Genomic DNA, 140,078 nt, shown 5'->3' on the forward strand with positions numbered 1-140,078 from the left:
TCCGAAGAAGTACTCCTTAATTAGTTGCTCTTCAATATATTGACATTGTATGCGAGGGCTTTGATCCAAAAGCCCGCATGAAGACCCTAGTGGCTATGTGCCCTTATTGGACGAGACTTGCCTGCTCCCCCGTCGTGTGCCCATCTGTGCTCCCGTCTACGTGGCTTGATTTGATTGGAACAAAATAAGGCCTGGTCCCACCCCTTTAAAATCAGGGGGGATGATTAGATTAGAAAGAAAAGAGGAAAAAAGACAACCGTAGGATGAAGTGGGAGCACGGATGGGAGTATGGGGAGGGAGCAGGCAAGCCGGATCTGCCCTTATTGCGAGGTTGACGGTTACCTCGCCTACAGGCAGCGGTGATGGGCGGCCAAGATAGGATGCGGCTTGTCATGCCGACTTCACTCAAGTTTCTTTTTTTATATATCTTTTCTAATTTTATTCATATTTATTTCAAAAACATAAATTTACTCAAGAAATTAAAAAATTATTTTGAAAAATATTCACATAGCATAATTTTTTATTAGCGCCGCTTTAAATATCTTAATAACTTAAAAGAAAGTTCGTGACAATGAAAAAGTGTTCCCACATTCACATTAAATGTTTGTGTAATGTAGAAAATGTTTCATACCATTAGAAAATGTATGTGACATTGTACGGAACTATTCCTGCATTTTAAAAACATGTTTTTGACTGTAAAAAAATGTTATATACAATATAAAAAAATGTTCATCTAGGATAATATTTTTTATTTCTTATTTAAATATTCTTGTTTTCCAAAAATGTCTACGTAATTTTCCAAAATGTTTATACAATGTTAAAAATGTTCACATAATTTCAAAAATGTTTATTGCCATTAAAAAATGTAAAACTTTTATTTGGAAAATGTTTCATGTATTCAAAAAAGTGCTCAAAACATGCATTCTTTTTAAAATATGTACATCATGTATATGAACAATGTCCAGTGCCTATCAGGAAATTGTTTTACGTGTGCTATATTGTGTACTTAGGAAAAAGTAGATATGTCTTTGAAAAAGGAAAAACTGATAAAACCCCAGAAAGAAACAAAAAGGAAATAAAATTCCTAAAAAACTAAGAATCCCTTAAAAAGCAGAGAAGAAACCAAAGTAAAAAAAAAGAATACAAAGAAAACCGGACTAAATGAAAAAATATATAGAAAAATAGACAAAAACATTGAATAAAAAAATAAGCTAACATAAAAAAGTTGAATAAACAAGAGTAGAGGGAACCTACAGCGCAGCAAGCAAACCACACTAAGAGCATCTTCAATAGATGATGTATTTCACATCATCAAATTGTGGTTCGAGTAAAATATACATCACCTAAAAGTGCATTTTTACATCACCAAAAACCCTCAACTCCAGTGATGATGCAAAAATAGCTACCGCTCCAATAGCTTATGTAGAATACATCAGCCACACGGTGGTTGCTTCACATTTTTGTTGTCTCCGAACACCGGCGAAAAAGCTAGTGCACATGAAGCAGTAGTTGTCGGTGTGCCGGCGACGAAGTAGCAGCCGCCGCCGCCTCCTCCTTCGTCTTCTTTGCCCGGGACGAAGCCGCGGCAGGGTCACGCAACTGCCGTTTCAAGACGCCACCTCGTGGTTTGGTCATGACTACCTTCTTCCTTGTCGGCGGTTCCAGTCCGCCAATGGCTATGATACGAGGGGCTGCAAATCCGCCCCGCAATTTGGAGGAGGCATCATGGCGGCGGGGGCAGATGTGGAGGCGGCCATCGCCGGAGCGGCATTGCGACCGAGGGGTCGAAGAAGGCGTCCATGGGGACCGGCGACGGCGGGCGACAGCATGGGATGGTCAAGCGCGGCGCGGGAAAGTTCCGCACGACAATTAGGCTGCACGCGCGATTGCTCGGGTTTTACTCGAGAGGCACAAGTGATGCAAAAGTTGCATCATAAGTGCCCTATTTTACATCTAGAGCAAATCTAAAGTATTCTTTTTACATCAACATCATACTTTTTAGGAGCACACCAACATCGTCTATTGGATCATCGTTTTTGGGCCTTCGTGGTTTAAAATCAGCTATTTGTATTTAGAATCGTAAAATAAGTTTTTTATAGCACGGGAGATGCTCTAATGAGTAGTACGAGTTTTACTAGGAATCGGGGCAAACCTCTCCCCTCATAAATAATAAATAAATAAATAAATAAAGAAGAGAAAAGAAGCTAGCGGCGCCTCGGCAGGGGATCTCTTTCACCATGTCGCCCCGTCGTCTGCGCCCATGGTCTTCTCGACCCCGATTCGCCGCTTTCCGCGACGCAGTGCGGCGGACACGGCGTCGGCATCGGCATCGGCATCGGCTGCTGAAACCTCTTACACCTCCTGCTGCAGGTACGTATACTCTCGAACGCCGCATCTCGGATCTCTCCTCTTCTGTGTTAGGCGAAAACTGATCTAATTGCACCCCAATTCATTTCGGAACCTACTTTCAATACCAAAATTCCTCGCCCACCACCTCGTCTCCGGCGCCCGGCCGCTCCGGAACGCCCCTCCGGCCAACTCCTTCAGATCGTCAGACCGTATCCTGGATTTTCGGGGACCTGGACTGCTTTCCTCATCAAAGTTCAGATTTTTAACCCCTTTTGGCGAGAAACCAAGTTCAGATCCCACCCTCTCCCCTCCCTTTGACGAGAAACCAAGCTCAGATCTGCGACCACCGACCAAAAGCACAGGCAACCATCGCTTCCTTCACATCTAATCGTCTCCACCTCTGTCCTCTGCCAGTTTCAACCATCCCCAAGCTTCGGGCCGAGCCCACAACTTGGGATTCCAGCTGTGCTACAAATTTGGGTGTTAGATCGCGGGATGAACTAAGAGCATCTCCAACAGTTCCCGTATCAGTAAAAAAATTTGTGGGTTAGGGGAAGTTGGGACAAAAAGAAGTGCTCCAACAGTTCCATTAAGCTCGGAAATTTTTATATTGGCACCCTGTAAAACCACTTTTACAGCGATTTTTTTACAAGAACTGTTGGTGATGCTCTAAGGCGACAAATATGGGAGATATCAGTTCAGGTTGGAAATCCTAGGTACTTGAAGCACAACTAGGCTAGTACTAAAGGGAACTCCTCTGCTGTTTTTTTTCCTTAAAAAAAATTCTTACATGGAACAGTTTCAGCATATTTCAGATTATCGCCTCTTCTTCCTTTATAACTGGACTGGTTATTCCAGCTTTCTTTCGTACCGCATTTTTATCTTTTCTTGTTCAGGCATCACTGGTCCGTCAGAGTTCATAGTTCTCTCTTGCAATATCTGAGTTTCATGAGCAAAATTGAGACATACAGTAGTACTTAAAAACTCCCACTGCGTTGCAGGTAGTGGGTCAAAGGCCACTGAAACAAATGGTGCAACCTGCGGACAAGGTGAATGTGCCCCAAATATGGGACAAGAACTTGGTTTGGAGGAACTCCCTGAGGTATGTGTTGCTGGCAATGAAGTATCCTAGTTACAATGATCTTTTATATCACAATAACTTCTAGCACACGAACACATGCATCTCGGCATAGGACTTTCGTGATGAATCTGCAACTGCTAGTGTTATTTATTGCAGTCAGCTACTAGCTAGGAAGCTAATGGTTGAACTTGTCAACATTGGTTCTGCAGGACATCATACATCGTATACATTCTATCATGCCAATACAAGATGCTGCTCGTGCTGCCTGTGTGTCACGTAGATTTCTGCATTCCTGGAGAAGCTATTCCAGCCTCATACTCAGTGACCGTACACTTGGTTTGGATGACACAGATTTTGAGGAAAGGAAAACCCATCTCATTGATAAAGTTGACAGAATTCTTAAAAACCATTATGGCAATGGGGTGAAGGTGAAGACACTTAAACTTGAGCTTGGACTTTGCAGCGATATCAAAGCCTCCTACCTCGACAGGTGGCTCCGAATCACTAAATCTGGGATCCAAGAATTCAGCTTGGTGTTGCCTTTAGTTATGAATAAAATCTACAACTTTCCGTGTTCGGTTTTATCTAATGAGGCAGCTGCAAGTTCAATTCAGTCTCTTAGCCTCTTTGGTTGCGCTTTTCACCCCACATCAATACTTGGGCGCTTGAGAAGATTGAAAAGTTTACATCTGTGCCATGTCAACGTTACTGAGGATGGATTAGGGCACTTGCTCTCGAAATCTTCTGCCCTGGAGCGGCTAGTGATTGATGCATGTAGTGGGATAATTTGCTTGAAAATACCTTGTACGATGCAGCAGCTCAAGTTCCTCGCTGTTAAACTATGCAAGATGGTGCGGGTGGTAGAGATAGATGCTCCACAACTCGGCTCTTTTCACTATAGCGGGACACCGGTCATCTATGTCCGAAATTCTTCGCAACTTAAGAATGTAGATATTTCGCCTGTCTGCCTGTCTGGTATTCTCTCTTATGCTCGCTTTAGCCTTCCGTCCATTGCTCAAAATGTTGAGAGCCTCACCCTGCGCGGTCGTAGTGAGGTATGTGTTGGTTTTAACGTCTCAACGCCAGATTTCTTGCCGCCGTGAGAAGTGCTGCAGCATCATGTTGAGCAGGGTGAAACGGCAGTCTATGGTCTGCCAAATTAAAAAGCGTCAGAAATTAGTTATTACCGGCCAATCCATCATGTTATAACAAGGGCACCAAAATATTCAGTCTCGGTAAATGCCCTTGCGACAAAATAGGTTAAAGTACTCTTTATCTGAAAAAATAAAGAGGAGCCGAGCATTTGCAACGGACGGAACGGATTGTGAACCGGCACCGCAATGCAGAACCAGTGCAGGGCCAGAATGTACGCCAGAGAGAAATGGACGGTTCAGAGTTAGGCTGAGCATTCTTCTTTCAGTATACAAAGTCAACTACTGTATTTGCAACCAAAAACGCAGAAGTACTATGCCGAACATTTGCAACAGAACAGATTTTGAAACATCAACAAGAGAGCGGGAAGCCAGAACCACCACTCTCGATTTTTCTTAACAAGTTTGTTGTTTGCTGGACGTGCCGCCTCGTTGGGCACCTTGTAGCTTTCAATGCCAATACCGTTTCCTTGGTCCGTTTCCCCGCCATACCCACTCCGCTTTAAGTACTAGCTCAAGGGTGGACACTCACTCCATCCTCACTCTCGCCCTCGCTCTGTCATCTCCCTCCAGTGCCCTAGTTTCATCTCCCAGCGCCTCTAGCCCACCCTCCTCCCCCATGGAGCCTGTCGTGCATGGCCGCCCCTCCTCTCTGGACGTGCACTACCCCATGGCGCCGGATCAGAACTCCCTAGTCTGCCTCGTCAACATCACTCCCCCAAAAGTTACCTTCTTGCCTTGGCTCAAGCGTGTCTTCCATCACCACCTTGGCATCACGGCGGCGTGCTTTGCTCGCGTTGGGGGATCGCACCGTCTGGATCCTGCCTCACAACGCTGGCAACAACGCCTTCTCCTTCACCTACCCCATGGCGCCGGACCAGAACTCCCTAGTCTAGTCTGCCTCGTCAACATCACTCCCCCAAAAGCTGCCTTCTTGCCTTGGCTCAAGCGTGTTTTCCATCACCACCTTGGCATCATGGCGGTGCGCTTTGCTGGCACGGCTGTGGGGACTGCCTTTGTGGTCTTCCAGCGGGAATCGGAGCAAGTTGCGGCCCTGCGCGCCAGCCCGCTCGCATTGGGGGATCGCATCGTCTGGATCCTGCCTCACAACGCCGGCGACAACGCCTTCTCCTTCACCTACCGCCATGTCGTGAGCATCTCGCTTGAGAAGATGCCGCTGGAGCTGTGGAACCGGCGCGGGGTGGCGGCGAGCGTTGCTGGGTTCGCGAAACTGTTCCGGCTCGAGCATGCCTGCCTCCATGGCAGCGAGTTTTCGAGCATCTTCGTCCTGGTTAAGGTGGAAGCGCTCCACCACATCCCGCACCACCTCACCTTCCACTGCATCGACGGCAACGACACCTAAGCCGACGTGATGATCAATTAGATCTAGGACGTCGCCCGCTCGCTTGGCGCGCCCACTGCCCCGCCCTGTCACGACGGGGATGGGGGACTGGATTGCCCACTCCCGGACGCCCCGCCATAGTTCGTCAGGGGCGGGGGCGTGGGTGGCTCCCGCTTTGTTGAACCACCACGTCGTGGGCACGCTCACCCTCGCTCTTCCGCGCCGTCCTGCGGCCAGATGGAGGCGGGAGAAGGCATGGCTGACCAGGCCTTTTGAGCTTTCCTGCACCCGCATATGGCCACGGTGGGTGACTGCCTCGCCATGCTCAAGCTATCCGCCAAGCCTAAGCTCATCAAAGGCGCCACTTTCTCGTCCCCTACGGCAACGCAGATCATTTATGAGGACGAGGTCCGCCTCTGCCTCAACTCCTCGCTGCTGGCGGTGGATGTGCGTGCTCCACGCGTCACGGTCTCCTTCGACATCGACAATCTCTGCTTCTCCTTCACTTTGGAGCTGAGCAATTGTCGGCCAATCACTAGGCTCATTGATACGTCTTCAACGTATCTATAATTTTTGATTGTTCCATGCTATATTATATCATGTTTTGGACATTATTGGGCTTTATTATACACTTTTATATTATTTTTGGGACTAACCTATTAACCGGAGGCCCAACCCAGAATTGTTGTTTTTTGCCTATTTCAGAGTTTTGCAGAAAAAGAATATCAAACGGAGTCCAAACGGAATGAACCCTTCGGGAACGTGATTTTCGGAACGAACGTGATCCAGAGGACTTGGACCCTACGTCAAGATCCCAGGAGGCCACGAGGTAGGGGGCGCGCCTACCCCCCTGGGCGCTCCCTCCACCCTCGTGGGCCCCCTGTTGCTCCACCGACGTACTCCTTCCTCCTATATATACCTATGTACCCCCAAACTACCAGATACGGAGCAAAAAACCCTAATTCCACCGCCGTAACTTTCTGTATCCACGAGATCCCATCTTGGGGCCTTTTCCGGTGCTCCACCGGAGGGGGCATCGATCACGGAGGGCTTCTACATCAACACCATAGCCCCTCCGATGAAGTGTGAGTAGTTTACCTCAGATCTTCGGGTCCATAGTTATTAGCTAGATGGCTTCTTCTTTCTTTTTGGATCTCAATACAATGTTCTCCCCCCTCTCTTGTGGAGATCTATTCGATGTAATCTTCTTTTGCGGTGTGTTTGTTGAGACCGATGAATTGTGGGTTTATGATCAAGTTTATCTATGAACAATATTTGAATCTTCTCTAAATTCTTTTATGTATGATTGGTTATCTTTGCAAGTCTCTTTGAATTATCAGTTTGGTTTGGCCTACTAGATTGATCTTGCTTGCAATGGGAGAAGTGCTTAGCTTTGGGTTCAATCTTGCGGTGTCCTTTCCCAGTGACAGTAGGGGCAGCAAGACACGTATTGTATTGTTGCCATCGAGGATAACAAGATGGGGTTTATATCATATTGCATGAGTTTATCCCTCTACATCATGTCATCTTGCTTAAAGCGTTACTCTGTTCTCTTGAACTTAATACTCTAGATGCATGCTGGATAGCGGTCGATGTGTGGAGTAATAGTAGTAGATGCAGGCAGGAGTCGGTCTACTTGTCTCAGACGTGATGCCTATATACATGATCATACCATCATAAGGTACTGTAATGAACTCATGCTAAATTCATATTGGTGTAATATCTACTGTATTCCAACTTCTCTATGGTTCATACCCTCCAATACTACTCATAGATTCATCAAAATAAGCAAACAACACGATGAAAACAGAATCTGTCAAAAACAGAACAGTCTGTAGTAATCTGTATCAAACGTATACTTCTGGAACTCATAAAATTCTCAAATAAATTGGTGGACCTGAGTAATTTTTCTATTAATCATCTGCAAAAACAATTAACTAAATATCACTTTCCAAATAAAAATGACAGCAATTCTCGTGACCGCTAAAGTTTCTGTTTTTAACAGCAAGATCACAAAGACTTTCCCCAAGTCTTTCCAAAGGTTCTACTTAGCACAACACTAATTAAACACAAAAAACAAAACCATAACAGAGGCTAGATTAAATATTTATTACTAAACAGGAACAAAAAATAAAATCGGGTTGCCTCCCACTAAACAGGAACAAAAAATAAAATCGGGTTGCCTCCCAACAAGCGCTATCGTTTAACGCCCCTAGCTAGGCATGATGATTTCAATGATGCTCGCATAAAAGATAAGAAATTGAAACATAAAGAGAGCATCATGAAGAATATGACTAGCACATTTAAGTCTAACCCACTTCCTATGCATAGGGATTTTGTGAGCAAACAACTTGTGGAAACAAGAATCAACTTGCATAGGAAGGTAAAACAAGCAAAACTTCAAAATTTTAAGCACATAGAGAGGAAACTTGATATTATTGCAATTCCTACAAGCATATGTTCCTCCCTCATAATAATTTTTAGTAGCATCATGAATGAATTCAACAATATAACTATCACATAAAGCATTCTTTTCATGATCTACAAGCATAGGATTTTTATTACTCTCCACATAAGCAAATTTCTTCTCATGAATAGTAGTGGGAGCAAACTCGACAAAATAACTATCATGTGATTGAAAATTAAGACCAAGATGACAAGTTTCATGGTTATCATTATTCTTTAAAGCATACATGTCATCACAATAATCATCATAGATAGGAGGCATGCTTTCATCATAGTAAATTTGCTCATCAAAGCTTGGGCGACAAAAAAATATCATCTTCATCAAACATATAGCTTCCCCAAGCTTGTGGCTTTGCATATCATTAGCATCATGGATATTCAAGGAATTCATACTAACAACATTGCAATCATGCACATCATTCAAATATGTAGTGCCAAACATTCTAATGCATTCTTCCTCTAGATATTGAGCATAGTTATCGGAATCCTTATTTTCATGATAGATATTAAAAAGATGAAGCATATGAGGTACCCTTAGTTCCATATTTTTATAATTTTCTTTTATAGACTAAACTAGTGATAAAACAAGAAACAAAAAGATTCGATTACAAGATCTAAAGATATACCTTCAAGCGCTAACCTCCCCGGCAACGGCGCCAGAAAAGAGCTTAGTTGACGGGGTGTTAGTGCCGATTTCCTTGCCTCCCCGATAACGGCGCCAGAAAAGAGCTTGATGTCTACTACACAACCTTCTTCTTGTAGACGTTGTTAGGCCTCCAAGTGCAGAGGTTTGTAGGACAGTAGCAAATTTCCCTCAAGTGGATGACCTAAGGTTTATCAATCCGTAGGAGGCGTAGGATGAAGATGGTCTCTCTCAAGCAACCCTGCAACCAAATAACAAAGAGTCTCTTGTGTCCCCAACACACCCAATACAATGGTAAATTGTATAGGTGCACTAGTTAGGCGAAGAGATGGTGATACAAGTGCAATATGGATAGTAGATAAAGGTATTTGTAATCTGAAAATATAAAAACAGCAAGGTAACTAATGATAAAAGTGAGCACAAACGGTATTGCAATGCGTTGAAACAAGGCCTAGGGTTCATACTTTCACTGGTGCAAGTTCTCTCAACAATAATAACATATTTGGATCACATAACTATCCCTCAACATGCAACAAAGAGTCACTTCAAAGTCACTAATAGCGGAGAACAAACGAAGAGATTATGGTAGGGTACGAAACCACCTCAAAGTTATTCTTTCCAATCAATCCGTTGGGCTATTCCTATAAGTGTCACAAACAGCCCTAGAGTTCGTACTAGAATAACACCTTAAGACACAAATCAACCAAAACCCTAATGTCACCTAGATACTCCAATGTCACCTCAAGTATCCGTGGGTATGATCATATGATATGCATCACACAATCTCAGATTCATCTATTCAACCAACACAAAGAACTTCAAAGAGTGCCCCAAAGTTTCTACCGGAGAGTCAAGACGAAAACGTGTGCCAACCCCCATGCTTAGGTTCATGGGCGGAACCCGCAAGTTGATCACCAAAACATACATCAAGTGAATCAATAGAATAACCCATTGTCACCATGGTTATCCCACGCAAGACATACATCAAGTGTTCTCAAATCCTTAAAGACTCACTCCGATAAGATAACTTCAAAGGGAAAATCAATCCATTACAGGAGAGTAGAGGGGGAGAAAAATCATAAGATCCAACTATAATAGCAAAGCTCGCGATACATCAAGATCGTGCCACCTCAAGAACACGAGAGAGAGAGATCAAACACATAGCTACTGGTACATACCCTCAGCCCCGAGGGAGAACTACTCCCTCCTTGCCATGGAGAGCACCGGGATGATGAAGATGGCCACCGTAGAGGGATTCCCCCTCCGGCAGGGTGCCAAAATGGGTCTAGATTGGTTTTCGGTGGCTACGGAGGCTTCTGGCGGCAGAACTCCCGATCTATTGTGCTCCCCGATAGTTTTAGGGTATATGGGTATATATGGGAGGAAGAAGTACGTCGGTGGACCTCCGGGTTGTCCACGAGGCAGGGGGGCGCGCCCCCACCTTCGTGGGCAGCCCGGGACTCTCCTGGTCCATCTCCGATACTCCGTGGGCTTCTTCTGGTCCAAAAATAAGTTCCGTGAAGTTTCAGGTCGGGACTCCGTTTGATTTTCCTTTTCTGCGATACTCTAAAACAAGGAAAAAACAAAAACTGACACTGGGATCTAGGTTAATAGGTTAGTCCCAAAAATCATATAAAATAGCATATAAAACATCCAAGGTTGATAATATAATAGCATGGAACAATAAAAAATTATATATACGTTGGAGACGTATTAGCATCCCCAATCTTAATTCCTGCTCGTCCTTGAGTAGGTAAATGATAAAAACAGAATTTTTGATGTGGAATGCTACCTAACATATTTATCCATGTAATCTTATTTATTGTGGCAAGAATATTCAGATCCATAAGATTCAAGACAAAAGTTTAATATTTACATAAAAACAATAATACTTCAGGCATACTAACAAAGCAATTATGTCTTCTCAAAATAACATGGCCAAAGAAAGTTATCCCTACAAAATCATATAGTCTGGCTATGCTCTATCTTCACCATACAAAATATTTAAATCACGCACAACCCCGATGACAAGCCAAGCAATTGTTTCATACTTTTGATGTTCTAAAACTTTTTCAATCTTCACGCAATACATGAACGTGAGCCATGGACATAGCACTATAGGTGGAATAGAATGGTGGTTCTGGAGAAGACAAAAAGGAGAAGATAGTCTCACATCAACTAGGCGTATCAATGGGCTATGGAGATTCCCATCAATAGATAACAATGTGAGTGAGTAGGGATTGCCATGGAACGGATGCACTAGAGCTATAAATGTATGAAAGCTCAACAAAAGAAACTAGTGGGTGTGCATCCAACTCGCTTGCTGACGAAGACCTAGGGCATTTTGAGGAAGCCCATAATTGGAATATACAAGCCAAGTTCTATAATGAAAGATTCCCACTAGTATATGAAAGTGACAACATATGAGACTCTCTATCATGAAGATCATGGTGCTACTTTGAAGCACAAGTGTGGTAAAAGGATAGTAGCATTGCCCCTTCTCTCTTTTTCTCTCATTTTTTATTTTTTTTATTTTATTTGGGCCTTTTCTCTTTTTTATGGCCTCTTTTTTTGGGCTTCTTTGGCCTCTTTTTTTTCTTTCGGAGTCTCATCCCAACTTGTGGGGGAATCATGGTCTCCATCATCCTTTCCTCACTGGGACAATGCTTTAATAATGATGATCATCACACTTTTATTCACTTACAACTCAAGAATTACAACTCGATACTTAGAACAAGATATGACTCTATATGAATGCCTCCGGCGGTGTACCGGGATGTGCAATGACTCAAGAGTGACATGTATGGAAGAATTATGAACGGTGGCTTTGCCACAAATACGATGTCAACTACATGATCATGCAAAGCAATATGACAATGATGAAGCGTGTCATAATAACGGAACGGTGGAAAGTTGCATGGCAATATATCTTGGAATGGCTATGGAAATGCCATAATAGGTAGGTATGGTGGTTGTTTTGAGGAAGATATATGGTGGGTTTATGGTACCGGCGAAAGTTGCGCGGTACTAGAGAGGCTAGAAATGGTGGAAGGGTGAGAGTGTGTATAATCCATGGACCCAACATTAGTCATAAAGAACTCACATACTTATTGCAAAAATCTATTAGTTATCGAAACAAAGTACTGCGCGCATGCTCCTAGGGGGATAGATTAGTAGGAAAATACCATCGCTCGTCCCCGACCGCCACTCATAAGGAAGACAATCAATAAATAAATCATGCTCCGACTTCATCACACATAACGGTTCACCATACGTGCATGCTACGGGAATCACAAACTTTAACACAAGTATCTCTCAAATTCACAACTACTTACTAGCATGACTCTAATATTACCATCCTCATATCTCAAAACAATCATCAAGTATCAAACTTCTCATAGTATTCAATGCACTTTATATGGAAGTGAAGCACGAGAGTTCATCTATTTCTACAAAATAAAACCACCACCGTGCTCTAAAAAGATATAAGTGAAGCACTAGAGCAACGACAAACTACTCCGAAAGATATAAGTGAAGATCAACGAGTAGTCGAATAATTATGAAACTATGTGAAGACTCTCTAACATTTAAGAATTTCAGATCTTGGTATTTTATTCAAACAGCAAGCAAAACAAAATAAAATGGCATTCTAATAATGGCAAACATCATGTGAAGAAGCAAAAACTTAGGATCAACCGAAACTAACCGATAGTTGTTGAAGAAGAAAGGTGGGATGCCAACCGGGGCATCCCCAAATTTAGACGATTGAGACTTCTTGAAATATTATCTTGGGATGCCTTGGGCATCCTCAAGCTTGAGCTTTTGTGTCTCCTTAATTCCTCTCATATCACGGTCTCCCTAAATCTCAAAAGCTTCATCCACACAAAACTCAACAAGGACTCCTGAGATAAGTTAGTATAAACCATTGCAAAAACCTTATCATACTCTACTGTAGCAAATCACTAAAATTATTATTCAACATTGCATACTAAATGCCTATGCATATTTAATAGTCCTATCCTCAAATAGAATCATTAAAGAAGCAAACATATGCAAACAATGCAAACATAACAGCAATCTGCCTAAACAGGACAGTCTGTAAAGAGTGCAGCAATATTCATACTTCCCTAGCTCCAAAAATTATGAAAGAAAATTACCACTGTAGTAAATTTATCAGAGATTAATATGCAAAAGGTTTCAACTTTTTATCACATTCTGAATTTTTTAGGGAATTATTGCAACAGCGGTAAACTTTCTGTTTTCAAACAGCAACATGAAGACTTGTAAAATAGGCATAGTAAAGGCTATCAATGCCACTTTTATTGAAATAAAAGATGCAAAACATTGTTCTAAATAACAGTAAGCAAATCCTAAAAAAATAAATTGACGCTCCAAGCAAAACACATATCATGTGGTAAATAAAAATATAGCTCCAAGTAAAGTTACCGATGAACGAAGACGAAAGAGGGGATGCCTTCCGGGGCATCCCCAAGCTTAGGCTCTTGGTTGTCCTTGAATATTACCTTGGGGTGCCTTGGTCATCCCCAAGCTTAGGCTCTTGCCACTCCTTATTCCATAGTCCATCGAATCTTTACCGAAAACTTGAAAACTTCACAACACAAAACTTAACAGAAAACTCGTAAGCTCCGTTAGTATAAGAAAGCAAATCACCATCATAAGGTACTGTAATTAACTCATTCTAAATTCATATTGGTGTAATATCTACTGTATTCCAACTTCTCTATGGTTCATACCCTCCGATACTACTCATAGATTCATCAAAATAAGCAAACAACACGATCAAAACAGAATATGTCAAAAACAGAACAGTCTGTAGTAATCTGTATTAAACGTATACTTCTGGAACTCATAAAATTCTCAAATAAATTGGTGGACATGATTAATTTGTGTATTAATCATCTGCAAAAATAATTAACTAAATATCACTTTCCAAATAAAAATGGCAGCAATTCTCGTGAGCGCTAAAGTTTCTGTTTTTTTACAGCAAGATCACAAAGACTTTCCCCAAGTCTTCCCAAAGGTTCTACTTGGAACAACACTAATTAAACACAAAAAACACAACCATAACAGAGGCTAGATTAAATATTTATTACTAAACAGTAACAAAAATCAAGGAACAAAAAATAAAATCGGGTTGCCTCCCAACAAGGGCTATTGTTTAACGCCCCTAGCTAGGCATGATGATTTCAATGATGCTCACATAAAAGATAAGAAATTGAAACATAAAGAGAGCATCATGAAGAATATGACTAGCACATTTAAGTCTAACCCACTTCCTATGCATAGGGATTTTGTGAAGAAACAACTTGTGGGAACAAGAATCAACTTGCATATGAAGGTAAAACAAGCATAACTTCAAAATTTTAAGCACATAGAGAGGAAACTTGATATTATTGCAATTCCTACAAGCATATGTTCCTCCCTCATAATAATTTTAAGTAGCATCATGAATGAATTCAACAATATAACTATCACATAAAATTTTCATGATCTACAAGCATTCTTTTCATGATCTACAAGCATAGAATTTTTATTACTCTCCACATAAGCAAATTTCTTCTCATGAATAGTAGTGGGAGCAAACTCAACAAAATAACTATCATGTGATTGAAAATTAAGACCAAGATGACAAGTTTCATGGTTATCATTATTCTTTAAACCATACGTGTCATCACAATAATCATCATAGATAGGAGGCATGCTTTCATCATAGTAAATTTGCTCATCAAAGCTTGCGGGACAAAAAATATCATCTTCATCAAACATAGCTTCCCCAAGCTTGTGGCTTTGCATATCATTAGCATCATGTATATTCAAGGAATTCATACTAACAACATTGCAATCATGCTCATCATTCAAATATGTAGTGCCAAACATTCTAATGCATTCTTCCTCTAGCAATTGAGCATAGTTATCGGAATCCTTATTTTCATGATAGATATTAAAAAGATGAAGCATATGAGGTACCCTTAGTTCCATATTTTTATAATTTTATTTTATAGACTAAACTAGTGATAAAACAAGAAACAAAAAGATTCGATTGCAAGATCTAAAGATACCTTCAAGCACTAACCTCCCCGGCAACGGCGCCAGAAAAGAGCTTAGTTGACGGGGTGTTAGAGCCCCTTTCCTTGTCTCCCTGGCAAAGGCGTCAGAAAAGAGCTTGATGTCTACTACACAACTGAGGGAGTCCTGGATTAGGGGGTGTTCAGGTAGCCGGACTATACCTTCAGCCGGACTCCTGGACTATGAAGATACAAGATTGAAGACTTCGTCCCGTGTCCGGATGGGACTTTCCTTGGTGTGGAAGGCGAGCTTGGCGATGCAGATATTCAAGGTCTCCTACCATTGTAACCGACTTTATGTAACCCTAACCCTATCCGATGTCTATATAAACCGGAGGGTTGTAGTCCGTAGGCAATCAACTCCATACACAACAATCATACCATAGGCTAGCTTCTAGGGTTTAGCCTCCTTGATCTCGTGGTAGATCTACTCTTGTACTACCCATATCATCAATATTAATCAAGCAGGAGTAGGGTATTACCTCCATCGAGAGGGCCCGAACCTGGGTGAAAAACATCGTGTCCCTTGTCTCCTGTTACCATCCGGCCTAGACGCACAGTTCGGGACCCCCTACCCGAGATCCGCTGGTTTTGACACCGACATTGGTGCTTTCATTGAGAGTTCCTCTGTGTCGTCGCCTTTAGGCCCGATGGCTCCTTTGATCATCAACAACGATACGGTCCAGGGTGAAACTTTTCTCCCTGGACAGATCTTCGTCTTCGGCGGCTTCGCTCTGCGGGCCAATTCACTCGGCCACCTGGAGTAGATCGAAAGCTACGCCCCTGGCCATCAGGTCAGGTTTGGAAGCCTAAACTACACGGCTGACATCCACGAGGACTTGATCTTCGACGGATTCGAGCCACAGCCAAGCGCGCCGCACTGTCTCGATGGGCATGATATAGCTCTGCCACCGAACAGTGCCTTGGAGGCCGCATACGCATCGGTTTCGACCATTGATTCGGAGCATACTGCGCCGATCAAGGATCAGCGGTTGGACGCTGCCTCAGGGGCTGCGATCTCAGAGGCAATCGAGCCGAACTCCAGCCCCGCACTCCGCATGGCCCGTGACTCCGAGGATCCGGACTCCTTCCCGGACTCCGAACCCCCCACGCCCCTGCCAATCGAATCCGATTGGGCACCGATAATGGAGTTCACCGCCGCAGACATCTTTCAGCATTCGCCTTTTGGTGACATCCTGAATTCTCTTAAGTCTCTCTCTTTATCAGGAGAGCCCTGGCCGGACTACGGTCGGCGAGGGTGGGATACGGACGATAAGGAAATTCAAAGCCCACCCACCACCCACTTTGTAGCCACTATCGACGATCTAACCGACATGCTTGACTTCAGCTCCGAAGACATCGACGGCATGGACGACGATGTAGGAGACGAACAGGAACCAGCACCTGTAGGGCGCTGGAAGGCCACCTCCTCATATGACATATATATGGTGGATACTCCAAAAGATGGAGATGGCGATGGAACAGTGGGGGATGACGCCCCCAAGAAACAGCCGAAGCGCCGGCGTCAGCGGTGCCGCTCTAAATCTCGCCAAAGCAAAAACGGTGATTCCGGCACGGGGGATAATACTACCCCGGATAACGCCGAAGAACACCCACCTCAGCAAGATTCGGCACAGGAAGATGGAGAAGCCAGCCCTCATGAGAGAGCGGCAGACCGAGAGGTCGAGGATGATAACTATATGCCTCCCTCCGAAGACGAGGCAAGCCTCGGTGACGACGAATTCGTCATACCATCAGACCCCGCCGAACAAGAGCGTTTTAAACGCAGGCTTTTAGCCACGGCAAGCAGCCTCAAGAAAAAGCAGCAACAGCTTAAAGCTGCCCAAGATTTGCTAGCTGACAGATGGACTGAAGTCCTTACGGCCGAAGAGTATGAACTCGAACGCCCCTCCAAGAGTTACCCAAAGCGCAGGCCGCTGCCCCGATCAGAGGAGGAAGCACCTACATCACCAGCGCATGACATGGCAGACCGGCCACCTCGCGGCCGCGACAGAGAGGCCTCTCGGCCCTCCACCCAAGCCATGCCCCGACGCCGCACAACTAAGGCACGGGAAAATGCGTCCGACCTGCGAGACATACTGGAGGATAAGGCAAGACAAACAAGATCGATCTACGGATCGCGCAGGCGCCCTACGACATGTGACAATGATCTTCACTCCGGATACAACAAATCCGGCCGGGCCGAACACAACAGACATAGCTCTTCTGAGCTACGTCGTGATATAGCCCAGTACAGAGGCGCCGCACACCCGCTATGCTTCACGAATGAAGTAATGGATCATAAAATCCCAGTGGGTTTCAAACCCGTAAACATCGAATCATACGATGGCACAACAGATCCGGCGGTATGGATCGAGGACTATCTCCTTCACATCCACATGGCACGCGGCGATGATCTACACGCCATCAAATACCTCCCACTCAAACTTAAAGGACCGGCCCGGCATTGGCTTAATAGTTTGCCAGCAGACTCAATCGGTTCTTGGGAGGACCTGGAAGCCGCATTCCTCGACAATTTCTAGGGCACTTACATGCGACCGCCGGATGCCGACGACTTAAGCCACATAATTCAGCAGCCAAAAGAATCGGCCAGACAATTCTCGACACGGTTCCTAACAAAGAAAAACCAGATAGTCGACTGTCCGGACGCAGAGGCCCTAGCAGCCTTCAAGCATAACATCCGCGATGAGTGGCTTGCCCGGCACCTGGGACAGGAAAAGCCGAAATCCATGGCAGCCCTCACGACACTCATGACCCGCTTTTGCGCGGGAGAAGACAGCTGGCTAGCTCGCAGTAACAACTTATCAAAGAACCCTGGTAATTCGGATACCAAGGACAAAAGTGGCAGGACACGTCGGAATAAGCAAAAACGCCGCGTTAACAGCGACAGCAATGAAGACACGGCAGTCAATGCCGGATTCAAAGGCTATAAATCCGGTCAGCGGAAAAAGCCATTCAAAACGAATACTCAGGGCCCGTCCAGTTTGGACCGAATACTCGATCGCTTGTGCCAGATACATGGCACCCCCGAAAGGCCAGCCAATCACACTAACAGGGATTGTTGGGTGTTCAGGCAGGCAGGCAAGTTAAGGGCCGAAAACAGAGACAAGGGGCTGCACAGCGATGACGAGGAGCCCAAGCCGCCGAACAACAATGGACAGAAGGGCTTTCCCCCACAAGTGCGGACGGTGAACATGATATACGCAACCCACATTCCCAAGCGGGAGCGGAAGCGTGCGCTACGGGACGTATACGCAATAGAGCCAGTCGCCCCAAAGTTCAACCCATGGTCCTCCTGCCCGATCACTTTTAATCGAAGGGACCATCCCACTAACATCCGTCATGGCGGCTTCGCCGCATTGGTTCTCGACCCAATCATCGACGGATTTCATCTCACAAGAGTCCTCATGGACGGCGGCAGTAGCCTGAACCTGCTTTATCAGGATATAGTGCGGAAAATGGGCATAGATCCCTCAAGGATTAAGCCCACAAGAATGACCTTTAAAGGCGTTATACCAGGTGTAGAAGCCAACTGTACAGGCTCAGTGAAACTTGACGTGGTCTTCAGATCCCCGGATAATTTCCGAAGCGCAGAGTTAATCTTCGATATAGTCCCGTTTCGCAGTGGCTATCACGCCGTGCTCAGACGAACCGCATTCGCAAAATTCAATGCGGTGCCGCACTACACATATCTCAAGCTCAAGATGCCAGGCCCTCGGGGAGTAATTACGGTCAACGGAAACACCGAACGCTCCCTCCGTATGGAGGAGCATACGGCGGCTCTCGCAGCGGAGGTACAAAGTAGCCTTCTCAGGCAATTCTCCAGTCCGGCCATTAAAAAGCCAGACACTGCCAAGCGCGCCCGGAGTAACCCACAACAGGACCGCCTGGCACACTCTGAGCAAGCGTAGCAATGCGGCCCCAACCCCAGCTTTCGCAACATAGCGAAACCTGTACCTCGCATACATAACTACGCCCTTGAAATACCATGGGCACAGGGGAAGGGGCACAATAACGGCACGCCCAGAATACGGCTTAAAACGTACTAGGGGCTGCCGGATTCTTTTTTTAATTTTTTCTTACTTTCAGGACTCCATACTTCGGACGACATGTTCGGCAATTCGACTGCCACACAAACGATGCAAGATCCAGGGAGGCAGACAAGCCATGCCGCACTATGGAACTCCCAGGTGGCCTCTGTTACGAGCGGTATACCTGTTTTAAATACAATTCCGCGGCCTGCCCCTGGTCAGGACATACTGAATAGTCCAATATCTTTTGCTTACCGCACTATTTGTATCGTTCGGCTTTGATAAATAGCCTCTATATAAACAATGCTTAGCTTTTTGTCTATTTTTTGCATTACTCTCTTTTATATATGTTCATTAATGACATGTTGCACCCGTACACTGTGGTACGGCAAGTACGCCAGGGGCTTCAGTACCCTTTAATATGGTGTGAGAAGTCCGTACACTTTCACAAGTGCGGCACCCCGAACTTATAGCACTATATGCATCGGCTCCGAATCATGATTTGGGTCAATAGTTGGGTTTGCCCGGCTCCTATGTTTTGGTGCCTTACGTTCCGCTATATCGGCTAAGGTAGCATTAGGAGAACCACTGCGATTGTGCCCCGGTTGAGCTGGGTTAAGCACCTCAGTGGAGAAAACTAAAACTGACTGTCATGATGAGGCGAGAGACCGGTCGCTGTTCGAGAGGTTTTTCGAGTCCCTAAAGACTTATGCCGCTTCGAGCGAGGAGCCGGATTTGTCCGGCCAAGGCGTGGATAGCGCCCCGAACTCGGTCTTCCGAACTAGGGGCTTCGCCGAAATTTAAAATTATAAAGTTCTATGGCTAAGTGAGAGTGTTCAAGCATTATAGTCCGATTGCCTGGTTCGTTGTGCTGAGCGCCTCCCTCGAAGGACCCAACTATGGGAAAAAGAGCGCTCAGGTTTATCCCGAACACCCCAGCACTAGTGGCATGGGGGCAGAAGCCGACGACTGGCCACCTCTCAATTTTTTGATAAACGGCCGCACAGAAAATAATATTTTAAATTCAACAAGCATTGCTTAAGCGCCTATGAACAAGTTTTCAGCGCACAGGATAAAAACGAGCGAGTTTATTCAAAAATTACATCCTTGGTACATTCATCCGCCACAAGGCGGGCACCCGCAAGAACATCCTTGTAATAGTTCTCGGGCTTGCGATGCTCCTTCCCCGGCGGCGGCCCGTCCTTCACAAGCTTCTCACCGTCCAACTTACCCCAGTGCACCTTTGCACGGGCAAGGGCCCGGCGGGCACCTTCGATGCAGACGGAGCGCTTGATGACCTCGAGCCTTGGACAGGCCTCCACCAGCCGCCGCACCAGCCCGAAGTAGCTCCCAGGCAGGGCCTCTCCGGGCCACAGCCGAACTATGAAGCCCTTCATGGCCTGTTCGGCCGCCTTGTGGAGCTCGACCAGCTGTTTCAGCTGGTCGCTCAAGGGCACAGGGTGTCCGGCCTCAGCATACTGAGACCAGAACACCTTCTCCGTTGAGCTACCCTCTTCAGCTCGGTAGAATGCGGCGGCGTCGGATACGCTGCGGGGAAGATCTGCGAATGCCCCTGGAGAACTCCGGATTCGGGTAAGTAACAAGTAGTTTACTTTTATATTTCTACTTTGCATAAAGAATGCCTTACCCGCTGCCATCTTCTTCATCTCCTCCAACTCTTGGAGGGCCTTTTGGGCTTCAGCCTTGGCAGACTTGGCAGTCTCAAGGGCCGCCGCGAGCTTGGACGCTTGGGTCTTTGACTCAAGCTCCAAACTCTCATGTTTTTTCATGAGAGCCTGAAGCTCTTGCTGCACCTCGCCGACCTGAGCCCCAAGTTTCTCTTGCTCGGTGCGCTCCGTGGCCGTTTTCTTTTCGGCCTCGGACAGCGCCTGCTTGAGGGTCGCCACCTCAGTCGTGGCCCCTATAATAAGCAGTGCAATCCTGTTATTTTTTGCAATCACGCCTCTCTATAGGCACTTTTTCTGTAAGGTATTTCCTACCTTCTTTTTCCTCGAGCTGCAGATTGGTAAGGCTGAGCTCTTGCTCGGTCCGCTTGAGGTCCTGTTTCAGGACACCCACCTCCGCAGTCAGTGCGGCGGTGAATAGCAGCAAAGCCTGCACACACATATTGACTCTTTATTGTTAGACTCCTGCGAAATTTACTAGATCCTCTATTCGGCTTTTCTTTCCGAACGCCAGAGAGAGCATCAGGGGCTACTGTCTATGCGGTACTATTTTTATATATTTTTACTTACCTCGAAGCCTGTTAGAAGGCTAGCGCAAGCTTCAGTTAGTCCGCTCTTGGCGGACTGAACCTTCTGGATCACCGTACTCATAATAGTACGGTGCTCCTCGTCGATGGAGGCACCGTCAAGCACCTCAAGCAGATTGTCCGGCACCTCCGGTTGGACGAAGGCCGCCGGCTCAGAAGGCTTGCTCCTCTTGGAAGGAGTTCGCCTACCGCGGTCCGGAACTGTTGAAGATTCCGGCGCGGTGTCCAGCACAAAGCCGGACTTGGAGCCCTGGGGGGTCTTGTCCCCTTTACTCCTGGGGTCTGGGAGGTTGCCTTGTGGCTCCTCCAGGACCACCTCCTCCTGCCCCGGAGCTCGTTGCGACGCCACTTCGGCGTCGTCCGCGGTGCGGGGGGAGACAGCGGGCGGAACTGAGTTCACGTCCGATGAATCCAGGGAGCCGCTCGACGACTCGTTGAGTTCGGCCCGGGGCGGACTGCATAATTACATTCGACATTAGGGAAAGCTATGCAACATAGGAACATCATGAGTTATTCTGATATCCGAACTTACGATTTCGCCGGACGCTTGGCCCTGTTTGGCCACTCCTCTTTGCCCTCTTCGGCGTTGGGGGCGTAGTCTGGCGGAGGGGTCTTCCTTTTCCTAGACCCCTCGGCCTCCCCCGTTGGGGCAGCCTTCCTCTTCTCTCCTCCCTCCACTGCGGGGAGAGTTTTCTTCTTCCTCCTCCTTGTTTTCACGGGAAGAGGGTGTCTCGGACTCGTCGGACGACGAGTCCGACACCACCACGTTACGGGCACTCTTTCGAGTCCCCGTGGTCTTCTTCTTCTTGGCCTTCTTTTCCGGCACCACATAAGGCGCCGGAGCCAGCAGCTTCACTAGTAGAGCTGGGGCTGGGTCTTCGGGCAGCGGAGCCGAACAGTTAATAGGTCCGGATATCGCCCGCCAAGCCTGTCAAAGGTAAGGGAGTTTAGATCCCGCATAGAGTTAAACTATGAAAAAAGCTGAACACCCTGTAAAAGGTGAAAATAGCTTACCTCGGTAGCATGACGCTGCGAGCTGTATCCGCGATCCTCGGAAGCGGATGCGGGAGCCTCGGCACCTTTGATTAGCGCCTTCCAGACGTCTTCATACGTCGTGCCGAAGAGCCTGTTAAGGGTTCGGTGCTGTGCCGGGTCGAACTCCCACAGAGTAAAGTCCCGTTGTTGACACGGGAGGATTCGGTGAACGAGCATGACCTGGACTACATTTACAAGCCTGATTGGCTTGTTTACCAGGGACTGGATGCATGTCTTCAGTCCGGTCACCTCTTCCTCGTTACCCCACGATAGGCCCGTCTCTTTCCAGGACATGAGCCGCGTGGGGGGTCCGGATCGGAACTTGGGGGATGCGATCCATTTCGGATTGCGTGGCTCGGTGATGTAAAACCACCCGGCTTGCCACCCCTTTAGGGTCTCTACGAAGGATCCCTCGAACCACAGGACGTTGGCAATCTTGCCCGCCATGGCGCCTCCGCACTCCGCCTGGCTGCCGCGCACCACCTTGGGCTTGACGTTGAAGGTCTTGAGCCAGAGGCCGAAATGGGGGCGGACGCGGAGGAAAGCCTCACACACGACGATAAACGCCGAGATGTTGAGGATGAAGTTCGGGGCCAGATCGTGGAAATCCAGGCCGTAGTAGAACATGAGCCCCCGGACGAATGGGTGAAGTGGAAAACCCAGTCCGCGGAGGAAGTGGGGAAGGAATACTACCCTCTCGTGGGGCCTCGGGGTGGGGAGGAGCTGCCCCTTCTCGGGAAGCCGGTGGGCGATGTCTTTGGACAAGTATCCGGCCTTCCTAAGCTTTTTGACGTCGCCCTCCGTGACGGAGGAGACCTTCCACTTGCCTCCCACTCCGGACATCGCTGGAGAAGGTCGAGGTGGGAAGTGCGGGCTTGGGCGCTGGAGCTCGAGTGCGCAGGAGATGGATAGGCAAAGGAGGAAGAAGGCGTAGGTAAAAAGGTGGATCCTTATCCCCTTATATGGGTGGATGCGGTTGTGCGTCCCCACCTGCCTAGTAAAACTCCTTGCCTCCCAAGCGCCGTGATAAGTGGCGCGGTTGGATTACCCACATCCGTATTGATGAGAATCCCGTAAAGGGGGTACACGATCTCTGCTTTGACAAGACGTGCCAAGGAAACCGCCTCGCAAAACATGCTGAGGTGGAAAAGTAAAAACGATTCGAGTGAAGGACTTGGCTGTAGTGTGATGACGCACTGCGGAATACGTCAGCAGATTTGATTTGTGTTAATATTATTCTCTCTATGGAAATATGTGGAAGCTTATTTTGCAGAACCAGACACTACTATTGGTGTTTACAATCTTCTATGAAGGACTTGGAGGAGGAACCCGCCTTGCAATGCCGAAGACAATTTGCGTGCCGGACTCGTCGTCATTGAAGCCTGGTTCAGGGGCTACTGAGGGAGTCCTGGATTAGGGGGTGTTCGGGTAGCCGGACTATACCTTCAGCCGGACTCCTGGACTATGAAGATACAAGATTGAAGACTTCGTCCCGTGTCCGGATGGGACTTTCCTTGGCGTGGAAGGCAAGCTTGGCGATGCGGATATTCAAGATCTCCTACCATTGTAACCGACTTTATGTAACCCTAACCCTATCCGGTGTCTATATAAACCGGAGGGTTGTAGTCCGTAGGCAATCAACTCCATACACAACAATCATACCATAGGCTAGCTTCTAGGGTTTAGCCTCCTTGATCTCGTGGTAGATCTACTCTTGTACTACCCATATCATCAATATTAATCAAGCAGGAGTAGGGTATTACCTCCATCGAGAGGGCCCGAACCTGGGTAAAAAACATCGTGTCCCTTGTCTCCTGTTACCATCCAGCCTAGACGCACAGTTCGGGACCCCCTACCCGAGATCCGCCGGTTTTGACACCGACAACAACCTTCTTCTTGTAGACGTTGTTGGGCCACCAAGTGCAGAGGTGTGTAGGACAATAGAAAATTTCCCTCAAGTGGATGACCTAAGGTTTATCAATCCGTAGGAGGCGTAGGATGAAGAAGGTATCTCTCAAGCAACCCTACAACCAAATAACAAAGAGTCTCTTGTGTCCCCAACACACCCAATACAATGGTAAATTGTATAGGTGCACTAGTTAGGCGAAGAGATGGTGATACAAGTGCAATATGGATAGTAGATAAAGGTATTTGTAATCTGAAAATATAAAAACAGCAAGGTAACTAATGATAAAAGTGAGCACAAACGGTATTGCAATGCGTTGAAACAAGGCCTAGGGTTCATACTTTCACTAGTGCAAATTCTTTCAACAATAATAACATATTTGGATCACATAACTATCCCTCAACATGCAACAAAGAGTCACTTCAAAGTCACTAATAGCGGAGAACAAACAAAGAGATTATGGTAGGGTACGAAACCACCTCAAAGTTATTCTTTCCAATCAATCCGTTGGGCTATTCCTATAAGTGTCACAAACAGCCCTAGAGTTCATACTAGAATAACACCTTAAGACACAAATCAACCAAAACCCTAAAGTCACCTAGATACTCCAATGTCACCTCAAGTATCCGTGGGTATGATTATACGATATGCATCACACAATCTCGGATTCATCTATTCAACCAACACAAAGAACTTCAAAGAGTGCCCCAAAGTTTCTACCGAAGAGTCAAGACGAAAACGTGTGCCAACCCCTATGCTTAGGTTCATGGGCGGAACACGCAAGTTGATCACCAAAAAATACATCAAGTGAATCAATAGAATAACCCATTGTCACCACGGTTATCCCACGCAAGACATACACCAAGTGTTCTCAAATCCTTAAAGACTCACTCCGATAAGATAACTTCAAAGGGCAAGATCTACCTCAAGATGGTGTTGAATCACCACTGATGCCCAAGGTCAAGTTCTCTCATCCGAGCAAGCTCAAGATCAAGAACAAGCTCAAGACGACACTCAAGATGATCAAGTGACCGCTCCTCAACTCACTCCGGGGGAGGAATTAGAGCATCATGCCGCCAAGATCGCATCCAAGCTCACAACCAAGGGTCATCTCATGACAAATGTGCTTGGAAGCATTCGAAAGGGGGTAAGCACTCGTAGACAATTGGCAAACTATTGTGAACATCACACATTTGTCTCTTGTGTTGAACCCCAAAAGGTATATGAGGCGCTCAAAGATCCGGATTGGCTTAATGCCATGCATGAAGAACTCAACAATTTCGAGCACAACAAGGTGTGGAGATTGGTGCCAAGGCCAACGGGGAACCATAATGTCATTGGAACCAAGTGGATATTCAAGAACAAGCAAGCTTCTCATGGAATTATCGTTCGCAACAAGGCTCGTTTGGTAGCACAAGGCTACTCCCAAGTCGAGGGTATCAACTACGGTGAAACCTTTGCTCCCATTGCTCGCCTTGAATCCATTCGTTTGTTGATTGCTTATGCTTCTCATCATAACTTTAAGTTGCAACAAATGGATGCGAAGAGTGCTTTTCTTAATGGTCCTATTAATGAGTTGGTGTATGTCAAGCAACCCCCCGGGTTCGAGGATCCCTATTTTCCCGATCATGTGTACCAACTCGATAAGGCACTCTATGGCCTTAAACAAGCCCCACGTGCGTGGTATGACCACCTTACCAAGTTGTTGCAAGATCGCGGTTTTGAAATTGGGAAAATCGACCCCACTCTTTTTCTAAGAATGTTAATGGGGAGTTGTTTGTGTGCCAACTATATGTTGATGATATTATCTTTGGTTCCCCTAACAAAGCTTTCAATGAGGAATTTGCCGCACTCATGACCTCCAAGTTCAAGATGTCCATGATGGGAGAGTTGAAGTTCTTTCTCGGGTTCGAAGTCAAGCAACGAAGAGAAGGAACCTTCATCAACCAAGCCAAATACACTCAAGACATGCTCAAGAGATTCAAGCTAAATGATGTCAAGCCGGCTTCCACTCCAATGACCATCAAATGCCAACTTGACATAGATCCCAATGGTAAAGTGGTGGATCAAAAGGTATATCGCTCCATGATTGGCTCCTTGCTTTACCTTTGTGCATCTAGACCGGATATCATGTTGAGTGTGGGAATTTGTGCATGGTTTCAAGCCGCACCTAAGGAAAGTCACTATGTGGCGGTCAAACGAATCTTTCGATATTTGGCTCATACCCCAAACTTTGGCTTATGGAATCCAAGAGGATCTAACTTCAACCTTGTGGGCTTTTCGGACTCCGATTGGGCGGGAGACAAAGTGGATAGGAAGTCCACTTTCGGAGGGTGCCAATTTCTTGGTTGCTCTTTGGTGAGTTGGTCTTCCAAGAAGCAAAGTTGTGTGTCTCTCTCATCCACGGAAGCGGAATATGTGACTGCCGGTAGTTGTTGTGCACAACTTCTTTGGATGAGGCAAACTTTAAAGGATTACAGTGTCATTTGTGACAAAGTGCCTCTTTGGTGTGACAATGAAAGTGCAATCAAGATTTCTCTCAACCCGGTGCAACACTTCAAGACGAAGCATATTGAGATCCGGTATCACTTCATCCGGGATCATATTAGGCGAGGAGAGATCGAGCTCAACTATGTCAACACTCATGATAACCTTGCAGATATCTTCACGAAGCCTTTGGATGAAGCAAGATTTCGCGAGTTAAGGCATGAGCTAAATATCATTGATTCGAGCAATGTTGCTTGAACCCTTGCACATCCCACCATACTCAACTTGTTATCTTGTTTAGGTGTAGGCATGGACATAGGGGGAGTGTTGTTCTCTCAATGAACTCTCCCTCCCCCCATTATGCATAAATTGATCAACTCTTTCACATTAGCCATTGTTGATGGTACTTGTGCTTCAAAGATGAGTTTTGGTTATGGGCCCAAGGATAATTCTTCGCGGTGCCATACCAATTGACTCAAACATAGGTAGCTCCGGCCACCGCCCTGTCTTTGGAGAGGTTGTGTTGCGTGTTTAGTCCTTGTTGTCTCTTGCCTTTCGTTCTTCATGTCGAGCTTGAGTGTGTGGTCTCGTGGGTCGGCTCTTTGTGTGTTCGTTCGCTCGAAGGTTGCTTTGCAAAGGCCTCTTTTCTCTCGGTTTTTGAAACGTGCTTTTTCTTGGGTTCATGGTACTACCGTGGTTCACCACGGTACTACCGCAGGAGCTGCGCACGGTACTACCGCGCCCAGCATGGCAGTAATTTTTTACTACCGCCTGGGGAAGCGTTACTACCGCCCACGGTGCGGTACTTCCGCCCAGGTGGTACTATCGCGCAGTCGAGAGCGCGCGGGGGTTAAGAGCGGGCAGGGGGAGTTCCAACTCCCCCATACCCATTCAACTCTTTTTCCCCACGACGTCTCTCTCTCTCCTGCCCAAGAAGGGCGCTGGAGACCCTCGCCGGATCTCTGTCTCTGGCCGCTCTCCTCGCATTTCGTCCGGTGGGATCATTCCCCACCACTTCCTCTTGCCATGGAACAAGGTTTCTCCCCAAATCCCTCTCTCTTTGGTTCGTTCTTTTGTTTCTAGGATTTTGGGGAGATGCATGTCGTTCTTAAGATTTTAGGCTAAATCTTTGCAAGAGTAGGATGTAGGAGAGTAGTAGAGCGTAGAGATGGTACTTGATATGTTGTCCCGTGGTAGATTTGATCAACTGTGGTACCGCTTCGTTGTCACGGCTGTGCTCAGATCTCTTTGAAGTTCGGACCTGACACCATGCGGTACTACCGCTCCTCAGGAGCGGTACTACCGCGCGAGGCGCGGCACTAAAAGTTTACTGCCACTCCGAGACACGGTACTATCGTGCCATCCTAGCGCGGTACTACCGTGGCTAGGAGCAGCACTAAAATTTTAGTACCACGCACCCATGCAGTACTATCGTTGTTGTCAAATCTCCCATGTGGCAGTTACCAAGTGCGAGTTCTACTTGTTTCACCTGTTTTGTTGTGGTATTTGCATTGACCCTTCTCGTTTCTCTTGTGTGTTCTTGTGTTGTGTGTCATAGGTGGTGGCTCCGGTTCCAATGTCCGTCATTCGAACCCCGTTCGCGACACGGGCTCGAAGCGTCTGTGCAACCAAGATGAAGCTCCTGAGGGCTCCAATGCCCCCCAACGCAGAACCAAGTCAACCGTAACCAAGCAGAAGGAGCCAGCAATGGGCATGGATGAGATACCACTTGCTGAGTTTGCCTCTCGCGGGAAGATCAACCCCTATGTGAATCCCCGTGCAAATTTCAGAGGGAATGACTTGTTCTGGACCAAGCAGTAGAATCTTATCTATCTAGATGTGATCAAGGCCAAGCATAACATCTATGTGGACGTGCACTGGATTGACATGACTCATATGAGGCAGGATAAGCATCGTGCCTATTTTGGTGAGGCTCTGGATCTGGTGGAGCAGTTTGGCATTGAGGATGTGATATCTTTCCATCTGGATTATGACCCTGAGATTGTGGCCCAGTTCTTTGCCTCGGTCCACTTCCATACTGATGAGGAACGGACCATGACCTGGATGACCAACGGACAGCGGATGACTGCTACATGGAAGGACTTCATGGATTTGCTTCGGGTTCCTAATGAGGGGCTCAACACGCCCATTGGTGTTCGCCCTCATGCCATTTCCGAGTCAGCCAATAAGAACAAGCTTCAGCCCTACTATGTTGAGAAGTTGCTTCCCAGCGGCAAGAAGGCGTGGGTGCTGAACTCCTTCCTTGACATCATGTATCGCATCTTCCGCAACTCCCTATTTCCACGCATTAGTGACAAGGACAAGGTGCATGCCTATCTTGTGGATATGATGCTTATTTGTGAGGAGGCGCGGCATTCTCAGTTGCAACCACTTGATGTCTCACATATCATGTGGTGCGAGCTTCGGTTTGCGGTGTTCAACCGTAAGGTACCCATCTATGGTCCTTACCTTCTGTTGATCTCGAAGACTTGGGAGAAGCTCTATCCCGATGATGAGTTTCTTGCCCCTGACTGGACTCGTCATGAGCCCATCAAGCTCCGTGTCAAGACCCAGTGGGCCAATACTACTACCCATGCTGAGGCAGTGGCAGCTCAGATGGATGTGGATGAGGATGAGATTGAGGAGGAGGACGCCGATGAGGACAGCTCTGCTGGCTACTCGCCTTCATCTTCTGAGCCCTCTTGGGCTAAGAAGCTGAAGAACAAGATGAATGCTCTGTTCTGCATGCAGGTCAAGGGGTAGTACCGGTCTCATGTTGCTCAGAAGGAGAGTCGCCGCCGCAACAAGCGGATCTTGAGGACGTTTGGCGAGGAGATATCCAGCGGGTCTGAGAAGGTCATCACGCCAGAGGCAGCCTAGATGGCGAAGCAGGGCTACAAGTGGACTGATTCTGAGGAGTACAAGGAGGAAACTGTCCCCACTACCGAGCCTGACGAGGAACGTGACGAGTGATCGCTTCAGCTTGAGCCACCACTTGTGTCGTAGGTGTCCTCTCTGCCTTTTTGGTGTCTCGATGCCAAAGGGTAGGATTTGCGAGTTGTGTGTCGTGTTTCGTATTGTCGCTTTGCTTTCGTTCCATTGAACCTCATTTGCTTTGGTTTGGTTTGTGCTTGTGAGACCTTTCTATCATATGGTGTAAGACATATGCACTCTAGCATACCTTATTGAGCCTATGCTATCTCGTAATCTTTACTTTATGCTCTTAGTTATTATCTTGCTTAGTGTTAGCCTTATTGTTGCAAGATATGCCTTGTCTATAAAATATAGGGGAAGTGTTGATCCTAGTATGTGTGCCGTGCAGTCCAAAGCACTTATCCAGATAACACACATCTAGGGGGAGCCCGTCTATATTTTAGAGATATGGGGTTTGCCCATGTTCTATGTTATCTCCCTTTGTGCAAATCCCGTATTGTCATCAATCCACCAAAAAGGGGGAGATTGTAAGGGCATATTTATCCCTTAGTTGTTTTGGTGATTGATGACAATGCTTTTGCGGAATAATCGTGTGCATTGAGTATTTCAGACATTTTCATAGGCACAAGACGATTTGGTGCCCTCGAAGACTATTGAAGACGACGTTTCTCTACTTTTCTTCGCAGGAAAGCCGTACTATTAAGAGGGGGTCCGCTTTGGAAAGGTTTGGGTGGGTGGAATCATCACGTACACGTCTACTCCATTTGCATCGCCTTTCCTTTGGCACTTTGGAGCATCCTCCGTCTTTTCTTGTCCATGCAAAATGTCGTGTTTGCTGCACTGGGGCATGCGGTAGTACTGCTCCTAGGAGCGGTAGTACCGCAGGCCCTTACGGTACTACCAGCCTCTGGCGCGGTAGTACCGCTAGTGCCCATGGTAGTACCGCTTCCTTGGAGCGGTAGTACTGTGGCCCCGGGCTAGGCGCTGCTGCTATTGCGGTAGTAGGGGCGGATGTAATTTTTTACATCCGCGCCCTACGCGGTAGTACCGTGCGCTCTGGCCAGGCTCAGCAGCTTGCGCGGCAGTAGGGGCGGATGTAATTTTTTACATCCGCGCCCCGCGCGGTAGTACCGCTCCTGGATTACGGTACTACCGTGCCGGATTTTGCATAGATCCCAACTCAGCGGAAGTTGCCATGAATGTATTTTTATATGTCCGTGCCTTCCCAAAATCTGGACTATCCCTGCCTTGCGGTAGTACCGCAAGGGGGAGCGGTAGTACCGCGCCAATGGTTCTACCGCCCCCTGCTTCATTGCATCTAGGCTGTTCTGGTTTCTGCTGCTCGGGCGGTAGTACCGTGTGCCCTTGCGGTAGTACCGCGTTCCCGGCGCGGTAGTACCGTGCTACGCAGGCTGAGTTGGTGGATAATGGTTGGATTTGTTCTTCCACTATATAAGGGGTGTCTTCTTCTCCGGGTTGACTACCTCTTCCACCCCTAAGCTCCATTGTTGCTCCAAGCTTCATTTTCGCCCAATCTCTCTCCCTAGCCAATCAAACTTGTTGATTCTTTAGGGATTGGTTGAGAAGGCCTCGATCTACACTTTCACCAAGAGAAATTTGATTCCCCCTCTAATACCTTGCGGATCTTGTTACTCTTGGGTGTTTGAGCACCCTAGACGATTGAGGTCACCGCGGAGCCATATTTCATTGTGGTGAAGCTTCATGGTGTCATTGGGAGCCTCCAATTAAGTTGTGGAGATTGCCCCAACCTTGTTTGTAAAGGTTCGGTCGCCGCCTCCAAGGGCACCAATAGTGGAACCACAGCATCTCGCATTGTGTGAGGGCATGAGTAGAATACGGTGGCCCTAGTGGCTTCTTGGGGAGCATTGTGCCTCCACACCGCTCCACGGAGACGTACTTCCCCTCAAAAGGAAGGAACTTCGGTAACACATCCTCGTCTTCACCGGCTCCACTCTTAGTTATCTCGTGCCTTTACTTGTGCAAGCTTATTTGTGTTGTTTCCCTTGCTTGCTTGTGTGCTTGTTCTTGTTGCATCATATAGGTTGCTCACCTAGTTGCATTTCTAGACAACCTACTTTGATGCAAAGTTTAAATTGGTAAAGAAAAGCTAAAAATTGTTAGTTGCCTATTCACTCCCCCTCTAGTCAACTATATCGATCCTTTCACTCGGCTTTCTCGGGTCTGACTATCAATTTTCATAAAAGTACGTTAGTGCCAATTTCTATGGACGCAGCTGTGGCTGCTGAGATTGCTCAGCTGTTTGGTTGCTCTCTGTCCTCTGTTCCATGTACATATCTCGGGTTGCCCTTGTCTCTAAACAAGATCACGCACGGGATGCTACTACCTGTTATACACAGAGTAGACCGCAGGCTCTCGAGCTGGTTGGCTACTTTCTTAACGCTGGGAGGAAGGCTCACTCTTGTCAACTCTGTGTTAGCCGACATACCCAGTTATTTCATGTCATGCTTCCCATGGCCTAAAGAGTCCATCAATCTGCTTGACAGTCTTCTGTGTGCTTTCCTATGGCAAGGCAAAAACAAGATTAAAGGTGGCCGGTGCCTTGTGGCTTGGGACAAGGTCACTCTTCATCGGGAAAGTGGCGGCTTGGGTGTGAGGAACCTCCAAGCCCATGATCAAGCAATGTTGTGCAAGTTTCTTTCCAAGATTCTGCAATCTTCTAACATTCCGTGCTATCAGTGGTTTGCTTCACAATATCTCAAGAAGACCATTCCGCTTGGTGCCAATAGCAGAGATACATCTTTGTGGAGAGGTTTCAAGGATCATATCCCTTTGGTCATCAACTCCTCGCGGTGTACTTTGGGCTCCTGTAACATCATATCCTTTTGGCATGCCCAATGGCTTGAAAATGGCAGACTCTGTTTGTTGTTGCCAATCCTATATTCCTTTGTCAGGGACCGTTGTTGTTCGGTTCAGTCGCAATTTTCAGATGGATCATGGTCAATACAGCTACACCCAAACCTCTCCCACTCTGTCGAGTAGGAGCTCCTCTTGCTGCACCAACTAATTGCACCTACAACTCCTGATGACGCACGCCAGGATGTGCGTACTCCCTCTGTGTTCACCAAGCAAATCAGTGCAGGATATTTTTACCGGCTGCTGACGTTCAGGGGAGTCAGCTGTGCTTTTCACTTTTGGGTCTGGGACGCGTTGATACCTCTGAAGCCCAAAACCTTTCTCTGGCTAGTCTTTTGGGATCGTCTCAACACCAAAAATAATACGGTCAAGAAACATTGGGTGGCCATCGCTCCAAGTGCGGGCTGTGATCTTTGTCCCACGGTGGAATCAATTCATCACATAGTGCTGCGTTGCCGACCGGCATCTGCCCTCTGGCATCGGTTGCTTCTGGCCCCTTTCGCATGCGGATCGACCGACATCATATCCTTTGTTCAACAAGCTGCCTCTCATTTGGAGATCAACCGCAAATGGAATGTCGCTTTTGCCGCATGTGCCATCACTCTATGGCATGCACGAAATGATCGGATCTTCAATTCACGTTTATGGACAGACTCCTACATAAGGTTCTATGCTGCGGATCTACTACGCCTATGGTGCTGCGGAGCCACAAAGCAGCAGGACAAAGAGGATCTCATGTTTTGGGGCAATTTACTAGCTGAATAGTTTTTTTCTCCTGATGTTAACTCTACTTACCCTGGAAAATACGAAGGAGAACCTGGGTACCGGCGCACCCTATATGCAAAAAATGTTTAGTAATTCAAAAAAAGTTCAAATCTTTTTTAGTATCAAACATGATCAAGTATTGTAGCCGTATAAAAAGATTCGTCAGAAAATGACTTTGTTTGCATCCTGGGTCAAAGATTTGGCAAAAAAACGCTATATACAAGTACTATACACACTATATTGTCGTCATAAACTTGTCTTTTTTGCCCTGAAGTCAATATGAATCATTTTTTGTCCAAACATTTTATACAAGTACAATACCTAATCATGTTTGATTCTAAAAAAGATTTGGAATTTTTTGAACTTTTTAAAATTACTTTCCCCTTTCCTCTACATGTTGTAGGTGAGAGGCAGTCGGGAACTTTCCCCTTTCCTCTACATTGTTTGAGAGAGACGACAGAAGGCGAGCAGAGGCTTTCTGGCCGGTTTGATACTCATCATGCGCGGTGCAGCGGTGTAAATAGTAGTTGCAGTCGAGCTGTTTCATACACGGTGAATAATCTCGGGATTCAGATCCCCGCAAAAGAAAAAAAACTAGGGATTCCGATGGGAAAAGGAGGGGAGGTTCCATTTCCGTTCCGGCGGATCTCCTGTTGGGATTCGAATCGAAGTCGGTTACTGCCCGCTCTAGTAGTGCTAGTGCATATATATACCACACCGGCGGTGCGCGGCGGCGGCCCATTTCAATTGATCCGCTTAGATCGATCCGGAGGAAGAACCAATAAATCGATCGAGAGAAAAGAGGAATAATCAATCGATCGATCCAGAGAAAGAGAGGAGGGATCGATCGATCGAGATCGAGGGAAAGAGGGGAGGCGATGCTGTCCCTTCTCTCCACCAGCGCGGAGGTCGCGCAGGAGGCGGAGGACGGCGGCCATGGCCGGGACGCCGTCCTGATGCGGGTCGACCGTCTCGGGGACGCTCCGAGGGCGCTGACAGACGTGACCCGCCTCGTCGCGGACCAAGACTGGAGGGTGCTCAACGTCCTGCAGATCCGGGAGGCGGCGGCGCTGGGCGGAGCGCTCTCCGACGCCGCGCGCTCGCTTCGGAAGATTCGCCGCGCGCTGCGCCAGCTGTTGAGAGCACGCGACGCTCTCGTGGAGGCGCTCCCCAGGATCAGGCGGAGGTACGGGGATCTCACCCTGCCCGACGACACGAGTTTTGACGGCCTCTGCGCGGCCGCAAACTTCATGGCCGTCATCGGTTGGACCTACGGGTGGGCATTCGGTAGAAACCGAAAATTCGGTTTTCACCGTTCGGCTTATTTTGAAATTCGGTTAGCAAAATTAAAAACCGAAATTAGCAAGCAAAAAATGCTAACTGAAAATTCGGTTAACCGATTATTTCGGTTCAGTTTTCGGTTTATACCGAACACTGCTTAGGAGCTGGTGCTTCTACTGTTAGGACTGTACACCCCAGTGTTATATAACCCAGCGTCTTGTCGCATTGAGCTTCGCAAGCGATGTGGGACTAAACTCGTATGCCGATGGCCGCTGCGCACTCCACCCAGTCAACATACGCACTAGTTGTTGTGTGGGCCTTGTAGTTAGTGGAGGGGCCAGGCCTATACACCGAGCTCTAGCTAGTAGCTACCGGCCTTAGCATGCATGCATTAGGCCAGAACGTGGGACAGAGCTCCGTGGCCGGACGCGCGCACGCGGTCGACGGTCACATCGCAGCGTTTGGCGATACGCGGGAGCCTCGTTCGGTATTTTTCTTCGGTTATCAGTTTAATACCAAACCGACCGATTTAAATTCGGTTATTGAATCTAAAAACCGAATTTAATTGTGGCAGTATAAAAAACCGAAAATTTAGTTTATTCGGTTTCGGTATCGGTTCGGCATTCGGTTGGTCGGTTTTTATGCCCACCCTAGGTTAGACCTACGGGGTCGGCAGCGGCTACCTCGGGGACGAGGCGGATTCTCTAGTCGCCATCGTGCGGGACGCGATGCCTGCACCCATGGTGGTGCCCAAGGCGTTCCGCCACCGCAAGAGCAACCTCGAGTACCGCCGCGTCGGCGCCCCTCCGCTCTACGCCGAGCTGCTGGCCCTGCTCGTGCCGTTCCGCGACGCCCAGCGCAAGGTCGAAAGGCGGCTGCCCCGCATCCTCCCGGTCGTGGCCTCTCTGCAGGAGCAGGCGGCTCCGGTGGGAGAGGCCACCCATGGGCATGGGGTGACCCGTCAGTCGCCCGCCATGCGGGCCATCCCTGCTGAGTGGGCCTCTGCTCTGGCGGCGCCCTCCCTCAGCGCCTCCACGTTCGACGACGTGCTGCCGCGCATTGTCGTCCATCTCCGGCAGCTCCGGGATTCCCTCGACGCGCCCGTGCACCTCCTCTACGACGGGTTCACTGGCGATGTGGTCGTCCGCTCCCTTCGTGACGTCGCCGAGGTGCGCACCAACTCCAGGCTGCTCCTCAACAGCGCCAATGAGCCCTCCCATCGCATCACCATTGTCCTCGATGGCCTGAGGACGTTCTCCAAGGCCAACGAGTTGCGCCTGCATCTCTTGGCTGGCGTGGACGAGTGCGGGTGGTGGGTGGCGAGGGGTCTGCCTCAGCTCGAGCAGGCGGCGTTGCTCTATGACGCCATTTTGAAGCTCAAGGCGGCCCTGGAGAAGGTGCACACGGCCGACGTCTATAATGCAGCCGCCGACCAAGACTTCCAGGAGTGCCGCGCTCGTTCGGCAAAGCTTCGGTACCTCTTCGACGGCGACCTCTCCGTCGTCTCCTCAGGGGCACACGCCCTCCTCCTCGTCGTGGACGACCTCGTGCGGAACCAGCTACACAACATGCTTTTCCCTGCGTTGGAGCAGTTAGACATCCTTTGCACCGAGGACGTCAGTTTCATCCAGGCATGATGCGACCAGCTTGCACCAAATGCATACAAGTGACAGTGATGATGGTTTCGGTTCACTTGTGTTACTTATTGCTTTTGTGCATGCCCAACGTCTACGTAGGAGTACTTCGGCCTCTCTTTTTTTATTGCGAATAGTTTACTGTGTATATTGAGAAGAATGCTCAGTCTGACTCTTAACCGTCCATTTGTTTATCGACGATATCTCATATCTCTTTGGTGCACTGGTTCTGCACTGCACTGACGGTTCACAATCCGTTCGTTGCAAAGGCTAGGTTCCTCTTTATTTCTGCTTTGTTGCAAGAACTTTACCGTTACATGCACAGCTGAAGCTTCAACGGTCCAGAGTGACCTAGAACATCTAAGCTAAATCTACATCCAATAAACATGCTTATACAAAAAAAATCTGAACATCCCACGGCTACATCCAGAGCAGCAGCACACATCAAATGGTTCAGGCTTTATATTTCTTGATTGCCAACCCTCATCAACCATTGAACACCGAATGATTGGATGAAACATCATTGCCCTTCAAAACTCTACAACAAAACATCACTGCACTAGCATCTCTAATTAAAATAGCTGCAAATAATCTCTTAATATTGTATTAACACAACTTATAATATCTCTATATGAACATATAACTCAATATAACACGGAGTCCCACTTCCGGAGTTGAACAAAAGCCTGGCCAATAAATCTCTTATTGTTCACAGCAACAAAATTAATAGACACACCAATCAGTATCTATTGCTACCAAGATACCAACATACCACGTCATTGATCCACTGGTACCTTTTTCTCGAACAGGAGGACTACCTCGGGCCTGTGCATCAAGCGATGCACACAGCCATGATCTACCTACTTTCCAATATGGCATCGAGGACAGGGCCCTAGAACCTCGAATTGAACAGCCGAGGGAACTCTTCCCTTGATGTATCTATCCGCTGTCTCCACGGCTCTATGAGCTTCCTCGAGAGCTCTCTTGCTCAATGATGAACATTTGCCAATCATTCTTGCGGTTGGCAATTTGCCAATGTTACAAGTCATCCTATCGTAGCCATAGGTTGTGTCCAGCGTTAAGCGCTCAAGTGAATGTGTTGTCTCGAGGATGTGAATTGTGAGCTCAACCAGGCTCTTGGCAGAACAGAAGCCCGTGATCATCACCTTCCTGAGACTGTCATTCCGAAAATCCAGATTCTTCCTCCGGTATTCAGTGTCGTCTCCAACAACAGGATCATGCACCATAGCATTCTCCTCTACCTGCAGATACATATTGAGGATCAAATACCATTCTTCTGATAACAAGAGTGTAATGCATTAATAGCAGGGATAGCTCTGAGAGATGTATATAGTGACTTACGCGTAGGATGAAAGATTCCAAGGCAGGAGAAGCATCAAGAAAAGAAACCAGAGAGAAGACATCATAGTTCGGGGATAACCAGGGTTCAAGGAGTGAAATTTTCAAGTTCTTGAGGTGGGGGAGCTTGGACAGCAGCATCGGAGTGTTGGCATTCTGAAAAATAAATCCCAAGATTAATCATGCTTTATTTCAACATACATATCTTACGTACATACACATACACATACTTGAATGGTCCTTATAATATGATCATTGAGACATTAAAACCAACACATACCTCACTACGACCGCCGTGCAGGGTGAGGCTCTCAACATTGTGCGCGATGGACGGAAGGCTAAATCGAGCATAAGAGAGAATACCAGACTGGTTGACAGGTGAAATATCTACGTTCTTAAGTTGCGAAGAATTTTGGACATGGATGACCGGTGTCCCCCAATAGTGAAAAGAGCAAAGACGCGGAGCATCTATCTCTACCACCCGCACCATCTCGCATTTTTTAACACTGAGGAACTTGAGCTGCTGCAGCGTACAAGGTATTTTCAAGCAAACTATCCCACTACATGCTTCAATCTCTAGCCACTCCAGGATGGAAGATTTAGACAGCAAGTGCCCTAATCCATCCTCAGTAACGTGGACATAACGCAGACTCAAACTTTTCAATTTTCTCAACTGCCCAAGTACTGATGTGTGATGAAAAGCACAACCAAAGAGGCTAAGAGACTGAATTGAACTTGCTGCTGCCTCATTAGATAAAACTGAACACGGGAAGCTGTAGATTTTCTTGACGACTAAAGGCAACAGCAAGCTAAATTCTTGGATCCCAGGTTTAATGATTTGGAGCCACCTGTCGAGGTAGGAGGCTTTGATATCTCTGCAAGGGCCAATATCAAGTTTAAGTGTCTTCACCTTCACCCCATTGTGATAATGGTTTGTAAGAATTTTGTCAACTTTGTCAATGAGAAGGGTTTTCCATTCCTCATTTTTTCTGTCGAAACCAAGTGTACGCTCACTGAGTATGAGGCTGGAATAGCTTCTCCAGGAACGCCGAAACCTACGGGACACACAGGCAGCATGAGCAGCATCATGTACTGGCAAGAGAGAATGTATATGATGTATGATGTCCTGCAGAACCAACGTTGACAGGTGGAACTGTTAGCTGACTCCAATAAATAACACCAGCAGTGGTGGATTCATTACCAAAGTCCTATGTATGTGTTCCTGTGCTAGCAGTTGTGATAAAAAAAATCATTGTAACTAGGATACTTCATTGCCAGCAACACATACCTCTGGGAGTTCCTCCAGACCAAGTTCTTGTCTCATATTTTGCGTGCTTTCACCTTGTTTGCAGGTTGCACCATTTGTTTCAGTTGATGAAGCCTTCGACCCACTACCTGCAACACAGTGGAGCAAGAGAGAAGTATGAACTCTCACGGACCAGTGATGCCTGAACAAGGAAATATAAAAACGTGGTACAAAAGAAAGAATCCGGAATAGTCAGTCCAGTTAGGCCTCATTTGTTTAATCCCACCCCTGCCTGGATTGGGATCCAAAACCCACGGATTGGCAGGGATCGGCCCGGCGCATTCAGTTACACCCCCCGGGGATCTAAACCCCATCCAGTACCCTCCCTACCCCGTGGTTTTGGCCAGGGAAAAAATATCTCCTCACTATGCGTGGAATTAATCCCGAACCGTTATGACTTTTCGAGGAAAAAAGCACCCCTCTGCCCCCGGCCTCTCTCTCCTGCGATTGCTGAGAAGGGGCCGCCGCAACAAAGCGCTCATCCCTTGCTTGCTGCTTCGCGTTCTTTCTATTTCATCCCAGTACATTCCGGGATAGGCGGCTAATATAATATGTGCAGTAGTCGTCGTCTGACCAATCGGCTCGGACACCAGACCACTTGTGCCCGCCCATTCTATCTTGCCCTAAATGGAATGGCTCTCATAGTTACGCTGTGCCCCGACCTGAGTCCCCACGTCCGCTTTTATCCATCCATCTAACCCATATCCATTGGAACCAGAAGCGAGTGGCCGGCGCAACGGTCTGGAGGCAACGGGCTACTTACCTCTCTCACGCGCCCGGCATACTCCCTTCCCCCTCTCTCATGGCAGCGACCCCGAGTGGCGTCCCTCCCCGCGAGGTGGCGTTCTCTCTGATAAGATACCCTTCGTCTCCTCTTCCTTTCTCTCAGCCCTCACCTCCTCCCCGAGATCTTAATTTGTAGGGTTAGGGTTAGCAGAGTTTAGTAGAACTGTGCTAGTCTAGTTGATTCTTGCTTAGGGATGTCAAATTGTGAATGCATCTCCAGCTTGTAGAGTCCAGTGACATAACCCTTCCACACAAACTCATTGATGTGTTGGTAAGCCGGAAGAAAACCAGTTGTTTTTATGTTCCCTGTATAAGCAATTGCTCCTATTTTTAATGAACTTGTCAAATGTAGAGTATGAGCTTGTCAAATGAACTCAGACTATAACTGGAGTATCAAATCAAATTGCATCGCTGTGTAGGGAAAATATAAGCTATGTTAATGAACGAACCTGCAGTTAATAATTCGTTTGCTTGCTGATGTCATGCAGGGTGTAATGAAAAGTTACACATGTTAAGTTCTGCTACAAAGTTCGACATGGGTTCAGGAAATTAATTACATTATTATAGGCTGATGAACAAACCTAAGAAAGTGTGTTATATGCAAAGTGTGTCATGTGTGTTCTCCGGATGATAAATGAAAAAAGTGATGTAATTAAGTTGTGTCTCGGATTGCCTTTGCTGAATGGCTGTTGGCCCTGTTCAAGAATTCATCCGATTAACCAGTTAACTTGCGGATTAATCCCTACTCATAGGGTCACCGAGTAGCCGATAAACTGATAAATCGTCCGATTAATTGATTAAATGGCCGATTAACTTGCCGATTAGCCTATTAATCCCCTACTCGCCAGCCAACCGAGCAGTTACCAGTTAACGATTTCCTCAACAATGGCTGTTGGCATGGTTTAGCTATTTGATTGAAGTAAGGTTGTGTGATAAAATCTTGGCTGCACATGCTGTCCGTAATGAAATCTTGTCAAATCAATAAGTACAATGCAGTTTTTGATCCAGACTAGCTAGTACTAGTAAGGATAATCTAAGATGGTAGGAATCCCCTGGGGCTAACCGAATGTACAGGGCCGTACCTGAGATTTGGGGGGGGGGGGGGGGGGGGGGGGGGGGCCGGGGCAAGACAACACAAAGGAGCCCTAAAGCCACATCTTTCTCTATCTTAATTGCATCTAAATACTCGATGCACTATAATATATGTTGCATTGTCATGTCGACTATCCAACAAACCTAGGTCAAAAACATTGACAGAAAAATTGGTCCCCCTTTTCAACCGGCACTTTATATGTTTCTATTAGGTTCGTGGCTACACTAATTATATTCTGTCATTGGGTTTTGTTCAACGGTAACTAAAGGCATTCCTCGGAGTTCCTAGTAGAACTACTTGTACCTGTTCTAGAAAAATGTCAACATCTCCTTTCTGAATCTCAATCAACTCATATGCAAGTTTATGTTCTTTAATCATTACAAATGGATACTTTCTAGATAAGATGTTGCAAATTAGGACACAAAAATATGATACAAGAAATTAAAAACAGTGTTAGTTAAATAAAAATTGCTAAGAAAGGCTTGGAAGAAAGATCTGGATGGCTAGAAAATTAGAAATCGCAATATATTGCTGCTGCTTACTAGTCCCGAACAAAAAAAATCAGAGCTCCTCATTTCTAATCCCAAAGAAGACAAAAAAAAAATCGGAGTGAGAAAGAGATATGTACGGGGATGGTCTTCATGAAACGAATGAAGGACCTATGAAAAGAGGAATTTGCATCGGAGAGCAGATCGATTGGAATCTGAAAAATCGTATTACCTTGTTCCAGTAATCACGCGCAGCAGTAGAAAATCAGGATTGGAAGACATGGGCGGGGGCTGATCCGTTGCCGATTGGAGGAAGCGGAGTAGAAGCCGAGAAGATTGCGATCTGTTACCCTTTTTTCCCCTTTCTTTAGAACATCAGGTAAGCATATACGGAAACCAGGCCATCTATGGTAGCAGGGATTTGAGCGATGATGACAGGGGGAGGGATTAGAGGAGGGAATTGGTGGGATATCTGAGACGTGAAATCCGCAAACCCCTTCAAACCAAACGAACGATACCTGAACAAGTAGTACTTTCTATCTAATCTAATCTAATAATCTATCTAAAACAAAACAATTGGGGTGCAATTAGATAAATTTTCGCCTAAGACGTAAGAAGAAGAAGCGAGATCCGAGATGCGTTCGAGAGTAAACATACATACCTGCGGGCAGCCGATGCCGATGCCGATGGCGCCGCCGTGTCCTGCGCACCAGTGCGTCGTGGATCGCCGCGAATCGGGATCCACAGGAGCCCGGGCGCAGCCGCGCACGGCGGGGCGACATGGTGAACCAAACCTTGGGCGCACCTGTAAATCTCTCTCTTCTCTTCTCTTCTCGTCTCTCTCTCTGCTCCTGAGGGAAATTCCTGCACCTGCACGTACGACGCTTGGTTATAGTACGATTTTTGTACGATTCCTGATCGGGTGGTGGCCAGTGGCCAGTGGCTTGCTCTGTCTTCTCTTCTCTCTCCGCTTCCTAACTGAAGGGGGAGTCCGTTTCCGTTCCGTTAGAGCATCTCCATGCGTATATTTAGATGTCTATATATTCATATAGACAATGGTCTAAAAAGATTCTCTCATATACACATTCAGTTTTGCATCAGAATGTCTATATACAGAGACCATGATAGGTGAACCATCACTAAGGAGAGGAAGAAATCATGACTGCAGCTGAGTTTAGACAACGCCTTCACATTGTCCAGGCATGGACATTGTCGAGGCCAATTTAGAGGATGTGTATATTTGGACGATCATATAGCCAAGCTGTTGGACGCCTGTTTTGAGCTCACGTCGTGGAAAACGAGTATAGACATTCATATAGACAAGCTATTGGAGATGCTCTTAGGGCCCCACCTCACCTCTCGATCGATTGGCCTCCCCTCCCACACGCACGCACGCCCCACCGTTTTTTATTCTCTTCTGGCTTTTCCGGTAGCAAAACCCACCGTTTTTTATTCTCTTTCTGAAGTAGGAAACTTTTTTTCCCTTCAAAAGGAAAACATTACTACTTTCCATCAATCAATTGGAGGACACCTTCCCAAATTGATTAATTTTCCTCAAAGTGCCGTCCTCACCTGTAATGCATGACAGGTCCGTATACATGTTGTTATCAACTTCAGCCAACTGGTGCTAATAAAACCAAGGTTTAGTCTATTTAGGTCAGGCTTGTCACTGTCACAGAATTGAAACTGGTTAAGAAGGCTTGTCAATGTAAAACAACTGAAACTTTCTCTTCATCCTGATTATCCAAAAAAAAACAAATATGATGCAGAAACTATTATAAATAAAGATCAATAAAATCCACACTTTGTCGAAAAAAAGTATTATAAAGATCAATTCATTGGAAGATTGATTCTGAGGTCCCATTTTTTAAGAGATGAACCCCGCAACAAACCCCGCGTCGTCCTCCTGGGCGGCACAGGGGAACCCGCCGCCGGGAGTCCCTCTTCCACCCGCTCCCGCATCGCCGGGCTGGCTGGCGAAGCCATGCCTGGCCCCAAGATGGTGGCGGCGGGGCGGACTCGTTTCCGTCCTGGTGATGAGCGCCCCTCCCCTCCCCTCCACGAGATCTGCTATGGGGGCCTTCCCCGGGTGGCTGTGCCCGTACGGCGAATGGCGGCATCCTCGGTCGTCGTCTTCGTCGCGGCCCTACTCACCCTTCCTCTACCCCTCCCCTGATCCCATCTTTGTCAGGGGCGAAGGGCTGGATCGGTGGTGGTCTTCGAGTGCCTGAAGGCCTAGTCGGGTTCCAGTTGCTGACCTCGGCCAGATCTAGCCCATGCTGGTGGTGGTGCCGTGCGGTGCTGGAGGCCGGTCATCCACTTGGACCTGTCGCCTTGATGACGGTGGGCGCCATGAGGTGGTCCTTGCGCTCGGCACGAAAAGGGATGGCTGTGAGGTGGCGGCGGTCCAATTGTAGCTGCCGAGACTGTGGAAAAGCGGTGGCGACAACACTTATGTGACTTGGATAGTGGTGTTGCGTGCACCCGGTCTCGAGCACCGGGGCGAAAGCCTAGGTCAGACCCGAGTGGTTATGACTGGCAATGGCGATGTTTCTTTTATGTCGTTACCTTTGTTGGAGGCATTGCTCGGATATGCTTGGACTGATACTTCAAGGTGAAAACTTAGATTCTGGCCTTTCTGGTCGGATCCGGTGACGGCGGCGCTTGAGTGTCGCTCCCTTCCTGAAGGCGTTGCTATTTTTTTTAAATCCTCGTCATCAATATGGCATCAATGAGTCAATGAGTGGTGCGGATATGGTCTTAGTTTTAGTTTGCCGATCACTGATCTGATCGTTATATTTTTTTTTTCTTTACTCGCCTACGCATAGTTTTTGGTCTTATGACTTTGCTAGTCGTTGATGCGTTTTTATGTGTGTTGGGTTGGCTATGTGCATATTAGTTATGCAGAGGCCGGATGTATGCTTATTGTGTTATGTATCCTCTTGATGCTTCATTTTGAGCAAATAAAATCCACCATTTGTCGAATTTTTTCCGAGAGATGAGACCCCAAAATAGTAAATGTCAGTATGCCTAGGAAGGCAGGACCATGCATCAAGAAACAACTCATGGCCTTGAATGCAGATATATTCAGCCGCACTAGCTTCGCCGGCGTCCTCCGACGACGACGGGAGGGAAAGACGGGGGGAGAGTGGCTTAGGCCAACTCCATCGCACGACTCTAAACGGATGTCCGATTTGGCCAGATTTTGTCCCTTTAGGGTGGTAATGGGTTTGCCTATGTCCGCGTTTGTCCGATGGATTGTGGATGCGCCCAACGGGCGGCCGCACCCCAAAACCTGTCTGGGGTGGACGTGAATAAAAAAATATAAAAACTTAAATGAAATGACTAAAAAAGTAAATAAACGCAGTTAAAAAACATAAAACATATATATGGGTTACGGCCAGAAAACGGCTCAGTTTGTTAGTTCACTTAAACAGCCCAGTTTCATAATTAACTTATTTTAAAAAAAAAAACGCCTTCCGCGCGCTCCTGCCGCGCCCGTCGATGCCGTGGCCGTCGCTGTCTTCACTTGCCGCCGGTGTCGTCGTCGTCGCTGACGAGGTCGACGTAGTCTGGCGGCGTCCACAGGTGGGCCGGCGGGCTGGAAGGTGGCTGGTGCCTGCACCACCTCCTCCTGAGGCGAGGCCTCCCGCTCCGGCGACCGCAGCGGCGTGGGGCACCAGTTCACGGCCCCCAGGGCATTCGCCATCTGCTCAGCGGAGCACGACCAGCTCCACCCCTGGCCCACCAGGTCAGGGTGGAACGCGGCCACCGGCGGCTCCTGCACCACCTCCTCCTTCGGCACCATCTCCAGCTCGGGGATGGCGACGTCGCCGGCCACGGAGAGGGCCGTCATCTCCTCGAGGCCCTCCCATTAGCGCTCGTCGTGTGTGTGCATGGAGTCCTCCAGCACACGCGTCATGAGCCGGGCCTCCTCCTCCGCCGTCATGCGAGGAGGTGGGGGTGGCGATGGAGATGGCGACGGCGACGGCGTGGGCGTCAGGTCGCGCACCCGCGTACGCCCCGCGCGCCTGGGGAGCCGCTCGGGGCTCACGTGGCCGCCGCGGCCCCGTCGACCTGCCGGTGAAGAACGACGCCCGCCGCATGTCGTGCTCATCGCGGAACCAAGTGTCCCACAATGGTGAGTCGGGGGCGTACCTCTCGTCGTAGTAGAGGTCGTCCGGGAGGAGGCGGCGGCGGCGCTGGATCTCCTGGCGGCGGGCACGGCCACTCAGCGGGACGGGCGGGATCGGCACGCGGTTGGCCGACAGGTGCCAGTTATTCGAGAGGTGGACGTCGCTCCAGGGCAGCGGCGTCCTCGTCTCCCAATAATGGTGGCAGACGACCGCCTCGATGTAGTGCCGGTCGTGCTCGTCGGCGGGCGTGGGTGCGATGGAGAACGCGGGCGGCGCGGGGGCCCGACGTGGTGGCAATGGCGACGCGGGCTCCTCCTTCTTCACCGAGCCGCGGCGGCGTCCCGACGAGGAACCAGCCTCGCGGTCGTGCTTGCCTTTACGCCCATAGTTCCATGCCCCATGGCTGCAGGCGGCCGGCCGGCGAGTTTTTGGTTAGGGTTTGGGACTGGGGCTGTCGGGTTTCGAGAAGGCCGTGGGGGTGGCGTGGGGCAGTGTGGACAACGACCGGTCCACGGTTCCCAATTAAAGAAGGACGACGACCTTTCGATATGCGTATGACAGGTGGGCCCGCCCGCTCGTGCGCATTGATGTGGACGGGTGGGAGGTAGGTGGCCGCCTGCCACGCGGCCCCGACGCGGATGAGTCGCGCGTCCGTTTGGTGTCCGCCGCGACCCAAACCCGACACAAGTTTGTGCTCGAAATGGGTCGGCTCGAACACAAAACGGACCAGATGGGTCTGGACCGTCACGCGTTGGACCGTCTCATTTGTTCATTTTACCCCAAACAGACGAGGCCGAATAAGATAAGGTCACGTGGTGAAGTTGGCATTAGGCGAGGGAACGGCGACGGTCGCCCATCGCCCAGGAAGAGCGACATGGGGGCAGAGCGTTATTTTCCGTCTATCAATCAATTTGTCACTGACAACCAGATTCCAAAAAGAATCTATAAATATACTCCAGTGTTAATTAATCTTTTATCTCCTGCAAAGGAAAAACCCTGTTTTTCTTACTCAAAAGGTCACACAGTAGTACTCCTAGTTTGCTCAATGCCAGAGCAGATCTTGTCAGCTAAGATCCCAAGTAATATCTCTTAAGTACCTACACATCATACGATAAGTAGTACTGGTAGTGGTCCTTCTGCTAGCGAACATAATGTAAATTGACAGTATGAAAATTTGCATGTACTGTGAATTCAATTGAAAATTCACATGAAAATTCTAAAGCATTAACTAAATTTTCTGTGTGAATTGACACAAGTCTTCTCTTGAGTGAAACTGCTAGTGCTGTACTCAGCATGTGAAGGTCAGCATATGACACTGATATGTTAACTAAGGGACTCTGAATGTCAGCATGTGAATATAATAAGATTTAGGAACTTGCTGTTGAGATTTCAGAAGCAAAGCTAAAAGAAGAAGCATCAGGAATTACTGTACACCTTTTCAGCAATCTGATAAACATTAAACTAAGTTCTTGAGAGGGTTCAATCTGAGCTAAAATAAGTTGAGTAAAAAACAACCACAGCAATCTGGGAAGTGCTGGAATATTGTGTCACCTACAGATAGTGTTCTGTTCCTAAGTTCTTAATTTTAGACAATAGTGGCGATCATAGTGTTCTGTTCAATATTGGAATTGGCTAAAATAAGCTCTGAATTTTAAATAATTTGAATAATTTGGAATATTACGGCTATGTTCTACCTCACCAAAAGAGATCAAAAGTGAAACATCCAGGAGCTAACTGAGTTCAGTCAAAATTCAGTTAAATTTGCTACTCCATTAACTGTCAAAATTCAGTAAATATTCTGAACCCTGGATAGATGCAGACGTCGTGCAGCCACAAGATACATGGATAGATGCAGACGTCGTGCAGCTGACGACGAGAAACGTGGAGCGCGCGGCCGCCGCACACGAGAAGCCCACGCGCGCACCACCAGTAGTCCAGTAGATAACGCACGCGCTGATCGCAACACACCAAGATCGCAATGTCTGGTGCCGCTGACACAGCTGCGGCCGCGGCCGTCGCCGCCGTGGCCGGCTCGTCGGATCCCGCGGCGTTGCCGCTCAGCGGGCGCGTGGGCATCGTGACCGGCGCGTCGCGCGGCATCGGGCGAGCCATCGCGGCCCACCTCTCGTCCCTCGGCGCGAGCGTCGTCCTGGGCTACGCGGCCAGCGCGGCCGAGGCCGACGCGCTCGCCGCGGAGCTCCCGCGCGCCGTGGCCGTGAGGGCCGACGTGTCCGAGGAGGCCGGCGCGCGCGCCCTCTTCGACGCCGCCGAGTCGGCCTTCGGCTGCGCGGCGCCGCACATCATGGTCGCCAACGCCGGCGTGCTCGACGACAAGTACCCGTCCCTCGCCGACACCACCACGGCCGACTTCGACCGCGTGTTCGCCATCAACACGCGCGGCGCGTTCCTCTGCCTCCGCGAGGCTGCCAACCGGCTGCCCCGCGGCGGCGGCGGCCGGATCGTGGCCGTGACGTCGTCCGTTGTCGGGTCGAACCCGACGGGGTACTCCGCCTACACGGCGTCCAAGGTGGCCGTGGAGGCGATGGTGCGGACGATGGCCAAGGAGCTCAAGGGCACGCGCGTGACGGCCAACTGCGTGGCTCCCGGGGCCACGGCCACGGACATGTTCTTCGCCGGGAAAAGCGACGAGACGGTGAGGCGGACCGCGGAGACGAACCCGATGGAGCGGCTCGGGGAGGCCGGCGACATCGCACCGGTGGTCGGGTTCCTCTGCACCGACGCCGCCGAGTGGGTCAACGGGCAGGTCATCCGGGTCAACGGCGGGTACGTCTGATGATCTGTTGGCTGGCCCTGTGCCATGCCATTAGCCATTAGCCATCACGGTGGGAGCCAAATAATGCGTCTGGAATGGATGTTGCGGAAAACTGAACAAATAAATCTTGTGGGAATTTGTGCTTAGCATGATTTACATTCCGTTTATTGATCTATCATACACGACAAGCATCAATACCTGGAATCATCAAAGTACCTTCAACAACAAAGAGCAAGAAACCACACTACAAATGGACCATCGGCCTTACAATTCGTATGGTAGTGATACACACGAAAACTACTACTACTTGCTTATCTCAAACCTCATTCATTCATACAATTCATATACAATGTTTGCATTTCTAATACACATGAATCAGATGCCGTTGTAGATTGTGCTGTTTCACCGGTCAGCTCCTTGTAGCTCTCGGGTTGGCTTCCTTGAACCACCGATGCTTGAGCGCTTGCTCCGCCGTGAGCCTCTTCTCCGGGTTGCATCGCAAGAGGCCGCTCAAGACCTCGAAACCAGCCTCTGATAATGTCGGCGGGCCTTTGATCCTAGTCTCAGTGGGACAGGGGAATTTGTTGCGCAGAAAGCTTCCTGGCTGGCATCCGCCGGGCAGACGACGCCCATCGTATCCCGACCACTCTTTGATGTCAGCCATGCCAATAAGGTCCAATATTTCACTGAGGTGCTCCGTGTCTGACCTTCCATGGAACGGGTGCTTGCCGGCGAGGAGCTCAGCCATCATGACGCCGAGAGCCCATGAGTCGATACGCTCGTCATAATCCGTGCACCCAAGGAGGAGCTCCGGAGCGCGGTATCCCTTCGTCCCGACCGGGTTGGAGTAGGGCGGCTCATCGGCCATACTACACGACAATCCCAGATCGCAGATCTTGAGGTTCCCACGGCCGTCGACAAGCACGTTCTCCGGCTTGAGGTCGCGGTGCATGAACCCGAGACGATTCATCCTCCTCTCGCCGGCGAGAAGCTGCCTCATGAGCAGGCGAACCTCCAGCTCGGTGTGCCTCCTCCCGAAGCGGACATGCTTCATGACGTGCCTGAGAGTCGGCCCCACAAACTCCATGGCGAGGAAGGCCTCGCCGCCGAGGTGGCCGGAGGCGCGCGGCTGCACGATGGATGGGTGGCCGCTGCACGCCTCGAGGGCGCTGACCTCGCTAGCGAAGTCGGAGAGGTAGCGGCCGACGTCGCGGCCGTCAGCGCCATTGGTCCGGAGGCACTTCATCGCCACGATCTCTCCCGTGCGGCGGTCCCTCGCGCGGTAGACGACGCCGAAGGTTCCCGCGCCGAGCACCTCGAGCCGGTGGTAGCGGCTGGCTGTTGGGGAGTTGGAGTCGTTGCTGGTGGCCGCTGCTTTTTGACTCTTGCGCGCTGCCGCCGGTGTGGCCGTGACGGCGTCGTCTGGGGCAGCCACGCCCACGGCCGGCGGCGTTGAGGTGGACCATCCCATGTTGCGGCGAGGAAACTCGCGGAGATGGATGGCCTGATCGATCGGCAACTAGAAGCTAGCTAGACGGAGGTAGGGAGGGAGAGATTGGTTTTGGTTTCTGATCTCACAAGGCCGTATGCGTATGCCATTGCCAATGTATATGTAGACGGAGAGCATGTACGCTAGCCTGCATTTCCATGTACGACTCGGTGATGGAATTCTATTCAAACTCGGACAGAAGGGAACGGCTGGACTGGAAGGCTCATGCATGTGCATGCTGGGTTCATGCAGTCATGCACCCAGCCAGCCGGCCATTACTCGTACGTAGCGCGCGCGTGTACATTATACTCTATACGTGCGAATTCTATTCAAACTCGGACAGACAGGGATGCGCACAAGTTGTTAAGCGGACGCATATCACGTTTACTCCATGACAATTTGACGTACGCACGGCCTCAACTAGACTACTCCTTTTCAACACCACAAGCTCGACTAAGAGCATCTCCAACAGACGCGGGCTAGCGCGATGCGTTAAAAAAAGTATACAGCGCCAAAATAGCGCTTTTACAAGCGGGAGGTTTAGCAGACGTACAAAACCACAGCGTCTAACCTAGCGGACCCATGTGCAGCTGCCCACGCGCTCAAGCCGGCGCCTCAAATTTGCAGCTCCGCTGCCCGCGTGCACTAAATTTGCAGCTTTGTTTTTGTCCATGCTCTATTTTACAACTTTTGTTAGAGCGTTATTTTTGGTCACGCACGCATTATATAAGAATCTTTTTCAGCACGCGCTTTATATAGCGCGTCTGTTGAAGATACTTTAAAGAAAAACACTCAAAGCGGCCGGCCAATGCATGCCATAATGTGTGTGCGCGTCTCGTGCGGCATATGCATGCATGGACCGGTGCACTCCGTCATTAGCAAAAAAAAAAGGAGCACTTAACCAGATTCAGTTATCTTACAGCATCCACAGCGGGTTGCCCAAACCCGTCTCAGACGCCCGGTAAAACCCGACCCAGATGGATATTTCAAACGTCCGAGCTGATCAACACTCCTTATATTCAGTTCAAATGTAGGGCGGATATAAGGATGAGATGCTCGGACGCGTCCGTAACGTCGCACCTGATAGGTCTACCTCACCATATATTGCACCAAATTCACCCCCTTGATTTAACGGATCCATTTGCTCTCTCCCCTCTTCTTCCTTCTCCGCGTCGGACGTCTCGTAACTTCGCCGTCACCCTTACTTTGTCTAGAATAAAGGCTCACGAAGAGCCTGGCTTTGAATTAACAAAGCCATCAACCGGTCAGGAGTTACAACAAGCACCCAAATTACAACGGTCAAACCGGTACAATGGGGAACACTAAAGAGCAAACCCGAACTACATCCTCCATATTGCAGCTAATGAAATGAAAATAAAAACTACATCCTCCATATTGCAGCTAATGAAATGAAAATAAAGATTACTACTCCCTCCATTCCAAAATAGACGACTCAATTTTGCACTAACTTTAATACAAAATTAAGTCATCTATTTTGAAACGGAGAAAGTACTTGCTAGAGGCCAAGCACTCCACACTAGGATCATAGGAATCAAGGACGAAGCAGCAGAGCAGGACATTTCCACCGTCGAAAATGGACCTTGCTTGAAGCGTGCTGGCGACGTGGAATCTCCATGATCGAAATGGCTATGATGCCAAATGTGAACTACTTTCTCTATTAATCATTCAAACGAGTTCATCGTGTTGGATCTATCCTCCCACATATCTCGGTAGCTACAGTGTCTTGGCCGAGGCCACCTACTTCTGTTCCAAGTCACAGCTCACGACATACACATGTATTTGAATGAGACTGTTACATCCCGATTAACGGAGCCGGTCTGAGCCTGCAAGCCATTGGGGAAGATTGTGACGATGAGTGGGCCTAAGGGCATCTCCAGCCGTTCGGCCTCCCAGGGCGCCTAAATAGAGCGGCCTGGGGGCGTGCCGGCGTCAGTTCGGTCCCTGGGGGCGACCTAGCTCCCAGTCACGCCCCCAAGCGCCGGTCTCAGGATGCGGAAAATTTAAACTTGCTCGTTCCCGCTCTTAAAAGACGCCACAAATCCGGCGATCGGACGTAGTCTGGCGTTACAAAAAATAGAGTGCCGCACGCCGCAAGTTCGCGTGCGCAATGATTCACTCGGCGGGGTCGGCTCCAGGCGTTGGCGGAGTAGGCGTGCGCGCGCTCGGCGGTGTCGGAGCTGCTTCGGTGCTGGGCTGTGTCGGCGCGGTTTCGGCACTGCTGGGCGGCGATGTAGAGGCGTCGTTCGGGCTTGGCGTCCGTATGGTCGTGGGCGCGGGAGCTTGTGTCGTCGGTGTTGCCGTCTGCATCTGGTTCAGGATGAGGCCGTGCTCCGTCATGTACCACGCCCTGAGCTGCTCGTCGTTGCTCTGGAGCATGTCCGCCCCGCCCATCAGAAAAGCCATGTCGGTGTTCCTCTTTTTCGCGGCGACGTTCGTCCGGAGCAGGTCGAGCTTGATGGCGCTGTTCTTCATCAGCGACGACCACCGCGCCTCGGTCTTCTCTTCACGTAGGACGGCCCGGGCCTGGGCGTCGGCGAGGCAATGCTCGATGGACTCCTGCACTCGCGCGGTTGCCGCGTCGGCGTTTTTCCCCTTCTTTGCCAATTTGTGGCCGTCCGGCCGCCCCTCTGACGCGCCCGGAGTCGTCGCGTCCGGCTTGTCTGTCTCCTTGGCCTTGTCGAAGACACGTCGGACTTCCGCCCACTTCTCGCACTTGTCAATGCGCTTGTAGACGTGAAGGTGCTTGAAGTCGGCGTCTTGGTTGTCGCGCCGATACATGGTGAACATACGCAGCAGCTGCGCGGAGGAACAAACAGTTGGCGGGCGGCGGGCGGCGGGCGTAGACGACGAAGAGATGCGGACGAACGGCGTGCGTACCCGATCCTCAACGCTGGCGCCGCTCTCCGGGCGAGCCGCGACCTCCTCGACGATTCCATGCCATTTGTTGCACGCCAACTGGATACGCCCCCAATGGTTCGCCATCGCCTTGGAGCCGCGCTGCATGTAGACGCCTTTGAAGTACGGGTCGACGAGCTTCCGCTCGTCGAACTCGGCCTTGATGCGGTCCCAGTACGTCTCCAAGCTCTGGTTCGCGCTAGTGGTCGGGTCGAGGCAGACGACTTTCCATGCTTCGGCGAGGCATTCCTCCTCCTTGGACGTCCACTTGATGCGCGGTTCGCCTGACCTAGCCGCCCGCTTCTTCTTCTTCGGACGCCCCTTCGTCGGAACAGGAGCCGGCTCCTCCTCCTCCTCCTCCTCGGGTTCCTGCGCTTCGTGCGCGTCCTCGTCGTAGACGTAGCCGAGCTCGGCCTCCATGTCGCCGCTGAGATCCACTACCTCGTCCTGGGTGGCGAACCCGGGAGACGCGGCGGCCGCGGTCGATCCTGTCGCGATGATGTCGTCCATGTCGGCTCCTGTGTCGTCGAGGTGCGAGAAGGGCAGCGGTCCACGGCAGAGATGGGGCGTCGGTGTGGACGCGTAGGCGGCGGGCGGCGAGTAGTTGTATGGAGGGTACCGCACGCCGACGAAGGCGAGCGAGGGTGTGCGCGTCGCAGGGTGGCCATGGGGGAAGGTCACGTTTGGGTTGAACCCCCCGTGCGCGTCGCCGTCGGCGTAGTCGGGCGACGACGATCCTCATGGAGATCCGACGCCTTGCTGTCCCCAGGGCGCGTACTGGGCGTGGCTGACGACGGGTGGATTCATCATCCCCGCGTGATCGACCGATGAGGAAGACGCTGCCGCACGCGCCGCGTTGTCGCGGGCCTTCTTGGCAATGGCGCTGTTCCGTCGGTCGGTGGTGACTGCGTCGCGTCGCTGAACTTCCACCCTTCACTCAGCGCTCGACATGCCCGGTGGCTTCGATGGCGGCGCCCTGGGCTTCCTCTGCTTCGGCTGGGCCACGGTGCCAGTCGTGGTTGCCGCCGCGCGCGGCATGGCGTACTTCTTCGGCGGTATGGCGGCGACTGGAAGGCGAGCTGGAGGGGGTTTGGCGGGAGAAAGGGAGGGAATGACGGGAGGAAGGCGAGCGAGCGGGAGAGATGCGAGGGAAAAGCGCCAAGAAGCGGCGGAAAAAGGCCCTCGGGTCGCCGTCAGGGCGGGCTCGCGCGCATTTTTCACTTGTGCCGGCTCCCCAAGCGCCCCCCAGGGCGCTGGGTTTAGCCTGGGTCCGCCGGCAGCAGTTTTGGTTCGAGTCAGCGAAAAACGGGTTTCTAGAGACGCGACTGGGCCGTTTTTTTAATGCCGACGCGATAAAATCGTCTGAAAAGGGTCTGTTGGGGACGCGGCTGGAGATGCCCTAAGCCTGGGCCCACGAGCTGAATCTTCGCCTTTGCGCTCACTGTCTTGATCTTCAGTAATGTCAGTTGAGACAGGTGTGCTAAAAAAAATCGTTAGGGAGCCCGCAAAACTAAGTGGTTGCACACACGTGGGTGGCCACCTTTCACTGCTCGAGACCTTTGACCCTAGTTTTGTGGGCCTTCAAACATAATGTCCGCTTAGAGCATCTAATAATAAAAGATGCAAATTTAAAGATGTAAAACAGGAGGTGTAAAAATTTACATCTAAAAAGAAGGCAACTCCAACAGATAATGTATATTGAAGATATAAAAGAGCAACTTTAATAAATGATGTATATTTGTGATGTAAATGGAGTTGCTCTTAGACAATTAACATCACCTTTGTTGCTCTTAAACTTTTTACCTCTCCCAACAACTACACTTATGTGGCCCATGTGATCCTTGATAAGCGTGCCACATGATCCTTGTTGGTAATAGTGAGAAGTGTCGCCATCAGCTATGGGGACTTGAGGAGCTTTCAGATAACAATATCTTATAATTTTCTCTCTTTTCTTTTTGCAAAGATTCCCAGCCAAAAGAACAAAAGTGACAAGCTTACAGAGAGCCTAACTACAAATCCCAACTCTCCTAACCATGGCCTCCTCCTCCCACCAAGAAGAACTCCATGAACAAGGCCAGGAAGACGAAGAAGGGGAAGACCACGACCAGCATGGCGACCAAATCACCGCTCCACTTCGTATGCCGGCGGAGCCACAAAAATCGTCGGCTCAGTCGTTTTCTGGGCGTGGACTGGAAGACGATGGCTGACGTTGCTTAACTTCCCGTGCAGTGCAGCCATCAAGTTCGCCGGAGGAAGGGGAGGAATGGGGGGAGGCAGAGAACTCGCCGGTGGAGCAGGTGGCGCTGACGGTGCCGGTGGGAGACGACCCGTCGACGCCGGTGCTGACGTTCCGGATGTGGGTGCTGGGCGCCACCTCCTGCGTGGCGCTCTCCTTCCTCAACACCTTCTTCGGGTACCGCAAGGAGCCGCTGGAGATCACGGCCATCTCGGCGCAGGTCGCCGTCGTGCCGCTCGGCCGCCTCATGGCCGTGGCGCTGCCCGAGCGCGCCTTCTTCCGAGGCCGGCGGTGGGAGTTCACGCTCAACCCGGGGCCCTTCAACGTGAAGGAGCACGTGCTCATCACCATCTTCGCCAACGCCGGCGCCGGCAGCGTCTTCGCCATCAACCTCGTCACGGCCGTCCGCGCCTTCTACGGCAAGCCCATCTCCTTCTTCGTCTCCCTTCTCGTCGTCCTCACCAGCCAGGTTCGTACTTCCTAGGCTCATAGCCTTCAGTGGTGGAGTGGAGCATGAATGAACTGGTACTCTGCTCCGCCATGCATGTAGGTGCTGGGGTTCGGATGGGCGGGCATATTCCGGCGGTATCTTGTGGAGCCGGCGGCGATGTGGTGGCCGTCCAACCTTGTGCAGGTCTCCCTCTTCAGGTATTATCTCTGAATCTGCGATAAGTTAACAGTACCCAGTAACAAATACTCCTGCAACATCAAACAGAGTGTCACAGTTTTCAATGTTATCACTTATCAGAGCAGCATCATATACTGTTGCATCCTTATTCAATAAAGTGTCGAAGCATATTATTGCAGTTTGCAAGCATATAATTTCTTATATGTAGGTACTCCCTCCGTTCCAAAAATAGATGACACAGCTTTATACTAACTTTGTATTAAAGTTAATACAAAATTGGATCATCTATTTTGAAACGGAGAGAGTACGTATCTAGATCAGCCACTGTACAGTGTCGTAGCATCATGGCTGACGAATTGTTCTAGCTAGCTAATCATTGTGTGATAGCGGGTCATGATGGAGTCGTCGCAGCCTTGAATGTTAGGTAGCAAGCGGCCAAGTTGCACGTCGCCATGGAAGCTGCGCTGAATAATACTTCTTCCATTCCAAAATAAATGACCCAACTTTATACTCCCTTCATTTTAAAATATAATGCGCCTGCGCTTCTCAAGATCGAACTTTAACCATAAATTTAACGAACAAGACCGACTGCGGTGGAAGAAAAAGTTACATAATTAAAAACTTTTTTCGAATACGAATTCCTTGATATAACTTTTGCCCCCGCCGCAATCAGTCTTGATAGTTAAATTTACGGTCAAAATTGAAGCACGTGGATAGATGAAGCACTACATTGTAGAATGGAGGAAGTACTAACTTTGTACTAAAGTTAGTACAAAACTGAGTCATCTATTTTAGAACGGAGGGAGTATTACTGTGTGAACATTCGATCCTATCACTTTCCTGTGCAGTCACTTAGACACTGACATGAAATCAACGCTGTCACAAAAAGTAGATGTCAACATCCATACATATTGCCTTACAAAACTTCTGCATCGAGCTACCAAAAATGGACAGGAATCAATTATGGAGTCAAGAATAAAACCATTGCGGCGCTGGAGGATTCTGGCAACTCTAACATCAATCAGCGCAGGTGCAAATTACACAAGACAGAACCAGAAGGGTGCCCAGTTACCCTGAATAAATAAGAAGAGCGCCGATCAGCCTCCATGTAAAAGAAAGAAAGCTCAAGAAAACAGAATAATTTATTACCACTTCCAAGATTCTGTGAAGCTCATGACAATAATTTTACAAGGGGCAAAAACAGGACGCAACATCAGGACTAGATTGCAGTAAATCCAAAGATTCAATCACCTGCTGTATTTTTATGACCAAAATGCAGTCTCAGTGCTTTTACCAGTTCCTCCTGAACCGAGGCCCCCAATTTTTAAATGCATTGGATAAAAAATTGTGACTTCAGAAATTAGCAAGTACGCTCATCAAAACAGAAACCTTACATGTTTGTCAAGATATTCATAAATAACGCCTCGGAAAAATTCAGCACTTTGTCACGAATTTTTTAACAGTTTGTTGAAATGAAACTTCTACCAACTAATGAGTACTACTGATGTGTTTATGAACAAGTAACTTACAGATTCCTGAATCATGATACATATGCTGATCAGGGCACTTCATGAGAAGGAACGAAGGCGCAAAGGTGGCACGACGCGCACTCAATTCTTCATGGTGGCATTCGCGTGCAGTTTTGCCTACTACATCTTCCCAGGCTACCTGTTCGAGATGCTCACTTCCATTTCCTGGATCTGTTGGATCTTTCCCACCTCCGTAGTCGCTCAACAGCTCGGCTCGGGCCTCCACGGCCTTGGCATAGGTGCAATTGGGCTTGACTGGTCATCCATCTCCTCGTACCTCGGAAGCCCTCTCGCTAGCCCCTTGTTTGCCACTGCCAATATCGCTGCGGGCTTCTTCATCTACATTTATGTTGTCACGCCCATCACATACTGGTTTAACGTCTACGAGGCGCGGAGCTTCCCTATCTTTTCAGATGGTCTCTTTACGGCGACTGGTCAGAAATACAACATCTCTAGTATTGTGGATTCCGAGTTCCACTTCGATGCAAATGCCTATGAGAAGAATGGTCCACTGTACATAAGCACCTTCTTTGCTGTCAGCTATGGCCTTGGTTTTGCTTGCCTGACCGCAACGATTGTCCATGTTCTCCTTTTCCATGGAAGGTATGTAATTTCACTATGTGCTTCCTTTGTCCTTTGAGCAAAAGTAGCGAGATATGCGACTAAACTTGCAATATAATACTTGTGTCCAGTGAAATTTGGCAGTTAAGCAAATCAGCTTTCCAGGATAGAAAGATGGATGTACACACAAAGCTTATGAGGAGATACAGGCAGGTTCCTGAATGGTGGTTCATTTGCATCCTTGTCACCAGTGCTGCAATCGCCGTGTTCACTTGTGAGTACTACATTGAGCAACTTCAGTTACCCTGGTGGGGGATACTGCTTGCATGTGCCCTCTCCATTTTCTACACCCTTCCAATTGGAATCATTACAGCAACAACCAACCAGGTATATATGAACTCCAAACATGAATTAACGCAGATGGATACTATATGCATGTCTTACAGCTCCAGCTAGGAGCAGCTAGCAGTTTAGCTATTTATTATATCATATTGACAGACTCCAGGTTTGAATATCATCACGGAGTACATCATGGGTTACTTGTATCCTGGACGACCTGTTGCAAACATGTGTTTCAAGGTATATGGCCACGTTGCCCCTCGTCAAGCTCTAGCATTTCTGCAAGATTTTAAGTTGGGCCACTACATGAAGATTCCCCCAAGGACCATGTTTATGGCTCAGGTCAGCTACTACACTAGTCACATGAACAATGATCATTACTTGTCCAAGATAGTCACATTTAATTTTTCCCATTGTATCAATTGTACGTGTCCCTAACTAAAAGTGAAGTTATTGAAAATAACAGGTTGTAGGCACTTTGATATCAGCATTTGTGTACCTTGGAACAGCATGGTGGATGATGGACACAATCCCCAATATATGCAACACCGAGCTCCTCCCAGCAGGCAGCCCTTGGACCTGTCCTTACGACCATTTATTCTACGATGCATCAGTCATATGGGGCCTTATTAGCCCACGCAGAATATTCGGTGATTTGGGAACTTACTCTGCTGTGAACTGGTTCTTTTTGGGCGGTGCCATTGCTCCCCTCCTTGCCTGGCTTGCACACAAGGCATTCCCAGGCCAAAAATGGATCTTACTTGTCAATATGCCTGTGCTTCTTGGTGGAATCAGTCATATGCCTCCTGCCACTGCAGTCAACTACACTGCGTGGATATGTGTTGCATTTTTGTCAGGTCATGTGGTCTATAAGTACAGACATAACTGGTGGAAGAGACACAATTACCTTCTTTCAGGTGCCCTTGATGCTGGTTTGGCATTCATGGCTGTCTTGATATATTTATGCCTGGAACTAGATAACACCACTTTGAACTGGTGGGGCAATGTTTCAGATGGATGTCCTCTGGCTTCTTGCCCCACTGCAAAGGGTATAATTGTAGATGGTTGTCCGGTGCATAATTGAGAATATTCTCATGCATCCACGGCAGGCCTGGGAATAAAACTGAGAGCAAAAAAAGATGAATGAGGGCTGCAGGGATGAGAGGGTTTGCATGATATTCTTCTTTGTATATAAATAAAGATTCAGAATATTCACTAAAGGTCTGCATTTAGAAAGAATAAAGAAGAAATCCCCCATGACAGTTTAAATTTGGGTACCTGGCTTTTAGCAAGTAAGGCTTTAATGTCAAATCTTGTTTGGATGGCAAAATCTTTAATTGCGTAGTAACATCAGTATGAAGGTAATGCCTTGCAAATTTCACTTGCTAAAAGCCAGGCACCCAAATTCGAATAATTCGAGCAGACAACATTGCCTTGCACAATTATTTAAACAAATAAAAACAAAATTGGATACAAGTAGAAGGTTGCAATTTGCATCAGAAAAATCAACTGTTCTACGGCAAATATTAAAATCTATCACTTCTTTCAATTATTATCTAGATATGAGGTACTATGTAGCAGTGCATTTGGTAAACACATTCCTTGTGTTCAGGGTGATAGCAGAATGTGCACCACTGATGATAGGAGGTAACGATGATACAGTTCTGCAAGCTTGCTGTATGAGTCTCGCCTTTTATAACAAAACCATAATACCATGAAATTGGTTTACCTGTTGCCATCATATATAACTGGGTAAACTGGAGAGTTCACAATATATGCAAAAATTTCTTCAACTTCATGTCTGACTGCCAAAAGAAAGTGTAAGGTATGAGTGACCAAATATATGTACAGAGAGAGTATTTAAGGAAAATCAGAACTCAACACCAAGGGTGCAGAACTTCAGAAAATTGTACTGTAGTTCCCACGGTCACAAGTAAAAATATTAACTGAAGCAACGGCACTATAACCTGTGGCATGGCTACTTACTCTGCAGAAATCCATCAATGCATCCGCTCTGAACTTTTGCTCCTGAACCAATGCTGGGCAGATGGGGATCCGGCGGCATTGCACAGCCGGAGGAGATGGGATCCGGCGGCGGGGCGTGCAGGGCCGGGGAGGGTCGGGGCGGCCAGAGGAGATGGGATCCGGCGGCGGGGCGTGCAGGGTCGGGGAGGGCCGCGGCGGCCAGAGGAGGAGATATTTTTTTTTCGGAGGGCCAGAGGAGGAGATGGGAGTCAATTCCATCGAAATCAGACCGGGCAAAGCTCCGTAACGGCACAATCCTAATTTTGTTCATCCGTTCTGTGTTTTGTCTTTCAGTTTTTTCTGATTTTTCGTTCTTTTTTCATTTTCATTTTTATTTTTCTTTCTTTTTCATTTTTATTTTTTCATTTTTCAAACATCTTTCCAAATTCATGATTGCAAACATCATTCCAAATTCATGAATATGCTTTTGAAATCGTGAACATTTTTTGAATTCGCGAACATTTCATGAAATTGTGGAATATTGTTTGAAATTATTCAACATTTGTTTGAATTGGCAAACATTTTTTGAATCAACATTTCTGAAATCTGGTAATTTTTTTTGAAAAACATGAACTTTTTTTGTTAGACAAACATGTTTTTTAAGTCAACGGACATTTTTTGAATCAATGAATTTTTTTGTAATTCATGAACATTTTTTTATCTTAGTGAATTTTTTTAGTGAACATTATATGAAAATTATGTTTTTTAATATATACATAAACACATTTTTAGAATCACAAGCAGCTTTTCAAAATCGTGAATATTTTTTGAATTTGCGAACATTTTTAAAAAATACTCAAACATTTTTTGATTTCTTGATTTTTTTTTCAAAATCATAAACATTTATCCTTTGTTTGTTTCGACGAAACAATATTGGAGGAAAGAATGAAACATAGGTGATAGAAATGTACGAACCAGAGAGAAAGAAACTATCGCGAGCAGGAAAAAATGCAGTGAATGAGCAGGAGTTGGGCTAGCCCAAGACTCCCCCACCCTGCACGTTTCATTGTCTTCTAACGCGTAGTTAGCCAAAAAAAATTGGAGACAATCAGCAAAGCTTTATTGATCCGTCACACAGTTTACAGGAACAAAATGAAGTTCCCGGGGTGGCCCAACCGGACATGGCGACCAAGCCCCAGTTTAAGTGAGTGCTTCGCTAGATTGTGAGCTTCGACATTCGAGCTCCTAAATTCATGGACAAAATTACATAAAGTAAAGCTACTAAAGTACTCTAAGAGTTCATGTATGATGGCACCGTATCCACCCCCGCTCTTCCTCTTATGTCTTCTATCACCACCAAACAATCTGAAGCCACATGGATGGATTGTAAATTCAGGTCCTCTACTAGTGCCATAGACTCTCTCATGACAAGAGCCTCCAACGTTGTAGGATCGGTTATACCTTTGAATACAATAGCTGAAGCACCAAGATATAGACTGTCCCTGTTTCTGCAGATCGCATCCACTGATCCGACACCTCGACGCCCCGCCACAATAGCGTCAACGTTCAACTTCATCATGTGCTCCGATGGTTGGATCCACTGGGTCGTTCTAGCCGGCCTGGTATGTGTATGCTAGATGTTTGGTTTCTTCAAAACGAGATCATTTCAATAGGACTGGATAAACGAGTGAGTTGACATTGGACTGTGAAATATATCCTTGTATACTGCTTTTATTCTCGTTTCCCATATCGCCCAAAACGTGATCACCATACGCACTAGGTGCTCATGTGATAGAACGCTGTTCATTTTGAAAATCCACCTGTGGCGCCGCTTAAGAGAAAGTTGTGCGCACATTTTTATTTTTTCTTAAATACGTAGAGTCCTCTCCTCCATCTAAAAAAATATCTCAGAAAAAAATCCTCACCTTCATCTAAAAAAACTAAAGAAGAAAAAAATTACCACCGTAGCTTACCAGCGAGTGCCATTTTGTATGACCCTCCATTTATAAAATACCATAGCTTCTCACCTCCATCTAAAAAGAATAAAATACGTATAAAAATCTACACACTCATCTAAAAAAATTACAAAAGAGTTCTCGCCGTGGCCAACCAGCTTGCGCCACGTGGTATAGCTGGTTGGCCGCCTTTCCGGCGTAGCTTAATGGGTTTAATTGCCTTGCATCATTGCTTTTATGCTAGCACATAGTATTTGGGCCCATGTCCATTCGACGTTTCGGTGCGCATCCTTACAGACATCCAAACACAGCGTAAAGAGTATTAAAAGATGAATGAAGGTTGTAGGGATGAGAAATTTCACTGTTTCATAGCATCAAACGTAAAATAAATATTTAAAGCATTCAAATATCAAGGAGAAGGGATTTCAAGGTCTAAATGCATGGCATTGCATGTTCTATGGAGGAGGGCACACGGGAACAAGCGGCAGGCGTAGACTAAATAGTACTCCCTCCGTTCCAAAATATAAGATGTTTTTTGACACTATTTAGTGTCAAAAAACATCTTATATTAGATGTTTTTTGACACTATTTAGTGTCAAAGAACATCTTATATTTTGGGACGGAGGGAGTATAAAACTATCACAATTGGGATTAGGGTTTCAAAACACTGCCTTTTTTTAAAAGAAAACCTACCATAATCAACCATGTTGCACTGATTATTGTGTTGGTTATCTTTATCATGATCATGAAAAATTGGGTCCACTCGTTAGATCTAACGTGACATAAAAGTCAGCGGCGTTTATTTGACTGTATGTTGGGCGTTATGACAAGATGGGCCCACATGTCATCATCAACGCTCCTCTCTCAAGCTTTTTTCACCGCAGACATTTCATCAAATAGTACACATGCGTACATCCGCTGGAGTTAGAACGGTGCAGGTCGAGGCGTGCTCGACGACAACGGCCACAACCATGTCCACCACGGCGAGGGCCATGCTTATGCCAGCGCGACCAGCAAGGCCAAGGCACAGTCTTGTGCGTAGTCGGTGGCTCGGCGTGTGACGGCAGTGCCCTATGTTCTCGACTTATTTTTTTCATTACCTCTTGCCGCACAAAAGGTTTGTAAAACTGGATCAACATTTGAATTGTTTCAAAAAAAAACACTTACATACTAGTACTTGAACATTTCGTGGTACATGGGAAAGAGAAAAGCGTATGATATAATAAACAAAACAAAATAAGTAGAAGCTTCTAAATTGTATGGTCGGATCGAGGGTTAGTAGCAACTGGCATTATTCGTCGGCGGCCTTCAATTGATTCTTCCTCGGAGAATTTGTGACTACACGCCGGCGGCGGGGATGCGCGAGCCCCTCGGGCGTGTGAATGGAGCACCTACTGTGGTAGATCCGTCCCATCTTCTCCGACTCAGCGAGCTCGTAGCATGCATGCATCTGCACGTTCAGTCTTTCAGTGCGAGTGACCCGAAGAGTAGTGCTACTAGTAGCAAAAACTTTAGGCAGCGGAGGGACCTTCTGATTTTGACTTTGAGGTTTGTTGGGCGGTAGCTGGGAGTGGGGCATCCCTTTGACCCCGTATGGGTTGTTTGAGAGTGACATTCTGTCTGCAACTATGTAGGACTGGTTATGGTTACGGTGGTTATCCTCGTTGGCTGCACTCATTAGACAGACAGACAGACGGTTTTGTACGCAGAATCTTGGTGTGGCAAAGAGCCGAGACAAGAGGAAACGACAGCGAGAGACCCATCAATGTGCTAGTTGTTGTTGATGCAGCATCCGATCACAAGAGGTTACCATCCATTGCCGTTGTCAAGTATTATACCACGATACTATCAGCGTGGCTGATGTTGGATCTGATCAAGTTCCTTTTAATGCTGAGAGCGAAGAGCCGTGGATTATTCTCAGCTCCAGACTCCAAAGTTTATTTCCTTTTCTTGACAGCTAAAGAACGAACATCGGGTAGTGCTGCGAGATCGAGGCGGCCACCTTTTGTTCGAGCGATCGTTAGGACGTGGAACCTAGTGATGGAGAAATAGATAGATCATCAAGCAGAGTGTGAACACTGTATGTATGCACAAGCACGCCATACTCTTCGTCTCTATTGAACATTGAAAGGAAAGGGAGTTTATGCAATTGACAAATGACAAGAGAGTCGGTCACGTACTCCCTCCGTTTCTAATACCCCCTCCGTGTCGTAATATAATATAAGAGCGTTTTTGACACTTGGGATGAAGAGAGTATAAGTTGTTTTAGAAATTTTAATATGAACTACATAGTACAGAGTAAAATGAGTGAATCTACATTTTAAAATATATCTACAAAGGTTTATATTTAAAAACGGAGGGAGTATATGTGACTATACGGAAAACTGGAAGGAAACTTTACGCAAACTTCTCACGAAGGAGCCACTCGCCGGCCATTCAATCCAATCCCAACACCTTTGTTACCGAGGAGTTAATGGAGCAACATCGAAGGAACCGAGTGCAGCTTCTGAAAACTTCACTGCGTAACACTAGCATGAGCCCAGTGGGCGACTTTCGTTCTGAAACCAGTTAAACTAAGTTGTCTGAGCCCGATCCCTCCCTCCCCCGCCGCCACCCGCGAGGCGTCGGGGAGGGTTCCCGATCCCGGCCGCCGCACCCCCTCCTCCTCCCTTCTCCGCCCTCGCCGCTGCCAAGGGGCGCGGCCGGGGCGAAGCCCGGCCGTCGCCGGCGGCGGCGGGGCTCCTTTGTCCCCCGCTCGTAGGGTTTGGCGCGGGCCAGATCTAGCGGCTGGGCGTGGCGCTCGATGTCGGGCGCGGCGGCGCCCCGAAGCAGGCCGGCGATGGTGGCGTTCGACGGACGGCAAGCGACACGGTGGTGGTGCGGGCCGGTGGTGGCATCGGCGGCGGTGCCCCCGGCAGCGCTTCGGCGTTGCATCTGGCGCCGCGGGCAGCCCTCTCGTCGTGGTGCGCTGGTGTGTGGGTGGGGGGGGGGGGGGCGACAGCGGTGGTGGTGCGCTGCCCCCACCCAGTCGGGCCCTCGTGGCTGGGTGGCGGCGCTCGGCTCGAGTGGATCCCCCGGTGGCGTATTCAGGCGGCGGCGGAGACGGCTCCGCAACCCTCCTTCTCCGGCTTCTGGCGACGGCCGATGCCTCCTGATGCTTTGGCCCTTCGAAACGGGGGCGGAACTCGATTCCGGGGGGAAGTTGGAGCCGACATGGGTGTTGATCGTGGCCATGGGCCACTTCTCCGCCTTCCCCTTCCACCGGTCGATGTGGTTGCAGCCCTCCTCGAGGCAGCTTGGCCGGCGGCGGTTCTGAAGGTGGTTGGGATCGTGGATCCGGGCAAAGTTGTGGCCTTTGGTGGCTTCGGGGTGGTCTCATGGCGGGGCGGCGACCCTGGCGGCAGGAGTCGTGCATTGGTCGTGGGCGGGTTGTGCGGCTCGGATGCGGGCAGGCAACCATGGCCGCTTGGGCGGCGTGGCTGCGGGTGTTGTCGGACCGGGGCGGCAGAAGTGTTGAAGCATCGGGGTTCATCACCTACCCAGTGTGTCTGGTCGACGGTGACGGCGTCCGTGGACGTCGTGTCCTCCTTGCAGGCTCCGTCGTGGTGCTTCTTCCCCTTCCATCTCTACTCCGGATGAAAACTCGATCCTCGGATCGGACGGTGGCGACGTTCATGGCTGTACCCTTCCTGGAGGCACCGTCTTGGAGTCCTCGGTTCGGCATGTCCGTTACACATCCTCCCGGACGATCGCTCCTCGTGGTGGTGTTCTTCGTCGGCTTTTAGCGGTTTTGTTTTGCTCATCTTTTAGGTGCTTTATAGTCGTTGTGGTTATGTGTGGGTGCCCGGCATTCATGTATCTTGTCTTGGGTGTGTAGTGTGCATTTGTATCGGATGCTTTGTTGTTGTGGTTCGTACTTTATAATATAAAGCAGAGGAAATCCTTTTTCATTAACTAAGTTGTCTAAGTGGGCGATGATAGATCAGCGACATTTTCATCAATCGCTTTTTCTCTGTCAAATCGGAGACAAACATTTGCAAAAACTAGCACACATCGAAAAGTCCACGGCGCAGAACGTATCGCTCACGAAGCATATATATTTGCCTGAACTAGCTGACTGCAAGCTGCAACCAACCTCTGAATCTCTAATCAAGTCCATGCACATCATGCAGACGTATGTACTCTCTCTGTTTCTAAATATAAGTCTTTATAAAGATTTCACTAGATGAACTACATATGGAACAAAATAAATGAATTTACACTTAAAATGCATCTATATATATCTGTATGTGGTTCATAATGAAATTTCTATAAAAACTTATATTTAGGAACGAAGGAAGTAAGCTCCAAAACAGGCAAAAGTGTAGACGTCAGCAACTCGTCACTGATGGTGGTACAGCCGTAAAAGCTAGGGGGCTTGACATTCTTTTTATAATCGCTTACTGATTTTCGTAGATTTTTTGTTGACATTGTTTGTTTTGAGATTGCTTACGACATAATCCGTGTGGTCTGATTTTAACTAACGTGTAGATAATTTGTACCATACCGGCCTGAAGATCGAGGTAGATAATCTGTTTTGCCATTTGCAGAAAGAGACCGGCGAGAGCTGTTTCGTAGAGCTGCTATAAATATCTACATTCCCAAAGGAAGTTCGTTGATTACTATCTCGCTGAATTTTCAGCTGCTCGATCGAACAAAGCCAGGGTGGCATTAGCTTTTGCTAACTAGCAATTGGCATGTTGTTGTTGGACATATACATGTGTGGTGCACTGGTGCCAGTAATTGATACAAACTACCAACTAATTTTAACTAACGTGTCACTCATGGTTTTGCCTCGACTTGGACAGACTTTTGGATTGACTTGGCACCTTTGTTACTTCTTTTTTTTTGGACTGACATCGTCGAGTGGAAAGAAGCTTTAAATACTACTAAAAGATTACTGCGTCAACTTATGAGAAAATGTAGACTAGAAATTTTACTATCACTGCTAGGTTAATTAAATAAAGACAATGTGGAAATCTCTTGTTTTTTCTGTTGTAAATCTTGTGTAGACGAGTCACCAAAGGCCTCTTAAAGTATTCCATGACGTGACATGCCGCCGTCGTAGCATACTAAACTCATCATCATGACAAACTGATTAGAAGGCTGAAAATTGCAAGAAAACGCCCACATATAACACGGCGCGTCAACAAAAAATATTTTTTCTTGCCGGTACATTGCCGAAATGTCACCCTCGATGTCATGACAAGGACCCAATGACGCTTCTCTGAAACCGATGCCCGTAGTTTCCACACAGTCAATGTGGCTCTTTTGTCAATGAGCTCGAAGTCTCCAACCCCAATCAGTTTTATTAACAGAGATGACAACAGACACATGAGTGTTTAATTAAAGGACGCGACTAACCAACTGGTGGTTAGCGATAAATCCGCACGATCAAAAACCTGCGTCCCTCCCCGCGCGTGACCCACTTCGGCAGCGCCACCCACGACCCAGCCTTCTCTCGCGAGGCCCACCGCGCGCAACGCATTGAGACCCAAGACTGTTAACACAGCCCCTTTGGCCCACCTCCCCCCCTCCTGCACGTGACTTACCACCCCAAAACCTAGTTTCTTACCTCCATCGCAAGAAACATCCACCTGCCCCGATCAGTTCTCTCCTCTCTCCCCGACGCGCCTCCATCGCCGGCGACCTCCGCCCCAGATCTGATCCACCAAAAAAAGGAAACCGCGAAAAACATCACCAAAACACAAAAGATTTGAGGGAGGGCCCCGGTTACCACAACAACATCACAAGGGTTACATCAGTTCGTCTCTATTTTGTCATAATCAGGCAAAAAAGAAAGGAGGTAAGTGATTCAACCTCTATACACCTGCTGCATTTGCATTTCATACCAATAAAATCAAATTCCTCGGTTGTAAATTGAGTTACCACTCAAATTCAGTCAGGTTACCAACAAAAAGATTGACTAAATTTTCCTCTTTTACAACCAAAAAGTTGGTAAAATTGGTCCATGTTCCTACCTACAGATTACATCATTGATTTACCTCATCATTAAGTTACCAACATAAACACATATAGGTTATCATCATCAATCTGTCAAGCTATCTTTTTTGGAGCATGTTAGAAATACATGTATAAATTTTCTCATTAAAACTAACATACCATCTCGAATGAATATAAATTACCAGAATGTGTGCATTGAGTAATCAGCATCTTTTAAGATTTATTCAACATAAAAAAAGATCCTTTTCTTCCTTTTTATATTGAACAAACCCATGTCAGAACAAGTTGTCATGCTAATTCATTACAAATTACCAGGAAAACTCAGAACCAAAGGTGCTAAAAACACTACAAGAATACCATGTATTGATTTACATTGTTGCCACCAGACTTTTTTGATAAGAAATGATGTTCATGAAATGAGGTTGATAGAAACTATTGCTGTCATACTCCCATATGCTGGTTACTGCCAAAACGATACCTATTATAAAAAAGAAGTAATGAGTGCAGTAAAAGGAAAAACATATAGTTGTTGTGAAAAAATAATCAAATTGCTTGTAAGTGTGGAAAATTAATGGATGCAATCATATGTGCTAGCAGGTGCTGCAACACAAGAAAATGACGCATGACAACGGGGATAATGTGGATATCATTATGAGTGGTGTGGAGACAAACCAACAGTGTGAATATGCACACACGGCAAGCTTCGGTTCTGCCAAAACAGATGAAGGTAAAACATTTACCATGCCAGCACATTTTTGTACACAAACTTGTTACCATCGTACTTGAATTGCAACTACCACCCTATGTTATTTACAACTATCACATTCACCATGAAACAGTTTTTCAATCACGTAGCTTGATGCGCACAGGTTACCATGAATTTAGGTACAATTACCACACTTACTGCATACGAATTATCATGCAATCTGTATTACAATTGGAATTACATGCTTTCACTTTACAGCTACAAAAAACATCTTAATGCATGCAAACTTTACCAAGCAACTGGATTACAAGATACCACTAGTTTTGGCATGCAGAAAATATAACACAAATAAACAACTTTCAATCACATTATAGGTGCTACATCTAGAAGCAACCCGGTGGTTCGAGAGACAAGCAAAGAACCGACTACTAGCAGCATAGGGGGGAGAGAAAGCTTCTTTGATCATTCAGTCAGCGAGCCGGCGAGTCTAGAAACAGGAGGAGAGAATGCTGAACAGGGAGACAAAAATACCAAGGCATACTCCACACCGAAACCTCCTGATGAAACGATGAAGTTTGATACTTTTGAGGAAGCTTATGAACACTACAGGCAATATGCACTGAGACATGGGTTTGGAATGAGACTGGAATACAGAAAAACAGTTAAAGACAATACTGTAAGCAGAGTCCTCTTGGTTTGTGGGAAATACGACAAGCCAAAAACAAACAAGGAGGAGACAGAGGATGTGCAGGACCCAAAAGGCATCGTGAAGAAGAGGAAAAGAGGGAAGGTTGTGAGGTTGGGATGTTCGGCCCACCTTTACATCACCCACACGGATGCGTGGTGGAGAGTCAAACACTTCAACGACGACCACAACCACCCTCTAATAAGAAAGCCGTCCTTGACAAAGTTCCTATCAACACATAGGAACATTCCAAAAGATGAGCAGGACTTCTTGAAGATATTGCACGAATGCAACATAGAGACAGCAAGACAGATGCAACTAATGCAATGGTTCTACGGGAATCCTAAAGATGTACCATACACAACAAAGGACATCGCAAACCAGCGAGCTAAATTCCGGATGGAGTACCGCAATGCTGATGTGGGGAGCACAATCTCGTACTTCCAAGATATGAAGGCACAAGATCCAGATTTCTATTGGAGAATAAAGCTTGATGATGAGGACAGAGTGGAAAATTTATTCTGGATAGATGGTGCGTCGCGCAGGGCATATGCTAGATACAATGATGTCATCTCATTTGACACAACATACATGACAAACATGTACAAAATGCCATGTGCGCCCTTCATTGGCATTAATAACCATGGGCAGTCAATCCAATTTGGTTGTGGATTTGTTCGAAACGAACTATCTGGTAACTTTGTGTGGTTGTTTAATGCATTCTTGCATGCAATGGGTGGAATTGCGCCAAAAAACATAATAACAGATCAAGATTTTGCAATGAGGAGTGCTATTGATGAGGTGTTCACCGGGATAGTACACAGGAATTGCCGCTGGCATATAATGAAAAAAGCACAAGAGAAGCTTGGGAAGCTAATGGCCGACAATGAGCCACTAAACAATGCATTCAACGATTGTGTTGACAACCGCCTGGCTGGTATTTTACCTCCCACCCCTCACTAACTTAAAACACAGAAAAATGAGCACATAGAAAATGGGTTTAGATGCATGATAACAACAGTTACCATCTAACAAGGTGACAAGTTACCAGAGGATTATAGCAAAATTACCTACATTAATTGCTTTCTGTACTACCCCTATCATGTTCATGTTTGATGTACACATTTCAGTTGTTCACCCCACTACTTACAACAAAAACTTTTCAATCACCAGCTAGTGCTGATTGATATGAGTATCTTTTTGTTGATAGTTAAAAATGATGCTTCTACTACACACACAGAGTGGTAATTGCTTTGGAAAAAAACTTATCCTGTGTGCAAAGTACTTACCATGATGCTTGAACTAAAGTAACCAGGTGTGTGTGACAGAATTATCAACAGCAGTGGTGTTCCCTAGTTACCAAATATGTTTGAATCAATGTTACCATCCTTCAAATACTTGATGTTACCATGTTTATGTTATGAATGCAGTTGAGGAGTTTGAGCACAAGTGGTGGGTGATGATGGAAGCGTATGGCCAGACCGACAACGAGCATTTCCAATGGTTGTGGGAGAACAGGAAGTGTTGGGTCCCGGTATACTATATGCACGATTTTTCCCATTTTTGCAGACCACAGCAAGAAGCGAGGGTTTTAACTCTGTGCTCAAGAAGTATGTCAACCCAAACAACTCACTGGTCAAATTCGCACAACAGTACACTGCGATACAGGATAAGGTGATGGCTAGCGTGTCAAAAGAGCAGTTGGAAACAGTGTACAAAGAAACCGAAATGTACTCGATGAACCCGCTGGAGATGCAGGTGCGGGGGATGTACACACATAACTTGTTTTGCAAGTTCCAGGTGGAGATGAAGGTGAAATCAGCATACAGATGCGACGCATTGGATGATGGTACTTTCAAGGTCAGCTCAGTGCGGGGGATAATACCAAAATATGGAGACAGGGACTACCATGTGCAAGCAAACATGGTTGAAGAGACATAGTCGTGTAGTTGCTGCAAGTTTGATCGTGACGGTCTACTATGCGCGCACGTACTACGAGTTATGGACCAAATTGGGGTATACGAGATACCTGAAAAGTACATCCTAAAGAGGTGGACCTGGGATCCAGAGGAGGATCTTATTCAACCTGATTTTGAACAGCCAACAGTTAAGAAGTCGATGCCAGAGGAGGGGAAAAGCGTCATGCGATACATGTCAATTCTTAAAGAATTTAAGGCATCGGCCAAAGACGCTTGCCTAACAGATGACGGGACCAGATTGGCAAGAAAACACCTGTATAATTTCAAGGAGGAGCTTGAAACCCTGAAGAACAATCAACTTAAAAAAGCAAGAAAGGAAAAGGAAGAAGCAAAAGGATCGTTTCAAGGACAGCCAGATCCTTGCTCGATACCTGTGGGGCGGATGAATGAAGACAACCCCGTCACACAGCACCAAAACGCCCCCCATGCAAGACATCCAGAGAATCCAGCCACACAGCAAACAAGTGCCACTAATGTGCAGCGACAGGAGAACACCGCCACACAACAAGAAAGTGCTACTAATGTGCAGCGAGAGGGTAACCCTGCCACACAGCAAGAAAGTGTGCGTGTGACGATACATGCTAGCAAAAACAATCATGCTTTTGTCATCCAGCCCCCACATCCTGATGCAGCTCCATCCTCAAACACAAAGTTGATACTAGACCCTCCCAAGACTACAACAAAGGGGCGGCCAAAGTCAAAAAGAAAGCAGTCAGGTTTTGAGATTGCAAAACCCAAGCCAAAAAGGAAATGTGGTGTGTGCGGGAGTCTGGAACATGACAAACGCACATGCAAATCTCCCCTAGTAAGATAAAAATGAAGAAGGTGCTATTAAAAGGAAAGATGGTGGCTACAATTTTTTCATGGACCATAATTTGCAAGCTACAAGCCCCAATAACATTCCAGTTATCAGCATTGTATCATGCATTTATAATTGCTTTGTAATGCAAAAAGTGTATATCTATAATTTAAGCAAGCTATCAGTACCCTATTATGCTAGTTACCAGCAATGTATGATGAAATTTACATGGATTGGTAAATCCAATATTTTTATATCTACATTTTTTGAAGGCTAACAGCACTGCATTGTATTACTTATGAACAAAAAATTAGGCCTGCTTGCACTTCTAAAAATTGCTTATTAACAAAATATAATCACAGTAGTGAATTTATCATATAGTCAGTGACTTCGGACTGTGTATACTATAGTAAAACAGCATGTCAACACTTTGCTCCATGGCATTGTCGATGACAGATCATATAAAAAAGTTATCAACACATTTTGGTAGAAGTTATCACACAATAGTAAAAAAATTATCACCTCATCACCCTTTGCTCCATGGCATTGTCGATGACAGATTCATATAAAAAAGTTATCAACACATTTTGGTAGAAGTTATCACACAGTAGTAAAAAAATATCACCTCATCACCCGCTGCCGAACAGATGATAACGCCATTGTTTGCATTTGTTTTAATAATGATCTAACCACCTGAATGTCATAATTTTCCGGAGAGCTGGAATTTGTTCCTGAGTTAAGGCTGGAACATTTTTGCCATCCCACACCTCAAGGTACGTGCAGGCAAAAAATCCGCAATCAATGCTGAAACATTTGTGATGAAAAAAACAACACAAAATCAGTTTAATTGGAGTTTTGCGACCAGGTCAATAAACAGGGATGAGAAACATATAGTGGAATGTTAAAAAGAGAGTGAATAATCCACAACTAACCCATTATCCTGTTTGAACACATCAATGTACACAAGTTCATAGTCCTGAATCTGCTTATGCGAGTCCTTGTAATTTATCAACCAAGCCTTCTTTATAGCGTTCATATATCTTGTCGCATGCTCGAGAAGAGAAGGACTATCTTGTTCACGCAATGAATCTAGAACTTCAAACCGCTTCGCCCTAAGATTTAGTGACAACACGTACCAATGCCCGTCATCTGGACCGAGGCCCAACTTTTGCAAAGCAGGGAATAGCAGCTGCAAAAAATTAAAAGGCAGCAAGCATAGAAGGAGTTGGAAAAGAAACAAAATTACCAAGATAACAAATAGTCATGAAATTTACATGGGAGGCAACTAGAAAACGAAATTATTAGGGCAGAAAGGTCAAAGTTGCCAGTGTGCATGAAAGAGGTTATCATGACATGAAGAACAAAACAATATCCCCAGATAACAGTAAGTTACATGATATTAACAGAAAGTTACCAAGACACTAACTGTAAAGTTACCAGATCCAGCAAACATAACATACCTGATCCTGGTGACTAAGAATGTAAGACTTGTCCCATCGAAAATACTTCAATACATACTTGGATTTGAAGTCTCCTATCGACAGATACACAGATAGCAGCCAAGGGAAGATGAGCCTGTTTTGCGTTTCCTTATACTGGAGAATGCGAACATGTAACTCGGCAATGCTGGTTGATAGTTGCCAACTCCCTTCACACAATCGGCAAGCTCACCGAGGGTGACCCACCTACCATCAATGTCGATAACCCTAACACTACAAAAAACAAAAAAAGATTTAAAAAAATACATTTCAAAAAATGGCACACAAGTAATGATTTATGTTTAAAAAATGAGAAAAAGGATGAAAACATACTCTTTAATCTTAGAGTTGGAATCAGTAGTATGCTTGATAACTTCATTGTAAACATACTCTTCCTCCTCGCTCGGTGTGAGGGTGCCAAAAGGCGGGAGCAGGTACTTGGACGGGTGGGTGACCCTAATTTTCCGAATAAAGGATTTAGGGGTTGAACTGCGTACTAAATGCTTTGTGCGAGGTGGTAACTCTGGTGTACCAAATGTTGGACTTTGAGGGTTGTCTGGTAAAAACAGAAAAAACATAACTAAGCTGTATAATGTAACAAGCACATGACTAAAACAAAAAGTCAAAAAAAAAACAAATGAAAAGCATGAGTTATCAGCAGATGGGGCAAGGAATTATCAAGTGATGGGTCAAAGCTTATCAACTGCCACATGTTTTGATTATCAAGTGGTGGTCCATAGTTGAAATACAAATAAAGGGGTTTGTGCAAGGGTTGCAATGTTCATGGAGCAGAAAAAGAAATCACCTATTTGAACATTAGATTTCCCTTTTAATGCTGGATTGTCATGCTCAAATTCTTCCCACCACATGAGAACCTCATCATCGTAATTCTCAATATCATACACTTGCACACGACCAGCTTCCGGTGTTACTTAAATAAAAAAAGAGCGATGAGGACATGAACAGTAGTGATAAACAAGATAAATTGTTGCAAAAAAACAAGTATTGAAAATTGAGACAAGATACACAAAGTTATCAGGAACACAATATAGAAGGTACCAGGTAATTTCAATGTGGATTACCAGCACACATGTATGGGCCTTTTAAGGAACAAATTAGATATCACTGGTGCACAACGAGGAACAACTGTGATATCAACAAATCATCATAACATGTAAAAAGAAGACCAAAAAGAATTGTATAGCCCATAATTGGTAAAGAATGCATATGTGGTTGGAGTTATGGTGTCAACGGTTCGTAAATTGTCAGGATTTGAACATTTGAGTTACCAAAATAGTGTCATATAGACTTATCAGAATAAGAGTACACACCTGCTACTAAAAGTGCAGTATTGTTTTGTAAGCATGACAATCGATTAAGGAAAATAAATAGGCAATGATAGGAGATGTACGTATCACGCGCCTACTAAAAGTCAGTAATGGATAACATCGGCTTTCGGAACTGACAAAGTCACCAGGGGGAAAGAGGATGTGGTTATCGTCTATGCTAGCATCGCACAAAAAATTGTAGTGGGCACAACAGAATTATATATTCCGGGTACTGAAAGCACAGGTGTTCAATTACATCACACAAAAGCATAGAAAGTAGTATTACATTCATCCATACACACGGAATGATAGCAAGTTCCAAACACATAAATAAAAAGAGCACACCAAGGCACAAACAATACGATGTACGCTGACATATCTCAATCCATCACTCTCGCTGCATAAAAGCGAAGACACAAGGTCTTCACTTACCAGAGTTGGGTGGCGGAGCCCAAGCAACCGGTTGCGCCTTGGTAACTTTCACCACTGTCTTGCCCTTCGAGCCAGCATCAATAGGAGATGCGAGCCCTAGAACGGCGACAGGGCCAGTAGCTGGTGCTGCAGGTGGTACTTGAGCCAATGGCGCCGCCGGAGGTGCTTCTGACGCTGCAGATGGTACTTGAGCCGATGGCGCCGCCGCAGGTGCTTCTGGTGCTGCAGATGGTACTTGAACAGATGGCACCGCCGCCGATGCTTGTGGTGCTGCAGGTGGTACTTGAGCCAATGCTGGTGCAGCTTGAGCTGTTGGAGTTGCTTCAATAGATGGTGGCACTTGTGGACTCGCACCAAAGATGGCATCAAGCCCAATAGAGCAGCTGGGTGGCGTAAAATTACCATCGTATTCTCCAGCTCCAGGGGTGCTCGACTCCAACGTAGGGCCATCTACTGCTACAAACACCACAAGTAACACACAAATAAGGAAAAAATGCATCAGGAAAACATGTAGAGAACATTGTATTTGTTAGTGCCAGAACATTAACTTGAGTTATCAAGGATTAAACAGACAAGTTATCAACATAAGAAAGTTAAGTTACCAACCTGTGCCAACAGGATTATGGGCATCATTCTCTTGACCTCCAGCTGTAGCCGTATCAATAGGCATATTGACTGGGGTACCTCCCACAACTTTCTCAGTGTCACGAACGGCTACAGCGGAAAAAGATTCAACACATCGTCAACATAAAACATCATAAAATACAAGAAACAAAAAAACAAAGGCGATGGCTAACAGAAATACCTTCACCTCCATCATGCACTATATTTGGGACGACTTCATTTTCACATTCAACAGCCACAGCCACGCTGGCGATATCTTCAACAACAACAATAACAGTTGCCGCTGCAGCAAGCTGAAAAACAGCATCATCAGAAACACCAGCCGATGTCGCCGCAACAACATCAGATGCGCCCTTGCTAGATCCTGCTGCTTTTTCAGACGGAGATGTCGCCGTGGGTGATTCATCAAGATGGATAAATTCTGTTGTCTCCGATGACGTTGTCTGCGACAATGTTGCCCTTAGTCGTGGAGAGGATCTGGTCTTGGCGAATTTCACCTTTTTCACAACAGTTTTATCTTTTGAACGACTGAAAAAATGGGTACATAAGGGTAGTAGTCAGATTACACATGTTGTCAAACCTAAGTTACCACATGTTTCAAACAAAAAAAGATGTCACATACTTCATGTATAAGTAGCATCCAGGGAAAAAATTACAGAGTTATCAAGGACTATAAATATAAAGTTATCAAATGATATGAACAAAAAAACCAGCAATTAGTTTTGAATAACTGCAAACTAGAAAGGTATGTGAACACCTTTTTCCTGATACACTTGGTGAACCCTTTGCAGCAGCAACTTGTTACATAGGTGCATTGAATGAAAAAAATAACCAAATGTTACAAGCACATACACCTATAAAGATTAGTAACTCTAAATTATCAGGGGGGCAAAGTTGAGTTATCAATGTTCATAAAAATAAGTTATCAGACAACAATAACAAAATAACCATCTTGCTGGTATGTGTAAAACAAAAATATAGTTTCAATGCACATGAGAACAGTATAGAAAATCAGAAAAGAACTACTGAACATAAACGAAAGTAAGAATGTGAATACATTTTCACTGGTTCAATCCCTGAATCCTTAGCAACAACAGATTGTTTGCCGGGTGCCCTGCAAAGGAAAAAAGTAAGTTAATTACCAGCATGAAATTACCCAAACTACCTTACTCAAACAACTATATTTACCATGTTGTTTCAGGCACATAATTGATAAAAAAAGACCATGGAAATAATCATTCACCTGCGTGGGGCCTCCTTCCGCACGGTGGATAGTGGGATGGATACACCGGTTCCCTTTTCAGCCACAGGTATACCAAGCTCCTGGACCACAACTTTCTTCACATCTAAATGAATCTCAGATGTTGACAGTGCAATTGGTGAAGACGGCCTTTGCGATGGGTTGGGAGGCACAACTGGTGAAGTTGGACGGGGGGGGTGATGGCACAGTTGGTGAAGCTGAACAGGAGGGTAATGGCAGCCTCAGTTTCTTGCGCCTTTGATAAGCCAAATTTTTCACAAGCTGAGTACCACACCGCTTGACAGAAGATTCAGTGGCCGCCTCAGCTTGTGTATCTGTCAAACCTTGCTGGCTAAGCCCTCCATCACCTGATTCGATGGATGCTGCATGAGATGTGCCAGTGAGTATGATCTGAGACTCATTGAGGTTATCATCGACAAAGCGGACATGCGTGTCTTCAACATCTGCTCCTGTGCCATCATGAGCTTTGACAGTTGCACCATCTAGATGTGTGGTGTCATCATCAGCTGGACCGCTGCCCGTATCTACATCCACGGTACCACTTCCCGAAGCAACAAAAGGATCTTTACTGCGATGACGAACAACTCGATAGTCCATATCATCATCATCGGAGTCAGCGTCAGAATCAGAATCATTGCCTCCGTGATACTCGTCATCACTGTCAGAATCTTCAGCAACATTCTTTCCAGGGCTTTCTGGCCGCCTGCCTTGCGATGAGCGCGTAGTCCTTGACGTCGTACGGGCGGCAGAAGAGAGAACGTTCAATCCAGCGTCTAGCTAACGGGATGCATCTGGATGGCCCTCATCATCTAAAGCGGTGAATGATTGCACAAGATTGCCTATGATGCCAGCCATGGCGGACGTGAACCGAGCAACTATTTGAGTTGATTTGGCAAATTTCTGTTCAGCATAAAAATACAAAAAAATAGAAATAACTAGTAAGTTATCACCAAAATGCAACAAAAGTTATAGTGAGTTAATAAAAAAGCACACACAAAAGAACAATATCAAAAACAAATGTGTGGTGTCGTTGCAGTAAACAAATGAATGTATTCATGATTTAGCAAAAATTGAGTCACCATGAAAATGAAGATCAATATACGAGAAAGCTAAAACAGTACAGTTAGATATCAGCAAAAGAAATTAAGTTATCTAAGAATCATAACAAGAAATGCAACCAAAGTTATCATGATATCAAGTTATCACAGGAATGCAACAAAGTTATCAAGGCATTACACTAAGAATTATCACATGGTTGCATCATAATTATTATCCTTTATAGAGGATATGACACATTGGAAACAAACAAATTAGTAAAGAGTGTCAAGTTGGCATCAAAAGAGGGTCACCACATTTAGTGCAACAAATAAGTTATCAGCCAATGAAACAACATAAAACAACAGAAAAAAATCAAGAAACTAGGTTACATGCTCACCTCCTGACTGTAGCTCGGGGCAGTATGAATACGCATAAACTTGTCAAGACCTTCCAGACCACCAAACAGACAGAAATTCATGCCAAACTCAGGCTTCAACTGGAAAAAAATGTAGCGACATGTCAGATAAGTAACAAAAAAAACAATGAAAAGAAAATGCAGTTGCAAAGCAGTGTGTGAACTGAAAAACATAGATATAGATTACCGGTAGTTTCCCGAAAGAAACTTGGTCAGCCTGAGCATCCTTGTTGAGGACAAGAGTTATCAGCTTCTTTGTCCAGACATTGATGGGAAAAGGACCATCAGGTAATACGATGCCAAGTCCAGAAAGATCAATCGCATGAATGTACAGTAGCTGACAAGAAAAATACAAGCGTCATGGTAAACACAAACAAAAATCAGACACAATATGACAAAGAAATGACAAATGACAAAAGAGAAGGTAAGAGGAAAGCATCGTCACTTACATTGTAGAAGAGAAGGCAACCCCTGGTAGGCTTGCGTTTCAGCAGCGCCTTGTGTAGTTCATTAGCAATAAATTTGGACCAATTGAGGTTTTTAATACCATCGATGTCCTGCTGCAAGTTAAAAAACAAAAAGAAACTGAAGTTTACCGAATGCACCACAAAAAATATGAAAGTTACCACAATGACATATAGTAAAGTTATCAGGCACACAAGAAACAAAATGACATGATTACAAAAAAACTTACCAGCACAGCATACCATCGGGGGCTAATTTTGTTGGAGGTGGTAGGGGCAATGACTGTATTCCCCGCAAGCAGAAGCCACATACGCTTGAAAGTATCATCAGAATTTTTAGAACCCTTTATGAGATCAACAAGATCAGTCATTTTAGGGGCATATCCAAGCTCGCCAAACAACTCAAGCCCTAACTCAATATCAGCTTCAGTAGGGAGGTTGTAAGGGACATCCTTCCCTCCACGCGGCACGCCCATAACACGATGCACATATTCCTCATTGACCGGAAGCCTGCCTCGGCCTGGTACGACCTCCTCACGCGAATTGGGTTCGTAGAGATCAGCAAGCTGAAGGAAATATGCCCTAGAGGCAATAATAAAGTTATTATTTATTTCCTTATATCATGATAAAAGTTTATTATTCATGCTAGAATTGTATTAACCGGAAACATAATACATGTGTGAATACATAGACAAACAGAGTGTCACTAGTATGCCTCTACTTGACTAGCTCGTTAATCAAAGATGGTTATGTTTCCTAACCATTGATAAAGAGTTGTTATTTGATTAACGGGATCACATCATTAGTTGAATGATCTGATTGACATGACCCATTCCATTAGCTTAGCACCCGATCGTTTAGTATGTTGCTATTGCTTTCTTCATGACTTATACATGTTCCTATGACTATGAGATTATGTAACTCCCGTGTGCCGGAGGAACACTTTGTGTGCTACCAAACGTCACAACGTAACTAGGTGATTATAAAGGTACTCTACAGGTGTCACCAAAGGTACATGTTGGGTTGACGTATTTCGAGATTAGGATTTGTCACTCCGATCGTCGGAGAGGTATCTCTGGGCCCTCTCGGTAATGCACATCACTTAAGCCTTGCAAGCAATGCAACTAAAGAGTTAGTTACGAGATGATGTATTACGGAACGAGTAAAGAGACTTGCCGGTAACGAGATTGAACTAGGTATTGGATCACTGCCACCAAGCTACAAGAGCTTCGTGATGAACTATAATATGCAAGGGATGAATAAGACTATTCCCGAGCTCTTCGCAATGCCGAAAGCTGCGGAGGTAGAAATCAAAAAGGAGCATCAAGTGTTGATGGTCAACAAGACCACTAGTTTCAAGAAAAAGGGCAAAGAGAAGAAGAAGGGGAACTTCAAGAAGAACGGCAAGCAAGTTGCTGCTCAAGAGAAGAAACCCAAGTCTGGACCTAAGCCTGAAACTGAGTGCTTCTACTGCAAGCAGACTGGTCACTGGAAGCGGAACTGCCCCAAGTATTTGGCGGATAAGAAGGATGGCAAGGTGAACAAAGGTATATGTGATATACATGTTATTGATGTGTACCTTACTAATGCTCGCAGTAGCACCTGACTATTTGATACTGGTTCTGTTGCTAATATTTGCAACTCGAAACAGGGACTACGGATTAAGCGAAGATTGGCTAAGGACGAGGTGACGATGCGCGTGGGAAACGATTCCAAAGTCGATGTGATCGCGGTCGGCACGCTACCTCTACATCTACCTTCGGGATTAGTATTAGACCTAAATAATTGTTATTTGGTGCCAGCGTTGAGCATGAACATTATATCTGGATCTTGTTTAATACGAGACGCTTATTCATTGAAATCAAAGAATAATGGTTGTTCTATTTATATGAGTAATATCTTTTATGGTCATGCACCCTTGAAGAGTGGTCTATTCTTACTGAATCTCGATAGTAGTGATACACATATTCATAATATTGAAGTCAAAAGATGCAGAGTTGATAATGATGGTGCAACTTATTTGTGGCACTGCCGTTTAGGTCATATCGGTGTAAAGCGCATGAAGAAACTCCATACTGATGGACTTTTGGAACCACTTGATTATGAATCACTTGGTACTTACGAACCGTGCCTCATGGGCAAGATGACTAAAACACCGTTCTCCGGTACTATGGAGAGAGCAACAGATTTGTTGGAAATCATACATACAGATGTATGTGGTCCGATGAATATTGAGGCTCGTGGCGGATATCATTATTTTCTCACCTTCACAGATGACTTAAGCAGATATGAGTATATCTACTTAATGAAACATAAGTCTGAAACATTTGAAAAGTTCAAAGAATTTCAGAGTGAAGTTGAAAATCATCGTAACAAGAAAATAAAGTTTCTACGATCTGATCGTGGAGGAGAATATTTGAGTTACGAGTTTGGTGTACATTTGAAGCAATGCGGAATAGTTTCGCAACTCACGCCACCCGGAACACCACAGCGTAATGGTGTGTCCGAACGTCGTAATCGTACTTTACTAGATATGGTGCGATCTATGATGTCTCTTACTGATTTACCGCTATCGTTTTGGGGTTATGCTTTAGAGACGGCCGCATTCACATTAAATAGGGCACCATCGAAATCTGTTGAGACGACACCTTATGAACTATGGTTTGGCAAGAAACCAAAGTTGTCGTTTCTGAAAGTTTGGGGCTGCGATGCTTATATGAAAAAGCTTCAACCTGATAAGCTCGAACCCAAATCGGAGAAATGTGTCTTCATAGGATATCCAAAGGAAACTATTGGATACACCTTCTATCACAGATCCGAAGGCAAGATTTTTGTTGCTAAATTCGAAAACTTTCTGGAGAAGGAGTTTCTCTCGAAAGATGTGAGTGGGAGGAAAGTAGAACTTGATGAGGTAACTGTACCTTCTCCCTTATTGGAAAGTAGTACATCACAGAAAACTGTTTCTGCGACACCTACACCAATTAGTGACGAAGCTAATGATAATGATCATGAAACTTCAGAACAAGATACTACTAAACCTCGTAGATCAACCAGAGTGAGAACCACGCCAGAGTGGTACGGTAATCCTGTTCTGGAAATCATGCTGCTAGATCATGATGAACCTACAAACTATGAAGAAGCGATGGTGAGCCCAAATTCTGCAAAATGGCTTGAAGCCATAAAATCTGAGATGGGATCCATGTATGAGAACAAAGTATGGACTTTGGTTCACTTGCCCGATGATCGGCAAACAATTGAGAATAAATGGATTTTCAAGAAGAAGACTGACGCTGACGGTAATATTACTGTCTACAAAGCTCGACTTGTCGCAAAAGGTTTTCGACAAGTTTAAGGGGTTGACTACGATGAGACCTTCTCACCCGTAGCGATGCTCAAGTCTGTCTGAATCATGTTAGCAATTGCCGCATTTTATGATTATGAAATTTGGCAGATGGATGTAAAAACTACATTCCTGAATGGATTTCTGGAAGAAGAGTTGTATATGATGCAACCGGAAGGTTTTGTCGATCCAAAGGGAGCTAATAAAGTGTGCAAGCTCCAGCGATCCATTTATGGACTGGTGCAAGCCTCTCGGAGTTGGCATAAACGCTTTGATAGTGTGATCAAAGCATTTGGTTTTATACAGACTTTCGGAGAAGCCTGTATTTACAAGAAAGTGAGTGGGAGCTCTGTAGCATTTCTGATATTATATGTAGATGACATATTACTGATTGGAAATGATATAGAATTTCTGGATAGCATAAAGGGATACTTGAATAAGAGTTTTTCAATGAAAGACCTCGGTGAAGCTGCTTACATATTAGGCATAAAGATCTATAGAGATAGATCAAGACGCTTAACTGGACTTTCACAAAGCACATACCTTGACAAGATTTTGAAGAAGTTCAAAATGGATCAAGCAAAGAAAGGGTTCTTGCCTGTGTTACAAGGTGTGAAGTTGAGTCAGACTCAATGCCCGACCACTGCAGAAGATAGAGAGAAAATGAAAGATGTTCCCTATGCTTCAGCCATAGGCTCTATCATGTATGCAATGATGTGTACCAGACATGATGTGTGCCTTGCTATAAGTTTAGCAGGGAGGTACCAAAGTAATCCAGGAGTGGATCACTGGACAGCGGTCAAGAACATCCTAAAGTACCTGAAAAGGACTAAGGATATGTTTCTCGTATATGGAGGTGACAAAGAGCTCATTGTAAATGGTTACGTTGATGCAAGCTTTGACACTAATCCGGACGATTCTAAATCGCAAACCGGATACGTGTTTACATTAAACGGTGGAGCTGTCAGTTGGTGCAGTTCAAAACAAAGCGTCGTGGCGGGATCTACATGTGAAGCAGAGTACATAGCTGCTTCGGAAGCAGCAAACGAAGGAGTCTGGATGAAGGAGTTCATATCCGATCTACGTGTCATACCTAGTGCATCGGGTCCAATGAAAATCTTTTGTGACAATACTGGTGCAATCGCCTTGGCAAAGGAATCCAGATTTCACAAGAGAACCAAGCACATCAAGAGACGCTTCAATTCCATCCAGGATCTAGTCCAGGTGGGAGACATAGAGATTTGCAAGATACATACGGAGCTGAATGTAGCAGACCCGTTGACTAAGCCTCTTCCACGAGCAAAACATGATCAGCACCAAAGCTCCATGGGTGTTAGAATCATTACTGTGTAATCTAGATTATTGACTCTAGTGCAAGTGGGAGACTGAAGGAAATATGCCCTAGAGGCAATAATAAAGTTATTATTTATTTCCTTATATCATGATAAAAGTTTATTATTCATGCTAGAATTGTATTAATCGGAAACATAATACATGTGTGAATACATAGACAAACAGAGTGTCACTAGTATGCCTCTACTTGACTAGCTCGTTAATCAAAGATGGTTATGTTTCCTAACCATTGACAAAGAGTTGTTATTTGATTAACGGGATCACATCATTAGTTGAATGATCTGATTGACATGACCCATTCCATTAGCTTAGCACCCGATCGTTTAGTATGTTGTTATTGCTTTCTTTATGACTTATACATGTTCCTATGACTATGAGATTATGTAACTCCCGTGTGTCGGAGGAACACTTTGTGTGCTACCAAACGTCACAACGTAACTGGGTGATTATAAAGGTACTCTACATGTGTCTCCAAAGGTACATGTTGGGTTGACATATTTCGAGATTAGGATTTGTCACTCCGATCGTCGGAGAGGTATCTCTCGGCCCTCTCGGTAATGCACATCACTTAAGCCTTGCAAGCAATGCAACTAAAGAGTTAGTTACGAGATGATGTATTACGGAACGAGTAAAGAGACTTGCCGGTAACGAGATTGAACTAGGTATTGGATACCGACGATTGAATCTCGGGCAAGTAACATACCGATGACAAAGGGAACAACGTATGTTGTTATGCGGTCTGACCGATAAAGATCTTCGTAGAATATGTAGGAGCCAATATGGGCATCCAGGTCCCGCTATTGGTTATTGACCGGAGACATGTCTCGGTCATGTCTACATTGTTCTCGAACCCGTAGGGTCCGCACGCTTAAGGTTTCGATGATAGTTATATTATGAGTTTATACATTTTGATGTACCGAAGGTTGTTCGGAGTCCCGGATGTGATCACGGACATGACGAGGAGTCTCGAAATGGTCGAGACATAAAGATTGATATATTGGACGGCTATATTCGGACACCGGAAGTGTTCCGGATGATTTCGGAGAAAACCGGAGAGCCGGAGGGTTACCGGAACCCCCCGGGAGAAGTAATGGGCCATATGGGCCTTAGTGGAGAGAGAGAGGGGCAGCCAAAGGTGGGTCGCGCGCCTCTTCCCCCCTGGTCCGAATTGGACTAGGAGAGGGGGGGCGGCGCCCCCCTTTCCTTCTCCTTCCCCACTTCTTTCCCCCTCCTAGTAGGAGTCCTACTCCTACTAGGAGGAGGACTCCTCCTTGGCGCGCCATAGGGGCCGGCCGGCCTCCTCCTCTCTTGAACCTTTATATACGGAGGCAGGGGCACCCCAGAGACACACAAGTTGATCCTTGTGATCATATTCTTAGCCGTGTGCGGCGCCCCCTGCCACCATAGTCCTCGATAATATTGTAGCGGTGCTTAGGCGAAGCTCTGCGACAGTAGTACATCAAGATCGTCACCACGCCGTCGTGCTGACGGAACTCTTCCCCGACATTTTGCTGGATCGGAGTCCGGGGATCGTCATCGAGCTGAACGTGTGCTAGAACTCGGAGGTGCCGTAGTTTCGGTGCTTGATCGGTTGGGCCGTGAAGACGTACGACTACATCAACCGCGTTGTGCTAACGCTTCCGCTGTCGATCTACAAGGGTACGTAGATCACACTCTCCTCTCTCGTTGCTATGCATCACCATCATCTTGCGTGTGCGTAGGAAAATTTTGAAATTACTACGTTCCCCAACACAAGCCACACACTGAGATTGTTGAATAGATGGTCACACTGGATATTCCGAAGGCTAGTTAAATCCATATCATCAATGGCAGCCTTCCTGTCATCATTCATGTCCTTGCATGCTAGAAGAAGCGAACTGGGTGAGGCTCTGTTCCGCGGAGGAGGGCGTTTCGCCTTTTTCGAAGGAACCTCATCGATTCCGTCACCATCTCCTTTGCGCTTCCTCGGCATTGTCTCCCTGACACATAGGAAAAAAAAGAAAGCGAATGAAACCATTAGATGACTTTGAAACACTGATAACACATTTAACTGCAACATTTATAAAACCGGTGTTTGACAAAGCAATAATACAGCTGATAAAAGAAAACAAACAAACTACAATTGATTCATCACACCTGCTAAAAAAAATTAAAACAGATGACACAGGTATACAAAAGCATGTGTGACTGATAATTGAGGCACAATGCAATTGGCAAGTTACAACCAAATTACCACTGATAAAAAATAGCATTCACACATGTTCATTAATAAAACAACCAGACAAATGAATGAGAAATGAGCATTGTGCTGCATGTAGTTAGACTAGAAAACTACTGGTAACTACAATAACATGACAGTGGTAAGTGTAATACAATCATCATGATAATTTAACCATAACAAAGACACCACCGATAAATAGCAGTGTTTCAGCATCTGGTAATTTGAGTGCAATGTCATTGGCAAGTTCAATATAAACATCATGATATTTGAACATAACAAGAGATCACAAGAAAATCAAGCATTGTAAACTACTGATAACTACAGTAACATGACAGTGGTAAGTGTAATACAATCATCATGATAATTTAACAAATAACAAGACACCACCGATAAATAGCAGTGATTCAGCATCTGGTAATTTAAGTGCAAATGTCATTGGCAAGTTCAATATAAACATCATGATATTTGAACATAACAAGACATCACAAGAAAATCAAGCATTGTAAACATGCTAATTGGAGCACCACAAAGCCTAATCAATAGACACACCGCATCAAACAAAAACCAACATAAAACAACATTATGTGAAAAAACTTAGGGTTACTTTTCAAATACACAGCCACTGATGCACAACTTGAAATCCATAAACACCAAACACTATTGGATGTCCTAAACATCCACATCCACAACACTAACACCAGACCAAAATCCTTATTAGGACCAACCACGCTTGCCACCACTAACACCTATCCACACCCACGCTTACCACAAATTAAACGAGATGTTCGGGCCATATTGAACTGGAAATAGAAGGCGACCTAATCTAACCTAATAGCAACAACAACGGCCAGAATCGAAGGATCCGAGCACCAAAAATCAACGGCGAAGCATGAAGGCGGAGCAACAGGAAATACAGAGCGGGGCGGGTGTGTGGGTGGGGTGAGGGGGGATGCGCTGCTCAACGCCGACTCGGAAACTAGAAGCCGGCCTTAATCTAACCTAATGGGAACAACAAACCACCGCATTCGAAGGCTCCGTGCACCCTAAATCAATGGCGGACCGGCGGCAGAGCAAAACAGGAAGGAAACAGAGGTGGGGAATGCGTTCCTCATCGCAGATTCAGACGCCGTCCGCTGCGAACCGGAACGCGCCACCACCAGGAACCGTCGCGGACGAGGGGGAGGGGGAGCGAGAGGGGACTGGAATGGAAACCGCAGCAGCAGAGGAGGAAGAAATAGATGCGGGCGAGGAGGGAGAGGGGGCGAGTGAGGATCGTGCGCATTGGGCGAGACGGGCGGTTTCGGACGGGCCCACCTGTCATCGACTGAGCACAGGCGTAACGGCTAGCGCCACGCGCGCTGCGCGCAACAGGGACGAAGCGGGGCGTTGGATGCGGATCGAACGGCTATCGCTCCGTGCGGATTTGTTGCAAACTACCAGTCGACTGGTGGATAGATTTCTCGCTAATTAAATGAGCGTCATTAGCACACCATGCCCTCCAAGATAGTAGTACACACGAGTGATCGAATGAGAGACCAGACTGTTTACCATCGCGACGGAGGAGAGGATCCTGCAAAGGTCGTGTGAATGGTGCACATACTGTGGTAGATCCGCGCCGTGTTCTCCGACTCAGCAAGCTCATAGAATTTGCACTTTTCAATCTATCAAAGCGATTATCCAAAGAGCAATGCTACTAGTAGGAAAAAACTTTAGGCAGTGGAGGGACCTTTTGACTTTGCGTGAGTACGGAGGAGATCCCATTGAGGTTTGTTCGATGGTAGTTGAGAGTGGGGCATCCCTTTGACCCGTATGGGTTGTCTGAGAGTGACATGATTGAAACTATATAGGACTGATTATGGTAGTTATCCTCGTTGGCAGCACTGATTAGACAGACACACGGTTTTGGATGCAGAATCTTCGTGTGGCAAAGAGCCGAGACAAGAGGAAACGACGGCGAGAGACACATGTGCTAGTTGATGTTAATCTGATTGGGATAAGGTACCATCCATTGCCGTTGTTAATTAGAGGTCTGGATAGTATCATCGTTGCTTGCGGACTTAATGCTGCGTCCCGTCGAGTTCCTTTTCATTGCTGAGAGCGAAAAGGAGCGGATTCTCAGCTCCAGACTCCAAAATTGGTTTCCTTTCCGACATCTAAAGAACGAACATCGGGTAGTGCTATGAGATCATCACTCCGACTTTTTGTTTGAACGGTCATTAGCATGTAACAGTACGTGAGGATCAAGAAAAAAAATCATTAGCACGATATATATGCATCGCCAACATTCTTCGTCTTTGTTAGAAAAGAAAATGGAGTTTAATTACGCAATTGATAATGAAGCTGCTATACAAAAACTCTAGGCAAACTTGTCACAAGGAAGCCGATTACCATTTCAATCCCTGTACCTTTGGCGAGGAGTTATTGGAGCAAAGCAACATATGCAGTTTCTCCGTGGACGTAACATTGGTCCGACTCAAAGTGCACGACATTTCGTTCTGAAAACAGTTAGTTGAATCAGTTGTCCAAGTCGGCAATGACCTACGGCGGCCACCAACCACCATAACATCTTCCCCGATCTCTTTAATTTTATTCAATCAAATATATATACTGTGGATGATCAAACAAGTCTTGATAGCGAGTTCACAACTAGAGGAAGAACCAGATCCTTTTTCTACCACCATAGCAAGTCCAGTGTAACCAACTCTTTTTTCTACCTATCAATGAATGATACGCATCAAGTGTATTCATGAAAAAAAAGTGTTAAAGATATGACAGTCAAATGAAAACGACAAAGAACCAAATCAATACAGTGGGGGCACAAGGATTTAATGTGGAAACCCGCTAGTCAGAAGTTATCCTTTATATTTATATATGAATTTAGATCATAACATAACAAAAAGAAAAACAAATCGCACACGGCTCATGTACCCATATGTTTGCCTCAACTAGCCGACCGCAAGCTGACACCTACTGCTATTGATACTAAGAGCATCTCTAGCCACGCCCCCAACAGGCCTTTCCCAGGCGTTTTTGTCGCGCTGGCGTCAAAAAATCAGCCCAGTCGCCCTCCCGATAGCCCGTTTTCTGCCGGCTTGGGCCGAAACTGACGCCGTCGGATCCAGGCCGAACCCGGCGCGCTGTGGGCGCCTGGGCGAATGGTTTTGACGCGAAAGAGCCACGGGCCAGCCGCGTCAGCGAGATGCCACCTCGTCTTCCACCAGCGCGCCTCGGTTTCCCGCGGGGAATCAATGGCAAGGTTGCTGCCGGTCAGCCTTCCATTGATTCCTCACGGGCCGACGCGTCACGGGCGGCGCGGCGACGCCTCCCTTCCCGCCACGCGTACACACGGCGCGGGCTATAAAGACCCGCCGCTCCCCCTCGCCGCTGACCACACCATCCCGAGCCCAAACCAGACGCCGCCGAGCTCTGTTCTCCCCCAGTACGCCACCGAGCTCTACTCTCTCCCGTCCGCGCCGCCGAGCTCTACCTCCCCCCTCCCTCCCCTTCCCTCCTTCCCTCTCCAGCGATGGCCGAGCGCTTCCCCGGCGACGCCGCGGCGGCCGGCCAGCGGCTTCGGCCGCCGCTCGCTCCAGTCGTCGGAGCCATGGCTTCTGTTCGAGGCCAATATCCCGGCGCTGTCGGACATGCGCGCCGGGCCAACAGGGCGGAGGCTCAGCAACGACGGCGTCCCCATCCCCCCGGTGCCCGACGTCGACGCGCGCCCCGACTTCTTCGCCGTCGAGGTCGACCGCGTGCGATCGGCCCTGACTGAGGAGCAGTGCGCCCTCTCCCAGTACGCCGCCGACAATCACATGGCGTGGACGGAGTGTTTCCAGCGGCAGCAGGCACATCGGCTGGCGTCCATGAACGGGGCGCCAGTGGTGGAGGCATCAAGAACAGCGACGGCCGCCGCCTCTGGTGAGGCGTCCCCGACCGCACACTGCACGGGGTGCTGGAGTACCTCGAGGGCGGCAACAACCCGCCGTTGGCATACCCTGCCGCGGCACCCGTCCCGTCCATCCCCCCCCCCCCCCCCCCCCCCGTCGGAGCGCCGGGCCGTGGGTGCCGAGGAGGTTCGGCTCTTCCTCCTCTTCCTCCTCCTCCCACTCCTCCTCGTCGGCGCTCTTCGGCGTCAAGCCCGAGCCCGCCGCGGAGACGCCTCTCGGTCGGCGCACCCGCAGCGCCGGCATCGTCATTAACAAGGGCGCCCGACACGCCCCCTCCGCACTTTGTCAAACCGAAGACGGAGCCGGGGCTCGCCGCCGTCAAGAAGGAGTCGGGGCTCCCCGGGCTCACCGGCGGCGTCAAGGAGGAGGAGCTCGACGACGAGGCGGCCCTGAAGTGGGCGCGCGACGACTGGGCACAGACGGAGCTGCAGCGCCAGATCGCCGCCTTCGAGTGCTTCGAAGCCCGACGTCGCGGCCGGGACGAGGGAGGCATCGTCGTCCTCGACGACAGCGACGACGACGACGTGCCGCCGCCACCACCGGTCCGCCTTGGAGACGCCGGGCAGGGGTCCAGCAGGGGCGGCCGCGCCGTTAGGAAGGAGAAGGCCGCCGCCGACGACGAGGACGGCGGCGACTTTGCGGCGCTCAGCGACTTTTTCGCCCCGTAGATGTCTTTTTTTGAAAATAATTTATGTAAACGCCGAACATGTTTAATATGAATATCAAGTTAGCTGAATTTATGTCAAATTTGGCCGAACTTTGCCAAATTCATATGTTTTAAAATAAAAAAATGCGTGTCTGGGGCGACCCTGGGGCGAGCGGCTGGAAACCCGCTCGTCCCCACGCGCCAATCTACTGCCGGCTCGCCTTCAGGGGGCTCTTTTTCGACGCCCTGGGGGGCCGAACGGCTGGAGATGCTCTAAGTCCATGCATGTCATGTACACGTACGTATCTGAGCTCCAGAACATGCAAAACGGTAGATGTCAGCAACTTGTCACGAGCTTCGATGATTGCACGTAAAAAAAATAGCTTCGTTGATTATTATCTTGCTGAATTTTGCCGTTTCGAAAAAAAAAATTATCTTGCTGAATTTTCAGCTACTCCATCGAACAAGTAGGGTGGCGTTAGCTTTTGCTAACTACCATTTGGCACGATGCTGTTGGATTTTCCCATGTTTGACCACAAAGACCTGGACATAATGTGTGGTGCACTGGTGCCAGTAATTGATGGTAAATCACCAATTAACAGGAGGTAACTATTTAACGTATCAACTAGCTACGAATGGGCCCCATGCCATGTCAGCCATATACAATGCCACGTAGGCGCACTTTACGTCTATAGACAGGATTAGCACCGTATTCGCACCTTTGTGGCAAGTTTTAGAATCAGTTCGACGCATTTTTCAAGTTCATGCACTAAAATGAACATCAGCGGCAAGTTCAAGCATCACTGGTGTATTTACCTCAAAAATAATGGGAAAATATCTCTTTTTTCTCGTGTAAATTTTGTGTTGACTAGTCACAAAAGGCTGTTAAAGTTTTCCACGACGTGACATCCCGTCATAGCATACTAAACTTTACACCGGGGCGATGCGACGAACTAACTAAAACGTAAACAATGCAAGAAAATGCCCACGGATAGCACGATGTGTCAACAAAAAGAATCATTTTCTTGCCCGATACACTGCTGAAGTGCCACGCTTGATGTGACGACAAGGAGACAAGGAAGCTTCCTCGAAACCGTTGTCCTTAATTTCCACACGGTCAATGTGGCTCTTTTGTCGCTGAGTTCAAAGTCTTTAAGACTCCAATCACTTAATTAATTGACAGTGATTAGCACACAATGTGCCCCTAGTACACACAAGTGATCGAAGGAATCAGGGTAATTAAATCGTAGGAGATACCAGATTGTTTACCAACGTGACGGACAAGAGGATCATGCAAAGGTCGTGTGAATGGTGCACCTACTGGCTACTGTGGTAAATATGTGCCTTGTTCTCCGACTCAGCGAGCTCGATCATATCGTCTGTGCAACGAGTAATCCAGGCCTCTTGACTTTGTGTGAGTACGGATGAGATTCCATTGAGGTTTGTTCATGGCAGCTGAGAGTGGAACATCCCTTTGACCAGTATGGTTTTTTTTTTAAAGTCAGTATGGGTTGTTTGAGAGTGCCATTCCGTCTGAAACTATATAGGACTGGTTTTGATAGTTACCCTTGTTAGCTGCACTGATTAGACAGACATACGGTTTTGGATGCAGAATCTTCGTGTGGCGAGGAACCAAGACAAGAGGAAATGACAACAAGAGACACATGTGCTAGCTGATGTTAATGTAGCATCTGAGCGAAAGGTTACCATCCATTATCATAGTTAAGTAGAGGTATGGATAGTACCATCGTTGCTTGCGAGGCTAACGTTGCGTCCCATCGAATTCATTTTTATTGCTGAGAGCAAAAAAGGTGAGGATTCTCAGCTCCGGGCTCCAAAGTTGGTTTCCTTTTCCGACAGCTAAAGAACGGCCATCGGGTAGTAATCAAGAAAAGGATCATCAGCACTGTATATATGCATCTCTATATGTTATGTGCGCCAACATTCTTCGTTTTTGTTGGGGATGAGAATCAACATTCTTCACGTCTTTGTTGGGAAAGAAAGTGGATTCTAATTACGCAATTGATAATGAAGCTTCTACGAAAACTCTAGGCAAAATTCTCACAAAACAAGCCGATTGCCCATTTCAATCCCAACCAGTACCTTTTGCGAGGAGTTATTCGAGCAAAAGCAACTACTTCATACGTAACACTGGTCTAGGCCGAAGTGAGTGACTTTTTGTTCCAAAACCAGTTAAATCAGTTGTCCAAGTCTGCAATGACCTATCGACAGCCACAAACCACCATAACATCTGCATCAATCTCTTTAATTCTATTCAGTCATATACTAGACGATCAAGCAAGTCAACTGTAACCAACTATTTTTTCTACTAACAATGAATGATACACATCCAGCGTATTTGTGAAATGAAAAAACAATGTATCGCACCCGACACATGTACATATTTGAGCTGCCGCCTACTACTAGTGACACCTTGATAAAAGTCCATGCATGTCATGTAGACTTGCGTATATGAGCTCCAAAACATGCAAAACGGTAGAAGTCAGGAACTTGTCATTGATAGTGGTACAAAGGAAAGCTTTAAATCTACTTTCCCAAAGGAAAACTTCGTTGATTACTATCTTGCTAAATTTTCAGCTACTTGATCCCACAAGGAAGCTAGGGTGGCGTTAGCTTTTGCTAACTAGTACCATTTGGCATGTTCCTGTTGGATTTTCTCATGTTGACCAAAAGGACCTGGACATATATATGTGTGATGCACTGGTGCAAGTAATTCATAGTAAATCACCAACCAACTACAAGTAACGTATCACTCATGGTTTTGCCTCGACTTTGACAGGCTTTTGGTTTGACTTGCAAAACCGAAAGGTGCATATAAAATGTGAATGATGCATCGTTGTTCTTCTGGATGAAACTATGGGTGGCTTTGTTACACTTGTTTTTTATAGACTTGCACGCCAAGAGGAAAGAAATTTTAACTAGTACAGGAAGACAACTGGCTCGACTTATGATAAGTTGAACACTAGAAATTCACTATTACTGTTAGGATAATTAGGGGGGAGTATTGGGAAAATATCTTTTTGTGTGTAAATTTTATGTTAGCGAGTCCCAAAAGGGTTGTAAAAGTATACCACGAAGTGGCATGTCGTCGTAGCATACCAAACTCTCCATTGGGGTGATGCGGCAAACCAATTCAAAAATTGAACAATGCTAGAAAACACGCACGGATAACACGATGCGTCAAAGATAATTCCTTTTTTTTTGTCTTGTACACTGCTGAAATGCCACCCGATGTCATGACAAAGACTCAAGGAAGCTTCCCAGAAACTGATGATCTTAGTCCCCACACGGTCAATTTGACTCTTTAGTCTCTTTAGAAACAGGCTTTCGCCTTGCTTTATATATAAATCAACAATCACACAGAATACACGGCCAAATGATACAAGATAATGAGGTAGCTCTCTACAAAGCCGATTCTTAGGATACTCGGATCACGTAGAACACGACTACACTACCAACAAAGGAACACAGGAAGACCTAAACACACGGACACGCATCGACCTAGTACACCTAAACTCCACGACCACGCCCTCAAGAGGGAAAAACGGCGCCGAGCGTCGCCACTGCCGAGTCCTCAACGGACAAAGGTTTTCACACGGAGCCTGACACTGAGAAGAACCACGACCACGTCTTCAAGAAGAGTGAGGCACCCTCGGGCGTCGTCGTCGTCAGCGCCGAGGCGCGGAGCTTTCGCTCGGCAACTCACGCGTGTTACCATGAGGCCACCAGGACGAGCATAACGACGTCAAATTCCTAGATCCGGATCAGGGTGGCCCCCTACGAGGGCAGAGAGCACGCCTGAGCCACCCTTCATTGCACGTTTCGTTGCCCACACAACCCGGAACGAGAGCCAATACCGCCGCGATGGTGCCCGCCGAAGAGCCACCCATGCGGACCACCATCCGGGGCCGCCACCCCGGCATCCTTGCCGCCAGACATCGTGCTTCGCTCACTTCGTCGTGCACTCAACCACAGTAGGAGGAGCAGAGGCACACCATCTACTCCTTGCCCGGCATCAATCACCAAGTCTGGGTAGGCACCTCCACCGTAGGAAGCATCCACGTCTGCGTCCCCAGCCAATCCCGGTGGGCTAGGGGTGACACGACTCCGTGACTGCCGACGGCCGTTGGCCGAACAAGCTCCAAGCCCTGGCATTTTTAATGAACTGAGTGTGATTAACACACCATGTAATGCGAAATGGTACTCTACACACGAATGATCAAAGGGACCAGGGAATTCAAATCCTAATAGGAGAGATCAGAGTGTTTACATATGCGATGGAGGAGAGGATCTTGCAAAGATTACTTGTGTCTGCATGTACGCTAGCTAGTTCTCTCACGCGAGGCCTTGGAACGGGCCCAGCTAAGGAGATGCAGACCTTTTGAGAGTGAACCTGTCCCAATGCATGTCGCTCACGATGCACATAGGTTGCGCATCGTAATGACCGGCGTCACCAGACCGTATGTGGACATATATAGGCCCTGTTTGTTTCGTAAGTCTCTACCTGTTTGTTTACATGGACTTATAAGTCCCGAGTTCCTACCTGTTTGTTTACAGAGACTTATAAGTCCATGTTGCACCGCTGCAACGAGGCTCAGGAGAGGGCCTGTCCGGCGATTGGAGGCACCGCTGCAACGAACTGAGGCAGACAGAACCGAGGTGGAGCGGCGACGGGGCGGCGAACCGAGGCAGAACGAACCGAGGCAGGGCGGCGACGGGGCGACGACGGGGCGGCAATGGGGCGAGAGGCGGGGCGATGACGGGGCGGCGAACCGAGGCAGAACGAACCGAGGCGGGACGGCGACGGGGCGAGAGGCCGGGCGGCGGCGACGATTGGACCGAGAGGTAGGCGGCGTGCGGGGAACGAGCCTGGAGCGACGCAGGGTAGGTCCAGCCCGGGATAAGTCCCAATAAGCTCCTCCCTAAGAGTCTTATTTGATAAGTCCCAAATCACCACAATAAGTCTCAATAAATTCCTTGTGTTTGATTTAGGTGGGACTTATAGGAATTTTTTTAAGTTCCTAAACCAATAAGTCCCTGGAAACAAACATCCTCATAGTCTCATCGCTTTCGGTGTAGTATATGCATATTCTTGTCGAGGAGAATATACGAGATGATCTGGTCATAGCTAGGAAGGCGTAAACTGCACATGTAAATCATGTTATTGCCGGCAGTGACAGCCGTTCGACTTGGCTGTGTCATGGTATCATTGCGGTTTTATTATTTTCTGAAGTAAAAATTAAGCACGGGTATATAGACCATACATCAGTTGAGTATTCCAGTACCTATATGTAATCCGCACCTAAATTGAGTACATCTTTCTATCTATTCTATAATAATAACATAGTACTAATTCAGATGTGATCTCTCGATCTCTCATACACGTGACGTAAACAACTCAGAGAGCAAGATCTGAATTACGTGGACTACATACCGACGTGGTACATGGGAAAGAGAATCATATAAATGAAACAAAATGAGTACTAGCAATTGCTACTATATGGTCGGACCGACGCTCTTTAATTGTATGGTCGGACCAAGGTTAGAACTGCCTGACGTCGGTCGACCGATGAGTGATCCTTCCTCGGAGAACATGTGATGACGTGCATGGCGGTGGCCACGTACCAAAACATGTCAACCTGCACGAGACCTTCGATCGGTTGGTCTCTGACCCAGCGAGTTGGCAGCGAGTGATCCAAATAGTAGTGCTACTAGTAGCAAAATATGTTAGGGGCCTTTTGACTTTGCATGCGGAGGTTTGTTCGAGCGGTGGTTTGTTCGTACCATAAGTGTTGTCTGAGCGTGACATTCTGTCTGAAACTGGAGTATATAGGACCGGTCACGGTAGTTATCCTCATTGGCTGGACCGGTTAAGCAGGCGGTTTTGGATGCGGACTCTTCGTGTGGTGAGGAACCGAGACAATAGGAAACGACAGTGTGACACACATGTGATAGTTGCTTTCAATATAGCGGCTGATTGTGAAAGGTTACCATCCATCCATTGCTGTTGTTAAGTTGAGGTCTGGATAGTACCCTCTCGTTCCTTGGAGAGATGAAGTGCGTCCTATCGAGTTCCTTTTTATCGCTGGTAGCGAAAATGTTCTGATTCTTATCTCCAGACTCCAAAGTTGGTTTCCTTTCTCGACAGCTAAAGAACGAACATCAGGTAGTGCTGCGAGATCAACGTGGCGACTTTTCGTTTGAACTGTCATTAGCATGCAACAGTACGTTAGGATCAAGAAAAAGATCATTAGCACTGTATATATGCATCCCTGTACTTACATACATGCGCATTCTTCATTCGTCTTTTGATTCATAATAGCATCTTGTGTTTGTTGGGAAAGAGAATGGGTTATAATTACACAATTGATAATGAAGCTACTAAGAAAACTCTAGGCAAACTTCGTCGCAAATTAAAGAAGCCAATTACCATTTCAATCCCAGTACCGTACCTATGGTGAGGAGCTATTCGAGCAAAGCAACTACATTCTCCGTCGACGTAACACTAGCCTGAGCCGAAGTGGGCGACGACATTTTGTTCTGAAACCAGTTAGTTAAATCAGTTGTCTAATGGCAATGACCTACCAGCAGACCACCAACCACAAAACATCTTCATCGATTACTAGTGAGGATCAAGCAAGTCCACTGCAACCAACTCTTTTTTCTATACCTATCAATGAATGATAAGCAAGCACAATGATCAAACACATCTTTCTCGATTGTCCGTTGGCTAAGATTCTGTGGCGATCGATTCATATTGCGTTTAATATTAATCGGCCCACCTCTATCAACATATTATTTGAAACATGGCTTGATGGGGTTGATTCCGATACTGCAAGACACATTCGTGTTGGCGTTTGTGCTTTACTTTGGGCAGTATGGAACTGCAGAAATGATTTAGTATTTAACATATCAATAAACATTCACCTTTTGCAGGTTATCTTCAGGGCCACGGCATTCATCCGTATGTGGTCGCTACTCACTCCGACGGAGGCCAGAGAGCGTTTGGTTACTGCGTCTACCCGATGGGAGATGGTAGCGCGGGATATTTTCAACCGGTTTGGAGTGCGGTCATGTAATAGGATAGGCATGTAGTGCTCCTATTGTGTTTGCCAACCGGTTGTGGCTTTGGGTTTTAGCTCTTTCGAGCTTTTTGTTTATCTTCGAACCTCGTTACTTGGCGACTTTGTTATTGGACTTTATTTTTAATAATATGAGCCGTATGCATCTTTCTGATGCAGAGGCTGGGGTAAACCCCCTTTTCAAAAAAAAAAAGCAAGCACACAAAAAATGTATCACTCACGATGCATGTAAATATTAATTTGCCTCAACTAGCTGATCGCAAGCTGCCATCTACTGCTAGTGACACTCTGATAAAAATCCGTGCATGTCATGTAGACGTACGTATCTGAGCTCCAAAACATGCAAAACGGTAGATGTCAGCAACTTGTCACTGATAGTGGTACAAAGGAAATCTGTAAATCTTCTTTCCGGACGTTGATTACTATCTTTGCTGAATTTTCAGCTGCTCGGTCGCACATGGAAGGGTGGCGTTTGCTTTTGCTAACTACCATTTGGCATGTTCCTGTTGGATTATCCCAAGTTGACCAAAAGGACGTGGACATATATGTGTGGTGCACTGGTGCCGGTAATTGATAGTAAACCACCAACTCATGTATCACTCATGGTTTTGCCTCGGCTTCAACAGACTTTTGGATTGACTTGGCAAAACTGAAAGGTGTGTATAAAATGTGTATTCTTCTGGATGAAGCTATGCGTGGCTTTGTTACTCTTGTTTTTCATAAACTGGCATAGTCAAGAGCAAAGAAATTTAAATAGTACAAGAAGATAACTGGCTCAACTTATGATAAATTGTACCCTAGAAATTGACTATTACTGCTAGGTTATTAAGGGAGAAATAATGGGGAATATTTTTCCGGGTGTAAATGTTATGCTGACGAGTCCCGCAAAGACTGTAAAGTATACCACGATGTGGCATGCCGCCATAGCATACTAAACTCTACATCAAGGCGATGCGACAAGCTGATTTAAAAGTTGAACAATGCAAGAAAATGCCCACGGATAACACGATGCGTCAACGATTTCCTGCCAGGTACACTGCTGAAATGATGCCTTCGATGTCATGACAAGAACTCAAGGAAGCTTCCCCGAAACCAGTGCTCTGAATTTTCACACGGTCAATGTGACTCTTTAGTCGCTGAGCTCAAAGTCTCCAACTCCAATCACTTTACTACCAGGGATGACAATGGACACCTGCATGCTTAATCAATTGAGTGTGATTAGCGAACCACGTGCTCCAAGTTAGTACATGCCAATGATAGAATTGTGCTCGAGCAAATCAAACAGGAGAGGTAAAGTCTTTACAAACGTGATGTACTGGAGGATATTGCAAAGTGTTAGTCAGTGGACATGGTCCGCACCTATGCTCCCACGATCGCCTCTACGTTCAAGCTATGTTGTGCTCGGCACCCCTATATGTACCACTCTCGTGTGTTTTGTAAGGCAAGGCAAATATTCAATCAATCTTCACAAAGGTTCGATTGTCGTGTCCACATGTACACTAGTTTCACTGCCACGTGGCCTTGGGAACGACTCAACCGAGAAGACACATGGCTCGTGAGAGTGAACCGGTCCATATAGCCGGCATCACTAGACCGTATGAGGCAGACATATAGTCTCCTCACTTTCGATGTAGAATATTGGCATATGTGTATTGTTGTCGAGGATAAAATATATGAAATTATGAGGTGATATTGTCATAATTTGGTTGGAGTTTATTTTAGAGGAAGGTCATTACAATGCCCAAACTCTTATCTTCAACATCGAACATAATTTCCAAGAACGCGTACAATTTCCTAGAAATACAAACTTTTCTAGGTGGATGTGTACCGAAGCAAAACTCTAAATACAAGGGTAGATGCAAGAGTTGTACTCCCTCCGTAAAGAAATTTAAGAGCGTTTAGATCATTAAAGTAGTGATCTAAACGCTTTTATATTTCTTTACAGAGGGAGTACAACAAAGGACCCCTTCCTTCCCTTTCTCCGATGTCTGTAGGGATGGGGAAGGTGCTCGGAGCTCTGCTGTAAATAGTAGGCCTAGTTTAGTTGTTTCCTTAATTAGTGGAGTTTGGCGAGATGCCAGAGTCTGGCTTTATGCGGATGAGGACCGTGTCATCGGCGCACCCGAGTCGCGTGCAGTGGCTGCCGAAGTTGACCTTGATGATGGTTGTGATGTGAGTTTTGCTGCTACTTGTTGGCGTCGAACCGGCATCTCTGGTAATAAGCTTGAGGTATCCCTGCCTCTGGTAGAGGCATCTCTTCCTCTTCTTGGAGCCGGATGCCACTATGGAGGTGAAGAAGGAGCTAAGGAGGGGCAATGAGATGGCTCTTACAGAAGGGTTCGAGCACATCAGCAGCGGCTTCTATCCGGTGAAGCTACGACGCCGGTCTTCGCCGATGAACTGATGCTTCTTCAGACCGAAAGGCGGCCATCTCTATTCCTTCTGGCCTTGATGCCATATACGAGGCAACTGATGTGTTTGTTCGGAGGCCAGAGTGAGATGCGGCGACTATGGCGGTTCCACCGTTCCAAGTGGCACGTCCCCGGCGATGGCGTAGCTCAATCCAAGGGGATGCAGCATAGGACCCAGTTGCTTTTCCATCTTTCAATATGGGGTCCTCTTTGTAAAAGATAGGGACTTGTTTGCTACATCATGTTTCTGTGGTGTCTTGATGTAAATTGCTTTGTAATCCTAGCTTATGTTTAATGCAGTGTCTACGTCCTTCCGAGGTTCACCATATATTGAGTTTTCCTTTTGGAAATCACCATATTAATGTTAACAGCATGTATGTGTGGTTAATTTGCTAGATGTAATAGGAAATCATTTTTTACAAGAAAACTTTTGATCTATTCATCTTCAATTATGGCAGCGCAATGAGTAGACAGCCAGGAAGTCGTCGTGCTAAGGATCTAAAGGACAGCACACCAGAACAACAATTGCCGCCGATGAAGAGTAGCGTAAATTGGAAGGATCCAATCTGAAAACATACAAACGTAGAGGAACGACGATCAAATCCAAGCAGATGCACCAAAGACAGATCATCTAGAGACACACCTCCACACACCCACTGACGATGCTAGACACACCACCGGGACAGGGACTAGGCCAGAAGAACCTTATTCCATCCTCAGGGAGCCGCCGCCGTCTCGCCTTCCTAAGCAGGACACAATCCTTAACAAAACTCAAAGAAATTATCTAAAAACGGAGCCCTCCTGCCGACAAGGGCCAGGATCCACCGCGCCCCCGTGTACCTAAGGCTATCGAAGATGAGGCGGATCGGCGGCAACGCCGGCAGTACAGAGAAACCCTAATTTTTCTTAGCGAGGGGGCAGGAGGCGGCGGCTGATGGGCTGAAATTAGTTGATAGGAAACCATAGTTAAGATTCTATGATAAAGGTTCTATCAACAACAACAACTAAAAACACTAGCAAGAATTTATATAGGAATAATAGGTTAAACAATTTTCGCAAAAGACGGACTTTTGTATTGAGTTGGCAAAACCGAAAGGTACGAATAAAATTTGAATCATGCATCCCTGTTCTTTTGGATGAAACTATGTGTGGGTTCGTTACTTTTGTTTGGACTGACATCATCAAGACCAAAAGTCTCAAGAGTAAATAAATTTTAAATACCAAAACATAAAGGGATGAAGTCTTGCTAGATTAATTACAGAAAAATAATGGGGAACTATCTCTTCTTTTGGGGTACATTTTTTGTTGACGAGTCACAAAAGGACTGTAAAAGTATTTCACGGGCAAATTTTAACATGGTCCCTCTTACCTCCTTTTTTTACATGTGAAAAGAGGGGGTAAGAGGGACCATGTTAAAACTGCTCTATTTCACGATGTGACATGTCGTCATAGAATACTAGACTCCCCATCGAGGTGATGCAACAAACTGATTTAAAAGCTGAACAATGCAAGAAAACGCCCACGGATAGCACAACGCGTTAACAAAAAATCATTTTCTTGTTGGATGCACAACTGAATGCCACCCTCGATGTCATGACAAGGAGTGAAGGAAGCTTCCGCGAATCCGATGTCCTTAATTTCCACGCGGTCAACATGGCTCTTTCTCAAAGTCTCCAAGACTCCAATCACTTTACTACTGTACTACTAGAGATGACAATATGCACTACCGGAATCGCACCCTATGCCGACGGCCAGGGCCGTCGGCATAGCCCTGAATGGCCGTCGGGACAGGCCTATGCCGACGGCCCCCGTCGGCATAGGGCCGTCGGCAAAATATCCGTCGGCGTAGCCAGAAAGGCCGTCGGCATAAGACCTATCCCGACGGTGTCCGTACATCTATGCCGACGGCCAAGGCCGTCGGCAACGTTATCGCCTAACGGCGGCCGCCGTCAAGTCTGCCCAACGACTTGTCTCCACGTGGCACCCCTATGCCGACGGCCTAGCCGTCGGCTTAGTCGAAAACTGTGCCGACGGCTAGACCGTTGGCATAGATGTGCCACGTGCCGACCGGCCGCTGCTCGTGGGCCAGGGCTATGCCGACGGCCCAGCCGTCGGCATAGTTTGAAATTAAGCCGACGGCCAGGTCGTCGGCATAGTCCTTCAAACAGAGATCCCAGTTGCTGACACGTGGGCACCTATGCCGACGGCCAGGCCGTCGGCTTAATTTCAAACTATGCCGACGGCAAGGCCGTCGGCATAGGTTCCCACGTGTCAGCAACTGGGAGCTCACGCTGGCCCTATGCCGACGGCCTAGCCGTCGGCATAGTTTGCTTTTAATTTTTCTTTTCTTTTTTCTGTTTGTTTTCAAATCAGTTCAATTCAGATAACATCACATATATAACAGCACATATCAGCAGCACATATCAGCACATATCAACGAACGTAAGCATAAGCATCATGACAACAATAGATCATCATCACACAAGCATAAGCATATCAACGAATGTAAGCATAAGCATCATCACACAAGTCAGCTAAATGATCATCAGCACACACAAGTCATCTCAAGCATCATCATCACATCTCAAGCATCATCGAGCACCGCGGAGGTCGTCACCGCCAAGACGGCCAAAGTCCAGGTCATCAGTGCTAGCGGCAGCGCTACCGCCTCTGCCTCCGTGGATCGGAGTGGTCGGGCTCCGTGTCTCCGGAGTGCTGCGAAGACCACCGCCAACGGTAGATCCACCTGTTCCCTGCATGTTGAAAAGACATATGCACGGGATCTATGACTGTGTTGAAAGGCATGACATGCTTTGGGTGAATAGATTGGGGATGAACTAACCGGCGAGGGGCCAGCGTTCTGTGCCACAAACTCCTCAAAGCTCATCAGCACTGGTTGTGCTGGAGGGCATTGTGTTGTAGGGAACCGAGGACACCTGCCGGCCGCCATATCCTGAAAAGCCTGCTGCATCTGGCTATCCCTCTGCACTTGGTGTTCATAAAGCCTCTGATGCCACGCCATGGTCTCCTGGCGTGTGTACTCCATGTAGGCCTACGGTATGACATGATGGAACTCATAAAACTACTAAATGCGGAAAATGAAGTGAGAAATGAAGATAAGAGGGAAAATACTTACAGATTGTTGCTCCTGAAAGAGGGACTGTATACTAGTCACTGGCTGGCTCGTGCGCTGGCTCAGGCTCGGGTCGATCCGACGAAGCTGTGTGTAGGAGATACTAGGAGTGATCACAGCATCGAGAACCGCGTCCTGACCGTGCTCCTTGGGCCCCATCCTCACCACCGCCATGTCGTCCAGAGGCGCCGCAATGGGGTCAGGTGTGTCAGGATGTAACTCCAGATACGCTTCGGAGTAGGCCTTCTTCCTCCCTGCGGTCTTCTTGCCGTAGTACTTGGGCTCGCCAGGCTTGGGGTCCTTCCGCGTATGGGCGATCTCCCACGCCTGCATGTGTGAGAGCGGCCGCTTCAGTTTCTCCTCCTGCACCACCAAACAGAGGTTAGTCATACATAAGAAAGTGATGGTAAATAGAAGAAGAAGAATGTTTAATGGGGTTAGTCATACATTAACTGCCTTGTGGAGATAGTGGTTTCGGTTTCCCTGAGCATGTACTCCCTCCGTCCCTCGGTTAGCCTTATTTTGGGTTCTCATAGCCGCCCAGGCTCCAGCCTCATCACACCAAAGATCCACCAATGCCGCCCAGGACTCGTCTTTTCCATAACACCAATTTGGACACACCTACATAATAAAAGCATAATGGCATGTAGGTGTGTCCAAATTGGTGTTATGGAAGCATAAAGCATAAAGCATAATGTACCACAAGGTAATGAAAGCATAATGAAAAATCTTTTATACTTACCGCCAAGAACTCGGGCCTCTCCAAGGTAATGCCCATCCTCCGCACTTCTTCCTTGGTCATCTTCACACCAAGATAGTCGTGGTAGTATGTGGAGATGGCCACATAGCGCACCTCGTACTGCATCTGACGGGCCATCTTCTTGCATTGGCGCAGCACGATCTGGTCCGCTCTAGCCCTGTGCTCCGGAAGAACTCGATAGAATTTCTACAATCATGCATGAAACAAGAATGGGAGAAGCCATGAGTTAAATCATTCATGAAACTAGAATGGACTTGTGCTTCTGAAGAGAACTCACCCAGAAAGTAGTGATCACGGCCTTGGCATGGGTCTCATGGTCCGCATGGCGGGCCGCTTCCCAGTGGTCCCAGCTCGTGGCCAAAACCCGACGGTCCGGCTGCCTGACTGGATCAGGACAGTACAATCCCGGCCAATATAACTTCAGCAAGACGGTGATGAGGCCGTTGGGAATACGGACCCCTTTAGAATATATCCAGTTGCTGCAAAAGAATGAACTATTAGCATGTGACAAGAAAAATAAATAACAACCGGAATAAGCATGTGACAAGCAACATAATGAACCACTTACTCTTTTCCCGTGGGCTCAATGAGCCATTTCTGCTCCTCAGTAGCAGGAACCTGCTTTGGTAGCTTTGCGTTGCCACGCAGCCACCCCTTCGTGTCAACCCCCTTCCCGTCACCACCATCATCCCCGCCACCACCCTCCTCCTCGCCTGCCTCCCCCTCCCCAACCTCCTCCCCAACCTCCTCCCCAACCTCCTCCTCCTCCTCCTCGCCTGCCTCCTCCTCCTCCTCGCCTGCCTCACTAGAGGAGGGTACCTCACTAGAGGAGGGCCTCGAAGACAACACCCCTAAGTCGGTGAGGGTGCGCTCTTTCTGGCCGCGACCCCCTGTAGTTGCTCTCCCCCAGCACCTCGTCCTCTAGAGGCTCTCCCCCCGCCCCCTCCTCCTCTAGGGGCACCTCTCCCTCGACCTCCCTGTGAGGAGTCATCGTCAAGTAGCTGAGGGGGAGGATTACGTGCTTGACCACTCCGACTAGGCAGGCCGACGACCTTGCGTAGGAAACCCACGCCGTCGGCCTTCCCCTTGCCCATGTTCCACGAACCTGCATTGAAAAGAGAAAAAGCAATTAGTAAATTAATGAAATGAAGGAAAGGCATGATAATAAACACATTAATAAAAATGCATAAAAAGGCATATTCCTAAACTATAGAAAAAAATACTTGAAACGTACATCTGCTAGAACCCATATGAATCATCACTGTTGTAACCTCTTTCTCGGTCCGTCTCATCATCACTATCAATCATATCATCTTCGTTGTCCGACGGAGGTGGAGGCTCTTCCTCGTCGTCAGCGTTTTCGTTTAACTTTTCTAGCATAAGTATGTCATTTTCATTGACAATGGTCTCACCATCATTCTGTGCATCGTCGACGTTTGGGTCCACATCATCATCACCCAATGGTCTAGCGTCATCGTTTCTAACCACATCATCATCATCATCATCATCAGGTTGCTCTTGATAGAACACTCCCTCGTATGTCATGGGGTTAATGTTGTAGTAATCGTCTTCATTCGGGTCTGGTAGCTTACCATGTGGCGACACCTTGAACACAACTTCCCAACCCTTTAGATACACTTTCTGGCATGGGTAAGGCAGATAATATACTTGTGTAGCTTGGGTAGCCGCAATGAAGAGATCGGCTCCGGCATAGACGGTTGATGGTTTAACTTCGACCAAACCAATGGAAGGCGTATGTTTTACCCCCTCCTGCGGATCGAACCATCGACATTTGAACACATGCAGACTTAGGGTCTCACGCCCCTGGCGGAATTTAACCTCGTATATATTTTGTACCCTTCCGTAGTAGTCTACTGAATTTTGACCGGGGGTGTACACTCCAGTATTTATAGTTTTGGGATCGGGGCGGCTGTTTTGGTGCTCCTCTGTATGGAAGTGATACCCATTCACATCATACTTTTTACATGTCACGACGGCAGGGTCAAAACCCATGGAAACCCATCTCAATTCATCATCCATGGATATGTTCGGATCTTTTCCCTACAAGTATAATGAAAATTGTTGCATGCATTAGTTCGGTTAACTAATAAATGTTGAAGTAGGTATTTAACAGGGGATTGTGGAAAATTACTTTCTCCATGAACCAAGCAACAAAATTTTTACGTCTAGGGTTTCCATGACGGAGAAGAGTAAGTGCCTCCGCCTCAGTAGGAGGATTCACTCCCGTCCATTCCTCTTGAACGAAATCACTAAAAAAGATAGCGGTGTTAGACCGGGACTAAGTGAACATGAAACATGATGATGTGGAAGACATAAAGGAATGGTCTAGTGGTATTACCTCATCCACACTTCCTCAACTTCCTTGATGTTGTGCAAGATATAGAACATGAGGTCCTCCCACTCTTGTCGTGGCATGTTATAAGATTTCGAGGCCCCAGCCCTCCCACCTTGCGCGTTGAATAGATCGAGCCTGGGTTGATACTTGGGCTCTTCTATATTGTATCGAGGCACCTTGTTATGAAGATGGGGAACATGGTCTGGATAGTATGATGTCCTGAGGTCTGACACCTCCTCTAGGATAACTGCCTCAGCTATGGAAGCTTCAATCTTAGCTTTGTTTCCACATTTCCGTCGGAGATGCTTGTTCTGCCTCTCAGGGCCGTACTGCCAGCGATTTTGCACAGGGCCCCCCAACAATACCTCGTTCGCGAGGTGTAGAATGAGATGTGTCATCGGAGTAAAGAAGCCTGGCGGAAAGATCTTCTCTAGCTTGACTATCAACTCCGGTGCCTTCTTATGCAATTTTTCAATCACCTCTTTACTTACTTCTTTAGCACAGAGCGTGCGGAAGAAATGGCTAAGCTCGGCAAGCACTCGCCAGACATGCTCGGGGACATAGCCTCGAACCATCACCGGCATTATCCGCTCAATCCATACATGGTAGTCATGACTCTTCAGGCCGGTCACTTTGCCCGTTGAAAGATTGACTCCCTTACTTATATTCGATGCATAACCATCGGTGAACTTCAAAATTTGTTTCAGCCAGATAAGTACTTCTTTTTTTCTGGCGGTTTAAGGACAAAGTCAGCATCTGGCTTGAACCAGTTTTTACGACCGCCTGTGGGAGGCTTCATGTTCAGGCGTGGTCTATCACAAATTCTCTGTTGATCGGCTCTAGCTTTTACGTTATCCTTCGTCTTATCAGGAATGTTGAGGATCGTGTGGAAAAGTGACTCTGCCACATTCTTTTCGGTGTGCATCACATCAATATTGTAAGGAAGTTTGAGGTCCTTGAAATAGGGAAGCTGCGAGAAGGGGGTAATGTGCGTCCAGTTGTGCGTCTCACCATATCCCTCGAAGCCTTTGGCTTTGGCTTTGCCTTTGCCTTCGACTTTAGGCTTGAGAGCTTTTAGCTGAGCAAGAACATCTGCCCCCGAAAATGTTGGAATCTCGGTTACTTCATGAACAACCCGGCCTTTCGTGAAGTTCTTCTTGTCTTCCCTGTCTGGATGGTCTGGAGGGAGGAACTGTCGATGCAGGTCAAAGGCTACATACTTGCCACCCTTACTCAGCCAAATCATTCGCAGAGCCTGCATGCACACTGGGCATGGCATCTTACCACTTGTACACCATCCGCAGAATAGAGCATAGCCGGGAAAGTCATGCATGCAATAGTGCAACCAAACTTTCATCAAGAAATTTCTCTGCAAATCCCGGTCGTATGTCAACCTCGGAAAGTACCAAGAATGGTGCAAAGCATCCACAAGCGGCTGCATAAATACACCCAATTGCTTCCCCGGGTAGTCAGGCCCCGGAATGATGAGCGACAAGAACATGGTCTTCCGTTGCATTAGGGCACCGGGAGGAAGATTGAGCGGAATTACAAACACAGGCCAGCAGCTGTATGGATTGGACGACATACCATATGGATTCAACCCATCACCTGATATGGCTATTCTGACATTCCCAGCCTCGGCTGCTTCCTCGGGGTATTCTTCATCGAATGACTTCCATGCTTCCCCTCCTGATGGATGTATGATTTTTTTTGGATTGTACCTTATACCTTCCTTGTGCCACTTCATCATTTTGGCAGACTCCTTTGTGATGAAAAGGCGCTGCAGTCTTTTTATAAAATCAAGATATCGAAGAACCTTAACGGGGATGGTTAGCTGCTTTTTCTCACCATCCTCACCGACCACCTCAATGTACCGAGACGAACCGCACTTCCTACAGTACTTGTCATCCGCATACTCGTGCCTAAACAAAAGGCAATTCTTCGGGCAAACATCTATTTTCTCATAATCCATAGAGAGTGCCTTCATGATTTTCTTTGTATCGTACATGCTTTTCGGCAGTTCATGACCCTCAGGGAGGCTGTTAGCCCATACTCCCAGGAATGCTTCGAAGCATTTCTGGCTACAGCCGTACTCAGCCTTGACTGCAATCAGTTGCGAGATGGCATCCAGCTGAGATATTTTCGCACCCGCATAAAGAGGTTTCTTCGACGAGGCCAAGACCTCCAAGAAGGCCTTTGCGGTTGCCTCCGGCTCCTCCGGTTCATTCTCTGAAGGTGTCGCATTTGCCGTTTCTGCAACAATGACATCATCTAGCATGTCCCTGACCCCGTCGTCCTCATATCCATCGATGCGTTGTCGCATCACCTCCTCTCTACCACGGTCCTGCTCGGCTATGTTTATCGGCGGCATGTCAAAATTTGGCATATATCCGTGCGTGCGAAGATGCTCACTCATGTCCGTCTGATTTCTACGGTGACGTCTGGCACATCTCGCACATGGGCATGGTGGGATAATTCTCATTGGACGACGGAATATCTCCTTCAAATACACATCGGTTTTCGCGATTCACTCTGATGTTACTCGATTCCGACGGATAAAACCACTGTACATCCACTGATTATCTGCCATCCTCTGCTTTTTTGCAACCCACACAACATAATTAAGGATTCACTTAAATTAATCACATCAAATTTTCAGTTTCTACCGCGTTTAATCCACCTACATCTCTAATAGGTAAAGATGGGTCCTAATCCCACCCGAGAATGTGTAGATTGAGTACGTTGTCCACGCTCTACCCCGTTCCGAGACAAAATTTCGGCAGCACCTCCCCGCTGTTCTCCAGATACACGTCTCGGCAAAATGCCGAGAGAATGTGCATCCAGAGAACAACAGGGAGGCGCCGCCGAAATCCTGTCTCGGAACGGGGTAGAGCATGAACAACGTACCCAATCTACACATCCTCGGGCTGTCCGTGGAAAGCGCTGGACAATCCGAAAGAGCCGCGGTGATAAATATGCAATTGAATGCATATTTATCGATGCAACCCTTTCGGACGGAAGACCTAGGTTACGCGACTTGATGTGAAAATTTAATCTAGTGACATGGAAAAAAAGTGGACGGGGTCATGGAATTGCTGCTCACCCTCCGATGTAGTCGATCAAAGGAGAGGGATGATCGTGGACCAACACCTCCAACGTCGACGATCACTCCACGAAGATGAAACCCCACAAATCCTGTTAATTACACCGAGTGAAAAAAAAAATTAGGTCATCACATATCACATAAAGCATTGACACTATATTATGAACCAACAGGAAACAACATCTCAAATTACAAAAAAAGCTTTATTTAAGTCTCCTATGGAACAACATGACCTAACACTAAACATGACCAAACACAAAACTTACAAATATTCATCAATCCATCCATCTAACAAAATTTCATCCATCCATCTATCACAAATCCATCTAACAAAATTTCATCCATCCATCTATCACAAATCCATCTAACATATTCATTAATCCATCCATCTATCACAAATTCATCTAACAGAACATAACAACATTCATCAATCCATCCATCTACCAATATTCATTAATTCATTTAACAACTAGTAACATAACAACTATCACAAATTTCATCCATGCATCCATGCACATAACAACTAGTAACATAATGCAAAAAAAATTCGGCAGGCATCCATCTCACCGCTGTAGGGGTCGCTGGGACGGGCGACGGGGCCACCGCTGCAAGGGTCGCCGGAGGAGGGTCCCGAGCCCCGGCCGGCACGGCGAGGGCCGAGGCCCAAGCAGGAGGGAGGCGGACTCGGGGCGGCCTGGCTGGGGCGGCGCGGCACGAGAAGGGTGCGGAGAGGGGCGCGGCGCGAGCAGGGGGCGGTGGGGTGAGGGGCGGGCTGGAGGCGGCGGCCGGCGAAGCTGGGTCGGGGTGGCGGCGCGGCGTGAGTAGGGAGGAGAGGGGCGCGACGCGAGGAGGGGCGGAGAGGGTCGCGGTGGCGACGCGGGTCCGGGTGGCGAGGCTGACGGCGGCGGTGCAAGGAGGTGGGCGGAGAGCGTGGCGGCGGCGACGGCGGCGGAGAGGGCTGAGCGGCGGCGGCGGAGAGGGCTGAGCGGCGGCGTAGCGTGGCGGGTCGGGGGCGCGATGGGGAATGAGTGGAGGGGGTTCGCCCCGCGGGTGGATAAGGCAGCCTATGCCGACGGCTAAGCCGTCGGCATATGTGAGGAGGCCACGTGGCACCTATGCCGATGGCTTAGCCGTAGGCATACTTTTTTATTTATTTTTTTATTTTTTTATTACCCACGTCACTGATCCGCGTAACGCCTACCGTATGGCCGCAGATATGCCGACGGCTTTGCCGTCGGCATAGTTTTATTTTCCTTTTTATTTTATATAAATTTTTTAATGTTTTCTTATATTTATGTATTTATTCTTTTTTATTTTATATAGATTTTTAAATTTTTTTATAGTTATAATTTTCCTTTTTTATGTATTATTATTTCATATAGATTTTTTATTTTTTTAAACCGCTCAGCCCTCTCCTCTCCCAGAACCACACAGAGGGGAGGGGAGGGGAGGCGCCGAATTCGAGCAGCTTCGTCCGCCAAGGCCATGGCCTGGTCGCGGGTATGGGAGCGCCATGGCCGCCCTCGATCGCGTGCTCGATCTGGAGCTTAGTTCGTCAGGTGAGTGAAGGGGGAGGGGGTCGTCGACGGTGAGGGTGGGGGTGGGGGCGGGGTAGTTTAGTTCGTCAGGTGAGTGAAGGGGGGGGGTCATCGACAGAGGGACACCTGGGAGCAACATCCGGGCCAAACCCACTGCTACATATCCACACCGTGTAGACCCGACACGTCCGTTTCCCCCCTCCCGGTGCCGGCGGCGGCGCCGTCTGTTAGGGGGGCCACACCCCGAAGATGCGTGCCGCCTCTTCGGACATGCCACAACACCACCCTGCTTGTATGAGGGCCCGGTACGACACTCCGGTGGCATTGCTACCCCCTAGGGACCCCGTCCCGCCTAACCCTGGAGCGGTTGACCACGAGATCTAGCCCTTTCACTTCCTACGGACGGGCTTTGACTAGTGGACCTCTCCACCCGGTTGTGTCGGGTCGACCCAGAGGGACACCGGGGAGCAACATCTGGGCCAAACCCACAGCTAAATCCACTCCGTGTAGACCCGATGCGGTAGTTTCCCCACTCCAGGTGCCGGCGGCGGCGCTGTCCGTGAGGGGGGCCACGCACCGGAGACGCGTGCGGCCTCTTCGGACATGCCACAACACCACCCCACATGTATGAGGCGCGGTACGACCCTCCGGTGGCATTGCTACCCCCCAGGGCCCCTGTCCCGCCTAACCCTGTAGCGTTTGACCACGGGATCTGGCCCTTTGACTTTGCACGGACGGGCTTTGACCAGCGGACCTCCCCACCCGGTTGTGTTCGGTCAGCCCATAGGTACACTTTGGAGCAACATCCGGGCCAGACCCACAACAAGATCCCCTCCGTGTAGACCCGCCGCGTCCGTTTCCCCCCTCCAGGTGCCGGTGGCGGCGCCGTTCGTGAGGGGGGGCACACCCCGGAGACGTGTGCCGCCTCTTCGGACATGCCACCAAACCACCCCGCATGTATGAGGGCCCAGTGCGATGCTCCGGTGGCATTGCTACCCCCCCAGGGCCCCCGACCCGCCTAACCCTGTAGCGTTTGACCACGGGATCTAGCCCTTTGACTTTGCACGGACGGGCTTTGACCAGCGGACCTCCCCACCCGGTTGTGTTCGGTCAGCCCATAGGTACACTTTGGAGCAACATCCGGGCCAGACCCACAACAAGATCCCCTCCGTGTAGACCCGACACGTCCGTTTCCCCCCTCCAGGTGCCGGCGGTGGCGCCGTCCGTGAGGGGGGGCACACCCCGGAGACGTGTGCCTCCTCTTCGGACATGCCACCACACCACCCCGCATGTATGAGGGCCCGGTGCAAGGCTCCGGTGGCATTGCTACCCCCCTGGTCCCCCGTCCCGCCTAATCCTGTAGCCTTTGACCACGGGATCTAGCCCTTTGACTTTGCACGGACGGGCTTTGACCAGCGGACCTCCCCACCCGGTTGTGTTAGGTCAGCCCATAGGAACACTTTGGAGCAACATCCGGGCCAGACCAACAACAAGATCCCCTCCGTGTAGACCCGACGCGTCCGTTTCCCCCCTCCAGGTGCCGGCGGCGGCGCCGTCCGTGAAGGGGGCCACATCCCGGAGACGTGTGCCGCCTCTTCGGACATGCCACCACACCACCCCGCATGTATGAGGGCCCGGTGCGACGCTCCGGTGGCATTGCTACCCCCCAGGGCCCCCGTCCCGCCTAATCCTGTAGCGTTTGACCACGGGATCTAGCCCTTTGACTTTGCACGGACGGGCTTTGACCAGCGGACCTCCCCACCCGGTTGTGTTCGGTCAGCCCATAGGTACACTTTGGAGCAACATCCGGGCCAGACCCACAACAAGATCCCCTCCGTGTAGACCCGACGCGTCCGTTTCCCCCCTCTAGGTGCCGGCGGTGGCGCCGTCCGTGAGGGGGGGGCACACCCTGGAGACGTGTGCCGCCTCTTCGGACATGCCACCACACCATCCCGCATGTATGAGGGCCCGGTGCGACGCTCCGGTGGCATTGCTACCCCCCAGGTCCCCCGTCCCGCCTAACCCTGTAGCGTTTGACCACGGGATATAGCCCTTTGACTTTGCACGGACGGGCTTTGACCAGTGGACCTCCCCACCCGGTTGTGTTAGGTCAGCCCATAGGAGCACTTTGGAGCAACATCCGGGCCAGACCCACAACAAGATCCCCTCCGTGTAGATCCAACGCGTCCGTGAGGGGGGGGCACACCCCGGAGACGTGTGCCGCCTCTTCGGACATGCCACCACACCACCCCGCATGTATGAGGGGCCGGTGCGACGCTCCAGTGGCATTGCTACCCCCCAGGGCCCCGTCCCGCCTAACCCTGGAGCGGTTGACCACGAGATCTAGCCCTTTGACTTTCCACAGACGTGCTTTGACCAGTGGGCCTCTCCACCCGGTTGTGTCAGGTCAGCACAGAGGGACACCCGGGAGCAACATTCGGGGCCAAACCGACAGCTACATCCCCTCCGTGTAGACCCGATGCGTCCGTTTCCCCCCTCCAGGTGCCGGCGGCGGCGCCGTCCGTTAGGGGGACCACGCCCCGGAGATGTGTGCCGCCTCTTCGGACATGCCACAACACCACCCGGTTGTGGTAGGTCATCCGATATATATAAACACTTGGAGCAAAGTCCCCTTCGTATAGACCCGATGCAGCTGTTCCCCATTCCAGTTGCCGGCTGGCGGCTGCACCGTTCGTGAGGGGGGTCACACCGCTCTGTACAGAACCGAAAAATAATGTAGGTATGCTTATTAACACATACGGTATGTAAGTTAGTTAAATAATAATAATAAAGAAAACAGTGAAGAAAAAGAAAAAAACTATATGTATGCTTATTAACACATACTATATGCTTATTAACATACTATATGCTTATTAACACATACTATATGTATGCTTATTAACACATACTGTATGCTTAATAATAATAATAATACTATATGGAAAAAAAGAAAAAAAAAGAAAAAAAACTAAAGCCGTCGGCATAGCTGCGGCCAGGGCAGATGGACAGCGCCGCGGATCGATGACGTGTCGGATATGCCGACGGCTGCCGTCGGCATAGGTCCTGGTCGGTGCGCTCCAGATCGGTGACGTGTCACCCGTATCTATGCCGACGGCCGCCCGTCACGGCCGTCGGCATAGATTTGACGTCGTTAGCCGGCCGTGATGCCCGTTGTCGGCGGGCCCGCATCTATGCCGACGGCCTATATATGCCGACGGCAGCTGTAGGCGTAGTCTTGGATAAGCCGACGGCTGTTGTGTGCCGACGGCTGCTGTCGGCGTAGACGTGGATAGCCCGACGGCCATTGTACGCCGACGGCTAGGAGCTAGCTGTCGGCATAGCTCAGACTAGGCCGACGGTTGCCGTCGGCATATATTTGGCTGTCGGCTTAGAGCCCTGTTCCGGTAGTGATGGATACATGCATGCTTAATTAATTGAGTGTGATTAGCACACCATGTGCTCCAAGATAGTACACACCAATGATCGAAGGAACCGAGGAAATCAAAGCATAATTGGAGATATTCAGAGTGTTACAAACGCGACGGACAAGAAGATCTTGCAAAGGTTATTTGTGTCTACATGTAGACTAGCTAGTTTTTCCACGAGGCCTTAGAACGGGTCCAACTAAGGAGATTCAGGCCTCTTAAGAGTGAACCGGTCACAATGCATGTCGTTCACGATGCACATACTTTGCGCGTCGTAATGGCCGGCATCACCAGACTGTATGTGGACATATGTAGTCTCGTCGCTTTCGGTGTAGCATATGCATATTCTTGTCGAGGAGAATATATGAGATGATCTGGTCATAGCTAGGAAGGTGTAAAGTGCACATGTATATCATGTTTTTGCCGGCAGTGACAGCCGTTCGACTTGGATATGTCATGGTATCATTGCGGTTCGATTATTTTCTGATGTAAAATTAAGCACAGGTATATAAACGTGACGCAAACAAGTCAGAGAGCAAGACCTGAATTACGTGCACTACATCCCAACGTGGTACATGGGAAAGAGGAAATCGTATAAATGGAACAAAAAAAAAGTGAGGCAGGGGAGGGACCTTTTGACTTTGCATTTGCATTCGAAGGAGCTCGCTCTCTGCGCTTTGGTTGGTGGTAGCTGGGCATGGGTTACCGGGACATCCCTTTGACCCCGTGTGTATTGTCTGAAAGTGACATTCTGTCTGAAACCATATAGGACTGGTCCAGCAATGCTACATTCACGGGCTTAGTACGGAGTTTTTACGGAGTGTCTCTGAGTTGGCAGGGTCTGATTGGATTAAGGGGGAGATTTAGTTAGATGAAAGCAGCCCGTAAAAGCATGTAACTATACCCCGTGCGTTTAGCATTTTTGGGACTGGTCACGGTAGTTATCCTCATTGGCTGGACCAGTTAAGCAGACGGTTTCGGATGCGGATTCTTCGTGTGGTGAGGAACCGAGACAACAGGAAACGACAGCGCGTGACACATGTGCTAGTTGCTTTCAATGTAGCATCTGATTGCGAAAGGTTACCATCCATTGTTGTTGTTAAGTACTAGTAGAGGCCTTGACAGTATCATCGTTGCTTGGGAAGCTAATGCTGCGTCCCATCAACTTCCTTTTAATTTCTGAGAGCGAAAATGTGTGGATTCTCAGCTCTAGACTCCAAAATCGGTTTCCTTTAATTTTCCGACAGCTAAAGAACCAACATAAGGTAGTGCTGCGAGGTCGACGCGGCGACCTTTTGTTTGAACGGTCATTAGCATGTAATAACAGTACGTAAGGATCAAGAAAAAAGTCACTACCATGTAACAGTAGTAGGTGAGGATGCATCCCCGTACGGACGTTACGTACACCAGCATTGATTCTTCGTCCTTGTTGGGAAAGAGGACCAACGTTCTTCGTCTTTGTTGGGGAAGAGTGAGTGGAGTTTAATTACGCAATTGAGAATGAAGCTGCTACGAAAATTCTAGGCAAACTTGTCGCAGAAGAAGCCCATTAATCGACGAGTTATTCGAGTAGAGCAACAGCATGCAGTTTCTCCGTCGATGACATAACACTGGTCTGAGCCGGAGTTTTGAAACCAGTTAAGTCAGTTGTCCAAGTCGGCAATGACCTATGGGCGACCACCAACCAACATAACACATCTTCATCGATCTCTCTAATTTTATTTAGTCAAGTACATACCGTAACCAACTCTTTTTTTACCTATCGATGAATGATAATACACACCCAGCGTATTCACACAAAAAACATATCGCTCACGACTCATGTACACATATATTTGCCTCAACTACGGCCCGACCACAGGCTGCCACCTACTGCTAGTGACACTCTGATAAAGTCCATGCATGTCATTTAGACATATATATCTGAGCTCCAAAACAAGCGAAATGGTAGAAGTCAGCAACTCGTCGTTGATAGTGGTACAAAGGAAAACTTCGTTGATTACTATCTTGCTGGATAATCAGCCTACTCGATCGCTTTGTTAACTACCATTTGGCATGTTCCTGTTGGAGTTTCCCATGTTGACCACAGAGACCTGGACAAATATGTCTGGTGCACTGGTCCCCGTAAATGATATCTGGAAGTAACATATCACTCATGGTTTTACCTCGACTTTGGCAGACTTTTGGATTGAGCGAAACTGAAAGTATAAAATGTGAATGTGATGCATCTCTACTCCTTATTCTTTTTCGCTATTCTTTTTGATGAACTATGGGAAATGCCTATATGAGGGGCCCGACTGATGAAAAGTATCATACTAAAAACCTTTAAATATTAGGTTAATAAGAAAAATATATGTAAGAAAAATATGGATGATCTCTATTTTTCCGGGTGAATCAGTCTGTATTGACAAGTCACGCTAAGTCTGTAAAAGTATTCCATGACATGACATGCGACCACAATAATTCAATGGCATAACTCTCGATCGAGCGATGCAACGACAAACAAAAAAAAATCCATAGGATGCAAGGAAATGCGTGATGCAACGAAAAACAAACTAAAAAGCTATAGAATGTAAGGAAATGTCCATGGATAACACGACACATGAACAAAAAAAAAATCCCTTTTCTTACAAACAATGCTGAAATGCCACCCACGGATTGCCCTTGATGTCATAACAAGTAGTGAAGGAAGCTTCCCCAAAACCGATGCTAGCTCTTAGTTTCCACACGGTCAATGTACGGCTCTTTAGTCAAAAGTCTTCAACTCCAATCACTTTACTACTGGAGATGACAATGGAGAATGGACACATGCATGCTTAACTAAATGGGCATGATTAGCACACTATCTGCTTGAAGATAGTATACAATGAGTAATCAAATCATAGGAGAGATTAGAGTGTTTACAAACCCTACAGAGAAGAGGATCTTGCAAAGGTTCCTTGCATCCACATGTACACTAGTTCTCTCCCACAAGTCCTTGGAACGGGTAAACTAAGGAGATGGAAGCCTCTTGAGAGTGCACCGGTCCATATTCATGTCACTTGTGCGTATACATTGTGTATCGTAATGGCCGGCGTCACCAGACCGTATGTAGACATATATAGTCTGGTCGCTTTTGGTGCAGTATATGCATATTCTTGTCGAGGAGAACATATGAGGTTATCTGGTCATATCTACGAACTGCACATGCGCATAATGTTATTGTGTCGATCGATCAGCCAAATCAAACGGCGGCAACGGCGCTTGACTTGGCAGCCTCATGGTGTCGTTGCGGTTTTATTGTTTTCTGAAGTAAAATTGAGCACATATATATAAATCCACACCTCAGTTGAGTATTCAAGTGTACATATATGCTCGTACTCCCTACTATGACTAGTCTACTACTACTAGAGATGACAATGGACACATGCATGCTTAATTAACCGAATGTGATTAGCACACCATGTAATCCAAGATGGTACTGTGCACACCAATGATCAAAGGGACCAGGGATTTCAAATCATAATAGAAGAGATCAGAGTGTTACAAACATGACGGATGATAGGATCTTGCAAAGATTACTTGTGTCTACATGTAAACTAGCTAGTTCTCTCACGCGAGGCCTTGGAACGGGTCCAACTAAAGAGATACAGGCCTCTTGAGAGTGAACCAGTCCCAATGCATGTCGCTCGCTCGTGATGCGCATACATTACGCATCGTAATGGCTGGCGTCACCAGACCGTACATGGACATATATAGTCTCGTCGCTTTCGGTGTATATATGCATATTCTTATCGAGGATCAATATATGAGATGATCTGGTCATAACTAGGAAGGCGTAAACTGCACATGTAAATCATGTTATTGCCGGCAGTGATAGCCGTTCGACTTGGCCGTGTCATGGTATCATTGCGGTTTTATTATTTTCTGAAGTAAAATTAAGCACGGGTATATAAACTATACCTCAGTTTAGTATTCCTACACATATACGTATTCAGCACCTAAATTGAGTACATCTTTCTATCCATTCTATAATAACATAGTGATTCAGATGTGATCTCTCGATCTCTCATACACGCAAAGCAAACAACTTCAGAGAGCAAGTTCTGAATTACATGCACTACATACCGACGTGTTACATGGGAAAGAGAAAATCGTACTCCAGGTGAAACAAAATGAGTACTAGCAATTGCCACAGTATGGTCGGATGGAGGCTAGATTGCAATGGGTGTCCGTCGGGCGACCGATGAGTGATTCTTCCTCAAAGAACTCGTGACGACACACGGCGGTGGCCACGTACCAAAACATGTCAACATGCAGGAGACCTTCGATCGGTGAATGGCACATCTACTATGGTAGATCCATCCCGTGGTCTCCGACCCAGCGAGTGATCCAAAGAGTAGTGCTGCTAGTAGCAAAATACGTTAGGCAGCGGAGGGTTTTGACTTTGTATGTGTTCCAAGGAGCTCGCTTTGAGGTTTGTTCGAGCGGTAGCTGGTTGTGGGACATCCCTTTGACCTGTATAAGTGTTGTCTGACAGTGACATTCTGTCTGAAACTATATAGGACTGGTCACGGTAGTTACCCTCATTGGCTGGACCGGTTAAGCAGACGGTTTCGGAAGCGGATTCTTCCTGTGGTGAGGAACCGAGACAGCAGGAAACGACAGCGCGTGGCACATGTGCTAGTTGCTTTCAATGTACTGTAGCATCTGATTGCGAAAGGTTACCATCCATTGCCGTTGTTAAGTACCAGTAGAGGCCTGGACAGTACTCCCTCCTTTTCTTTTTACTCTGCGTATAAGATTTGATCAAAATCTAACTTTGTTAAATTTGACTAAGTTTATAGAAAAAATTTATCAAGATTCACAGTATGAAATCAATATTGTTAGATGCATCATGAAATTGATGTCCACACTATATAGCTTTAGTATTATAGATGTTGATATTTTTTTTCTATAAAGTTGGTCAAACTTTATAAAGGATGACTTTGACTAAATCTTATATGCAGACTAAAAAAACGAAGGAAGTATCATCGTTGCTTGGGAAGCTAATGCTGCGTCCCATCAACTTCCTTTTAATTTCTGAGAGCGAAAAGGCACGGATTCTCAGCTCCAGACTCCAAAGTTGGTTTCCTTTAATTTTCCGACAGCTAAAGAACCAACATCGGGTAGTGCTGCGGCGACCTTTTGTTTGAACGGTCATTAACATGTAACAGTATATGAGGATCCAGAAAAAGATCATTAGCATGTAGTAACAGTATGTGATGATGCATCCCCGTACGTTATGTACACCAGCATTGATTCTTCGTCTTTGTAGGGAAAGAGAACCAACATTCCTCGTCTTTGTTGGGAAAGAGGACCAGCATTCTTCGTCTTCGTTAGGAAAGAGAGAGTGGTGTTTAATTGCGCAACTGATGATGAATCTGCTACGAAAACTCTAGGCAAAGGTGTCGCGGAAGGAGCTGAGATTATTTGAGGAGTTATTCGAGCAGAGCAACAACATACAGTTTTTCGGTGAGACGGAGTGTGCAACTTCTCGTTTTAAAACCAGTTAAATCAGTTGTCCAAGTCGGCAATGACCTATACATCTTTTTAATTTTATTCAGTCAAATATATACTATTGGCGATCAAACAAGTCCACTGTAACCAACTCTTTTTCTACATATCAATGCATGGTAAACATCCAGCGTATTCACACAAAAAAACATATCGCTCACGACTCATGTACACATATATTTGCCTCAACCACGGAACTACCCGACCACAAGCTGCCACCTACTGCTAGTGACGCTCTGATAAAGTCCATGCATGTCATGTAGACGTACGTACCCGAGCTCCAAAACAGGCAAAACGGTAGAAGTCAACAACTCGTCATTGATAGTGGTACAAAGGAAAGTTGCAACACTCAAGTTGCAAATCTACTTTCCCAAAAGAAAACTTCATTGATTACGATCTTGCTGAATTATCAGCTACTCGATCGCACAAGGAAACTTCATTGATTACTACCATTTGGCATGTTTTTGTTGGATTTACCCATGTTGACCAAAACGACCTGGACATCTATGTGTGGTGCACCGGTGCCAGTAATTCATAGTAAATCACCAACTAACTAGAAGTAACGTATAACTCATGGTTTTGCCTCGACTTCGACAGACTTTTGGATTGACTTGCGATACTGAAAGTATAAATGTGAATGGTGCATCTCTACTCCTTTTTTTCTTGTTGAGAAAAACGCATCGCTTTCTTTTTTTATGAACTATGGGAAATGCCTATATGAGGGGCCCTACTGGTGAAAAGTATCATACTGAAAACCTTTAAACGTTAGGTTAATATACCATATATAAGAAAAATACGGATAATCTCTATTTTTCCTTGTGAATCAGTCTGTATTGACAAGTCACACTAAGTCTGTAAAAGTATTCCATGACATGACATGCCACCACAATAATTCATTGGCATAACTCTCGATCGGGTGATACAACGACAAACAAATAAAAAAGCTATAGAATGCAAGGAAATGCATGAAGCAACGAAAAACATGCTAAAAAGGTATAGAATGCAAGGAAATGTCCACGGACAACACGACACATGAACCAAAAAAAATCCCTTTTCTTACCAACACTGCTGAAATGCCACCCACGGATTGCCCCCCATGATGTCATGACAAGTGTAGTAGTGAAGGAAGCTTCTCGGAAACCAATGCTAGCACTTAGTTTCCAGACGGTCAATGTACGGCTCTTTAGTCGCTGAGCTCAAAGTCTTCGACTCCAATCACTTTACTACTAGAGATGACAATGGAGACATACATGCTTAATAATTAAATTGAGTATGATTAGCATACTATGTGCTCCAAGATATAGTATACAGTGAGTAATCAAATCACAAGAGAGATAAGAGTGTTTACAAACCCTACAGAGGAGAGGATCTTGCAAAGGTTCCTTGCATCCACATGTACGCTAGTTCTTAGGCCTTGGAAAGGGTCGACTAAGGAGATGCAGGTCTCATGTCACTCATGCGCATACATTGCGTATCATAATGCCGGCATCACCAGACCGTATGTAGACATATATAGTCTCGTCATTTTCGGTGTAGTATATGTGTATTCTTGTCGAGGAAACATACGAGGTGATTTGGTCATATCTAGGACATGTACATCATGTTATTGTGTCGTCCGATCGGCCTAAGCAAACCACATCCACTGCTGTTCGACTTGGCGGTCGATATATCTCATGGTATCATTGTGGTTTCATTATTTTCTGAAGTAAAATTGAGCACAGATATATAAATCCACACCTCAGTTGAGTACTCCAACAAGTACATGTATGTAATCCACACCTAAACTGAGTAAGTACATATTTCTATCTATTCTATAGCATAGTAATTCACATGTGATTGATCTCTCATGCACAACTCGGGGAGCAAGGTCTCAATTACGTGTGTGCTGACGAATCCAATGGAGCAAATCATGTCGTGAATCCTATGTGAACGTGTTGCAGAGGCCCTGCGGCGGCTTGGCGTGGGCGTGGGCGTGGTCGGCGGCCCACATCTCGGCCATGTTGGGGAAGTAGCACGCCCCGGGGAGCTCCATGGCGGCGGTGGCCTTGTTGTCCTGCAGCAGCTGTCCGCCGAACCCGCCGAGCAGCAGGTCGCCGTAGGCGCCGAGATCGGCGAGGAACGCGTCCTCCAGCGCCACGCCACCGACGTCACTCGCTGCAGGCATGGACGGCGCCCAGATGCCGGTGGCGGCGGGGACGTCTAGTGGCATGGGCGCGAGCACGGTCTGGGGCGACGAGTCTACGTGCACGAACCCCTGCATGGGGTGGTGCGGCTGGTACATGCCGGCGGGGGCGAAGCACATGTCGCCGCCTGATGAGGTGGTGTCGACGGAGGAGGAGCCGGACGCCGCCGGCGAGAGTGCGGCGGGCTGCAGGGTGGACGGCACGCATTGGCTCCAAGACCCGGCAGGACCTGACGGCGTCGCGGGCGCGGAGAAGGCCCCGAGGCCGGCGTGGTGGTGGTAGTGAGGGCCAGGCATGGGCATGGGCATGGGCATGACCTTCTTCTTGAGCTTGGTGTTCCAGTAGTTCTTGACGTCGTTGTCGGTGCGGCCGGGGAGCTTGGAGGCGATGATGGACCAGCGGCTGCCGATGGAGGCGTACAGGGAGCAGATGACGCGGTCCTCCTGCTCCGTGTAGCCGCCGTGCCGGATGTCCGGCCTCAGGTAGTTGAGCCACCGCAGGCGGCAGCTCTTGCCGCACCGGTTCAGCCCTGGAGCATCAAAGAAATCGATGAGCATGGGAACAGCGATCAGCCGCGTGCACCACCGTCGGCGTCCATACGAGCGTAGCACTACGTACCTGCTTTGTGCGGCAGGGCGATCCAGTTGCCGCCGACGCCATTAGCCCGGACGTAGCTCCGCAGCTGCTCGTCCTCCTCCGGCGACCACGGCCCCCGCTTCACTCTCGCCTTGTCGCAGCACGGCGCGCGCCCCATCTATCTACCTACTACACACGTCGCAGCACGGCGGCCGGAGAGAGTCGTCGATCGCCGTCCTCCAAGCTAGTTCCGACAGAGTCAATCAGCCAGTCTCGAACTCTCAATCACTCACACCACAGCGGCACAGCTAGCTAGCGACGGAACAGGCAGAATGTTTCCCTCATTAACTGGCAGACACTGTCTGCCTGTCTGTCTACCTCTGCCAATGCCAGCACAAGTAGAAACTGCAGCGACCGGGTGCAGATTCTTATAGCGGCCGCGCGGGGCCCGGCGGTACGGTACCGCGTCCTCCTCGCCGCCGTCGCCGTCGTATAGTTCAACGTCTCCAAGGTCGTCGTGTGATGGATGTTTTTCTAGCACCCCGTCGCCATCCGCGGCCCCTCTTGACCAAAAAGATCAACCTCGCCGTGGTTTCACACGACGGCTCACTCGGTCTCCAACCAACCGCGCGGTCAATAGTCAACACCTTTACTGCCTTTTATTACTTTTTTACCGCTAATTATTGCCGCTTGCCTTTGGAGCCAAGCACGTAGAAGAAGAAGCGCACAGCCTGACCGCGGGTAGGGTACGTAGGGCATTGCACTCCAAGTCTCCGATGACCCCTTTTCGGGGTTGATTCTTTCGTCGAGCGTGCGTCCAAACGCTAGCGATTCAGCGGAGACGAAGCCGGGCCTAAAGCGGCTCTCAAAGCAAGCTTTGCCAGGACGGAGACGACGACGACGGATCGGGCCAGGGCTGGCATGCCAACCGCTCGCGCACCCGGCCAGCTTTGCGCGCGCGCGCGTTCGTCAACCTCTCGACGTCGACGGCACGCCGCTTTGCCAGCGCGGCGCGCTCGTCGCGTTGCCGAGGTCGTATATTTCCGTAGGGGCATCGCGCGCGCACATGCATGATCGTGGTCACCACGGTTAGCTTGGCCGATGCATGCTTTCCGTTTCGTCATACGCACGGGTGGGTGGTGGGGTGGTCCTGCATGCCCAGGGCCAGCTCTTCTTCTCCTCATGCGAGAGCCGTGCATGCATGGATATGGATGGATGCATGGTGGGAACCGTGGAAGGGTCCGGTTGGTGCTCTGACTTCTGGCTCCAGTGTTTGGGACCTGATCGAATCCTGAGGTCGACTTGGCCAGCCTGGGGCAGAGCGGCGCCACTCCCATGTTCAGCAACCATGTTGACAACAAAGTTCAGAGTGTGGTGGTTAGGCATAGTATAAATACGGTTTCTCTTTCTCTGTGCTCTGAACATGGGTGCTCGTTATTCTTTGGAGATGACACTTGACGTGGAGTTTAGTTTTCTTGGCCGGTGGACGACGACAAGTCAAGTTTATTTTAGAGGGGACGACGACGAGTCAAGTTTTTCATACTGAGAAATCTCCAAAATCCAAGTGTATATAGAATCAACATTTTGACTTGGAAGGACAGTAAGTGAAGTTCTTTTTATTGGGAAGGGCGTGAAGTCAAGCTTTTCTTATTTGAAAACAGAGATGAAGTCAGGTGATCGATGGGGCAAGGTTCGTCGCACTAACAACTCACACGGAGGCACAGAAAACACATGGTTGCATATGACATCTTCAACCACACTGCGAACCTGTCTGGCATCAACCGCTAAACACCACTATCCAACCGAAGTAGCGGCGAAGCGAGCCTCAAGAATCTTAGGCTATTTTCCTCAACGGTTGTGGGGGCAGCTAACCCCACAGCCAACACATAGAATCGCCACTGAGCCGAAGAACTTCATGCCCATTCCTCCGCGGGGAATCGCATCATCAAAATATTGTCAAGGTCGATGACAATCAAGATGAAACCCCCCTCGTGGCCTTGTGCCATTCTTGGATCACCCATAGCAAACTGGGTTCTCGAAAGCACGTTGTGCTACCATAAGCAAGGTATTCAAATTAGATTTTCGAAAGGCTTTTGACTATGTGTCCTAGGAGGCCCTTGGTCATGAGCACGACACCAAAGGCTCCAAACGCATTGGCCCGGGTGGATTGTCAACCTAACACTTCGCCCTCTACGTTGTCCTCCTACATGACCCCCCTTGAAGGTGGATCAGTTACGGGCTAAGGCAGGGGCTCCGCGCTACCTTATTTTCACCATGACGTCGAAGTCCTCCAACGCCTCATTATCATGATCAGTGCGTTGTGGCGTCTCGAGGATCTGTTGAACCCGCACATGTTGTACTTCGTCCTCCAATATATCGCCGGCAAGTTGATAATCCTTCATGCTAACATTGCCTAGCCCGCCAAGTTAAAGGCCATCCTAGAGTCTTAAGCCACGAGCATTGACCTCACCTTAAAATTTGACAGCTGCACATGTCGTGCTTCGTCGTCCAATACACCATTGACATGTTGATAATCCTTCATGCTAACATTGCCTAGTTCATCAAGTTAAAGGCCTTCCTAGAGTCTTCCACTTCGAGCACTAGCCTCACCCTATATTTGGCAACTGCACATGTCGTGTTTCATCGTCCAATACACTACAGACATGTTGATAATCCTTCATGCTGATATTGCCTGGTTCACCAAGTTAAAGGCCCTCCTAGAGTGTTTCGCTGCGAGCACTGGCCTCACCCTAAAAATTGACAAATGTACATGTCGTGCTTTGTCGTCCAATACACGTTGACAAGTTGATAATCCTTCATGCTAACATTGCATAGTTCACCAAGTTAAAGGCCCTCCTAGGGTGTTTCGCTGCGAGCACTCACCTCACCTTAAAATTTGACAAGTGCACATGTCGTGCTTCGTCGTCCAATACACCGTTGACAAGTTGACAATCCTTCATGCTAATATTACCTGGTTCACCAAGTTAAAGGCCCTCCTAGAGTGTTTTCACTGCGAGCACTGGCCTCACCCTAAAAATTGACAAGTGCACATGTCGTGCTTCATTGTCCAATACACCGTTGACAAGTTGATAATCCTTCATGCTAATATTACCTGGTTCACCAAGTTAAAGGCCCTCCTAGAGTCTTTTGCTGGGAGCACTGGCCTCACCCTGAAATTTGACAGTTGTACATGTTGTGCTCCGTCCTTTGGTACACCGCCAACATGTTGATCATCCTGCATGCTAACATTGCCTAGATCGCCAAGTTAAAGGCCCGCCTAGACTCTTTTGCCGCGAACACCAGCCCCGCCCTAAATTTTGACAACTACACATTCATCTCCATCAACACCGATGATGACAAAGCCCCGTTGTTAGCAGCTGAATTCAGCGGCCATATCACAACACGGTCTTTGTTTTCCTGTTACGTGAGTGAGTGGGCACCCCTTCATGCCTGCTCGCTCACTCCCTCCCATGATCAACAATCAAAACACGCAACTCAAAACATGCTCCTTACTCTCTGGAGATGAAACGTGAAATGGAATATGGTTTCCTTGGTAGGTAGTAGGTGACATGACATTAAATTTGCCTTAAGTAAAAAACAGAAGTCCCAGTTCTTATATAGAGAGAACACTCTGGCTTTCTTTTGATAGTGAGAACACTCTGACTTAGAAGGACACGAAGTAAACAATAAAAGAATTTAAATCGGGGAAAGACATGAAGTCAAGCCATGGCGGCTAACCCGTTCGTCACCGACTCACCGTGACAAACACAAAACTCGAAAGCAAAAAAAAAAAAAAAAAGCCCGACACATGCTACCCACTCGGCCCAAACGGGCCGAGCCCAACCCAGACCGAGCCAGCCTAGCCTCCTAGGCCCGGCCGGCCACGGCCAGGCTGTGCGACCCACCCAGTCTCTGACCGACCACGGAAGGCTCCGTCTCCTCCCTTTCCCCGTCCAGTTCCGTCTTCCTCCCCAGCGGCCGGCAGCTAGGCGGTTGCTCTCCCCTCTCCCTTCCTCCGCAATCCTCCCCTCGATCTCGTCGGAGCGGGCGGAGATCGGGCCGCGGCGATGACGGTGATCGACATCCTCACGCGGGTGGACGCCATCTGCCAGAAGTACGACAAGTACGACGCCGAGAAGCTCAACGGCGCCAACGTCGCCGGCGAGGACCCCTTCGCCCGCCTCTACGGCTCCGTCGACGCCGAGATCTCCCAGTGCGTGGAGGTACCCCGCGCCTACTCTCGCTCCCCCCGCTCGTGCTCCACCGGGCGCGCGTTGCCCCGCGCGGCGATCTGAATCTGATAGGGTTGTTGCTGTTGCAGAAAGCGGAGGCGGCGAGGCAGGAGAAGAACCGGGCCACGGTCGTCGCGCTCAACGCCGAGATCCGCCGCGCCAAGGCCAAGCTCCTCGAGGAGGACCTGCCCAAGCTGCAGCGCCTCGCGCTCAAGAAGGTTCGTCCGATCATCTCTGCGCTGACCCGCTAGATCTGCTTCTTCTGTGGCCGCTAGGACTCGCTATCCATGTTGTTTACTGGCAGCAAAAGAGGCCAGCTTACCTTGAAGGAGACTGCCTAAATTTAGGGTGCGCGGTTGTTGAATGTCAACGGAAAAAATGAAGCAATTTCTGTGTCAGCGAGGTGATTTGCTGGATCACCTGGTGCAGTTTAGAATCGATGGGACTGGTATTTTTTGCAGAATTTGTGGGAAAGTATGTTTATGATTTTATAGGATTGGTAGGGTGTTGTTTATATGCTGATTATATAGATGGAATTCTAAGCATATGTTGGAGAAATTGAAGGTCTTGTATGTTGCAATGTACTTCCATTTAGTTGTTAGTATAGATGATGCCTAGACTTATTTACATCAATGCCCAGTTCTTTTGCATATGACCAGTATAAACAATATGGAGTCTCAACATTATCTTCTGCTGCTTGCCTTTTCTTTCAAATGCATAGCTATTTATTTGAACTAGACAAGCGTGCTATTGTTGATATCAAACAATTCTATCTATTGCTGCTGTTGTCTTGGGAGCTTAAGTACGCCTTACCTTGTCCCATCCTTTTTTTGTTCAACTTAGCATTTAAGTAACATTGAGTATTGACTTGATATGCATATTAGCTGCATATATTGAGTTTGGTAACATGCTTTCCTTGGTCATGCATATCTCTGCGCTAGTATATGAGAGGATATGCATGAGCAGTTGAGCACTGAGCAAACTATTTGGTCGTGGTTTTACTTTTACACTTGTTTTTTCTACTTTCAATTTCTTCTAGCACCTGCCTCCATATTATTCAATGTTTTGTTCTGCATAGTTTGGATAGCATGTACTTTGCCCATTTGATTTAATTAGTTTTTGATAAACAATCCATTTAGAATTTGGCAATATTAGTTCCGATGTTGTTCTGCATTGAGACGCAAAATTTTTGTGTTTTCCTTAGAGAAAAAATCTGACTATTTTCTGCATTTGTTGTAACAGGTCAAAGGGCTCACAAAGGAGGAACTTGCTACCCGTAGTGATCTGGTTGCCGCCTTGCCTGATAGAATTCAATCAATACCGGATGGTAGTTCTAGTGCGACAAAGAAAAATGGAGGTTGGGGAGCCTCAGGATCCCGTCCTGGTGGAGGCGTCAAGTTCGACTCTACTTCTGGTTAGTGATAATTATTTATGGTATCACCTAAGTCATCGTTATGCATTGGCTTTGGAATGATCTGGCCAAGTTCCCTTTTCCCCTTGTGCATTGCATGTTCAGATCTACACTAAGCAGCTTCATTTTGCGTGCATTAGCTTAATTCATGATTTATCATGCTGCTGTAAAAAATAGTTCTCCTTTCTGAGGGATTCTAAAATTAAGCTTGTTGTTTTATATAAATGTTCATCTAGTTGCTGTGAGTGTATCCTCATCTTAAGGTTAACATTGTTCTGTGCCAAATTAGGCCAATTTCAATTTCCATGTGCACATGTTCCTTCATTGTTTTAGCACACAACTCTGCTTTCTATATTAGCATTAGATGGACAAAATATGTTGGCATTATAAATTTGAACTGAACATGCATTCCACCATGCATAAAGTTGGTTGAGCGATGTACATTGTGCCTGTTTCCTCATCATCTCTGGCATGGCCTGTTAGATGCCCTTCTTAAATTTACTCTTATCCTCCTGAGGGTCACGAGCTGAACCTTTTAGTTTTCTCTTGCCACGGCACACACAGATGGAAACTTTGATGATGAGTACTTTAAGGGGACTGAAGAATCAAATAAATTTCGTCAGGAATATGAGATGCGTAGAATGAAGCAGGTAAGGTTTTGATTCACCAATCTAATGTTTTTCTTCTGTTCGTTTTGTGCTTCCACTGGATACTAACCAGACCTTGTTTTTTGCAATGATATTCTGCAGGATGAAGGTTTGGATGTTATTGGTGAAGGGCTGGCAACTCTGAAGAACATGGCATCGGATATGAATGAGGTTGCGTCCTGTGCTTCTTTTCGAGTTATACGCTGATTATGTGTAACATACTAATTGTTGTGATCATCAGGAATTGGATAGGCAAGTTCCCTTGATGGATGAAATGGATGACAAGGTCAGTTCTTTGGCCGCTGTCATTTTTGATATTTCTTCTGACAGGCGTCTCGGCAATGCTTAATGTCTGATAAAACGATAAATGCAGGTGGATAGAGCCAATGCAGATCTGAAGAATACCAACGTGAGGCTAAAGCAGACCATTCTTCAGGTAAAAGTTCACTCTTCTCTCTGTACTTTCCTTGGCTGATGCTTTGGTAGATTGGTGAGCTCATGCATGCATGTTTCTCTTTGGATTGTTGTCAGATGAGATCCAGTCGCAACTTCTGCGTCGACATTATCCTGCTCTGTATCATACTTGGTATCGCTGCCTACCTTTACAAGTAAGTAACTTCCTTTGCCAAGCAACCACTCCAGTGGACATTCTCCTTCACTTTTTAACTAGCCTGAATTTGGACCAGCCGATGAATGAAAGATATAGTATTACCTCATATTTCTTTACTCGCTTGCTTGATGGTTACCACATCCATCTTGTTTAAATCACACTGCCCTGTTTGACCTTTCTAATGGTTTTGCTCCATGCTGTTTTTATTGTGTCGCAGTGTGCTTAAGAAGTGAGTGAGGTGCAACGGTGTGCTCATGTCGCGGTCGGTAGTGGTCTTGCATTGGATTCTCTACTTGTCATGTCCTGCTGTGATGGGTTTCAAACGTGTGCCACGAGTAATTCGGTTCGTCTCATCTGTGTAATATCATGGTGTTGTTAGATTATTATTATGCTTGTTGATGAAGCAGTGATGATTATATGTGTGTTGACCTGATGGATGTCTGATTGTATGTATATTCGGGAGTAAATTGCTTAGTGAGAGTACAAACGCCATTCTTTTGTTCTAAATCTGTCCATGTATATCTGTATTTCCTCAGGCCTTTCTTTGAGTGGCATAAATAACTCACGGGTCACAGTTAGCCCCTGCATGTCGTGTTGGCTTGACCGGCATGGGTACAAATCCAAAGGCTAAACATGCATGCGTTTCTTCCAACATAAAAGTGTTACCTACATACGTGTGATTTTTGCATTATACTATGACAACAATGGCCTTGCGTTCTACGAGCAGAAGGCGAGGAATACAATGATCATGTTACACGAGTGCTGAAGTTCCTCTCTCTTTTTGTCGACCTTGTGATTCCCTAGCAGACTTAAGTTTTAATGATCAATTTTTTTTACGACCAATTCATCCAACACGGGCAGTTTTCCTTGAAAGTGGAGTTGTCAAAGATGATTTAAGCCTAAGATTAGAACTTAATTGCATTGGACAGAAAGGGTTTTAGGATTTTATGCTTAGTGGGAGCTGCCATTGCCAGAGTTGATGTGAGGTCTCACGCCTCCTTGATGTAGGCATGATGTAGCGTCAATGTAGATGCTCGGTGCGGGTAATACCCGCGTCCTTGAGAACACGGCCAATGTGGAAAATATTCTCCGACGTATGGTATATGATTTTAGGGTGAGTAACATATGGGACAGCTTCTTGTGCGACCCATATGTCACAAACCACAAATTCAGGTGATCAAGTCGAGGATCTCAACCTCACCAGCACTGCCCTGCCAAGTCACGGGCAACGAGACAGGAGATTATATTTCAATTCCCTATTTCTACAAGATTGAGCCAAATTTGTGTTAAGGCCTAAATATGTGAATTATTTTTTAAATAAAAGTGAATTATTTGGGGAGCAAAATTATTAATAAACCGTCCAGGATTAAGCAAAATTTCCTAAATGCACTTCCTCGTCTATCCATACCCATTCCGTATAGGAGGATTCACCACATCTTACACATCTCGCAGCTCAAACCGTTCACCCCTAATTACTCGCCGGTGTTCTCCGAGCTGCCCAAGATTACATGCAAGCGAAAAGAGTGACAAATAACCAATATAATATACCTATTTATTATAAAATTTGTTAAAGCTGGTGGATATTTCTAGGTCATTTAGAACAGAAATTGCTCTGCTCCTTGTTAATGGATATTATGCTAACATTGATCTGCTCGGATGGCACTTTTTTTTTGAGGAACTGTTTGCTGTTCGGCTTGGATACAGATTGGTACAGTTACACACTAAGAAAGTGCAGCCTAATTTTACCAGGTTTTCTGATTCAAAGTTCGTTCGTCGTTCTTAATGCACAGTTTGCAAACTCCTCAGCAATGCTAATTAAGAAGCACATAGTTTGCTACTCTTGATCTAGATACATCCGTTGTTTGAGTGTCAACTAAGTCCGTCCGCACGGAGGGAGTAAGGAGAATTTCTGCGCATGAGATAGTGAGCCGCAGAATATATTTTATTAATAGCGAGTCTGAAAATGCAGTTCAGAGATTTGACAAAGAACAACATGCAACATCCAGAAATTCTACTACAATCTTGAGCATACTGGAAACCTAGCTAACAGCTTGGCCATTTTTCCAACCATTTGCCAAGGCAGAGCCAGCCCAGTATGCAGGGGGTGCTGATTCTTAAGAATGCAGTATCACTGTTAGTACAGGCTGAAAGTAAATTCAAACCAGTTGGAGTTGGACTGGCTGACTCTGCAGGGCTTCACCATGACAAACCTAGTTTGCTTCGGAATACTTGAACCCATACTTCTTAAAATACTCTCGAAATCCATACACGCTCTGGTCATAGTTGAACTGCATGCACACAAGGAAATAGCATCACATCAGCTCAACCTGGAAACTATGAACCGAACCTCTATACAGCATTAGACTTGACAAGCAAGTGACTAATGAATGAATTGCTCATGCATGAATATTTTCAAAGGATGCTTCAGGGCATTGCTTACAGGTAGGACTTTTGCGGAGTATTTCGTGATGCTCGGATCCACGATCTTACCTGGGTTAGCAGCCTGAAAAAATGCAGAGCATGCTATTACCAGGATAAAATTGACAATAAAAGCACATTCATGTGTAGGTGCAGATAACACGATGAGCAAGTAAATAAGGAAGAAAGAAAGAAAGGAATTGAAACCAAATTCATTCTGGGGAAACGGTGCAGATGCCTAGCCATGAAATAATAATGGGAACACATTAACCACGGCTACGCAAGTAATAACTAGAAACGGTACTGACGCCATTCACGCTCAACAAAGAACAAACCGACCATACTTGAGCAAGTTAGCAGAGCAGATCCTTCTCCAGTACGGAAATGAGATGCAAATGAGAACACTAATCCCTGGTCTGACAAAGAACACGACAAATCTCTAGATTTGAGCCACATAATACACACATTTCCTGAAAACCTAGTCTACTCTCCCCCAAAAGAAGATAAGTGCTTCTCTGGTATACCAGGAATTAAATTGCGCAAATATTGGAGCAGTGTAGTGTTGTAATCGTGGATGCAAATCAGACCGCAATGCAATATGTGCTTCACTCTTCCACTCTTACGAGGACCATGAGGGCACATAATACAGAAACTGTTCTCGAAATTTCCCTCAAAGTAGGGCATATGACTTCCAATGCTAAAGGTAACATGCAGAAAGAAGTTGGACCCTTTAACGATTCTCCAGCCATTAGCACACCTAAGGATTAAGAAACTTATAATTCTTTAGCCACAAAGATTAAGAAAAGAAATATAAGATCAAGAATCAAGATTGTTGACAAAAATGTAAGTGGCACATAATTCAAAGTAAAGAAGTGGCAACATGTGTTAACCGATGTAAGGTAAAGTAAACAATCATAACCTGTTCTGGGTTGTAAAATACTTCAAGAAATGGATACTCAGTCTTTTGCCTCGTGAGGCAAAACCCAGGATACTTTGGGCATTCCACCTGACAACATAGAACAAAATAATAATTCCTATCAGTTCGAGACTAAAGGCAAACAGGATGGCAGCAGTCGCAATTTGTATAGATGGCAAGCAAGAAGCCACAAATTTGAAGCATAGTGTATCATGATATTACCCAAGTTAAAAGCATCCAAATGAGAAGGAAATCAAAAGTGACAAGTCTGATTTGACAGGCAGCCAAGTAAACTATCCTGTGACTAATTGATCGTATCTTTGTACATCATAATATCTACAATTGACAAAATAATAAAAGTACAACTATTTTTTAGAAAAGACAAGTGCAACTATTCACACATCTAATCTTCCCATAGAGCTGCTTCTCTTGCAGGTGAAAGAAAAGGATAGAAAAGATCATCAAAGATGCATTCGCAAAACAAAGAGCTTCCACACATGTGCCTGAAGCTCAACAGAAGACTGAAATTGGTGAACTTCATAATGCATGCTGAATTAGATTAATCTTGCGATCATCGCCAAAGGTAGTATTATGTTAGGTGTCTACAAATTAAATCAGATAGGACTAACTTCAAGGTTTTGAATTTTAACATGCAGTTAAGACAGCAAACCAACCTTTACAATGTTCCATAATAGCAAGCCATGATAATTTGAACAGAAAAAGCAGAGTGCATTGAAGTTTTCAAAATAACTCATCATCTTATAAGTGACCCGAAAATACTTATGAGATATTTTTTGAGGCGTAATAAGAGTAGTGGCTTACCCGAACAAACTTTATATGAGGATAAAATGTAGCAGCAGCTTCCTCCAGTACTTTGTCAAGATGCTGTGTATAAGTGCACCTACAAAAGCAATTTCATTACTGTTGTAAGCATGTGCAAAGCTATTGACATAGGACAACTTAACTATTCTTGTGTTTCTGAACAAAAAACATGAGACTAACATACTTAATGGTAAAGGCCACAACTACAGGCCGTCCTTCATGTAATAGCTGCACAAACTGACGCTCTGATGTGAACGGTATGATTCTTGATGGCCCTAGATCCTTAGGATATCCAGTGTAGTACCTTCAACAACAAGATGATTCAAACATAATAAAATAGTGATACAGCCAAAAAACGGGAAATGAGTTAAATTCTACTATTTGTAAAGCTGGGAGAGCGAACAATGCCTGCCAGACAGTGTGCAAACAATGACTTCCGGAGTTAGTGCAATCAACAAGCTACAGGTTTTATAACCGTCTTTAGAGCAATGATATTCATAAACAAAAACTGCTTGCACGCACTGGTGAATAAAGTCTCAAGGGAAGGTTTAGTTCGTTCATGCTGAAGACAAAAACAGAATTAGAGAGATATACAAAGGATGTAATGAGTTTGTTGCACACATCGCACTACATACCCTACATATCCGAAGATATTCTATCCACATATGTTACATCTTTTCTATATCTCAGTAACAGGATTAATCCAAAGCTGTCTTGTCAATAATAAATTAATTATACACTAAGAGAATGCCTACAAGTGACAATAGAATTCATCTTGCCTAATTGAAATAGTCACGAACCACCATCTAAGATTAAGATGACATGTTCAACTTCTTCAACAATCTAAATAGTGTAAATGCATGAGCACTAACATTTTACTATTAGTTTTGCACTCTTCAGCATACCATCTATCACCAGTTGTACTGGAATACTTGGCATGCTAAAGAGACCATGTATCACTTCCAAAATGGGATTAATGAGATGAATGACGCCACTTTCGCTGTACTCGGTCTATGCAAGCATGCTATTTTCCAAAATAAAAAGGGTCAAATCACCTGAAGTGGAATCTATATGTTCTGCTGAAAAACATACAGGCCAAGATGTATGGAAATAGAACTAAAAGGTAGGATTGAGGGATGTGGAGGTTTTCCTCACTTGGATGTCGACCGAAGCTGGGAAACCATCCGATCGAAAAATGACGCGCCGGCCATCTCCGAGGCACACACAGCGCGAGTGGGCGAGGCGTGGCTGGGAACGTAGGGGTCTCAGCAGTGGCGGAGCTACAAACAAATTGCTGGGCGGACCAAGCTAAAGAACAAAAAAAAAGATCAAATTTTGGATCATTGGCATTAATCAGTACACCCCGAAAAGAATTGTAAGTTTCTTAATCCTTATGTGTGACATATGTAATACATGGTCTTCTCTTCCTTATTATAGCTCGAACAATGACTGCAATTGCAGCAAGTGTGACAAAAACAGCAGCTCCCCTAACCATCCTTTTTCTTTTGTTCATCTTCTTGACCATCTACAATTGATGCATGCTATCAAAATTATTACACATCACCACATATTGCAAAGATGTACTGGACAAGAGCAATTTGAACAAAAAGATGTACTAGACAGCAGCAATATGAGCCAAAAAAAAAGAAGTACTGGACAGCAGCATATACAAGGGGAGAGGAAGAGGGATTTGTACCTTGAAGAGAGATGGGTGTGCCGCCGCGCCGGAGTAGCACCTAGACCCCTGCCTTCTTCCCCTTGTATCCTGTAGATCGAGAGAGGATGAGATGAATAAGCCGTCCACGCAGATCCATGGAAGAGAGGGCTGGTGGCGCAGGAGAGGCAGCAAGAAAGGGAGGGAGGAAGAGGGCCGATGTGGAGCGAGGGAGAGGGTCGGCTGTGCAGCAGATGGAGCAAGGGAGGGGCCCGCGGCGCGCACGAGCTGAAGCTAGGGAGAGGGCCGGCGGCGCAGCAGAGAGGGAGGAAGAGGGCCGGCGGCGCACCTAAGTGGGAGGAAGGAGAAGATCCAGCGGCGCAGGAGAGGAGCAGCGATACGGGCGTGGGACCCGAAATAGGAGTATTCGTTTCAAAAATCACTCCCACCTTTATAGATGAGTAGTGCTACGCGAACGACGAAACAATTATTGACTTTTCTTGCGAGTGAATATAGTTATTGATTAGTACAAACATCATTACTATACAAAAATAATTAGTACAAACATCATTCTTTTGTTCTATATCTCACATGTATATGAGTATTTAACAAAAAATTACCACAATTCGTGAAATTGTGTCTATAAACTACCACTTTACAAATTTGTACCGAAAACTATCATTTTCTCACTAATTCTTGACTAAAAACTACCAGGTCTGAAAAGAGCCAATTCGACTCGTTTAAACTTGATTATGACAGAGTTGGCCCACACGTCAGTGTCTATCTTCTTGGTCCTCCTATATCTCCCTAAAAAGGCAATCTAGTCCCTTTAAATTTCGTAAAAAAAGCAATCGGATCCTTGTTAATTTCAAAAAAAAAAGCAATCGAGTCCCTTTACGTCGGTCATGTTTGGAAGCGGCCATAGCACGCATCCGAGCTCATTCATGGCGCTCTCCGTGGTGGACATGGCCACCATCGTCGAGCAGCGCCTCGAGGCCCGTGCTCTAGCGCCGGCCGCGGCCAGCCACTGCTGATGTCCGCTCTTTCACTGGCTGCGCTTTGCTCCTTGCTGCTGGTGCTCTCAGGCGGGCGACGACTGTTGCCTCCACTGTTGCGATAAATGACGTTGTCAGAGGTAGAATACAGCTATTGACTTTTCTTGCGAGTGAATATAGCTATTGACTAGTACAAACATCATTACCATGCAAAAACAATTAGTACAAACATCATTCTTTTGTTCTATACCTCACATGTATATGAGTATTTAACAAAAAATTACCAGAATTCGTGAAATTGTGTCTATAAACTACCACTTTACAAATTTGTACCGAAAACTATCATTTTCTCAATAATCCTTGACTAAAAACTACCAAGTCTGAAAAGAGCCAATTCGACTCGTTTAAACATGATTATGACAGAGTTGGCCCACACGTCAGTGTCTATCTTCTTGGTCCTCCTATATCTCCCTAAAAAGGCAATCTAGTCCCTTTAAATTTCGTAAAAAAAGCAATCGGATCCTTGTTAATTTCAAAAAAAAGCAATCGAGTCCCTTTACATCGGTCGTGTTTGGAAGCGGCCATAGCACGCATCCGAGCTCATTCATGGCGCTCTCCGTGGTGGACATGGCCATCATCATCGAGCAGCGCCTCGAGGCCCGTGCTCTAGCGCCAGCCGCGGCCAGCCACTGCTGATGTCCGCTCTTTCGCTGGCTGCGCTTTGCTCCTTGCTGCTGGTGCTCTCAGGCTGGCGATGACTGTTGCCTCCACTGTTGCGATAAATGACGTTGTCAGAGGTAGAATACAGCTATTGACTTTTCTTGCGAGTGAATATAGCTATTGACTAGTACAAACATCATTACCATGCAAAAACAATTAGTAGAAACATCATTCTTTTGTTCTATACCTCACATGTATATGAGTATTTAACAAAAAATTACCACAATTCGTGAAATTGTGTCTATAAACTACCACTTTACAAATTTGTACCGAAAACTATCATTTTCTCACTAATTCTTGACTAAAAACTACCAGGTCTGAAAAGAGCCAATTCGACTCGTTTAAACTTGATTATGACAGAGTTGGCCCACACGTCAGTGTCTATCTTCTTGGTCCTCCTATATCTCCCTAAAAAGGCAATCTAGTCCCTTTAAATTTCGTAAAAAAAGCAATCGGATCCTTGTTAATTTCAAAAAAAAAAGCAATCGAGTCCCTTTACGTCGGTCATGTTTGGAAGCGGCCATAGCACGCATCCGAGCTCATTCATGGCGCTCTCCGTGGTGGACATGGCCACCATCGTCGAGCAGCGCCTCGAGGCCCGTGCTCTAGCGCCGGCCGCGGCCAGCCACTGCTGATGTCCGCTCTTTCACTGGCTGCGCTTTGCTCCTTGCTGCTGGTGCTCTCAGGCGGGCGACGACTGTTGCCTCCACTGTTGCGATAAATGACGTTGTCAGAGGTAGAATACAGCTATTGACTTTTCTTGCGAGTGAATATAGCTATTGACTAGTACAAACATCATTACCATGCAAAAACAATTAGTACAAACATCATTCTTTTGTTCTATACCTCACATGTATATGAGTATTTAACAAAAAATTACCAGAATTCGTGAAATTGTGTCTATAAACTACCACTTTACAAATTTGTACCGAAAACTATCATTTTCTCAATAATCCTTGACTAAAAACTACCAAGTCTGAAAAGAGCCAATTCGACTCGTTTAAACATGATTATGACAGAGTTGGCCCACACGTCAGTGTCTATCTTCTTGGTCCTCCTATATCTCCCTAAAAAGGCAATCTAGTCCCTTTAAATTTCGTAAAAAAAGCAATCGGATCCTTGTTAATTTCAAAAAAAAGCAATCGAGTCCCTTTACATCGGTCGTGTTTGGAAGCGGCCATAGCACGCATCCGAGCTCATTCATGGCGCTCTCCGTGGTGGACATGGCCATCATCATCGAGCAGCGCCTCGAGGCCCGTGCTCTAGCGCCAGCCGCGGCCAGCCACTGCTGATGTCCGCTCTTTCGCTGGCTGCGCTTTGCTCCTTGCTGCTGGTGCTCTCAGGCTGGCGATGACTGTTGCCTCCACTGTTGCGATAAATGACGTTGTCAGAGGTAGAATACAGCTATTGACTTTTCTTGCGAGTGAATATAGCTATTGACTAGTACAAACATCATTACCATGCAAAAACAATTAGTACAAACATCATTCTTTTGTTCTATACCTCACATGTATATGAGTATTTAACAAAAAATTACCACAATTCGTGAAATTGTGTCTATAAACTACCACTTTACAAATTTGTACCGAAAACTATCATTTTCTCACTAATTCTTGACTAAAAACTACCAGGTCTGAAAAGAGCCAATTCGACTCGTTTAAACTTGATTATGACAGAGTTGGCCCACACGTCAGTGTCTATCTTCTTGGTCCTCCTATATCTCCCTAAAAAGGCAATCTAGTCCCTTTAAATTTCGTAAAAAAAGCAATCGGATCCTTGTTAATTTCAAAAAAAAAAGCAATCGAGTCCCTTTACGTCGGTCGTGTTTGGAAGCGGCCATAGCACGCATCCGAGCTCATTCATGGCGCTCTCCGTGGTGGACATGGCCACCATCGTCGAGCAGCGCCTCGAGGCCCGTGCTCTAGCGCCGGCCGCGGCCAGCCACTGCTGATGTCCGCTCTTTCACTGGCTACGCTTTGCTCCTTGCTGCTGGTGCTCTCAGACGGGCGACGACTGTTGCCTCCACTGTTGCTCCTTGGGCGGGCGGAGCTAGCTAGCTTCCATGCACCGCGGGCAACTCATGGATGGACACAGCCAGACCTAGCTAGCTCCTGTGCGTACCGCGGCTACCCGGAGCTAGTTAGCTCACGGACGCAGCACGAGCTAAGCCACCGTCGATGCATGCCGCCGCTTGTTGTCGCTGCTACTTGCGGCCGCCGCTGTTATTTGCGTTCCTTGAGGCCTTTCTTTGATCGAGTGACATATAAAGAACTCATAGGACACAGTTATACCCCCTGCGTGTCGTGTTTGCTCGACCGGCATGGATACAGATCCAAAGACTAATCATGCGTTTCTTCCAACATAAAAGTGTTACCTACATACGTGTCATTGTTGCATTATACTATGACTAGAACAATGCCTGTGCGTTGTGCGGGCGGAAGACGAGAAATTCCACGATCATGTTACATGAGCACTAATGTTCCTCTCATATCCCATCTTTTCATTGACCACTGTGCTTCATTCCATAGCAGACTTAAATTTAATGACCAAATGTTTTTCTATGACCAATTGATCCAACATGGGTAGTTTTGTTGCAAAGTAAAGTCATCGAAGATGATTTAAGCTTAAGATTAGAACTTAATTGCATTGGACAGAAAGGGTTTTAGGATCTTGTGCCCAGTGGGAGCTGCCATTGCCAATGCAACCTCCTCAATGTAGGCATGAAGTGGAGTCAAAAAAGATGCTCGATGCAGGTACTCGCGTCCTTCGGAACATGGCCGATGTGAAAAAATATTATCCGAGATAAGGTATATGATTTTGGGTGACTAACATGTGAGGCAGTTTGTTGTGCGGCACACATGTCACAAACCACA

At 47.0% G+C, this 140,078-nt stretch overlaps 14 protein-coding genes and 2 pseudogenes across 18 annotated transcripts; 9 read left to right on the forward strand and 7 right to left on the reverse strand.

Annotated features, from left to right (window-relative positions):
- The first annotated feature begins 2,158 nt into the window (after positions 1-2,158).
- LOC125528027 (F-box protein At1g80960) lies at positions 2,159-4,548 on the forward strand. Its single transcript, XM_087530564.1, has 3 exons — positions 2,159-2,370; positions 3,351-3,451; positions 3,640-4,548. The coding sequence occupies exons 1-3, from the start codon at positions 2,238-2,240 to the stop codon at positions 4,531-4,533; spliced, it is 1,128 nt and encodes a 375-aa protein (XP_087386690.1). The 5' UTR covers positions 2,159-2,237; the 3' UTR covers positions 4,534-4,548.
- Positions 4,549-26,399: 21,851 nt separating this feature from the next.
- Positions 26,400-27,128, forward strand: LOC147992472 (secreted RxLR effector protein 161 pseudogene; annotated as a pseudogene).
- A 6,530-nt stretch (positions 27,129-33,658) lies between these two features.
- Positions 33,659-35,157, forward strand: LOC147992473 (uncharacterized). Its single transcript, XM_087530576.1, has one exon. The coding sequence runs from the start codon at positions 34,343-34,345 to the stop codon at positions 34,904-34,906; it is 564 nt and encodes a 187-aa protein (XP_087386702.1). The 5' UTR covers positions 33,659-34,342; the 3' UTR covers positions 34,907-35,157.
- Positions 35,158-37,053: 1,896 nt separating this feature from the next.
- Positions 37,054-42,382, reverse strand: LOC125528035 (uncharacterized). The gene is made up of 5 exons (XM_048692556.2): positions 42,073-42,382; positions 39,027-39,133; positions 38,019-38,864; positions 37,742-37,894; positions 37,054-37,641 (listed from the first exon to the last, which is right to left on the reverse strand). Exons 1-5 carry the CDS (start codon positions 42,191-42,193, stop codon positions 37,240-37,242), a joined length of 1,629 nt encoding a protein of 542 aa, XP_048548513.2. The 5' UTR covers positions 42,194-42,382; the 3' UTR covers positions 37,054-37,239.
- A 5,070-nt stretch (positions 42,383-47,452) lies between these two features.
- LOC125528081 (NADPH-dependent aldehyde reductase-like protein, chloroplastic) lies at positions 47,453-48,466 on the forward strand. The gene has a single exon (XM_048692597.2). The coding sequence runs from the start codon at positions 47,526-47,528 to the stop codon at positions 48,339-48,341; it is 816 nt and encodes a 271-aa protein (XP_048548554.2). The 5' UTR covers positions 47,453-47,525; the 3' UTR covers positions 48,342-48,466.
- A 235-nt stretch (positions 48,467-48,701) lies between these two features.
- On the reverse strand, positions 48,702-50,487 carry LOC125528069 (putative cyclin-dependent kinase F-2). Its single transcript, XM_048692588.2, has one exon. It carries the CDS (start codon positions 49,789-49,791, stop codon positions 48,730-48,732), a length of 1,062 nt encoding a protein of 353 aa, XP_048548545.2. The 5' UTR covers positions 49,792-50,487; the 3' UTR covers positions 48,702-48,729.
- A 1,450-nt stretch (positions 50,488-51,937) lies between these two features.
- Positions 51,938-52,561, forward strand: LOC147992474 (uncharacterized). Its single transcript, XM_087540652.1, has one exon. The coding sequence runs from the start codon at positions 51,938-51,940 to the stop codon at positions 52,559-52,561; it is 624 nt and encodes a 207-aa protein (XP_087396778.1).
- Positions 52,562-54,681: 2,120 nt separating this feature from the next.
- Positions 54,682-59,268, forward strand: LOC125528054 (oligopeptide transporter 7). Of its 2 annotated transcripts, none has more exons than XM_087530597.1 (7): positions 54,682-54,898; positions 54,968-55,430; positions 55,512-55,609; positions 57,152-57,721; positions 57,811-58,066; positions 58,178-58,360; positions 58,485-59,268. In XM_087530597.1, the coding sequence occupies exons 1-7, from the start codon at positions 54,759-54,761 to the stop codon at positions 59,100-59,102; spliced, it is 2,328 nt and encodes a 775-aa protein (XP_087386723.1). In that variant the 5' UTR covers positions 54,682-54,758; the 3' UTR covers positions 59,103-59,268. The 2 variants fall into 2 exon arrangements, with proteins under 2 accessions (XP_087386723.1, XP_048548530.2); XM_048692573.2 differs by having other exon boundaries at positions 54,683-54,861; positions 54,955-55,430.
- Positions 59,269-60,054: 786 nt separating this feature from the next.
- On the forward strand, positions 60,055-65,869 carry LOC147992475 (uncharacterized; annotated as a pseudogene).
- A 3,346-nt stretch (positions 65,870-69,215) lies between these two features.
- Positions 69,216-71,273, forward strand: LOC147992476 (protein FAR1-RELATED SEQUENCE 5-like). Its single transcript, XM_087539033.1, has 3 exons — positions 69,216-70,269; positions 70,763-70,860; positions 70,902-71,273. Exons 1-3 carry the CDS (start codon positions 69,216-69,218, stop codon positions 71,271-71,273), a joined length of 1,524 nt encoding a protein of 507 aa, XP_087395159.1.
- Positions 71,274-75,340: 4,067 nt separating this feature from the next.
- LOC147992477 (uncharacterized) lies at positions 75,341-76,018 on the reverse strand. The gene is made up of 2 exons (XM_087540659.1): positions 75,955-76,018; positions 75,341-75,801 (listed from the first exon to the last, which is right to left on the reverse strand). The coding sequence occupies exons 1-2, from the start codon at positions 76,016-76,018 to the stop codon at positions 75,341-75,343; spliced, it is 525 nt and encodes a 174-aa protein (XP_087396785.1).
- Positions 76,019-76,103: 85 nt separating this feature from the next.
- LOC147992478 (uncharacterized) lies at positions 76,104-85,815 on the reverse strand. The gene is made up of 10 exons (XM_087539034.1): positions 85,597-85,815; positions 79,381-79,716; positions 79,136-79,246; positions 78,874-79,023; positions 78,669-78,767; positions 78,016-78,133; positions 77,503-77,871; positions 77,216-77,318; positions 77,030-77,086; positions 76,104-76,500 (listed from the first exon to the last, which is right to left on the reverse strand). The coding sequence occupies exons 1-10, from the start codon at positions 85,813-85,815 to the stop codon at positions 76,104-76,106; spliced, it is 1,959 nt and encodes a 652-aa protein (XP_087395160.1).
- A 16,797-nt stretch (positions 85,816-102,612) lies between these two features.
- Positions 102,613-106,500, reverse strand: LOC125547823 (uncharacterized). The gene is made up of 7 exons (XM_048711586.2): positions 106,424-106,500; positions 104,342-104,543; positions 104,047-104,250; positions 103,752-103,925; positions 103,308-103,667; positions 103,014-103,223; positions 102,613-102,924 (listed from the first exon to the last, which is right to left on the reverse strand). The coding sequence occupies exons 1-7, from the start codon at positions 106,498-106,500 to the stop codon at positions 102,763-102,765; spliced, it is 1,389 nt and encodes a 462-aa protein (XP_048567543.2). The 3' UTR covers positions 102,613-102,762.
- A 15,188-nt stretch (positions 106,501-121,688) lies between these two features.
- Positions 121,689-123,189, reverse strand: LOC125538410 (uncharacterized). The gene is made up of 2 exons (XM_048701671.2): positions 122,823-123,189; positions 121,689-122,733 (listed from the first exon to the last, which is right to left on the reverse strand). Exons 1-2 carry the CDS (start codon positions 122,956-122,958, stop codon positions 121,943-121,945), a joined length of 927 nt encoding a protein of 308 aa, XP_048557628.1. The 5' UTR covers positions 122,959-123,189; the 3' UTR covers positions 121,689-121,942.
- A 3,491-nt stretch (positions 123,190-126,680) lies between these two features.
- On the forward strand, positions 126,681-130,187 carry SYP71 (syntaxin of plants 71). Of its 2 annotated transcripts, XM_048692612.2 has the most exons (9): positions 126,682-127,003; positions 127,102-127,230; positions 128,255-128,426; positions 128,988-129,073; positions 129,173-129,241; positions 129,312-129,356; positions 129,444-129,506; positions 129,602-129,678; positions 129,898-130,187. In XM_048692612.2, exons 1-9 carry the CDS (start codon positions 126,848-126,850, stop codon positions 129,911-129,913), a joined length of 813 nt encoding a protein of 270 aa, XP_048548569.1. In that variant the 5' UTR covers positions 126,682-126,847; the 3' UTR covers positions 129,914-130,187. The 2 variants fall into 2 exon arrangements, with proteins under 2 accessions (XP_087386735.1, XP_048548569.1); XM_087530609.1 differs by lacking the exon at positions 129,898-130,187 and having other exon boundaries at positions 126,681-127,003; positions 129,602-129,682.
- Positions 130,188-131,604: 1,417 nt separating this feature from the next.
- LOC125528109 (uncharacterized) lies at positions 131,605-135,933 on the reverse strand. 3 transcript variants are annotated; one of them, XM_048692623.2, is made up of 9 exons: positions 135,840-135,933; positions 135,533-135,601; positions 135,250-135,361; positions 134,992-135,144; positions 134,021-134,140; positions 133,837-133,915; positions 133,018-133,104; positions 132,121-132,183; positions 131,605-131,968 (listed from the first exon to the last, which is right to left on the reverse strand). In XM_048692623.2, the coding sequence occupies exons 4-9, from the start codon at positions 135,045-135,047 to the stop codon at positions 131,891-131,893; spliced, it is 483 nt and encodes a 160-aa protein (XP_048548580.1). In that variant the 5' UTR covers positions 135,048-135,144; positions 135,250-135,361; positions 135,533-135,601; positions 135,840-135,933; the 3' UTR covers positions 131,605-131,890. The 3 variants fall into 3 exon arrangements, with proteins under 3 accessions (XP_048548580.1, XP_048548586.1, XP_087386742.1); XM_048692629.2 differs by lacking the exon at positions 135,250-135,361; XM_087530616.1 differs by having other exon boundaries at positions 134,992-135,377.
- Positions 135,934-140,078: the final 4,145 nt, after the last annotated feature.

The sequence above is a fragment of the Triticum urartu genome, chromosome 1A, assembly GCF_056163025.1.
Source record: "Triticum urartu cultivar PI428250 chromosome 1A, HENAU_Tu73, whole genome shotgun sequence".
In the NCBI taxonomy this organism is placed as follows: Eukaryota; Viridiplantae; Streptophyta; class Magnoliopsida; order Poales; family Poaceae; genus Triticum; species Triticum urartu.

Excerpts from the sequence above, each read along its gene's own strand:
- LOC125528027 (XM_087530564.1), top strand. The coding sequence starts at position 2,238 with ATGTCGCCCCGTCGTCTGCGCCCATGGTCTTCTCGACCCCGATTCGCC. Across the intron at positions 2,371-3,350 it reads TCTTACACCTCCTGCTGCAG|GTAGTGGGTCAAAGGCCACT; the intron begins GTACGTATACTC and ends ACTGCGTTGCAG. Across the intron at positions 3,452-3,639 it reads GTTTGGAGGAACTCCCTGAG|GACATCATACATCGTATACA; the intron begins GTATGTGTTGCT and ends TTGGTTCTGCAG.
- LOC147992473 (XM_087530576.1), top strand. The coding sequence starts at position 34,343 with ATGCTGTCCCTTCTCTCCACCAGCGCGGAGGTCGCGCAGGAGGCGGAG.
- LOC125528035 (XM_048692556.2), bottom strand. The coding sequence starts at position 42,193 with ATGTCGCCCCGCCGTGCGCGGCTGCGCCCGGGCTCCTGTGGATCCCGA. Across the intron at positions 38,865-39,026 it reads GTCTGGAGGAACTCCCAGAG|GACATCATACATCATATACA; the intron begins GTATGTGTTGCT and ends TTGGTTCTGCAG. Across the intron at positions 37,642-37,741 it reads TGGAATCTTTCATCCTACGC|GTAGAGGAGAATGCTATGGT; the intron begins GTAAGTCACTAT and ends ATGTATCTGCAG.
- LOC125528081 (XM_048692597.2), top strand. The coding sequence starts at position 47,526 with ATGTCTGGTGCCGCTGACACAGCTGCGGCCGCGGCCGTCGCCGCCGTG.
- LOC125528069 (XM_048692588.2), bottom strand. The coding sequence starts at position 49,791 with ATGGGATGGTCCACCTCAACGCCGCCGGCCGTGGGCGTGGCTGCCCCA.
- LOC147992474 (XM_087540652.1), top strand. The coding sequence starts at position 51,938 with ATGATTCACTCGGCGGGGTCGGCTCCAGGCGTTGGCGGAGTAGGCGTG.
- LOC125528054 (XM_087530597.1), top strand. The coding sequence starts at position 54,759 with ATGGCCTCCTCCTCCCACCAAGAAGAACTCCATGAACAAGGCCAGGAA. Across the intron at positions 58,067-58,177 it reads TTACAGCAACAACCAACCAG|ACTCCAGGTTTGAATATCAT; the intron begins GTATATATGAAC and ends TCATATTGACAG. Across the intron at positions 58,361-58,484 it reads GGACCATGTTTATGGCTCAG|GTTGTAGGCACTTTGATATC; the intron begins GTCAGCTACTAC and ends TGAAAATAACAG.
- LOC147992476 (XM_087539033.1), top strand. The coding sequence starts at position 69,216 with ATGAAGTTTGATACTTTTGAGGAAGCTTATGAACACTACAGGCAATAT. Across the intron at positions 70,270-70,762 it reads TGTTGACAACCGCCTGGCTG|TTGAGGAGTTTGAGCACAAG; the intron begins GTATTTTACCTC and ends TTATGAATGCAG. Across the intron at positions 70,861-70,901 it reads GGGAGAACAGGAAGTGTTGG|ACCACAGCAAGAAGCGAGGG; the intron begins GTCCCGGTATAC and ends CCATTTTTGCAG.
- LOC147992477 (XM_087540659.1), bottom strand. The coding sequence starts at position 76,018 with ATGCCTATTGATACGGCTACAGCTGGAGGTCAAGAGAATGATGCCCAT. Across the intron at positions 75,802-75,954 it reads CCATAATCCTGTTGGCACAG|TAGATGGCCCTACGTTGGAG; the intron begins GTTGGTAACTTA and ends TGTTTGTAGCAG.
- LOC147992478 (XM_087539034.1), bottom strand. The coding sequence starts at position 85,815 with ATGCCGAGGAAGCGCAAAGGAGATGGTGACGGAATCGATGAGGTTCCT. Across the intron at positions 77,319-77,502 it reads ATCTTCTGTCAAGCGGTGTG|ATGTGAAGAAAGTTGTGGTC; the intron begins GTACTCAGCTTG and ends AGATTCATTTAG. Across the intron at positions 76,501-77,029 it reads GGGATTGAACCAGTGAAAAT|TCGTTCAAAAGATAAAACTG; the intron begins GTATTCACATTC and ends CCATTTTTTCAG.
- LOC125547823 (XM_048711586.2), bottom strand. The coding sequence starts at position 106,500 with ATGCCACGACAAGAGTGGGAGGACCTCATGTTCTATATCTTGCACAAC. Across the intron at positions 103,926-104,046 it reads AGAGGCCCGAGTTCTTGGCG|GTGTGTCCAAATTGGTGTTA; the intron begins GTAAGTATAAAA and ends TTTATTATGTAG. Across the intron at positions 103,224-103,307 it reads TCTTTCAGGAGCAACAATCT|GCCTACATGGAGTACACACG; the intron begins GTAAGTATTTTC and ends GTCATACCGTAG.
- LOC125538410 (XM_048701671.2), bottom strand. The coding sequence starts at position 122,958 with ATGGGGCGCGCGCCGTGCTGCGACAAGGCGAGAGTGAAGCGGGGGCCG. Across the intron at positions 122,734-122,822 it reads CGCCCTGCCGCACAAAGCAG|GGCTGAACCGGTGCGGCAAG; the intron begins GTACGTAGTGCT and ends TTGATGCTCCAG.
- SYP71 (XM_048692612.2), top strand. The coding sequence starts at position 126,848 with ATGACGGTGATCGACATCCTCACGCGGGTGGACGCCATCTGCCAGAAG. Across the intron at positions 127,004-127,101 it reads AGATCTCCCAGTGCGTGGAG|AAAGCGGAGGCGGCGAGGCA; the intron begins GTACCCCGCGCC and ends TTGCTGTTGCAG. Across the intron at positions 129,507-129,601 it reads TAAAGCAGACCATTCTTCAG|ATGAGATCCAGTCGCAACTT; the intron begins GTAAAAGTTCAC and ends GATTGTTGTCAG.
- LOC125528109 (XM_048692629.2), bottom strand. The coding sequence starts at position 135,047 with ATGGCCGGCGCGTCATTTTTCGATCGGATGGTTTCCCAGCTTCGGTCG. Across the intron at positions 133,916-134,020 it reads GTTGTGGCCTTTACCATTAA|GTGCACTTATACACAGCATC; the intron begins GTATGTTAGTCT and ends TTGCTTTTGTAG. Across the intron at positions 133,105-133,836 it reads CTCATATAAAGTTTGTTCGG|GTGGAATGCCCAAAGTATCC; the intron begins GTAAGCCACTAC and ends CTATGTTGTCAG.